Source organism: Barbus barbus (genome assembly GCF_936440315.1).
Source record: "Barbus barbus genome assembly, chromosome: 7".
Lineage (NCBI taxonomy): Eukaryota > Metazoa > Chordata > Actinopteri > Cypriniformes > Cyprinidae > Barbus > Barbus barbus.
This window is the reverse complement of record NC_136735.1, coordinates 16838324-16959932: the sequence shown is the minus strand read 5'-3', so window position 1 is coordinate 16959932 and position 121609 is coordinate 16838324. Positions and strand designations below refer to the sequence as shown.

Sequence of the window (121609 nt, the reverse complement as noted above, 5' to 3'; positions counted from 1 at the left end):
CAGGATGGTTTCCTTAGGCCTCGTGACCTTAGGACTTAACTTGGACTTTCTGAGACAACACTGGAGCCACAGTAGGCCTATGTGTAATATTTTACAATAATATAAAAGTATTATTTATTTTATTATAACATAGGCCTACATTTCTACTTGGAGTTTTTTCTTGCATTTTCAACCAGGTAAGTTTCGGTACATTTTTAATGTACTTTATCAATTCACCACAAGGTTGCAGCAGTATGCCATTGTTCACAGACTCCTTGTCATCAGTTCAGACAGCTTTCTTAAACTGGACTTAATCACACAGGTCAGTTCATGACACTCGATTTAACCTTTAACCCACCTTTACCCTGACTATACCGAATATTTTATGTTTTCCTTGAGTGTTGTCAGTATAGGCCTACGTTAAGTGATCATGAAATACCTTTTCATTTCCTTATTTATTAGTGCAGGTGTTTGGACCAAATCACCCAGGGGGTTATATATTTGCATATTAGCACAAAATATTATAATTACAGATTAAAACTTGTTCCAGGTTCTGTTTGTGTGTGCACCTCAACAAAATTTAGAGTAAGCATTATAAATATCTTAGTAAACCTCCTTTTTTTTGCGATAAATTACTAGGCTATAGTTTGAGGTTTGTTTTTTATTAATTAAATATTAAATGTGTCAAAAATGGGTTACATAAGAAATATAGTCTATATTTGGCTAGATTCTAGTGGACAACGACTGTGATAACTATTACCCCTTATTTAAAAGAAGAAGAAGAAGAAGCAGCAGATGACATTTTTAATCATTCTGATTGGGTTAGCTATATCACAAAATATAATAAAAATGTTCAGTTTATTAATGAACTTTATTAACATTAGAACATTCATGGCATTCATCTAAAATAATACTTAAAATCTAATTTACTTTAAAAAAAATACAAAATGGAAGTCTGTTTCTGTAGTAATACTGTTGTAATATATCATAGATGTGGTAATCTTTATTTAGAAGGTTGATTTGTGTTTGTTTTCCTGTGGTATGTTAGAGATGACCTTTAAATGTTGATTTAAGACCGGTTTCACAGATTTCTTTTTTTTTTTTTTAAGGTTTTTTATTTCATGATTTGAATGGAATTCCAGCTGGCCGATGACTTTCCTGATATGTAGCAATGATTTTACTGTATGCTGGAAATGTTTAGTTATTACTTTAGCTCTTTTTGAAAAGAAAATAGAGGAATATTAATGCATAACAACACCTAATAAAAACAAAGCCTACTTCATGACTGCAGCTTCATAAAGCTTTTTTTACATCAAGCTATAAGGCCAGTGTCACACTTCCACAGCCGTCAGTGGGACAGGCGGACACACTGAGTGTGTTTGTGTTGGTTGGAAATAGATCCTGCATGTCTCAATCAGTCATCTCCCTCTGATCTGAGAGGATGAGAAACACCTTATGAAAATATTGTTTATCTGACAGTAAAAACAGCAGTAAGGCTTGTTGTTCCCCTTTCCTCTGCCTCATAATCCAAACAAAGGAATCTCTGTCATAACACAACCGCTGAGCACTCTTCAAAACAGAAAGAGAGAGAGATTGAGCGTGTATGTGTACGGAAAAAAAGACATAGGCAGGATGTTCGTATTTTAGTTGGCACATGCTTTGCTCACTTGTCTTGCTTTTGCTCTTTCTTTTTTTTTCTGCTTTATCTCTTTAGAAATTGTTTTTATATAATTTTGGCTCTAAACAAATCTTGACTTTGTCTGTGCCTCCCAAAAATTGTGCACCAGTGATAAAAAGGTGCTCTTAGGAAAGTCACATTACAAAAACAACCGATACCAATGCCATATGACTCGCAGACGCAAATGCATGAGGTTCAGCGAAGCATTTGCAGGTTTGAGCAAGAATCAGGTGTCCGTGCAAATCTGTGGTGCAACGCTACAGGTTTCACAACAGACCCCAGGGCATAAGAAGAGTGTCAAGCGAAGAAAACGTGATTGCAGACTCCACAAAGTCTCTGTCATGTTTTAGTCACAATTATACTGGTGCCATTGCAGCAAAATTACACCCAGAGGTTCAAAGGCTAAACTGATAATTGTAAAGGTGTGCTTTTTATAACCACCCTATGAGTCATTCTTTGTTATGCACAATGCTGGTGCATGAACAAACTTGAAGGTTTTATCGAGAGAGAGTAAATGTTTGCATGGTGTCTCAAAGAATGTTTTTGAAGTCAAAGTTATTTCATATTCTGAAGTTTTCTGCCCTATCAAAGGCCTTTAGAACCCTATTATACTATATATAGGGGAAGTCGTGGCCTAATGGTTAGAGAGTCGGACTCGTAATCCAAAGGTTGTGGGTTCGAGTCTCGGGCCGGCAGGAATTGTAGGTGGGGGGAGTGAATGTACAGCGCTCTCTCCACCCTCAATACCACGACTGAGGTGCCCTTGAGCAAGGCACCGAAACCCTAACTGCTCCCCGGGCGCCGCAGCATAAATGGCTGCGCACTGCTCCGGGTGTGTGTTCACGGTGTGTGTGTGTTCACTGCTGTGTGTGTGCACGATGGATGGGTTAAATGCAGAGCACGAATTCCGAGTATGGGTCACCATACTTGGCAGTATGTCACTTCATACACAATAGTCTGATGTGTTGAACAGTGAAAGCCTGCACGCTAATTTACAGTGAGCCTAAATAGTGGCGAAATGACACATAAGGAGAGAATGCAATTTTTAACTGCAGTGTCACAAGCTTTTCTTGTCTCTGGCATTCAGCAAACCAACCCTGTAGCTGACTCCTGTAACCACGCCGTAAAATTTGGAGTGAAACCATTTATGATCAGTAACAGAATTCTTGATTGTGACATAATGTTCCGAAGCCACTGTCTTCTGGGTAACCGCCGAGCAGCTAAACAAATGCAGTCACGTAATTGTTTACTTCCCATTTACTCCCATTACAGGCAGTTCTGAGGCTGCATTTATAATACAGCTAATTGAGCTTGGGGGATGGGAGTTCTGGTAAATATTTGGCAATTCCTCTTTGTGTCAGGAACATAAAGTCATATTTGTCTGAGGAAGCTGCTGTTATTCTGGCTTTTTAATCGTAGCGTGTTCGCATTTGCCGTGGTGAGATTTTGAAAGAGCTCACTGGAAAGCTGTCAGTGTAATGATCCGCAGCAAATGGTAGTGACAAGGTGAGGAAATGAGAAGGGTGGTTGTGTCTGGAGACTATGGCTGATTGACAGCAGGTTTTTTTCCCACGCCTCTCTCGTTTTTTCCCATACTTTCCATATGATTGTTCCCATTGAAGTGAGGGAATCCCTGCCCAGGACAGGAGGTTTCTGTCTACAGAGAGATGCCACATATCCCTGCCTTTTTTCCTGTGCGTTCGTGCATCATCCTTGTTGACTCATCCACCTCCACCAAATACGCTGCCTTTTCCAGATTAGCAGGTTATTCCATGCAGTTATTAAGCTAAAGATTTAAGGCAGAATGCTAAAAACTTGTGCCATGCTGGAAAAAAGGTGAGTGAAATCACCAGCTATAAATATTTCATACTGGCCAGTTCATTCATTCATTCATTCATTCATTAAGATTTTTTTTAATACATTTTTATTTTAGATATTATGAAATTATCAATGAGTTGATAATATTTTTTAATATTTGTATTATTATTAAAGGAGTCATCGGATGCTGGATTCACTTTACAAGTTGTTTGAACATAAATGTGTGTTGGAAGTGAGTGTACACATCCATCCTATAATGACAAAAATCCACCCAGTGTTTTTTTTAAAATCCCTGTTTTAAAATCCCCTTTCTCAAATCAGGCTATTCTGAGATTCCTGTCAGAATGACGTAGTTCTGTACAGACCGCTCCCACGGTAATTGATTGACAAGGCCCTCTTACCTTAGACCTGCCAACTCCGGTGCAGGGGAAGACAATATGTCTCCGATTAAGCGATTGAAGTGTTTTGTTGTTAGATGTAATAATGAATATAGCAGTCGTCATTTACTCCTGACATCTGAGCCGCTGAAGATGCAGTGGATTATGTTTGTTTTTGAAGGGAATGTGCCCCCTGATCTACCTAAATGCGTCTATGTTCGTGCGAATCATTCGTGATCCAGCTTCACCCACAGAAGAAGTGAGTAGAAGGGTTTGTAATTAATATTTGCAAATCGCCTTTCCTAATAATGTGCTAATTAGCAAGTTTCACGATGAATGCGGCTAAAGTAAACAGTCCCTCAGAGAGCGGCTCGGAAGAGAGGGGCGGGGTCAGCAGAGCTCATTAACATATAAAGGAAAATGCTACAAAACAGCTTGCTGTGACAAGAGCTGTTTTTGACAGGTTTAAAAAGGTGGTTTTTTTACACTACCATTGAGAAATTTGAACCAAACTATGTTACAGACTTTTCATTAAGAATCATATCAACTTGTGGAAAATGGGCATCCGATGACCCCTTTGAATAATATCAAATATTTTTTTTTTTTTTCGTAAAAATTCACCTCTTATATTATGCCTCTTATACACAAAAATATGTTTATATTATTATTTTTAATTTCATTTTTTATTTATTTTATTATTATTATTTATTTATTTATTTATTTTTTGGTGGCATGAGGTTATGAATATTCCACATATGTGTTACAAGAAGAAGGGGGTATTCTGCATAAATATTCAAAACATATATCATCAAAATGTCTGATTTAGAAATTAATTTAATTGGTGAAAAGTGACAGTAAACACATGGATGCAATTAATGTTACAAAAGATTTACATTTACATTTACTAACCTAAACTGAACATTTACATTTATCCAAAGTGACTTAAAATCACAAAACTTTTGAATAGTAAGCAAAACCATAAATTTAAAACAATTAATAAACATACTAAACAGACATGTTTCCATTACATTCATTTCTGTTCATCCTGAAAAAAAAGTGTCACAAAAAAACATGAAGCAGTACATCTGTTTTCAACTATTATTATGACAGTAATAAGAAATGTTTCTTGAGCAGCAAATCAGATTTTAGAATGCATCATGTGACACTGAAGACTGTAATGGCTACTGAAAATTCAGCTTTGCATCACAGGAATACATTTCATTTTAGCATAAATATTTACATAGAAAACAGTTATTTAAAATTGTAATAATATTTGACAGTATTACAGTTTTATTGTATTGCGGTTCAAATAAATGCTGCCATGAAAGTGACTTCTTTCAAAAACATTTAAAAATTCTTACCAACCCAAAACATTTAAATGATAGCGTACAGGATATATTATGTTCTAATTCCTTGTAAAGTTGCAGTCTTATAAACTTGCCACTGAAAAAACAAAACAAAAAAACACACATTCATCTCACATTTGCCACATTTGTCGAGTGTTCATTTCGAACCCCGCTTATGACCATCCAGTCAATCTCAAAATACAGTACATGCTGAACAACATGTAGCTATCATTTACCATGAGGCATAATGCCCATGCAAGAGGACAGATATGGATTTGGATATGTCAGATATGCCTGTTCAGCTGTGACGGACCATAAGGCCAATGTCTGGGAATAGTGACGTTAAGCCTGATCTGGCCGGTGATCCCGATGGAAGTGATTGAGGAACATCTGCAGTCTTTCTTCTGTGGAATGAGCTAAGAAGCTTCATCCCACTCAGGTCAGTAAGTCAGTGCATGTGTGTGTGTGTGTGCGAGGGCGGGAGGCAAGGGTTCAAAGGTCGCTAGCACAATTCTACTTGGTGTTTTTTATGCTATTGTGTCCAAGGTCTCTAATGTACCATTGGAAAAGGGAGTTCGGAATGCTGTTTTCCATCAACACTGGAGAGAATGTGAAGAGTGAAAATGCGACAGCTGTGTGCAAAGGGGAGCAAAAGAGATTTGGAGAAATTTGCAGGCGTCTGATCCATCAAGTAGACAAGCAGACTACATCTGTGTGTGTGAGAGTGCGCGTCCACGTGTGTATCGTGTGTGTGCGTGTGCATTAAAAATGAGAGCTTCCAAGAGCATGGGAAAATAAGAGCGGCCAGTTCATATTAGTGAGCCCCCAGGAAAAGAGTGAGGAGGAAGAGCAATTCGCTCTGAAAGTTTTGGAATGGCTGTCCGCCCGCGCACAAATTGCCTTGCCACCTTTGAGACATATATGCATACCATAAACTAACAGAAAAGAAATGTCTTGGGACTTTCAAAGTCAAACAGAACCTTCTTACATCCCTACCACCCACACAAGCACAGCTCCGCAGATTGCAGGAGTTCCGGTTGGGTTACATGAACTTCTAACTTGGGTTAAGTGATTTTTTTGGGGGGTTTTTTTCGTGTATAGACAGGATTAAAAAGGATTATTTCATGGCTTATGAATTCCTGTCAACTTGACTGGTTTAGTGTTACAATATTCAACCTTTCCTATTAATATATTCATGTAGCCTACATATGCAGTGCCAGAAATCAAGCAAAAATGCCCCAGAAATATCAAATGGAATGGATTCTTTGCCATGTTATCTAGTTATTGATTTAGTATGAGTTTTGTGCTGATGGAGTATTTACTGTTAATATTGTGATTTTAAGAGTACCACCAATAATTAAATATAAATTTAATATCAATAGTTAAATATAAATAGCATTATTAGGTAACACTTGTAAAGCGCATATTCTGCATAACCATATTCTACATCCCTAATCATACTTAATAAACTTAACAACTACCTTACTAACTATTAATGAGCAACAAATTAGTAGTTTATTGAACCAAAAGTCGTAGTTTGTTACTATACTGAAAAAAAATGATACTACATGTTTTAAGGTAAGTGGTTGCAAACAATATATTTTAGCTACATTTAAAAAGAAAAAATGTTGAAAGTTAGTCAACTAAATTTGTTTATTTAAATGTAGCTAAAATAAATTGATTACCACCACTTAACCACCTTAAAAAAATTTGTAAATTCAATTAATAATTTAATTTTTATAGTGAAGTGCGAGAATTGTGAACTTTTTTAAATAAATAATACTACATAATAAATAAATAATACACAATTCTAACACAACTGGTCAGGACTATATAATTCCAAATATTATTTTATTTTACATGCATACATATTGCAAACATTTATATATTATATTATTCGAATTATTTATGTACATTTTTCAATTGTATTTAATATTAGTTAATGTCTAGTATTATTTAGTGTTTCAAAATATGTAATGTATATATATATATATATATACATATAATTACATAAAATCTAAATAATAAAATTATAATTACTGTCTCAAAATGAATTATGAAAGTATTTAATAATATTCAATATCTCATGATATAGTACTGAATTATACAGAAACGAATGGCTCACAATTGCTTTACTCAACAACATTTTAGTTTAAGTTATATTATACTCCACACGCTCCCACACAGAAAAAAATTCTAATTGTTTAAATACAAGCTACATCTGGTCTGTGTTATTTGAGGTTGAGTGGCTACAGGGAAGAATCTGAGGGAGCTTCTCTGCTGCCCTGTGGCAGGGTCACTGACCAGTAGCGTCCATTTCTCTTAAATATGTGTACATCTCCTCACAATACACATCTAACCTGTTTTAGGCAGAGACACCTGCCACATCTGTTTTCTATCAACAAAAAGAGAGGGGAAACAGAACTTGTTTGTGGCATTACACATTTAATTAGCATTAAACCTTTAATATACGTCAACACTTTTCACCTTTGCTGTGTGTGTGTGTGTGTGTGTGTGTGCGTGTGCATGTTTATGTGGTTTATGAGGACACAAATTTGTATAATGACATGGGTATGACTGTCACGGTTTATGAATCCATTATGTTCTTCATGTCACGTGTACTTGTGTAGGTCTGTGTGTTACATGTCTCCTGGTGTTTCTGGTATTTGTCATTGTTCTGATTTGGTTTCTCCCTTTGTCTCCCCCCATCGATCTGTCTGATTTGGTTTAGCCCTCATTATTTTGTATCCCCGTCACCTGTTCTCATTACCCTCTCCAGCTGCTGCTCATCTTCTCTTGGCTACTTAAACTCACTGCAATCTCTCCTGTTTGTCAGATCGTTGTTTGATGTCAGTGGATTGTTTCATCGTGTGTTCGTCCGTGGAAACTCTGGTTTGTCTTGTCTTGATTATCGTGTCTTTGGATGTTCTACGTTGGATCACTCTTCACCATTCATCACCACGCTGACCATCAAAGTCCCTGCACTACCTACCCATCCGAGAGACTTAATTCATCCTTTCTGTTCATTTCTGCCATTTCACCGTCTGTCAATAAACTGGTTACTTGCATCTTTGTTTCCATCATCCTTTTGTTTCATAACAGAACGATCTGACCAACATGGAAACAGCAAGTTCCAACCCTTCCATGTTGGAGGAGTTCATTCGGGCCAGCGTCTCTCGGATGGACGCTCAGGAGAAGAGCATGAGTGAGTCAGGACAGGCCATTCGTGCTCTTGTGGTGCAGGTGTCCGAGCTCACCCAACGAGTTCAACAGCTACAGGTTCCCGCTGCGCCGCCCACACCGCCCACTCCCCTCGCACCATCCAGCGCCGCCTACCAGTCAGAGCCCCGATTACCAACTCCGGAGCTCTACAGTGGTGAGCCGAACTTTTGCCGAGCTTTCCTCACTCGTTGTTCCATGCACTTTTCATTACAGCCGAGGACCTTTGCCACCGAGGAGAGCAAGGTGGCATTCGTGCTCACCCTGTTGACTGGGAAGGCAGCATTATGGGGAACAGCGGTGTGGGAGAACCAGGATCCATGCTGCGCCTCGTTCCAAACACTCTCCGCCGAGATGAAGAGGGTGTTTGACCGCGCGGTCGCCGGGAGAGAGGCCGCGCGGGTCCTGGCGGATCTCAGACAGGGGGAGAGATCCGTCTCCGACTTTTCCATTGAGTTCCGGACCTTGGCGGCAGAGTGTCAGTGGAACGAGGAGGCGCAGTGGGACATGTTCCTGCATGGGCTGGCTGATCGCGTCCAGAACGAGATCTACGCCCTGGATCTACCCGCTACCCTCAACGGACTCATCGACCTGGCACTGCGGGTAGACGCTCGACTCTCCCGAGCCGAACGGCGGAGGTTACCCGTTCGGCTTCCCCCTGCGGAGACACCTACAGCTCGAGCCAGCGGCGGGGACGCGGTCAGCCCCGTCTACGATCCCGAGCCCATGCAGGTCGGGCGAGCTCGGCTGTCTCGGGAGGAGAAGGAGAGGCGGAGATCCCAGGGCCTGTGTCTGTACTGTGGGGCGGCGGGGCACTTCGCCTACAGCTGCCCGGTAAAAGGGCCAGCCCGGCAGTAAGTTTGAGGCTACTGTCGGGTGGGATCTCCGCTGATAAGACCTCACCCAGATCGACCTCCACACTCCTCCCGGTGAGACTTAGATGGTCAGACTGCACTCACGACTGCTCTGCACTACTGGACTCAGGGGCCGAAGGTAATTTTATGGACCATTCCTTTGCACGCCGGACTCAAGTCACACTTCAGCCCCTCACTCACACCATCGCTGTCCATGCCCTCAATGGTCAAACTTTGCCCACCATCTCATTCATCACTGAACCCATCACACTCATTGTATCTGGCAACCACACCGAAACCATTTCATTTTACATTCTGGACTCCCCCCTGGCACCCATTGTCTTAGGACACCCCTGGCTCATTGAACACAACCCCCGGATTGACTGGCAGCTTAAGACCATATCAGAATGGAGCAATAAATGTCATGAGTCTTGTCTTGTGTCTGCTTGTCCGTCTGTCTCTGTTTCTGTATTTCAGGAGAACGCAGTGGATTTGTCTAACGTGCCCACGGAGTATCTAGACCTGAAGGAGGTGTTCAGTAAGTCTCGTGCTGCTTCTCTCCCTCCTCATCGTCCCTATGACTGTGCAATAGAGTTACTGCCAGGTACGTCTCCGCCCAAGGGCAAGTTATATTCACTTTCAGTCCCAGAAAGGGAGGCCATGGAGAAATATATTTCTGATTCTCTAGCAGCGGGGTTCATTCGACCCTCCTCTTCTCCAGCGGGGGCGGGGTTCTTTTTTGTGGGGAAGAAGGACGGATCTCTACGACCTTGTATTGACTACCGAGGGCTGAATAATATCACGGTAAAGAATACTTATCCTTTGCCATTGATATCTTCAGCTTTCGAGAGGTTGCAGGGAGCGTCAGTCTTCACTAAATTGGACTTAAGAAACGCTTATCATTTGGTCCGCATTAGGAGGGGAGATGAATGGAAGACTGCTTTTAACACCCCCAGGGGGCACTTTGAATACTTGGTCATGCCCTTCGGTTTGTCCAACTCCCCAGGGGTCTTCCAGGCACTCGTCAACGACGTGCTGCGAGATATGGTCGATCGATTCATATATGTCTACCTGGATGACATATTGATTTTTTCATTATCTCTCCAGGAGCATGTGCAGCATGTTCGACGAGTGCTTCAGAGGCTGCTAGAGAATGGGCTTTTTGTCAAGGCGGAGAAATGCGATTTTCATGCACAGTCTGTTCCTTTTCTAGGGTACATTGTGTCGGCTGAGGGAATGCGCATGGATCCTGACAAGGTTATGGCTGTGGTGGATTGGCCAACTCCAGATTCCCGTAAGGCCCTACAGAGGTTTCTGGGGTTTGCCAATTTCTACCGGCGTTTTATTCGCAACTTCAGCCAACTAGCCTCTCCTCTGACCGCCTTGACCTCCCCCAGAACGACGTTCAGGTGGTCAGACGCAGCCGAGGCTGCGTTTGCCAAACTTAAAAGCCGCTTTGTTTCGGCTCCCATCCTTGTTACCCCTGATCCATCACGTCAGTTCGTGGTGGAGGTTGACGCGTCAGAGGTGGGGGTAGGTGCAGTGTTATCGCAACGCTCTCCGACAGACGACAGAATGCATCCCTGCGCGTTTTTTTCTCACCGTCTATCGCCTGCCGAAAGTAACTATGATATTGGTAACCGAGAGTTGTTGGCAGTCAAGTTAGCATTGGAGGAATGGCGCCACTGGTTAGAAGGGTCGGGGGTACCTTTTATCGTATGGACCGATCATAAGAACTTGGAATATATCAGAACTGCTAAAAGATTGAACTCCAGGCAGGCTCGGTGGGCACTTTTTTTCGGACGTTTTGACTTTACTCTTTCGTATCGCCCGGGTTCCAAAAACATCAAACCCGATTCTTTATCGCGCATTTTTGACCGTTCCGATCGCCCGTCCACTCCCGAGTGCATTTTTTCGGAGACACTTATTGTCTCCACACTCACATGGGAGGTCGAATCGAAGGTTAAAACAGCCTTACAAGGGGTAACGCCTCCGGTCGGTTGCCCACCAAACCGTTTATTTGTGCCAGAGGGATTACGGTCCGACGTCATTCAGTGGGGGCATTGTTCCAATGTGGCTTGTCATCCAGGAGTCAGTCGCACCACACATTTGGTCAAGCAACGATTTTGGTGGCCTCGTATGGCTCGCGACGTTCACAATTTTGTTTTGGCTTGCTCAGTTTGTGCCACTGGTAAGACTTCTAATAGACCCCCGGATGGGCTCCTTCAACCGCTGCCGATCCCTTCGAGACCCTGGTCCCATATCGCACTAGATTTTGTCACCGCCCTCCCACCCTCCCAGGGTAACACGGTAGTTTTGACCGTGGTGGACCGGTTCTCGAAGGCGGTCCATTTTATTCCCTTGCCCAAATTACCCTCAGCCAAGGAGACAGCGGTTACAGTCGTTGACCATGTCTTTCGGTTACATGGCCTCCCGACGGATGTGGTTTCCGACAGGGGACCCCAATTCGTGTCCAAATTTTGGCTAGAATTTTGCAAATTATTGGGGGCGACTGTTAGTCTGTCATCTGGATTTCACCCTCAGAGCAATGGTCAAACTGAGAGAGCCAACCAGGATTTGGAGAGAACGTTGCGATGTATGGTTGCCAAGAATCCTTCCTCGTGGAGCCAACAACTTTCTATGGTGGAGTACGCCCACAATTCGTTACCAGTATCATCCACGGGCCTATCCCCATTTGAATGTAGTATAGGTTACCAGCCACCAATTTTTCCTAGTCTGGAATCCGAGGTCGCGGTCCCCTCTGCTCACGCCTTTGTCCAGAGGTGTCATCGCACCTGGACTAGAGCCCGCGAGACTCTAGTCCAGGTGGGAGCGCGCACCAAGGCCAGGGCCGATCGCCACCGGTCTAGGCCTCCCGTATACGTCGTTGGTTCCAAAGTGTGGCTTTCTACTAAGAACATTCCTCTCCGATCCGTGTCTAATAAGCTTGCTCCGAAATTCATTGGCCCGTTCCCTGTCACCAAAATCATTAGTCCGGTGGCAGTCCGCCTCAGACTTCCTCCAGTGTACAGGAGAATCCATCCCGTGTTCCATGTATCCAAAATCAAACCCGTTTTTTTTGCACGCATTAATCCGCCAGCCCCGGTTCCTCCACCGCCGCGACTCGTAGATGGGGAACCCACTTATTCGGTCAATCGTATTCTGGACTCAAGACGGAGGGGACGCGGATTCCAGTACTTGGTGGACTGGGAAGGTTACGGTCCGGAGGAGAGAAGTTGGGTACCTGCTAGAGACATACTGGATCACTCCCTTATTGATGATTACAATCGACAGGTAAGAGAGTCTGGGAACGCCAAGAGGCGTTCCTAGGAGACGGGGTACTGTCACGGTTTATGAATCCATTATGTTCTTCATGTCACGTGTACTTGTGTAGGTCTGTGTGTTACATGTCTCCTGGTGTTTCTGGTATTTGTCATTGTTCTGATTTGGTTTCTCCCTTTGTCTCCCCCCATCGATCTGTCTGATTTGGTTTAGCCCTCATTATTTTGTATCCCCGTCACCTGTTCTCATTACCCTCTCCAGCTGCTGCTCATCTTCTCTTGGCTACTTAAACTCACTGCAATCTCTCCTGTTTGTCAGATCGTTGTTTGATGTCAGTGGATTGTTTCATCGTGTGTTCGTCCGTGGAAACTCTGGTTTGTCTTGTCTTGATTATCGTGTCTTTGGATGTTCTACGTTGGATCACTCTTCACCATTCATCACCACGCTGACCATCAAAGTCCCTGCACTACCTACCCATCCGAGAGACTTAATTCATCCTTTCTGTTCATTTCTGCCATTTCACCGTCTGTCAATAAACTGGTTACTTGCATCTTTGTTTCCATCATCCTTTTGTTTCATAACAATGACAGAGGTATTACAATATGAAGGTGGTTTATGAGGACACTGCCTATGTCCCCGTAATTCAAAAGGCTTAAAAAAAACATACTAAATGGTGTTTTCTTGAAAATCTAAAAATGCACAAAGTCTCCTGTGAGGGCTAAGTTTAGCTGTAGGGTTGGTGTAGGGCAATAGCACACACAGTTTGTTCAGTATAAAAACCATTACGCCTATGGAGAGTCCCCATAAACCACAAAAAAACATGTGTGTGTGTGTGTGTGTGTGTGTGTGTGTTTTATGGCAGGTGTGTGATCATTATAGCCGACAGTGGTGGTGCTCACTTTACATAGAGCTTACACACAGAGTGAATGAAAACATTATGAGAACCCATTAGCTTCAATTATCTGTTGTCATGGAAGCTTGGGCTGTTGCCAATCATCATAAGGATTACCCATTAATAGAACTCAGGTATTTGAGACAATAAGTGTTTTGTTTTTTTAACTAGAATCATGGACTGCTTGAACTTGTGCTTCAAAACTTTTATGAGTCTGGTCAAGCATGACACGTCTTGAGAAGTTACTCCTATTTGTGTGACATTTGCTTGCCATTTGCTTGTCTATTGTGCATGGTTGTGCACTTTAAACTGTCATTTGCTTGCTGCTCTTTTGTCAGAAACACCTTATTACTTAATACCTATGCGCTGACAGATTGCCCTTTGCAATGACTATACCCAAAATAGTCCTATATAACTGATGATTAAATGCTTTATCCAACAAAGAGTTACTGAAAGCACTCAGTTATGAAATATAATGGGGATTTGGCATAAACGCCTTTCACCTCAAACTAATCTAATATCTGAATCACTAGCATTAATCATTTATGTGTGCTGCAAGTAAGAACGGGATAGTGAGTGAGCTGTTTACAGAAGGAGGTCTCCCGTTCTCCCTGTTCTAGATTTGATAAGTAGTCATTGAGAAAATCTGTCAGGTTTATGGCACGTGTGTGTGCATGTTTGTGAGACGCTGATAGTAAATCAATAAATGCTCTTATTCATGTTTTGATTTTCTGTAGCTGTGCAGAGTGTGTGTAGGCAATGTTTTTTTCTTAAGAACACTCATGATGGTCTTAGCCTTAGTTTTATATTTGCATAAACATTAACAGATAAAATGGTGACTGTCTCAAGAATAAAAATGTCCTCTCTTGAACCAATTCTCCCGGATTCTATCCATCCATCCATCCATCCATCCATCCATCCATCCATCCATCCATCCATCCATCCATCCATCCATCTATCTATCTATCTATCTATCTATCTATCTATCTATCTATCTATCTATCTATCTATCTATCTATCTATCTATCTATCTATCTATCTATCTATCTATCTAAAATAACACTAAACTACAGTTATTATATGGCTTCAGAAGAATAAAATACTTTTATGGTTGTATTTTTCTTTTCAGATTAAACTTATCTTAAATGTATGTATGTCTGTTTTGCCTAATTTAAATTTGACAATATGTGATATCTATATAATGTTCTTTGACATTTTAGTAGCCCACAATCAAAGTAGCTACCTTTTACCTTATCTCCCTTATGAAACTGCTCTTATGAGTCATGTGCCTCCAAACCCTTAGTTGAAATATATCCTTTATGACCACTAGCCCCAGGTTTCTTCATAGTATTCATTGCTTTATGGGTGAATTGCATTTAATGTGAACGATTCCCTGTCATTAGTGGTTCTGGATGTTTATTTTGAGTCTCATTTCACATAATTTGTCAGTCAAATCATCTATAAATATTCTGTTCCAATGACTTACGATCCTGCCCAGTCCTACACCACTAATTTAAGTGTACTTAATAAACAAAGGGTCAGAAACAACAAAGCGGTCACTACATGTGATCAAACAACTGAGGCTCTGAAGCATTCCCACGCTAACTGCTTTAGCTGCAGCTGTTTTAGTACATAAGCTCATGAGCTTGCCTCTCAGTGTCATGGAGAAACTCGCAGAAGGCTACTTCATGGTTCACCGTCTGCCATTTTGTTTTCCTCACGCTGAGGTGTGAGAGTACCGAGAGACTGAATCACGGACACAGACCCTGAAGGCCACTGAATCACCCTCTTTTTTAACACATAGATGCGTATCAGCGTCCAAGCTGTCTTCTGGAAGCTTAAGTTTGTCTTCAGCTATGGCAAACAAATGTCAAGAGCAGCCATGAGCAACACACACCCCCTCAGGAGTAGCACTGTTGATGTTTAAGAGGGGAAAGTACCCATTTGAAACCACTGTCCATTAAGGTATTAAGAACATGATTAGAACCATAAGCTCAAGCTCCCATGTGTTCATTCAATGCTTATTATGTTTCCACAGTGTGTTGGGAACGGGTCCTCCTGTCTGTGTGGGTGGTCTGTAAAGCTACACTGGAAAAATTGCAGCAAAAGCAGCATGTTGTATCGGCCCGCAGCCAGAAGCCCAGATGTGACATTAATTGTTTGTAATCTGTTCAATGAGCCAGTAGTCCCTTTTCACACTCAGTAAATATAGGGTAGACTTTGTAAAACTTCATATTTAAGTTCAGTAAAGAGGAACAGGAAATTGAATGTTTTTAAAGTAATTCAACCAGACAGTTACTTGACCTCTACTGGTTTTGTGAAAAGACAGACTGTGGGCTGCGGATCCAAAATTCACTTTTTTCTGCACCTGTCAAGGGCGAGTGAATTGAGAAAAATTAAACAGAAATATATTGTTTCAAATATAATTTGTCTGATTGATCTATTCATTTATTAATTTACGCTACTTACAAATGAGGAATATTTGTTGTCAGAAAAGAAAATAAAAAAACAAACAAACATTTTTGTCACTTGAGAGACAAGCCAGTCTTCGGTGAACCTGCATTTGTCACAAAAACGCCAACAATTTTAGTAGCATAAAGGAAAGGAATATTCCCCATTCTACCACCTGAGGGCTTTTCACACTGCGCTTAACCCCGGGGTATCATCGTTCTAAACCCCGCGTTAACATCCCAGGTATGTTTCAAACTTGTCATTTAAAAGTGGGGTTAGCAGCTTTTAACTTGTACAACGTGAAAAGATACAGTGTTAAAGTGTTACTAATGCTTAGCAACTGACATCCATTTACGTGCCTCATATTCCATTATATTTCACAGAAATATTAATTCAGGAAAAACTTTGTTACAATATATCTTCTGCAATGTATGATGTTAAAGCTATTATGTAAACAGATCAAGTGCTCCGTTCATCGATCCAGTCAATGACAATGGCACTTTTAATATGCAAATAGAAACGTTAACCCAGGGACTAGAAATGTACAGTTTATGAATAGCCTTAAAAGTTAACCCCAGGCAAATTTTGAGTAGTGTGAAATATATGAATCAAGATAACCCAGGATTCCGTTTATGGGGTTTAGAATAACCCTGTTAAATATTTCAAGTGTGAAAAGCCCATAAAGAAGAAATTAGAGAACCTTAGACAGTTTAGGCAAATTTCTGATATATATATATATATATATATATATATATATATATATATATATATATATATATATATATATATATAAGTTTTATTTGCCTTTGATTTGAATGTATTGTGTTTGTCATAATAAAGTTACTGGCCAAATGGTGAGTTTTATAATTGCCAAAGCCAGTTTTTACTCACAAACTGTGTTTTGGCAAGTGTTCACACTGAACCCTGACTATACTTCTTTTATTACAGAGTGCTGCAGCGATGGCAAATTTTGCATAGGTCAAAACACAGAGACGAGTTTGCATTTCCGGTTCTCAATGTCCTGAAGTCAGTGGTTGCTTTGAAAGGGCTTGGTGCCTAAATCAATGCATTAATTAAGTCTAAATGCCTGTGGTTAACACAACTTCAACATATTTTCATGTTTTATTCTATGACATAAAATACATCAGTACCACTTCCATGTGATTTTTTAAAGCTTTAACTGAGCTCTTGAAAACTCAGATTTTCTGGGAAAATATATGTGAGAGAGAGCGAGTATCCGAGAGAGAGAGAGAGAGAGAGAGAGAGATATGCATACTCATATTATATATATATATTGTTAGAAGCTTAATGGTGGTGATATTGAAGTCATGCTGCCATGCTGTAGTTCGTTTGTGGTAAGCTTTTACTTCAGGCTATTGTATTTAGGCTTCAAAATTAATAAAATTTGCATTCATTTGTGAAGATTATCATGATAACTAAAACATGCAAGAACATTTGTTGGTCTCAGAGCTTATTTTCTGCAATCCAAAAGTCAATGGAAAAGTATAGCTATCATTTTCTGTTGAGGAAACCAGGACGATTACTTACGGGTTGGCCTACAAAAATACATAATGGCTCTATTAATTTGACTAAAATTGCTAAATTGCTATTGCAGATGTGCTGAAAAGAAGAATCACCTTTAATTAACCTTTAATTTATCTGAGGACTGTGTGTCTAGGAAACGCCTTCTGAGAATTCAAGGGCTTGTAGCCTTGCATTTGAACATTTAACCCGACCGTTCAGCTGCATGATTAGTGCTTGATGATAGGGTGATATGTGGAGAGCTGTAAATCAGACATTTTTGCCCAAAAACTGACACCTTGACTGCTTGAACTTTGCTGGCTTACTATATAAAGGCCCATATAATTGTTACTTTGGCTTCGTTGGTCTAAAAGTTAAGCTAACAAGCCATTGAATTGTCCCAATTCACATAACTACAAACCTATCAAGTCTTAGAGTTGGAATAGATTATGCTAACCTGATTATAACCGGCCCCCCTTTCTGACATTGTCCATATCATAACATGTACAAATCTGTGAGAAATAAAGCCATTTCCTTTGTCTTTGGCACTTTTGTTTGTTTACAGCAACGGGAGACCCGTTTGTATTGATCTGGCTGGGACAGGTTATGAGAAAGTGCAGCTTATGATGTTTTGAGGGCTGAAAGTGAAGAAAAAACTAGGGGCCCTATACATTAGAGAAATAATGTTCACCCTGGGGGTTTAAAACCACCATGTAGGCTACGGAAAGGGGGAGGTAGGAGAGGAAGAAAGAGTGGAGGAGAGAAGGGGACTTGTAGGAGTAACAATTCTCAGGAGGAACCTTGAAGAACCTCCTGATTGGGTCCAATGGAGCTTCCATTGTTTGCCTGTCTTTAACATCTGAAGTTCATTATGTCCAGGGGCTGAGGTTTGTCCGAGGAATCAAACTAAGAACATATGTAGAAGAGAGGGAGAAATTCCCCTTCTCTTTAAAAGCAATGAAAGCATTTATTTTCCTTTGTGGTGTTTCCTGATCTCATATCAAAAGCTGTATTGTTTCTTTGCTCACAGGGGTTCCCAACGTTTTGGCAGCTTGTAATTCGGTTGCACCCTGAGAAACCAGTGATGCCTCTTAAAACAAACAGCGCGTTCACCAAGCGTTCATGCTGATAGTTTCTGAACATAACAGATCGTTATTATTCCACATACTGGTTGAGAATAAAAAGAAGCATCATACTGATTCCAGAATTATTGCGAAGAGGTTCCATATGATTGATAAGACATTTTTTCAGTAGTCACAGTGGACTTTGGTCAGGACCTATGCACCTGTGAGCAGAGAAATCATCCCTTCCAAAAGTGATACCATTAAGATTCCAGTGATTTTTAAAGTTTGTGATGTTTGCGGGATCTGTCGTGTACATGAGCTGCACAGCAGCTATTAAAATGTCCATATTAAAAATAGAAAGCTTCTTTAATTACAAAACCAAATTCTACAATCAAATTACATTTAAGGTGCAAAATTAACAGTTGTATTTTATATGGGTAACAAATATCATTTGTAATTCTAAGACCAATTCTAAGATATATATTTTTTAAGAATGTTGGTAACCAAACCATTTTGGTTACTGTTAACTTCTATTCCATCTCATTCTCAAAACAGACATTTAACAAAATATCGTTTAAGGCCATACAGGTTTGAAACAACAAGAAGGTGAATAAATCATTACCAAATTGTCATTTTTGGGGTGAACTATCATTGTTTAATGTTTTTGTTGGGCAAAATGTAAAATTTTAAATGGGTTGCACTGGGCAGTAAAAAGTAACATTGAGGCATTGTATTAACGTCACTCTCATTCTTGATGCAGTACATGATGTTGACATAAAAAGGAATTCCCATTAATTTTATTTTTCAGAGCTTTAGGGTTTGTTTGAGTTGTGGAAATTGTTTCTTTACGATGTCAACCATCAGATAAGAGACATTCAAACTTTGTGGCATAGGTCCAAGTGATCTTTGAAACTTAACTTTCTGCTTTGATGATAGTTTTATCTTTACTCCTTTGTAGTATTTCTTTTCTTGGACCTTAGAAACATCAACAAATAGAAATTGGTATAGTGAGTCAACAGGAAACCCTTGGAATACACCAATGTAAACTTTATAAATGTAGTGTATCTGCTTTGAGGGAGGATGATTAATGATCGTTCTATGTATTTTATTCTAAACACACATTATTATAGTTTTGCCATTAATTCTGTAGAAACTGAACAAAGAAACAAATGTGAGAGAAGTTTGTAAAAAGCATTAAAAATGATAAAGTTGATTTTATTAGGTTTCATTTCAATCAGTAGGCAAAAAACATTTTGTCAAGAGGACAACCAATTTAGAAATATAATCTGAGAATCTACAAAATAAGTGAAATATATATAAAAAAAATAAATCAAAAAACAACAAAAATAGTCACACAGCCAAAATTCAGAGCAATATTGTCATTTTCCAAAAAAAGGAAGGAAAAAAAAAAGAACAGAGCAACAAAATTAATCAAAATTATATTTACAGTACAATAAAATGGCATCATATGTACATTAAGGCATTTCAATTACACAAAACTTGTCAAATTCCACTTCACAAAGCCAATGAAATAAATACATCGATTTTACAAGAAAGAGCCACTTGATGCTTTAACCCTCTCTTAAAGGTATGAAAGGCAGCCGAATGGCAGAAATAGTGAAATAATTGTAATCTGTTGAATTTTTATTGTCTAAAAAGGAAGTTTAAGCATGTGCTGCTGATAAAAACAAACATGAAAAGGCACTTTAAGATGAAATGTGTTCAAAAGAACAGTCACTGTGATCTTGTACATTCATATGAGCTTATGCATCAATGACAGTGGCAAAACAAATGGGCGGCATGCTCCTGTGTGTATAAAGGAGACTGTACAAATCACACAGCTGTCTAAAGCCCTTTTCCACTTCTCATTGCTTTTCTATACCATTGTTTAATAATTCATGAAATAATTGCTGTTCAGTAGCAGCACATTATCATCCAAAGCTATAAATACTTCAGCAACTAAAAAGAGGGAATCTCTTGTGTACCTGAAACCCCGGTATGAGCAGTAAGTATTCCAGTGATATATATTAAAAGCATTTATCATACATAGATATTCATCTTTTCCGGTCTAATTCAAGTGCAAAGTAAAATGGGAGTTGCGTCTTAGTGCTTTGCAGATGTACAAGAATGAATCCTTGACTTAAGTTAATTTCAGTATGTTTCAAAACATTTCATCTTCCAATTAGAGAGCAGAGTCTCATGTACAATACAGCTTATTTGTATTAAAGAACATGTCAAAATGAGATGAGGGTCCTAACGGAAATGTGATCTATACATCCTAAAGAGAGAGGAAAAATCAAACTGGATTTCATGGTAATATCAAAAGTTTTTCAGTTTACAGTCGACAGATCTCAACAGGTCAGAGAGAGAAGATTACCCTAAACATTATTTTTAAGGTTCGTCGCGGTCTAGAGAAAGAAATAAGTTGTCTTGTTATCACTTCAAGTGCATAATAATAATAATAATAATAATAAGTATCTGTGGATTTTTGAGTTGGTGTGTTTTGGTGTCTAATTCTGGTGCCTCTTCATATGCAGGGCGAGATGATCGGAGCGAGAGAAGCTGCGGCTGCACACGGCGCACTGGAAGGGTTTGGCTCCCGTGTGTTTCCTGAAGTGACGCGTCAGCTCATCGGAACGAGCAAACCGCCAATCGCAGCCCTCCCACGTGCACCTATACGGCTTCTCACCTGAGCACAGAACACCACGTATGGTTAGGTACATGGAGTCATGAACACAACAGAAGAAACTATCATTCAATTAAAAAAAACAGGTTTCTGTTCACTAATACATTAGTAATACTAAATGAGTAATCTGTGTGGGTAGGGTTTCTCTGTCATCGCTATAGTAACCATAACAAACATATACTGAGAGGTGTGGAGCACATAAACTTCACTTAACTCAATCTCTAAGATTAAAGTATTTCTGTATTTTGGTATGTTCGTGGAAGCTGACAAGACTAAACTCATAGTCGGCCATAAATAGCAGCACAATGTTTGCCTTTCTAGAACTCGGGTTTAGAATGTGTTTTTTTAAAAGATGATAAGGTTATTTTTCTTGTCTACCAAAAATCGAGTCGGTTTGATAATGCTTTTGGAAAATCCTGCAAGCTCAACACAAGCATAGGTATTCAGATAGTCGATGGCTGATAATAAAAAAGCAAATTTGACTACTCTCGAATGATTATGATTGTGACTTTATTTTGTATCTTTAAAGGGGCAGTTCAATTCAATTCAAGTTTATTTGTATAACGCTTTTTACGATACAAATCGTTGCAAAGCAGCTCTACAGGAAGCTGCGTCTGCGTCTTCATTTTCAGTTCCCCCGAAAATAAAAAGTGATATAAGTATTCTTAACCTGTATGAGTTTCTTTCCTCTGTTGAACACAAAAGAAGATATTTTGAAGAATGTCGGTAACCAAACAGTTGCTGGTAGACAGTGACTTCCAAAAAAATACAATGGAAGTCAATGGCTACTGGCAACTGTTTGGTTACCCAAACTCATACAAGTTTGGAACAACTTGAGAGTTAGTAAATTATGACAGGATTTCCCATTTTTGGGGGTCATTTCAAACTCGTACGAGTTTCTTTATTCTGTGGAACACAAAAGATATTTTGAAGAATGTTTAACTATTTTTGTCAACACAATGAAAGTCAATGGAGTCCAAAACAACATTTGACCACAATGGCTTTAATTGTATGGACAAAAACAAAAAAACAAACAAAAAAAAACTTATTTTTGCTACACAGAAGAAAGAAACTCATACAGGTTTGGATCGATGTGATGTTGAGTAAATTATGACAGAATGTTCATTTTGAGGGAAGTATCATTCAACCCAATAATACGTTTTTTTTTTTTTTTTGCATTGTAAACATTAACTGGACTGGACTATAAAGAGTGATACTGTAAGTTAAGCTGTTTCAACCTCATGCAGTAGGTGCGGCGCTCAATTAAGCAGCTAAACGTCAGAACATGTGCCTGTCTTGAGCTTTAAAGTTTGAGATGAGAGCCCTGAACAGGAATCCTGTAATGACTTGTTTGGATATCTCATCTCGTGCGTTGTCTGCCTGAGGCCCCTCTCTTCTCTCCAAGGACTTATTGGATTGGGTTTTATCTTCATTGCTTATCTGGACATGGTGTGGTTTTTCTTAATCAAATAAAATAGAGGGGATATTTATCTGTTTATTAATCATACCTGTTCAAGATAACAGGATAGTGGTTGATGATGGTTTATAATATTATTAATAAAGTAATAGTACTTAATATTGCTAAATGAGCGATGAGTGTTAAATCTACACTATCATTCAAGTTTTTTGTTTTTTTTGGAAAGTAAGGATTTATTTATTCCCATTAAAAGAGACCAAACTGAAGTTTGTGGTCCAAAACATCAAAATTTACAACAGTTTAAGGTCTGTGCTCAAAAACTGGAACAGTTCTTAAAATATGAATCTTAAAATATTCTAAATAATGCAAATTATTTAGTGAGCTTTGTATACATTTTTTAAGATTTAAGATTTTTTGTGTATTTATTTTAAGCAATTTTGTTTATATTGGTTACCAAAAATGTTGGCATCATTAAATTGACCCTACCTGTTTTCTAGGACAATAAATAAGTAAATAAATAAACTAAATGTCATTATGAATTTCAAACTTGCACTGTGTAAATCTCACCTTGACAAGCTGTTTATGCAAAAAAGTGCAACACTGTCAAAAGTCTAAATCATGCCATGTCAAGCCTTCCATAAAAGAGTGAGTGTTGTTATCTTATCGTAATATTGCTTTACAACCAGAATGAGCCTGTAATCAGACTCAGGAATTGGTAACATGAATCGATACCTTGAAAATGGAAATGGCCTGATAAGTACAGTAGTTTATCAGTTGATTAAGTTCACATGCCAAAGGTCACATTCTGGAATGTATTAATATTCACTCTTCTGGGTCAAAAGAGGTCTGCTCTTCTGTTTACTTCACTCTTCTGGGTCAAAAGAGGTCTGCTCTTGTGTTTACTTCCATTCAGATAAATCAATATCTTCAAATATATTTTTATAGAGAGGGAGTTCAACACTGAAAATGTTTTTCTATTGATCATTTCAAATGCTGCCTAGAGGTCATTCAAAAACTGGACGTTATAAATTGATATGGAAAAAGGAAGTAGAATAGGCTGTTCCTGCTGATGTATTTGGGCCTGGTTTTGGTGCAATCTCATACTAGGAGCGACGCAGGATAGATTTCAGGCAGCGTGCAAGAATGAACGCATGTGCATGCCAACAACGCACTTCTGCCCAGCAACATGACAGTAAAGTGCCAAAATAGGAGGCCAGCTTTATCCAGCATAAATAAAACCATTTTTAATTGGGGAACTCTTACCAGTGTGTGTCCTCAAGTGAGCTTTCAGGTGGGACGACTTGGTGTAAACTTTCTTACAACCTGAAAAAAAGAGAACAGCTTTTGTTACTCACAACAGTAAGCATTTGTGTGTTCAAAACAAGTTGAGAAGCTGTTCAATATGTCTAAAATAATTGTACATTATTAACTATTCAAATGATAAATTTAAAGTATTAAAAATGCCATTTTCATTTTGATGCATGAGCAGTATGACGAGTGTGCTTTAATCTTTTTTAGAGACTGAAAAAGTATTAAAAACAATGCAATCATTATGCTTGATACATAAACAGCATGACACGAGAGTTTAAGTTTTTTGAGAATTTGGGAGGCTATTAAAAAATATAAAGTATAAAAACAATTATAAATTATTAAATATTTAAATTGTAGGTATTAAAAAACAATGCAGTTATTATGACACAAACACTAAGACAAGAGTCCTTAAATCTTCTGAGAGAAATACAAATCTTGGTAGGCTATATATTTATAACTGAATTATAAATTATTATACATTTAAAAAATGCAATTATTCTTGATGCATAAACAGCATGACAACTGTGTTTTCATTTTTAGAAGATAAAAAAATGTTGTGAGGCTGCAGATAACAAAAAAATATAAACTGAAAACAATTATAAATTATTAAATATTTAAATGATAAAGTATAAGTAGTAAAAACAATGAAATGATTATGTTTGAGGCATAATCTTTTGAGAGATATACAATGCTGGAAGTCTATTGATAAAAATATATTAAAATAATCATAAAATATTAAACAATATTTAATATTAATAGAATGCAAATGATATGCTTGATGCATAAACAGTATGATTTTTTTTAAAATCTTCTGACAGATTAAAAAAGCTGCAAGGCTTCTGATAGCAAAAAAAACAAAAAAACATTTCAGTTATAAATTATAAAATAAAACAATTCCATTTTAATGTCTGATGCATTAACAGCAAGACAAGAGAGCGATTTATTTTTTTTTGGTCACCAACACAAAATCAGTTGGTTCACTCATTGCCACAGTCACATATAAGAGCATCCTGTTATTTGGTTTCAGTATGCTTTCTTTTCCAATTAGGAATCCAAAGCCCATCTCATGTCATTAGCTGTAAAACCCCACTCAGTGAAGTAAAGCAGTGATGGGTTCTTAATTGCAAAGCTCGTCACTTCAGACATGCAGCTTCTTAGCGTAAATGCACTATTAATGGCTCTGTGAGGCTTGTCTGTTTTACAATTTGCCCAGTCAATTTGATGCAACAGGATTCAATAACAATCAGCCTGACGTCAACTCTTTGGCATTCATTTTGAGCGCTGGTTAAAAGGCTTTGGCCATCTCTGAATTATTTAACAGTGGATTGAAGTGTGTGAGTAAGAAAGTGCAGTATAAAGCAACACAGTGGTTCAGAAAACACAACAGCATCTTTTTCAATTTGGCTACATCACGATTTTGATATATGGCTCCAGTTCAATTAAACGTATTAATTTGTACCTGGAAAATCACAGTGGTGTATCCGTCTTTTCTCAAGGTCTGGGTTTGTTCTTCGGTTGTAACGGACAGGCATGGACCCAGTGGTGACCGGAGCTCGTGTTGAGGTGGGTGTTGGGTGGCTGGGCGCATGGACAGCCATTTTGGAGGCAATAGTGGCAGCGTAAGATGGTGGTGGTGTCAGATTGTGAAGCATTTCTTTCTGTCTGTCAGGACTGCCAGGTTCTGAAGTGGGAGGCGAGGGGGGAAGATAGGGCATTTTGAGATGCGAGTGGGCCTGACCCTGAGGATGCACAAAGTGGCCGAGAGGGTAGCCGGACATGCTACAGTATGCCTTGGCAACAGTCTGTTGGGTCGCTAAGTGCAGGTCGTGGAAAGTAGGCATCTGTGAGGGCACAGAGTGAACGTGAGGGTGGGAGTGCAAATTGGCTTGATGTGGGACGTCCAGCTCTGAGCTGAGGAGCTGGAAGAGTGGCCCATCCTGCGGGATGTCAAAGCCTTGCATCTCCTGCTTGACGAAGACCCCGGAGTTATCGTCCATGGCATTGATTTCAGAACCCGAAGTGGAATTCGAGTTAAAGATGCTGGTGAAATCGGGCAGCGCAGATGAAACGGGGCCAGTCGAGCTCACCGGACACTCGGGATGAGAGAAAGGCGCCGCTACAGGTTCAGTTTTGATCTGGTTGGGGACTGAAGGCCGCGCTGGCCGGCACATCTCTGTTCTTAAATAAGTGATGTCGGGGAGGAAGACATTCATATTGATGCTGTAGGGGGAACAGTGGTCGTCCCCGAAAAACTGGTCCATTGCAGAGATGCTCTCTCGTTTTGACTTCTTTGGGTCGGGGAGAGCCACAGGTTGTGGAGACAGATATTTATCCATCTCGAGTTTAGCCTAGAGAGCAGAAGAGAGAAGCATAAAATTGTAAATGCAGTTGTAAAGGCCATTAAAAGCAAACAAGATAAACAGATTTCAGAATAATAAGGGCTGGAATATTGCACACGCTGCTTCTGTCAGCAAAGCTGGCAGGATCTCCTGGGACTGCTTGTGTTGCACGAGCACAAACACGGTATACATACAATTTTAGAAAAGCTTGCAATAATGCAAATATTCACTTACTGTTACAACAATAGCCAACATGCTTGCTTACTTAGCTAAAATAATATATGTACTACTGAACACAGCAGACACTTAATTTAGCTTACAATATAAGTATATTTTGCATAAAAACATACATTTTATTCCCCAGTACACTTGTGCTATGTGATTATTTGCTCATCTGTGTTATCAAATATATAAGGAATTAAAAAAAACAGAATTATTCCTCACATGAACAAGCGTGTTGGAGCAGGTAAAACTAAATATATCGTATACACCTGGCGATAAACCGATTTATCGGCCATGCTGAGTAATTAGGAGATTTTTCCTTTGTTTCCTCTTAAATTGAGGATGATTTGGACTACTTGCAATCTTGAACACTGACGACTTTTCAAATGATATTATGGGTAATTATAAATCAATGGTAATAATAATGTCAATAGAAGTCAATTAACCTTGAATGTATAGTAAATACACAAAAGCAAATATAAATAACTAAAAAATAACTAAATAGTAAAAAAGGAAAGAAACAAAGTTTTTTTTTTTTTTTAGTAAAATGAACAGGCAAGTATATTAGAACAGGTAAAACTAAATATATATGTCTAGTGATAAACCGATTTATCGGCCAGGCTAAGTAAATGACCGATATTTGGCAATTTTGAAGTAACCGATAATTATTTCTGCAGAACAATTAACAGATAGGTCTTTAAATATTATTAACTAATAATGAATCATTTCTATGTTTATTCCTGTGAATTGTTTTGTAAAATTCATCTCATGTTGGTGTCATTGAATGTATTATGTTTACAATATATCTGCACTACCAACATGAATGTTTGAGTAAAAGTATGATTTTCACTCATAAAATCTGAACTTGAGGTTTTAACAGCTGATCTGCGATGTGTATATATAAGAGCATGAATCGTTTGTGTTGCTGTATGGAGCAGTCAGAGGTAAAGCATTTATCAAGTCTTCTTCGATATGTCTCTGCTACATTCCGCCTTAGACTGTAAAACAGCGCTCATACCACAAGCTCAAAACAGACTTGCTGACAGGTGGAAAGCATGCTGGAGAGATTGCTCAGCCTTTCCAAATAAATGCCTCCTAATTATCATAAAACCGTAATCAGCAGAAAATAGTAAATCAAGACTCATTCATTACTTCCTGAGAGTGACATCTATGGAGTCACTGGAGGAATAAACATGAGGGAAAATAAAAACACTCACACACATACAGTATATACATGCATACAGACACTCGGAATGCCAGAGCTCTTTAAGTGCTCTTTACGCGGCTGCTACACATAGCTATTTCTGGATTTAGATCTTCCAGCTGTTCGCCGGACATGTATCTCTTTCACAAGTTTTCGGATTGAGGCTCGGCGTTGCTGGGAAGTTTCAGGAGCGCGAGAGCGGTGCGCGTGGGTGAGGAGAGGGAGTCAGTTGTTGATGGTTAGGTAGCCAAGAAACCAACTGCAAGCAACTGACAGGAGTCTGTGCGCTCCCCGACCCAACCCAGACTCTCCCCTGCTTTACAGCCGCGGGGAAATCCCAAAAACATCACCAAATCCTTCTGAAATACACGAGTGATTCTTCACTGGAGGACGCATTGGACTACTTCAAATTTTGAGCAGTGGCGAGTCTTCATATTAGGCCTATGCTATATCTATGTGTGGCGTTAATTATGGTAATGACATTTATGTATTTAAGCTATTGTTTGTTTGCATTTGGAGAACACTGGATAAGCAATAAGGTAGCGAACATAAGTTGCGTAGAAGGTTAACTTTGAATTTCTAATAAAAAATAAACCTACATTTTAATTCACAAATAATAACCTTCTTTGGTAATAACACCTAGAAAAACTCAGTGCAGATCATGATATAAAATTCATCATCTTTCATTTCTTTAATTTTAAAACTGACCTGGTGTAAATGATTGATAGCCTACATAAATAAATACATTAGATTACGTTATGATGGAAATGGTCAATTAGTTGTTATAAAAACACAAGTAGAGATTATCTGTTAAAATAAGAGTTGTCCCGAATTCAACACTTTTTTTTTACGTTTATTGAAAATAGGAAAGTAAAATTCTGGAAGGAGGACAAAATTCTAAATTTACAAGAATTTTTGCAATTTCTTTAGCAATTAAAACGACGAACAGCAGACTAATGAGGCTAAAGGAAACACAATAAAAAGTTACATTTATTTTAAACTAAATTAACCCCCCCCCCCAAAAAAAAAAAAAAAGAAATATTAAAATTAAAAATGATGGTATGGAATAGAAAAATGCCTCAAATGAAAGAATCGCACATGCATTTGATGGGGCATGATGCTGATGGGACTGCCGCATCATCTACATCGGCCCACCTTTCACACGACTGCATGCATGCATTTGATCTTTAATTCATCCAGCGATAGTCACATCTCAAGCAAAACGAAAAAGCCAAGCTCCATTCAAAGAACTGATAAAAACAATTACCTGAGAATAGTCGTTTGATAAGCTCCTTTCCGTGTCGGGATTCTTGGTTTCAAAGGAAAACAGAGAGGGGTCCTCCTGAAAGCCGTCGGATAGTGAGGGTTTGAGAAGCGAGAGAAAGTCATCATGTCCCGGTGCGAGCGCAGCGCTCATCGTAAGAAGCGTAGCGGCCATAAAGCCGTGGATGTGATGGAGAGAGGGTCCGCAAGATGTGTTTTGATAGACGTTGAGGAAGGGGAGGTGAGTGTTTGGTGCATGGAATGACCCCCGTGCCTGTATGTGCGCGCGCTTTCGGTAGTAATGTCCCGTTTCGCTTCGCTCCGTTCCCGGAGCTCCGGGATATATGTGTATAATCGCTGAAGGGCGGGGCCTCTCTCTGACAGGCACAGAGAAAGTGAGACGGCTACACCTTTAGCCTACTACTGCTGTTACTGTATCAGCGCAACAAACCCGTCAAAACACAGAGTTAAATCTGTCCACCCCTTTACGAATTTCCTTTAGCAAATAACGACAGCAGTGCAACATAGGCTACTTAATAAAATCACAACTGACTATAAACAGAAATAGCCTAATTATTTTTATGGGTTGATTCCAAGTGCATTTTATGATAAATAAAAATAAATATAGGCTATTTTATACAATACAGAAAAAGTGTGTTTGCCAAAATAACTATACAGCAGAGAAGTAAACAGCCAAAAACAAATCATAAAAACAGATATTTTTCAGGGAAGTCGGATACACGAACGAATGACTCTTTTGAGTCGGTTCTTTTAAATGAACCAAAATACAGCGTAGCAAGGGTTGCCCGATTCGCGACTCTTTTAATGAATCAATAACGCTTATGAATCGCTTACTGGATTGATGCATCTTAGTCACTTACAGAACGCAAATATTATGATGTGTTGTACTTAACGGGATAGACTACACATTATGAGAATGACGTAATCAGTAATAATTTTTAATTAATGCACATTTCACATTTAGGGCTACTTATTTGGTGGCTATTTTTAAGAATAGGCCTAAATAGGACCATATTCTATCGTATTTTTCTCGCCTCTAAAAATATTATATGTTACACGTTACGCAGTAACCTATTCATTTTACTTACTACTAGGCTATAACTATTATTATTGTCGTTGTTATTATTATTATATCTGACTTGTTATCCGTTTTGTTCATCTGAAATCTTTTTTTTCCCCTCCCAAATATTTATTAATCGAAAGCACTAAAATAATCGTTCATGGAATCCTCAAATCCCTTCCGATTCTCATCCCTAATAACTAGGTAGGCAAAGCTGCTGCCAAATTTTAAAGACATGTCTGTCAGCACGTCTGCGTTTACTGTTTAGCTGTAAATAAGGCTAATTTACAAACGGTAAATGATCCCAATGGAAAATAAATGTTTACCATAATTTCACATTTAATAGTAACACAACACGGCATATAAAAATATCCATCCCAAGCAGACCGAATCAATGAAATGAATCAATAAAATGCAGCTCACTGCTGCCACTGTTCTTGTTGGACATTCGAGCCTGTGGCGCGTAACATTAAGATGACAGAAATAAGCGCGCGATGCGGCTGCGATTAAGGTATGCCTGCGCTCCTCTATTTTTATCAACAGCGTGTCTCGCGTCTTACGAATCAAAACGGAAGCATCCAGATCTTATTACCATCAAATGATACAGATATTGAGATATCTCTACAGGGTGAAGATAAAAATGCTTATATTCCGTTACTGTACTGTACAATTTGAAACAGGCCTACTTTAAAAACAATTTCACAGGCCTGTTTGAAGGATTTATTAGCATTAAAAGGAAAATTCATAGTTTGAGGTTCGCATTCTTCATGGGTATACATCAAACCCGTGTGTAACTAGTTATGTAATAGGTCTTTTAAAACAGACTTTCATCCATGATTGCATGTCATGGAACATCCTATAAGCCTAAGTCTTAAACAAGTTGAACAGGTCTCTATTTAGTTTTCGATTTGACTTTTCTGTACCATTCTGGAACTTCTTTATTGGTCTGTTGAAAGAAAAAAACATCATTGTTAAATATCTTTGACAATTCCTTTGGACTTTGCTCTGAGTAAAAAAATTCTGTAAAAGTTAATGTGAGTCTAGCCACAAGTAAATATCAGCACAAATAGAAAGCTAAAGGCTCTGTACATGGGTAGTCAAGTAAAACTTACAAACACTGTGGGTTTGGGACCATAGTTGTATTGCTCCTCATCTGTGCTTTTTAAAGCTTTGGGTCTGTGAACTGCTGTAGCGATGCCATCGGTCTCAAGCTCAGATTGGGACACAGACAGAGGCCCACCGTGCTGCTGTGAGCGCATGCTAATCAGGACTTGCTTCATCACAGAAAGTTCCTGTAACAGAGTAAGAACAAATCAGTGGTAGCCTGAAGGTTAAAGAGCTTCATCTTATTGTTCGTTTGCTTCCCCTTCACAACAGGTAAGAAAAAGCCTGCAGCTTCTGTGGTGCTTTGATTACAGTCTTGTTTTGCCAGCAGTGCTATGCCCTTAGGTAGGGCAGTTAAGACTGAAACTGCAAACACAAACAACCCATGTGTCCTGATGTAACATTCCGTAGCATCCATACCTACGCATGTCATTTAAAACGCTATTATTTTCATATTGTTTTTTACCATGAAACACAAGAGGAGAATTTGGAATTTCCACACACCTTTTTATCATTAAACAGCTTGTAGCGATAATATCTGTCGACAAATAAAAAAACAGCATAAAAGAAGCCTAAGCACCATATTCCAAAGCCATATAAAATCCACTTCTAAAGCAATATAATAAATTAAAAATGCATTATAAATAAATTTCAATTTGTGGTGCCACTGACCATTGGAAATCCTACTATGTTCAGATACTATAAAAAGCTAATTACAGCCACCAAATCTCATTTGCTTTTGCATGCCTTGTAATCAGACATTTGCCGGAGTCAGGACAGTTGAAAAACAAAGTGTATTTTAGTACTTTAGAAGACTTTAAATATAGTTGCTTAGGCTACTATTTTATTTTATTCTTTTTGGAGCTATATATTAAGAATAATATGGACAACTTATATAATGCTTTTATGGTGCTTTTTGTCCTTATTGACAGACATGATCAGTGTCAATGAAATGGCACGTGAATAAATAAATGACAGAATTTTCATTTTTGGATGAACTATTCCTTTATGTATGTTGTTTGCAGATACTTCTTTCATTCTTTCTTGTTCTCTTTCTAATGTTCTAATTGGAAGTGGCTCACAATACATCACATATACAAAAAAATTAAAAATAAATAAATAAATAAAACATTACAGAAACCTGCTGGAGCAGCCTAGGGGTTAATACAAACAATTCATTCAAAGCTTCAATGGTAATTGGAGGCTTATCTTCATATCCTCTCCAGTACAAGGGATGCCCTGAGAGTACCTCTACAAAGCATACAACCCTGCTTTAGTGTAAATACTTCTGAATCAATTGAAGGAAACACCCTCAAACACAACAGTTATGAAAAATTAAAAAATGTTGCTGCACACAAAGGAAAATAATTACCCAGAATATTATTATAAACAATTGGTTGAAAACAGTGAAACAGCAATATTTATAATGTTTTTCTTAACATTTAAAAAAAAAAAAAAAAAAAAGTAGAAATACAACTAAAACAAAAACTTATTTTAAAAGCATGAAGAAAAAAAATTAAGCAGCATATATATATATATATATATATATATATATATATATGTATGTTTATGAAGATCTGGTAGGTAAAAAAAAATACTGTCTATCTGGTGTTTTACTAAAAAAACAAATACTAAGTTGTGGACAACTGCATTTTAATGAATGAGTTAATCTATGTTTATGATTCCTGTGTTCAACCACAGTCTTGTCTCAGCTACTTCTCAGCAATTTGTGGCTAGATTGGAAAAAACAAATGCTTCATGTTTTTACCGGAGTTGCTGTTCATACTCATGTTCCAGCATGCTTATAAAAATCTCAGATGCCAAGAAGCTTTTCAAAAAGAAAGTACTGGTGACAGATATAGAAGATACTTTTAAGGCTGCACAATACTGCACAAAAAACTGTATATACTTGCCCTAAGTTAAACCCTTGAGGTCTTAAAATAAAGGCGGCAGACATTATATATTTTGCAACAGAAATGCAGCTACAAAAACGTACAGAAAAAAAGCTTGTTTAAAGGAATGCAAGTCTTTGTGTCAAAACAAAAACCTAAACATTGTTTGCATAACATCGTATGCAAACGGTTACCATTCACACGCACGACGACAGTGTAAAACATCCCCTGCTAGCACATGACCACCCGGTTCATGTGAATGTAGATCAGCCCGATGCGTAAGAGTCATTCAATATTTCTATTTATCACTGCGCGACCATATGCGCTGGCATGCCAAAAAGTGCCAGTGAGGAGCAGCTGTCTGTGAGGATTGCATGCTTTCTGCCAACATGCCACTGGAAGTTGTGAAGTCGGCACAGTGTGTGCCAGCAGTATTTGGTTGAAAATAGCTCCAGATCGCACGGGTGCTTAATAAGTTACGCCCTGCCCTTAATATCCCAAGAGTTCAGAATGTCAGAGGAGGTGTAGTGTACTTCATGTGCCTTTAAGAAAAAGGACAACTCCATTCATTTAATACAGGGGTGGAGAACGTTAATCCTTGAGGGCCGGTACCCCTACAGAATTTAGCTCCAACCCTAATCAAACACACCTGAAGCAGCTAATCAAGTTCTTCAGGATGCAGTTAGGTATTTTTTTCCACAGTTTTTCAGGGTTGAAGCTAAACTGCAAGAGAGTGGCCCTCCAGGATCTACGCTCCCCACCGCTGATTTAATAGAAACACAATTCAACAATCAAAATTTCACAAAAATTCATACTGTGTACTGACTTGTTCCTTGTTTCATACCTTGTCGTTCAAAACACTCAATTCTGAATCTATGGGTCAAGTGGTGCACCATGTGTTTTGGTGTTACACATGGGTTCCCCTCAACAAGGCAATGTATTAGCTGTCTGTCATCAAAAACAACCACAAGCAGCAAGGTTACTAATCTAATGACTTGAGCACTGGAAACAGTTGACCTGCGAGACTGGATTTTCTAGTTATTCACTGCATCTCAGAAATTTGTAGGAAAGCTGTTGTCACTACTGAGAGCTTCCAAAACATACAAAGCTGAGGCATCCATCAGTTACTAGAGCTGCAGATTCCTAATTTTCATGATAGGTTTTACGATGAAGGTGACTTGTTTAGAGAGTAAACTGCAGGTACGCAGTGTAACTACTAATCGGCAAGGCAGGCTGGGTGACTGATTAATAATGAGAGGACACACCTAAACTAGGCTCTGTGTTTGTGTTTGTGGGAACTAATCTCTTGTAGTCATGTGTGGACACCTTTAAATGGACAACGTATGGCAACATTCCTCAAAAAAGTAGTTTTTAAGTGAGAAATTTGGAGTATTATTTTAATAATTAATCATTTTGAATTTGCTTGAAATATGCATGAAATTGCTTTAAAATGAAACTAAGTGGACCCACTTCCACTTAAAAAAAATTAAAGTGAACAAAAAGTTAGACAAAAAATTTTTGGTCAAAAATTTGACAAACCAAAATAATAAAATGTAGAATTAATTAAAAAGGAAATCTACGGCAAACATTACAAAACCAGCAGTTCAAAAATGACTCGGACTAAAGGTGATGTGGGGGACTGACTCTGACTGAACAATCAGTAACATGTTATGCTGTGTTTGCAACGTTACAGTATCAGGGGTTTTGAACATTAATTATATGTTACCCCCATTATGCCAGTTCTAATAGGCTGTACATCAAAAACAGTCCTAGTATCTGATATGGAAATGAATAACAGTTAAAAACAATATTTATTATTGTGAAGTCAGTGGTTTCTATGATCTTTAGTTTGTTGTAACAACACTTGCATAAGAGCCAGTCAGTCAAAATAAAACTTCCTGTTATATACACATTGTGTGAAATAAGAAAGTAATTTAATCAATATAGTATAGCAAGATAGGCTTAACATATTATTGATCAATTACAGATTGAATTTACAATTATTTTTTTTTTGAATGGAAATGCCACTGGAATTGTAAAATGACAGATGAATGTATTCACAGCTTTCATTCACGTGACAGGCTCGAAGACTTGGAGGGCAAAACATCCATAGAACTGCTGCACAAGCGTTTCCCAGCCGCAAATATTTAGATCACCTCTCAAAAGAATAAAACAAATGTATGTGAACAAAATGCAAGTTTTGGCCATTTGCAATCCATATTAAGCACCCACGGCAATATTTCAATCATAAACAGTGCGACAAAACGTTGTAAAAACATTTAAAGTGCCATAATATATTTAAAATGGTAATAATAAAAGATCAAATTCAGTATTCACCATATTAATGATGCATAGTTTACACAGGCAAGCAGATGAGGCCGGAATATGAATGCAATCCGCTTAACGGTTCAGTGCTTTCCTTCTAATGATTTTCTATGGGAAGCCATTTAATGTGAAACTTTGCACATTGCGTTTATATTCTGGCTTCATCTTCTTGCCTGTACAAAATATACATTATCAATAAGGTGTTAACTGAATTTCGCCTTTTAATATCTGCGTTTTACTACATTATTACTTGATGCAATCTGCATAAAAATAACTGGTGGTCAGTGGAGCAAAGCTTTGTTTTGCCCCCTAGGTGGGCGTTTCTATAACGGTGTGACTATCAATAGAGCTTCATGTATGAATCACAATTTTGCAGCTTAATCATGTGTATGTGTACTCTGTCCACCCTATGTTATTTTTTGGGCAGATCTTTGTGGGATACTGATCTTGCCAAACTATACACAGCACACATCTAAACCTAAATTTGGAAAAAATGTGTTCAGTATGATTTATAACAACTAGCAAAGGAATAGTAAAATAATCAAGGACACAATATTAAGGTTATTCTAGATTAGTTTTTTTCTTTCAAAATATGAAAGAAAACCAAATAGTTTTTTTAAACAAAGGGACCAAAAACAAAGGGAGAGTACTTCTTATTCAAGAGAGAGGAAAAAAAGAGAGAACTGAAGAATTGTGCTACTCGTTTTAATCAGCTGAAACAACAGTTACCTCTCTGTGGTTCAGGAGTCTCTCCAAATCTGCTGCCATGTTGTTTTTCACCTGCAGTAGCGTAATCTTCTCTTTCCGTAGTGCACTGTAAAAAATCATACAAAAGTGTCTAAGAGAAGATGTCTTGAGAACGTATTTGTGACTTGTGTAGCTTGAAGTAATTATTTGTGACGTATGTGTTAAAAACAGTGGCATACTTTTAGGATAATGTGTCTACATTGCAGAAATGATTTAGATTAACTATTTCAGTCTTTACACTTCAAAATTTCATGTTTAATTCCATGTGTTACTTTGCAATTTACCAGCGATTTCTGAGCGAGAATTATTTGTACATCCAATTTTTTCAGGGTATATGAGTCTATAAAAGTCACCTGCTTCTCATGTGAAATACAGCACTGATGGACATACATGACAAAAACTGCATTTCAACAGATCAAGTCTTTGTCAAACATATGGCATGAGTAATGAGTAGTGACAAACTTAGTGAGTGGGAAGGTATTTATCTCTTAATGCACTACCATTTCCATGAGCTGTGCACAAACTCACAACCTGGAGGGCTTGACAGAACTAGTTAAGAAAAAAATCAAACTAATGAGCGATAAATAAATTGCATACACCTCACTGACTGCACAGCACCTGTTTGCAATGAACAGGCAACGTTCACCTCTCCATCATTTCAATATAAAAGTCTAAAGTTTAGAAATGATCCTTATTCAAGAACAGTCACAAGTAGCCTTCTAATAAAAGCTGCTAAATGCTGATATTTAGGAGACCCCTAAAGATAATAGTACAGGAGAAAACCTGCATGTAGTTTGTATATACAGGTACAGGATTACAGCAGTCATTGACATGTGACTGAGCCAAGACACAAAACATGCATGCACGCACATGCACTCCTACAGAGAAGCTATCACATGGAGCCTGACCTTTATTGGCAGGTGCATTATCTTTGCTCCTCAATGAGTTGGAATGTATTCAAGTTATTTCAGATACTGCCTACTACCTTTCCTCTGCCTATACAAATGCATACCTTGGAACATGCATATTATTAGTTAGAAACCGTTGCGACTATTGTTCCAAAACAATGGCAATGATTCTATGACGACTCCACCTATGTCCTTTCAAAATAAAAGCTTTGTAAAGATTTTAAATGGTGCTGTTGTATTAAAAACAGGATGTATCCATAAATCTGTGATAATCATTTACTTCCCCTTTACCTTACTTCCTCTTCTAATCGCGTGAGGCGTTCTTTCAGCATTTGGATCTGAGCATCTCTCTGTCGCACGGTCTCGATCAGGTAGCTGTGCGGCTGCTGTGCCTGCTGAAGAAGCTGGTTTGCTGCCTCCAACTGAAAGAAAGTAAAATAATAATACTTTGGTTACTATTAAAAAGAAGCAAATTAGGAGTTTGAGGAAAAAGTCGAAGTTAATGGTTTGTTAATAGCGAGAATTGAACCTTAAGATAAAGTGTGACCAATTTATTTATAGGGATGGATGATGTAACAGTATCTTAACAGCTGCTATGTTTCCATAACGCTGTTTTTATGAGCCTTTTGAAGCATCGCCTCTGGTTTAAAAAAAAAAATCCCTTAATTCGTAAAAAAAAAAGTTTTTATGCTCACTTGAGGTGGTTTTTAACTTTTCAGGAAATGCATGTGCTGAATACATTTGGACGTAGCGAACATTAAACCCACGTGACTATTCAGTTGTTTCCACTGTTGGTTACTACTAGATGGAAACACACCTAATTCAAATTTGTTTTGTTTTACTTTTTTGCAAACTTTGAAAAGATCTGCTTCATGTTTGGACGGAGCAATACTAAATTTTTTATTTAATTGTAAAATGTTCATTTTCCATATCATATTGTATAAATGTTGTATATATGTGAATAAATGTTCATATTTTCACATGGTTAATGTAATCTTTAACCAATCTAAAAATGAATATATAATATACACTCACCTAAAGGATTATTAGGAACAGCATACTAATACTGTGTTTGATCCCCTTTCACCTTCAGAACTGCCTTAATTCTACGTGGCATTGATTCAACAAGGTGCTGAAAGCATTCTTTAGAAATGTTGGCCCATATTGATAGGATAGCATCTTGCAGTTGATGGAGATTTGTGGGATGCACATCCAGGGCACGAAGCTCCAGTTCCACCACATCCCAAAGATGCTCTATTGGGTTGAGATCTGGTGACTGTGGGGCCCATTTTAGTATAGTGAACTCATTGTCATTTTCAAGAAACCAATTTGAAATGATTCGAGCTTTGTGACATGGTGCATTATCCTGCTGGAAGTAGCCATCAGAGGATGGGTACATGGTGGTCATAAAGGGATGGACATGGTCAGAAACAATGCTCAGGTAGGCCGTGGCATTTAAACGATGCCCAATTGGCACTAAGGGGCCTAAAGTGTGCCAAGAAAACATCCCCCACACCATTACACCACCACCACCAGCCTGCACAGTGGTAACAAGGCATGATGGATCCATGTTCTCATTCTGTTTACGCCAAATTCTGACTCTACCATCTGAATGTCTCAACAGAAATCGAGACTCATCAGACCAGGCAACATTTTTCCAGTCTTCAACCGTCCAATTTTGGTGAGCTCGTGCAAATTGTAGCCTCTTTTTCCTATTTGTAGTGGAGATGAGTGGTACCCGGTGGGGTCTTCTGCTGTTGTAGCCCATCCGCCTCAAGGTTGTGCGTGTTGTGGCTTCACAAATGCTTTGCTGCATACCTCGGTTGTAACGAGTGGTTATTTCAGTCAAAGTTGCTCTTCTATCAGCTTGAATCAGTCGGCCCATTCTCCACTGACCTCTAGCATCAACAAGGCATTTTCGCCCACAGGACTGCCGCATACTGGATGTTTTTCCCTTTTCACACCATTCTTTGTAAACCCTAGAAATGGTTGTGCGTGAAAATCCCAGTAACTGAGCAGATTGTGAAATACTCAGACCGGCCCGTCTGGCACCAACAACCATGCCACGCTCAAAATTGCTTAAATCACCTTTCTTTCCCATTCTGACATTCAGTTTGGAGTTTGGGAGATTGTCTTGACCAGGACCACACCCCTAAATGCATTGAAGCAACTGCCATGTGATTGGTTGATTAGATAATTGCATTAATGAGAAATTGAACAGGTGTTCCTAATAATCCTTTAGGTGAGTGTACATATATTTCAAGCTTACATTTACAAAAAACTGCATTTTTAGTAATATATAGTTTCATTGTTAAGAGTTTTTTTTAAGTGTTTTACATTTAATATATAAGATGTACACACACAAATAAATATTGTTTAAAAGTCAGTAAGAAAAACATACTTTTTTAATAATACTTTTATTCAGAAAGGATGCATTGAACTGCTCAAACATGACAGTAAAGACTTACGTTCTTGTAATGTCTTTCAAATAAATGTTCTTTTGAACTTTCTATTCTTTAAAAATAAAAAAATTAATAATAAGCAGCACAACTGAGTGTTTTTTCAATAGAAATGTTTCTTGAGCAGCAAATCAGCATATTAGAATGATTTATGAAGGATCATTTAAATTACTGTAATATTGTATTTATATAATATTTATTTTATAATTATTTATATAATATTTGAATGCAGCCTTGGTAAGCATAAGATAATTTTTCAAATACATTATTTTTATTTTTTTTAACTGATGCCAGACTTTTGAATGGCAGTGTATATATAGGGGGTTCATTTTTTTGTAGTAAACAATTTTGCAAGGATAATATAGCACACTATTGTCTTTGTTTTTGTTTCAGACATACATGAACTGATCATCAAAAGCACACATCTAAAGCACAGTCCTTCATTGGATCAATTATAATCCCCTCTGCCATTCTTATGTCAAGCCATCAGTCAGCGACAGTCAAGGGTGATAAGATATAGAACATGACAGAAGATGGCTTGTGGACTAGTTCACAGGTAAGATCTTGCTATCTTTGGGCTGCTGTGGCAGGGTGTGACTTTTCACTCTGAACGTTTGCATACAACGAGAGGTTTCCACTGTGTGGGTGGCTAAGTGAGCAATCTAAAGGAATTTTGTAAAGAAAACTTGGTTTTCATCCTCAGTGAATTACAAAGTACCAATCAGTCACTGACATAGTAAAAGTCTGTTTGCTAACAGCGGAGGCCAGGAATTACACGGAATTAGGTTCACTAGCATTAACACTGCTACCCAGCTCTTCCAACTGGCTGAGGATAAGCCCGAGTGTGCATCTGACAGGGCAAAAGAAAAGCGCGATAACTTCATTCCTATAAGGGATAAAACACGCGACTGAGATAGGTGATGCATGTAAATCCAGCACAAGCGCATGGGCCAAATACAGTACATCAACACGTCAATGTTTCAGGTGCTTTGTGAGAACATCAAGCATGACAGTTACAGTCTGCTATGATCTTGTTATGACAGCTTGAAATGCAAATGAAAGGAAAATCTCCAATGTTATGTCTGTGAAGCAAGTCATATATATCAAGTGATTTTTCGTATGTTTTTAAAAAAAAAAAATTTTTTAAACAATGCAATTACGTTTTCCTCCCTCTGGCTATTTTCTAATAGCCTGTTTTTTTTTTTTAGAATATATGATCATAAAACCAAACCGTTCAGCACTTTTTGTCTCAGCACCCTCCTAATAGGACAATGATAATTACCTTGGTGACAATGTATTATTACCCCTTTTTAAAAGATTGGATCTGTTCATTTATTCATGAATCATAGTACTTTAGGTCGAGAACAGAGTGTACCAGGGTTAAACGATGGTGTAGGAGGGCAGAGAGGAACAAGCATAGACATGTGATGTCTCTTTATTAAAAGCTGATCCAAATTATTTAGAGCAACTGTCTCTCTCATTTATAGGATTTACTGTATATATTATATGAATTTCATATGTATTTATATAGCACTTTCTCTTGCTAGAGTATAATGAAATGCAATCAGAATACATTCCTATGTGTTCAGTTTCAACCAAAGTATCGATGTTTTTAGCATTGTAAAATCCATACGAGCCTTGACAATTGCGCTTTGGACTGATCAAAAGGACTAAGACTTCCCAATTTAAATACGCATAAATGAACAGCCTAATTTAGACATATGGCCCAGATGTACACTATACTGTTCAATGGTTGGTAATGTTTTTGAAAGCACTTTTTTATGCTCACCAAAGCTGCATTTCTTTGATCTACAATACAGCAAAACCTAAACATTGTGAAATATCATTACAACTTTAAATAACTTTTTTTTTTATACTAATAAAATTCTATTTGCATTTATTTCTATTTGTATTTAATATTAATATTTGCTTAATATTTTAGTGGAAACTGCTACATTTTTTCAGAATTCTTTGATGAATTTAAAGTTTAAAAGAGACAGCAATTATTTAAAAATAGAAACCTTTTGAAACCATAGAAATGTTTTTACTGTCACGTCTGATTAATTTTATGCATCCTTGCTTAATAAAAGTGTTCATTTCTAAAAAAAAAAAAAAAAAAGGAAGTGTACTAAGCATTTTGTAAAAGGGGTGAAAATGAATGACAACTAATAACCCCATAATTATTCAGATTGCAGATTCAGACTACAGCTAATGTTTGTTCAGGAGTTTCTTTCATCCACAACATTGTTATGGTGCTTTTTTTATGGGTTGATCAAAGAATTAGTTGTTTTGAATATTGCAATAAGGATGGGGGTTTGATATCATTGGGGCTTAGTAAACAGAATTATAATGAATGCATTTTTTTTTCAAATGCATCTAACAAGACCGTATGAAGGTAAAAAAGAAAAAAACTTATATTAACCTTTATGCCATTCAATGGGTCTCAATTTATTCCTACATGAAGTCCCCCACCCCCCTTGAACCCCTCCCAATGTATTATACATTTCTCAAGCACAAGCTATGTGTGTGCGTATTGTTAACTACTCTACCCAGTCAACTGATTGATCACAAACTCTACATACTTTAATTCTGAGACATTTACCTGAAAGTAATTCACAGATCAGTAAGTGAGTCAGTTGTGGATTCAGTAACTGCTCTGAATGATTCAGTTGATTTGGTACCGAGACTGATTCAAACCAGTAACTTTTTTTTATTTGAATGCTTCATTGAAAGGGCCATTTGATCATGTATCAGACTACACTATACTACTCAAAAAAAAAAAAAAAACTCAAAAGGCATATTTTCTTTCCATTATTTTGAGGTACATAGACTTCATTTTTAATCGCACCACATTCAATTCAGAATGCACACATGGCATTCACAGCTTTCACATGGCTGCTTCTGACATGGCTCTATAGAGTCTGTAGTAGCAGTGTAAACAGAGCAAGAAACACTGAAGTGCTCTGTGAAGTAAGGGTGTGTCAAATTAATGAGACAATGTAGATTAATTAAATTAATTCATTTTAACTTCCTGCACCACCCTAATTTCACACCATTCAGACTGCACAAATTTACCACAGCATTTCATCCCTCTGCTTTAAAAATGGCAAGCTGGGGAATCCTTTACATTTTACTTAGCTCTGCCTTCAAAGGGGTCATCGGATGCCCATTTTCCACAAGTTGATATGATTCTTTAGGGTCTTCATGAAAAGTCTGTAACATACTTTGGTTAAAATTTCTCAATGGTAGTGTAAAAAAACACCCTTTTTATCCTGTCAAAATCAGCTCTGTTTTCAGCAAGCTGTTTTTAGTCCATGTCGCTTCAAATGCTAATGGCTCTGCTGACTCCGCCCCTCTCTTCCGTGGGGTGATGAGCAGACTGTAAACTCCAGCCACAAAACTGGCTAACTAGCACATTATTAGGAAAGGGGATTTGCAAAGATTCATAAAAACCCTTATACTCACTTCTTCTGTAGATGAAGCTGGATCACGAATGATTCACGCGAAATTTGACGCATTTAGGCAGATCAAGATTGGCGCATTCCCTTCAAAAACAAAAGTAACGTTAATCCTCTGCATCTTCAGAGGCTCAGATGTCAGGAGTAAATGACGACAGCTATGTTCATTATTACATCCAACAACAAAACACCTCAATCGCTTAATCGAAGACATCTCGTCTTCCCCTGCACCGGAGGCGGATAGCTCTCAGCTCACTCAGGGTGGGTAAGAGGGTAAGAAGGCCTTGTCAATCAACTATCGTGAGAGCGGCCTGCACAGAACTACGGCATTCTGACAGGAATCTCAGAACAGCCTGATTTGAGAAAGGGGATTTTAAAATATGGATTAAAAAAAAACACTGGGTGGATTTTTATCATTATAGGATGTATGTGTACACACACTTCCAACACACATTTTTGTTCAAACAACAAGTGAATTTTGCATCCGATGACCCCTTTCAAGTACATTGAATTTGACAAGAGATATACAACATCCAAAATTTAAGGAACTGTCTTTCCAAGAACCAGAAAGCTGTCTTCTGGGTTACTTTAACTACAGGCAGGGTCACATCATAAAACTTACAGTAATTTTATTACTAACTGCCAAAAAATTGCATTGCAATATAATGATAATAAGACACTGTCATATAATTAAGAATGTGAATTTCATAATTCACTTTCTAAAAAGTTTTTTTTTTTTATGCATATCAAGAACATGCCACAAGATCAGATCAATTTTCCCTCTAAATAAATAAATAAATATCTTATTCACTTTATGGTGTAATGCCATATAGCAGCTAAACTATATAATTCTCTATTGTCCCCTTTTGGTTGTGTATTTTCTTGTGATTTAATTTCTGTTATGCTGTAGTTTTATAAATGTTAACGGGGCAAAGCGTTAAATGTAAAGATGAAAATAAACAAATAAAAATAAAGAAATCATTATGGATCACTGCATCTAATAATAATGATCTAATATTCAGTGAAGAAGAAGGTCTACTGAAGGTTCTTCCGATATGGTTTTCCATTGTAAATAGTGCAGTTTTAAGCATATGGGACATCTTGGTTGCATTTTTTATTTTTAATTCTGCTATGTTTTGATTGTAAACTTGGACTGAACAATAATTAAGAAAGACAATCATTGTTGACAATACAATCTAATCTGGGCTTGGGTTAGCCTGTTGTTAACTTATGTTCCAGTGAATACTACACTGTAAAAAATGATTTTATGGTTCAGTAAATAAAACAAGAAAAATCATGCATCTTTGGCTAAGATTTTTTTGTAAAATTAAACACTCCTGAATATTAAGTAAAATCTAAATATATACTCATTTTTTTCTTGTAAATATTAGACATCCGACATACAAGTAAATTTGACCTGTGAATGTCTATCATATTTACACGATTTAATAAAGTACTTGAAGCAAATTAAAAAAATCATGCAAGATTTACGCAGTCTTCAAGCAAGGAATATGCGCATGCGTGGAAAGAAATCCCGCGAAGATCGATGGCTTCTACATCTCTATCTGTTCTTGGCAAGTAAGTATTATTTAAAACTGCATTATATTACGTATTTTAAGATTAAATTTATTCAAGAAATGTAATTTCATTAGATGATCGTGTTGTCATCACTTCATTTCGTGCCTTTGAAAAGTTTAGAGTGTTCTTGAGATAGCTTTGTTAAAGGAGCGCCATATAAGCTAACGCAAAATATTTAACCAGTTTTAAGTTTAAACTTCAAGTTTCAAATAAATACGGGCAAAATTCGAGAATATGTTATGTGTTATTTTGTTTGCTTGTGCATTGCTCTTCGAAAAAAAAAAGTATGTTGTGGCCTCGAATTAAAAATATGTGAAGAGGTTTTCCTTCCCTCATTTTATATAAATCGTAAGTAATCCCTCCATTCTTTAATTAATTTACTAAATTGTGCGTTCTGTTTATTAATAGGTCCCTTCTTTATTCAATCGTGTCCACTTAAATGTAAATGACTTAAAAAAAAAGACGAGTGAAAGATTACTACAGTATGGACACGATTTACTAAATTAACGTGGTTTAATGGAAGGAAATGGCGTGGAGATCTTGTACGGTCATGTTTTTATGAGTTTGATCTGATTTGGATCAATAAAGTGTTGACGTTTCATTGAGTTTTTTTTAAAATTATTATTATTTCCCACTTTTTGTGTGATCTCATTCTAAAGACTAATCTCCTTCTGCATGGCTGGCTGAAGAGCCAGAAAAAAAAAGTACAACTCAAAGATAGCCATCTTTTCTACAGTGTGTAAAAATTCCTTGTTCGTTTAATCAAAATTAGTGACATACATTATGTGAAATGCAAATACTAATCAACTTTTACTTAAAAATTGTATGCTGTTAACTTATTTCTTTTATCTGTTTTCTTAATTGCAGAATATTTCTCATGTGCATCCAGTCCTTTGTTCTGTCTTTGCTGTAACCTGGTTGAAAGGGGCAGAAGGGAGAGACCGAATGGAAGGAATTGTCTGTATGTCCACACAGGGGTGCAGTTCATATTTTTCTCTAGATTTAAGCATTTAAATATGAACTGATGAGGTTGTTGTGCAAAAAATGCAACTTGCCCATACACAGATTGTCCTTGTTGCTTCAGGACCTGGAGTTCCCTGCACTCTCATTTGTCTAGAGATCACAGAGGATCATTGGACTCTACACAGACCCTGTCATTTAGGTGTCTTGTTTGTAATGCAGTAAGTAACCATTCAGAAAAACAATACTTTGAGCACATTCGAGGTCATCTAAAAAAGTATGAAACAGTGACCTGTGTTTTCAATAATTGTGAGTACAGAACAAATATATATTCTGTAAGTGCTTGGTAATTCTTGCATTGTTTTTTCTTCCAAATAAAAAACTCTTAACTACACATTTTTGGGGTGGGGTCAGGGTCTTAGTTAACAGGTTTTATTTGTAACTGCAGTCTGTTAGTCATGTTTTGATACTGAGATTAAGAAGCTGTCATATCTATGCACAAAACTGCTAATGTTGGAGTTTTAATGTGTTTAATATGTTATTGAAAGCGGATGTTTCTCATTGCTCAAGCTGTTTAAACTATTGCAAAGTGATCTTAAGCATCATAGGTTTCAGCGCTTGTTATTTCTTGCATTATTTCTTCCTAATAAAAGACTCTTAATTACACATTGTCATGGTATTATTTTGTCACACACATTACAACAGTAAAATTTAATTTAAATTAATTGCCAGCACTGCATAAAATAAGTAAAATGTATGTAAAAGAACAATTGGTTTTACTTAATTATATTAATTACATCAGATTTGTAAGTAAAATTTACTAAATAAAATTTAACAGGTCGAGTTACATGTACTCATTCAGTTTGTTAATTTTACTTAACTTAGTTAAGTAGATTTACTTAATTTCCATATGTGTGAAATTTACTTGAAAAACATTTGTGCAAAAACTTGCCAAAGAAAAATTGAGTAAATTCTACTTATTGTTTTTTTCAGTGATGCATGTTATCACAAGTAATATGCATTGATGACTACTCACTAAGCACTTCCTTTATCACAGGCTATATTCTATCTGAGTAATAAACAGCTGATGTGCTTTAAAATCACCTAAACCAATTATGTGTTCTAACTGACGACTAACAGCTCAAAGGTGCAAGGATTGGACTTTTTAGCAGATTCTGTACATTTTAAAAGAGTATTATTTAGTATATTAGCATTTTTAGAGTTAAAAATGAATACATTTTCTGATTTTGTGAAGTTGGACTTTCCAAAGCACTATTTTAGATGAAAGCTGATCCTTGAATGTTTCTGTTACAGTCTCTAGTACTTTCTGCTATTTTTGAAACCACACAACTGACCTTCTGAACTAACTAATGCTGCTGAAGTTACTGAATATCTGTAAAAGCAAACATAATACAAAGATTATTTAAAGAGGGGGCTCAAAATCAGAAAACAGATATTGTGCCAAGTTAAATGTAAATGTGGTTCTCTGTCTAATTTTTTAATATTTCAAAATGCTTTCCAAACTCTAGGGAGATTTTCCTCTTGCCATTTTAAGACGGTTGATTGTGGTTTTGTTTGAGCTTTGACCCTGAGCTTACCATAAAGACATATGTAAATAGAACAGATTTTGAATGAAATAGAAAACTGACAGGTTAGGACTACAACACACTTTGTGTACCACACTTTACAATAATATAAGTGGTTTAAAAATTTAACCTCTTCAGTGGGTTTGTTTGTTTGTTTGTGTTTAACATCATTCCAGCTTCTTTCGTGTTTTTTTGCTAAAAACTCCAAAACTGTATTTGGCTTATCTCTGTTAAAAATCTCTTCAAGAGCGTTAACTGAATGAGTTTAAACCAGCACAATCTTATAAAACATGCTTAATGGATAAAGGGATTCAGCAGAGAGAACATGTTGGAGGATCTTCCTCTATAAAATATATTGTGTGTCATCCTGGAATGACCAATTCTACAGTGAGTATAAACAATCTGGTCCCATCAGTTATAAAATTGTTAGAAAATTATTTTTCCCATCATTGGAACTAATTTCATACAGCTTATTCATTGTATATACATAGATACCTTATCAGTGGGAACTTCTAGCTTCAGAATTTACTGAAAATGAAATAAATTCTGTTATCATTTACTCTCATGTTGTTCCAAATGCATGTTTTTTTTTTCTTCCATGGAATGCAATAGGAGAAAGTTTGAAGAAATGTACACAATATTTTAATAGATTTTATTTTGTATGTGTGTGTGTGAGAACTAGAAATCCAAGATCGTGCCATTCACTGATAATCTTCCCCTCCAGTGAGCTATTAACTGTCATGAATGCATCACTGAGTAACCGGATTAGTCATTTTCATGAACAAATCATTCACAAACAAATCAGTTTTGTGAACTAAATGAATGTAATAACTTAAAAAATCCAGATTAATTCACAAATCAATAAATACTTCTACAGACTGCTTCTCTCATGAACACGCCAAAGAAAACTAGGTGCATGCACAAAATTATAAAATTTTAATTATTAAAAAAAGAATACATATACACACACACACACATATATATATATATATACAGTGGGTACGAAAAGTATTCAGACCCCCTTAAATTTTTCACTCTTTGTTATATTGCAGCCATTTGCTAAAATCATTTAAGTTAATTTTTTTTCCTCATTAATGTACACACAGAACCCCATATTGACAGAAAAACAGAATTGTTGACATTTTTGCAAATTTATTAAAAAAGAAAAACTGAAATATCACATGGTCCTGAGTATTCAGACCCTTTACTCAGTATTTAGTAGAAGCACACTTTTGATCTAATACAGCCATGAGTCTTTTTGAGAAAGATGCAACAAGTTTTTCACACCTGGATTTGGGGATCCTCTGCCATTCCTCCTTGCAGATCCTCTCCAGTTCTGTCAGGTTGGATGGTAAACGTTGGTGGACAGCCATTTTTAGGTCTCTCCAGAGATGCTCAATTGGATTTAAGTCAGGGCTCTGGCTGGGCCATTCAAGAACAGTCACGGAGTTGTTGTGAAGCCACTCCTTCGTTATTTTAGCTGTGTGCTTAGGGTCATTGTCTTGTTGGAAGGTAAACCTTCGGCCCAGTCTGAGGTCCTGAGCACTCTGGAGAAGGTTTTCGTCCAGGATATCCCTGTACTTGGCCGCATTCATCTTTCCTTTGATTGCAACCAGTCGTCCTGTCCCTGCAGCTGAAAAACACCACCACAGCATGATGCTACCACCACCATGCTTCACTGTTGGGACTGTATTGGACAGGTGATGAGCAGTGCCTGGTTTTCTCCACGCATACCGCTAAGAATTAAGGCCAAAAAGTTCTATCTTGGTCTCATCAGTCCAGAGAATCTGATTTCTCACCATCTTGGAGTCCTTCGGGTGTTTTTTTGTGTCTTGCACTGAGGAGAGGCTTCCGTCGGGCCACTCTGCCATAAAGCCCCGACTGGCGGAGGGCTGCAGTGATGGTTGACTTTCTACAACTTTCTCCCATCTCCCGACTGCATCTCTGGAGGTCAGCCACAGTGATCTTTGGGTTCTTCTTTACCTCTCTCACCAAGGCTCTTCTCCCCCGATAGCTCAGTTTGGCCGGACGGCCAGCTCTAAGAAGGGTTCTGGTCGTCCCAAAAGTCATCCATTTAAGGATTATGGAGGCCACTGTGCTCTTAGGAAACTTAAGTGCAGCAGAAAACCTTGGCCAGATCTGTGCCTTGCCACAATTCTGTCTCTGAGCTCTTCAGGCAGTTCCTTTGACCTCATGATTCTCATTTGCTCTGACATGCACTGTGAGCTGTAAGGTCTTATATAGACAGGTGTGTGGCTTTCCTAATTAAGTCCAGTCAGTATAATCAAACACAGCTGGACTCAAATGAAGGTGTAGAACCATCTCAAGGACGATCCGAAGAAATGGACAGCACCTGAGTTAAATATATGAGTGTCACAACAAAGGGTCTGAATACTTAGGACCATGTGATATTTCAGTTTTTCTTTTTTAATAAATCTGCAAAAATGTCAACAATTCTGTGGTTTGTTTTGTCAATATGGGGTGCTGTGTGTACATTAATGAGGAAAAAAAATGAACTTAAATGATTTTAGCGAATGGCTGCAATATAACAAAGAGTGAAAAAATTAAGGGGGTCTGAATACTTTCCGTACCCACTGTTTATATATATATATATATATATATATATATATATATATATATATATATATATATATATATATATATTAGGGGTGTCAACAATAATCGATTCGGCGATGCATCGCGATTCCGGTTCCGGGGGAATAACAACAACAACAACGAGCAAGATGGCTGAGGCGGAGGGAGATGACCGCGATAGACGGGTTATTAAAAACGCGCCCAAAGCTTGGAAAGCGGACATCTGGGCACATTTCCTCTCCTCTCTAGGTTAGCAAAGAGATACTTGTGCATCCCCGGGACAAGTGTGTCAGCAGAGAGAGTCTTCTCCACTGCAGGAGATGTTATCACTGCAAAAAGAAGCGCTCTCAAACCGGACCATGTCGATCAGCTTGTGTTTTTGCACAAGAACCTTGAAATTCCCAAATGCTAAACATTGAGAAGTTATGATGTAGGCTTAGGTTTTAAACTATACATTTCCTCACTCTGAAACGGATTGTTGATGATGGTGATGTTGAACTCAGACGGAAGAAGTTGTTTGTTTGCACAAATTTGGTAGTAGGCTAAGCCTACACACTTTATTTTTGGTTTACATTACTGTATTTCACATCTTGATATTTTGTTGTATGCAGTTGATGAATGAATGAATGAATGATGCATTTATATAGCCCTTTTATTGTGTATTGCCATACACCCAAAGCGCTTTACAATCATGTGGGGGTCTCTCCTCAACCACCACCAGTGTGTAGCATCCACTTGGATGATGCGACGGCAGCCATAGTACAACGGCGCCAGTGCGCTCACCACACACCAGCTACAGGTGGAGAGGAGAGAGTGATAGAGCCAATCAAGTGGATGGGGATTACTAGGAGGCCATGATTGATAAGGGCCAGTGGAGGGAATTTGGCCAGGACACCGGGGTTACACCCCAGCTCTAGTTGATCTGCAGTTGATGTGATGTAGGATCAGGGCAGGCATATAATTGCCATTGTCTTAAAGCTGCTAAGCTGCTGTTTTGTTGAGAATAGTTTGAACTTTACTTTACTACTTGAAAAAAGTTTCACAGTAATAAGTGGTTACTGTGTATTGTTGCACTGAATATTTTTATTCCTGGGTGGTTGTTGTTTAAAATAGTGCTACTTATTATTTTAATATTTGCACAGGACTTCAGGAAGTGGCCTGTCTTAGAGCTGCTATTTTACTGTGTGTAAAAAAAATATTTATGTTCACTGCTGAAAAAAGTTGGCTATTATTTTATTGCTCTATTTATTTAATTTCAAATGGTTCTTAAGCAGAGAGAAGAGAAACATTTCTCATTCAAAGCACTGAAAGCACTGATTTTGATTGTTTTCTTTTTCAGGTTTGAAAATGCCATATCCAATACCCTGTACCATTTTATTTAATCACATTTTATTTAATTTAATAACTTTTATGTCAAAGATACAGGAGACACATAGCAGCCAATAAAATCTGTTGTTTAATATCTGCTTGTATTGCCTCATGACTGATGAAAAATTTGCCTTGTGTGCAGTAGAATTTTGATGGATCGCAATGCATCATAGAATCGAATCGTTACCTGGTGAATCGTAATCGAATCGAATCGTGAGGGCAGTGCCAATGCACACCCCTAATATATATATATATATAGGCGTTTTTTTAAGCTTAAAAGCTTTAGTTCCCATTCAGTCTTGCATTAACAAAAAATGCAAAAACAACAAATGCAAAAAAAAATTGCCCTTGCTTTTGCAGCACTTGCTTTTAGAGGCCATGCAAAAGAAAGAAAGAAAGCTTTTTGGTGCCAACTTTTTTTTCCTCCCACCCACCCAGGTACAATATGCGTGTATGTGTGTGTTTCTGCATTCTTGTCAAAAGAGTGAAATGCAGCACCTCTTCAGAGATCTGACTGCTGTGCGCCGTCTGTCTTTCCAGGTCTCTTCTAAGCAATGTGTTCTGTTTCTCCAGCTGCAGAACCCTGCGTGCCAAGTGAACACTACACACACACACACACACACACACACATTCAGAAACCTATGATTAGAGTCACGCAGACATGAAAACAGTCAGTAAACACAAAGATGAGCTTCTGGTTTTCAAAGACGAGTGACCTCCTCAGACTTCACCTTTGCTTCAGTCTTCTCTTGGCAGTTGTTGGAATGTTTGCACCATAACCATAAGAAAACAGCACCCTCTCTGCCTCATCTTCATTTTCCACTACAAAAAAAGGAGAAAAAGTATGTTTAAGAGCAAGTATGTCTAGACCACCCAGCTAGTATCGTGGCCAGAGGGGAGAGCAGTAGTAGGACTATAAACAGTTTTCTATCTTCTTACAATACATACTATGCAGGAAAGTTTATGTATAAATGAAAAATGTTGAAGTGGTGTTTAAACAGATTAAAAAGAGAATGAGGCCAAGAGACTCGGGAGCAAGTTTTTACAACCAACTGGACAAGAACATAAGGGTCAATAACAAATAAGAATGTTCAAATTTCATATCATTTTTAAAAACTTTTACATTTCATTTTGTACACATTTTAATCTGTAATTTCCAAATAAATAAATAAACATTAATAAAAAAGTGTGTGTGTGTGTGTATGTATATATATATATATATATATATGCGTGTGTGTGTGTGTGTATGTATATAATATTAGCTAAAAGTAATATATTTTTACAAATATCATGCATCTAGCAAATACAAAATTTAAAACGGTCAAATTGTCTCATATTTGATATCATGAAAATATTAACAAACTTCTTCACTACTTACAAAATATATACATAATATAAATAATAATAACAAATAGTCATATAAATAACTATTATTATTATTATTAATAATAATAATAATAAAAATAATACATTGTAATGAATATATAATAACATAATTATATAAAAAGAAGCAATATTTTATCATATTTGTAAGATAATGTCATTCACTGATAATCTTCCCCTCCTGTGAACTATTAACTGTCATGAATGCATCGAGTAACCAGATGAGTCATTTTCATGAACAAATCATAAAGAACAATAATAACAATGAATGATTTTTGGACCCTAATATACTTTTCACTTTATGGTCCAAATATCAAAATTAAACTTAATTCCGAAATTAAAAACAGGTTCATGATGTATATTCAAGTCACTGTATGTACAGACTGTGTTTTAATGTCCTTTTCAAAGGATTGCATCCAGTATCAACCAGCATTCCTCGCACTAGGCATTCTTTTTTTAATGTTTGATCTATGCAGATCTGATGATGTTAAAAACCTGTTATTAACGAAGTTAAAAACCTGTAGTTAACCTGATGGATTTTAAAACCTGGCTATACGCCAGCCTTTTGCATCACCTCAGCTCAGTGTCAGCATATTCACTGACGTTTAGAAGAAGATTGTATTAGGACAAGCCCTGGGGCCGTTTGTCAAACAGTCTTCAGGTTTGATTGAGTATGGCATTCTGAACATGCAAAACTGTTGAAAAAACATGAGGCGTATTTAACATGCTTTAAATTTTTACCTGATAATGAGACTGATTACACTAGTAAACAATTTTTGCATTGCTCACATGTGCTTTTTGCAGCAGAACTGTTTCATGAGTAGTCATAAAACAGACTCCTAATCACAGTTTTTACCACAGCTTTGACATCCTTAAATCTACAGAATCATATATGCAGGAATAAGAGCCTCAGGTAAGAATTTCAGGAAGACTTGGCCTAACAGACTCCTAAATTGCAGTGTGCAACCTCGCTGATGTGCTGGTCTTATCTTATCTTCGTTCTTCAATTGCAATGACTGAATCGGTCTCTGGTCTTACTCTCTGCAGCCTGCATGGTAACATCATCCAGCTCCTTTTCCAATTGCTCGTATGTCTCCAGTCGCGCTTGCTGTTCAGAATTCTGGGCTTGCAATTCAGTGATGCGTTTCTCTGATGATGACTGTAGCCCATAAAACTCTTTTGTTAGAACCTGCATAAGCAGATCAAGAGAGGGACAAAGATAACAACAGAAATTGAGTAACATGGGTGGTGGCATATCATCGTGTTCAAATAAGTTTTATGATGATGACAAATATGTACAATCCTTATTTTATGAGGCTGGCATAGGGTTCAACCTTTGTCTGGTGTCTAAATGATTTGAGAGTCAGTGTGATACTCATTACAAGATATATATTCAAATTTAAACCTGACATTGGGAGAATTAAATCATAAGGTAATGATTGATGAAGTGACCACCCAAAAAGATATCAATTCTATCAACTATCCTCATGCCATTCCAAAGACTTTCTTTTCTCAGTGGAGCACAGGAGGAGAAATTTTGAAGAATGAACTGGCCTGTCAAATAGCACAAAAAAGTCCCAATGGCTTAACTTAAATTTTGTTTTGTTCCTTATGCAAATAATATGAATGTATGCACCAGTATTAAAGGAATAGCTCTCCCAAAAATGAAAATTTCGTCATTATTCCAAACCTGTATAAGATTTTGTCTTATGTTGAACACAAAAGAAAATATTTTGAAGAATCAAACATTTGTTGGCCCCCAATGACTTTCATAGTAGGGGAAAAAAATAAAAAATACTATGGAAGTCAATGGGGACCTTACTGTTTGATTACCAGCATTGTTCAAAATATATTTTTATGTTCAATATAACAAAAGAAACGAAGTGAGGGTGAGTAAATGATGACAATTTTCATTTTTGGCTGAACTACGCCTTTAAAATTTTGTACAACATGAAATTTTGTTGTTAAAAATTTAATGTATCAAAAATGTCATGTAAGATTTTCATAGATTTATATATTTCATAATATTAAAGTTGTACACTATTGTGTCTATAACACTAAAAAGTAAAAAAAAAACACTAACAAGTGAAAATGAGTTGTTTTAAATGACGCAAATTAATGTAGGTATCTAAAAACAAATATATGTTGTATCCATTATAAATGTACAGTTATGAAAATTATAAACTGGATTATAAAATAATACAAATTTTAATAGAATAATTTGTTAGATGACAAGATCATCTTTATGTGATTTATTTTAACAAATCGTTAATGTTAAAATATATATTTTGACAATTAAGTATCTAATATCCTCTGATACTGATACTTTTTTTAATGCAATGACCAATATGTGCATCCCTAATTGCACAGCTTCAGAAGACTTGGACAAATCTGACTTGACAAAGTACTTTCATGTTGTTTTCTATCATTTTAGAGCGTGTCCCATTTACTACATTATACGGTAAAGAGCTGCCAGAAAATTCCATATTTCTGTTTTTGTGTTCCTTGGAAAAATCTAAGTCGTTCCGGGTTGGAAATGGCATGAGGTTGTTGTAAATGACGACAGAATGATGAAGTAATCCTTTAGGGAATTAAAAGCTTGAACTACTAAGCAATTAACAGGTTTCAACTTGCAATGAGGCAAAAGGAAATCACTTTGTTCAGTTTCATGTACAACCCGAATTCCAGAAATGTTGGGACTTTTTTCAATCTGAATAAAATGAAAACTAAAAGAATTCAGAGTCAATATTTTATTCACAAAAGAATATAGATAACATAACAAATGTTTAAACTGAGAAATTTTACAATTTTATGCAAAAAATGAGCTCATTTCAAATTTGATGCCTGCTACAGGTCTCAAAATAGTTGGGACGGGGGCATGTTTACCATGGTGTATCTCCTCTTCTTTTCAAAATAGTTTGAAGACGTCTGGGCATCGAGGTTATGAGTTTCTGGAGTTTTGGTGTTGGAATTTGGTCCCATTCTTGCCTGATATAGGTTTCCAGCAGCTGAAGAGTTGATGGTCGTCTTTGACGTATTTTTCATTTAATGATGTGCCAAATGTTCTCTATAGGTGAAAGATCTGGACTACAGGCAGGCAAATTCAGCACCCAGACTCTTCTACTACGAAGACACTCTTCTACTATGAAGCCATTTTAAATGAGCCTTGGCCCACAGGACACGACAGCACTTCTGGACCATGTTCACATATGGCTTCCTTATTGCATGATAGTGCTTTAGTTGCCGTCTCCAGATGGCACGGCGGATTGTGTTTACCGACGGTTGTTTCTGGAAGTATTCCTGGGCCCATTTAGTAATGTCAATGACAGAATCATGCTGATGAGTGATGCAGTGTCGTGTTCGGCCTTGTCCCTTATGCACAGATATTTCTCCAGATTCTCTGAATCTTTTAATGTTATGCACTGTAGATGATGAGATTTGCAAAGCCTTTGCAATTTGACGTTGAAGAACGTTGTTTTTAAAGTATTCCACAATCTTTTTACACACTCTTTCACAGATTGGAGAGCCTCTGCCCATCTTTACTTCTGAGAGACTCTGCCCCTCTAAGACATCCCTTTTATAGCTAATCATGTTACAGACCTGATGTCAATTAACTTAATTAGTTGCTAGATGTTTTCCCAGCTGAATCTTTTCAAAATTTCTGTTGCCCCCGTGCCAACTTTTTTGAGACCTGACCTGTAGCAGGCATTATTTTTTAATGATTTAATTTGAAATGAGCTCATTTAGTGGATAAGTGTAACATTTCTCAGTTTAAACATTTGTTATCTATGTTCTATTGTGAAAAAAATATTGGCTCATGTGATTTGAAAGTCCCAACATTTCTGGAATTCGGGTTTTACATGTTCATGTGCATCTTTGCCATACGGATTCTATTTTATAGTGCCTTGCCTCCAGTTTTTTCTGATGTTTCTCACACTCAATTTGACAAAGGCTGAGGTTCCTGGCCGTCTCCTCCTGGACCATCTGGGAACGCTCCAACTCAAACTTTTTCAGCTTCACCTGGTTAAGCAGTTCTGCCACCCTGCTGTCTGAACTCAGCTGCAACTGCCTGAACCTGGACAAAAACACAAATACAAGTGCATCTGCATTCACTCATTCTGCATACTCTCCATCATGAAAATAGTGAAAACCTTTTAGACTAACTTTGCATGGGAAAAGTTTGCAGAATAGTTGTTCTTTCAATGATTCTGCAAACTTTTCCCAAGCAAAGTTAGTCTAAAAAGTAAAAATGAAACAATTTAATTTAAAAAAGTTACCACAACCAACTGTGATGGCAAAGCTGAATTTTCAGCAGCCATTACTCCAGTCTTCAGTGTCACATTATCCTTCAGAAATCATTCTAATATACTGATTTGCTGCTCAAGAAATATTTAGTATGATCACAGTTGAACTTATTCAGTTATACAATCACAGTTGTGCTGCTTAATAGTTTATTCGCTGATGAATAAAATGCTCAAAAGAACAGCATTTATCATCAGTATTATTATTAGTGCTGTCAATCGATTAAAAAAAATCACAAATTTAAAATACTAGGATTTACCTATAAATGTGTTGAAATAAAGAAATGCATGACAAACTAGTTTAAGGAAACAGAACCTTTCACATCTCCACCAGGAATGTTATTATTCTTTTGTTTTAATTCAGCCATTATCAGCCTTTATACTGGCAATAAAACATTTACCAAGCCACATCTCTTCAATCCCAGTACACATTTAACCAACTATTATCAAAAGTACTTCTAAATACTTTTATTATGTATTATGACAAAATGCATTATGAATTGGACCTGTTCTGCAGGTGCATTAGAGCTAACATTAGCATCAAGCTACATAAGACAATTTATGAGATTAATAGTACACTTTTACTCAGAACTCACTTTAAACCACCATTGAGTGTTTGTAATAACTTCCTTTTGCGATCACATGTGTATATATACACTTTGGGGGGCCGCGGTACATTATAAAAGTAGCCCAAAAAACCGCAACCCACAGCTCTGTAATTTTTTCCGCGACTGTATTTTCAAAATAGCCCAATTGTGCGGGAAAACTGCGACCCTGGCAACACTGGTTCGCTGTACCTTTATGAAATATGAGTATACATATCTCTCTCTCTCGGACACACTCGCTCTCTCCCTCCGCGTTTGCTTCACTTTTGTCGAGCCCGGCGCCTCATACTCACACAATCCCTGTGTCCCAATGTGTATACTATCCACCCTATCTGCCCTAAATTGTATTGAAAATTACTAATATCACATATAATTTAGAATAGATAGTGTGCACATTGGGAAGCAGGCAATGATAGATTACCTTCCGCGCTGCGATGACGGCAAGAAGTTGGGGTCAAATTTATCAAATGATTAATTAGTGTTAAAAAAAATATTAACGCGTTCAAATTTTTCGATTAATCGCATGCATTAATGCGTTAACGTTGACGCATTAATGCATGCGACCTAATAATTATTATTATTATTATCAATGTCAAAAAGAGAACCTTTTTTTCTAGGATTCTTAAATAAACAGACAGTTCAGAAGAACAGCATTTTTTTAAAAATAGACTTTACTGTCATTTAAATTGTGATTAAATTGTGGGCTCATGAAATATGTATAATCTCCGCTGTGGCTCACTTTAGGCTTAGCTAAGCGATTGCTAAATTAGGGTGATGCCAAGCTAAGACGTGGCCGCCTCTAACGTGCCAAGTGCATTTCCTCAGGCAGAAAGTCGCCACTTTGTTTTGAAACCCCAAATCTCAACATGCCCAAACATATTAAGTATCTTTTTGTGTCCTCCTACATTTATAGCCAGGTCTCTGAAGGATTAAAATATTTCGGAGAGCTCCAGGTGTTTTGATTGAAACCGTAACCACACCTACGAAGGGGCCAAACTGGCAGGTCAAGATTTTTCTTTTGTTTGTGCATTGTCCCTAACATTGAGCCAAATGTAGGCAGTTTTGTGAAGAATACAAAGGATATGTCATCATTGTAGTGGCCAACACCTATAGTAATAATTGTGACAATTGTACGTAATTGGACAACTCCCATCATACATTATGGAGTAAGACTGGATATCGTTAAGCTATTTATTGGCTTAAAGTATATTAGACTTGTTTATGTACATAAATTCAAGGAAAAAGGGAGGGTGAGGAAACTGTTGGAACAGTATGTTGTAAGGAGTGGTTGTCTGATATACATACATATACGCTTGAAAGTTTGTGAAATTTTAGAACTTTATATATTTCTATAAATATGACCCAAAAGATAATCAGAAGTCCTAAAAGTATACAAAGAGAATGGAATCAAACAAATGAGCCAAAAATTGTCATTTATTTATTGAGAAAAATGATCAAGTGTTACACATCTCTGAGCGGCATAAGTTTCAATATATGGTCTGTTATTTTTTGCAGCAATAACTGCAGCTAATTGTTTGTTGTAACTGCTGATCAGTCCTGCACAACAGCTTGTAGGCATTTTAGCCCATTACTCAGTACAGAACCGCTTCAACTCTGATGTAGGTGGGTTTCCTCCTTTGAACTGCTTGCTACAAGTCCTTCCACAAAATTTCACTTGGCCAAACTTTTTCAAACTTTGACTTGGCCATTCCAAAACATTACCTTTGTTCTTCTTCAACTATTCATTGGTAGAACGACTTGTGTGCTTGGGGTCACTGTATTGCTGCATGACCTACTTTCTCTCGAGATTCAGTTATTAGACACGTCCTGATATTTTCTTTTAGAATTTGCTGGTATAATTCAGAATTCATTGTTCCATCAATCATGGCAAGTAATCCTGGCCCAGATGCAGCAAAACAGGCCCAAACCATGATACTACCATCACCATGTTTCATAGATGGGATAAGGTTATTATGCTAGAATGCAATGCATTCCTTTTTGTGAACATAACACTTCTCATTTAAACTCAAAATCTTGATTTTTGTCTCATCCGTCCCCTAAAAACTTTCTCCAATTGCCCTCTGGCTTGTCCACATGATCTTTAGCAAACTGCAGATGGGCAGCGATGTTCTTTTTGGAGAACAGTGGTTTTCTCCTTGCAACTCTGCCATTCACATCATGGTTGTTCAGTGTTCTCCTGACGGTGGACTCATGAACATTAACATATTCCGATGTGAGAAAGGCATTTAAGTTGCTTACAAGTTACCCTGGAGTCATTTACAACCTTGTGTTGTCTAACAGACGACTAGTGATCTTTGTTGGTGGGCCACTCCTCGGGAGGGTAACAGTGGTCTTGAATTTCCTCCATTTGTACACAATCGGATTTGTGGAGTCCAAACTCTTTAGAGATGGTTTTTACCTTATCCAGCCTGATAAGCAACAACAACTTTTTCTGAGGCCCTTGTTCGTACCATGATACACCTCCACAAACATGATCAGAATTTGATAGATCCACATTCTTTACTAAAAAAAAAAAAGCAGGGCACACACTGACACCTGATATTCATCCCACTGGCTGAAAACACCTCTGATGGACTCTAATTTTACCTTCAAATTAACTGCTATTCCTAGAGATTCAAATAATTTTGTCACACATAGATATGGATCATTTTCCAGAAAAAAATAAAATAAAAAAATGACAAAGTATATATTTTTGTCTCAATTGTTTGATTGGATTTTCTTTGTCAACTTTCTGGATTTGCGTGAAAATCTGATGATCTTTTGGGTCATATTTATGCAGAAATACAACATTTTTTAAAAGGGCTCACAAACTTTCAAGCACCATTGTATTTATGTTTGTACCGTTTACTTTGCTACATAGGCATGTCATCTTGGAGTCACAACTGCAAGTACATTTGACACTTGAATTTTATTCTGCTTCATTCTGATTCTCGGCATGACGCAATGCAGTGCAACATTCATTTCTATTCTCCCTTCCCCCACTTAAATTTGTAAGCCCAAAATAGAGTCGCTGGACAACATGTTCACGGACCGTAGACTCGACCTCTCAAGAGCAGTTTAAAGGAGCATCTGTCATTTTTGCCCTCGATCGAGCTTCTCTGTGAATGCGAGCAATCCGTTCCCCGGGGCTGAAAAACGTGGGGTATGCCCAACAACTGTGTGTAGAGTATCTGCTGGTATGCTAGGCATGTGGCTGGAGCGCAGTGACACCGTAAGCCTCTCACATGGGCAAATAAGGGCTGACCACTCAGGAGAAAGAGGAGGGGCAACAACCTGCACTTCTAGACACCCCTATCAGCTACCACATAAAAAAAGGCATCTTAAAAGTATGGAGATAACAAAACAGAAAATACAGATAACAGTAAAAGAGGAAAAAGTGGTAGTAAAGTAATACAAATATAATTTAATTAACCATAAGAACTGTGCCCCCTTAGCCCATTTTCAAATATTTTCATTTGAGTAATGCAAGTTTCATTGAAACAAGCTATTTTATGTGCAGGTTTTCTATCATTAATTTGCAACAGAAATGTAATTTGTTCATCTGTGATTTAAGGCTATGCCATCTTTCATGGCTATTTTCATGGAAGAATCTATAATATAATAAATGATATTGAACTACTTACCAAAAAAAGTTTTGAGAAAATAAATATTAAATTCTACATGACAGAATGATGTCCTTCCTATGCTTGTTTTTTACAAATGACTTATTCTTTTTAAAATTACTATTCTAATTTAGTTCAGCTTAGATTTACACTACTATTCAAACATTTGGGGTCAGTAAGATTTTTGTTTATTTGAAAGAAAAAAAGAAAGTGACAAAAGACTTGCACAAGGTTACCAAAAATTCTATTTCAAATAAATGCTGTTCTTTTGAACTTTATATTCAAAGAATCCTGAACAAAAAACAGGGTCTGCAGCATTTTCGACCTTGAAAATGCCGGAGTAGTGTAAACGATAACCGTAGCAAAAGTTATGCGTTTTTAAACAAAAACGCACTGGTGTAAATGGGACCTTATTTTAAATTTCAAACAGTTCAAACGGAAACAATATCTCACAATATTACTGCATTACTGTATTTTTGATCAAATAGATGCAGCTTTGATGAGCATAACAGACTTATTTCAAAAACATTTTATTTTAAACTTTTTAACACTATGTTTACATTTCAGGTATGCATTTTTTCAAGCCTGTGCTTCAACTGTCTATGTTTTGGCTGCAGACATGCACCAGTAGAGCGTACCAAAATGGAAATACCGGTCTTTTCTAGCCAGTTTAGCATGTTTTCTCACTTCTGACATTTACCGATGCAGTTAAAACCAGATCTCAAATGCTAAATTAGCCTGTCAGTGAGTCTTCACTGAGCTGTGGCGACTCACTTTAATTCTGGTCATGTCGTAGCTAGCCACATGTCCTTGATTTAGGTTATCTATTGGTTCACATTCGTCTACCGCAGCCCAGTGTCCAGAAACAATACTGTCCTGATCTTGACAGTGTAGACACTAGGATTCAACTGCATTTCATCACAAAGGAATGATTAATAAAGGCATGTTCGGCACCTCTGTCAGAAAGGCTTTAAAACCGTGGGAACATATACAGGGCTCGACAGTGCGAGCATTTCACTCGCATTTGCGACTAAAAATAGATGTGTGCGAACTGGAAAATGTATTTAGGAGCGCAAGTGCGAATACAAAACAAAATACAAAACAGCCTAACTTATACAGTAGCCTATAACAAACGTATTAATTTATTCTGTTTATTTATGGAAAAATTGCGATGCAGCCTCATATGATTACTTTAGAACTTTAAAAAGGCAACGTTTTAATTTAAATGAGCACAGATGAGAAGAAAAGCGGAGCGAGTTAAAGTGAAGACGCGCTGAATGACGCACATTCGCCACTAGAGGGCGCTGCCGCTGCCGTTACCCCGGTAACCCAGTAAACAAATCTATTTTCCTAAAACTGTGTAAATAATGTTTCATACTCAGTCATTTAGATATTTATATTCGCTTTAATCTTCACAATAGCCTCAAATAATTCTTACTTAAAGACTTAATGAGCTATTTATTTTCCAACATTTTTTCTAAGCTAAAACATGGCCCATCCAATGATCTATAATAGAGAACAGTAGGCCTATCTATATATCAACGACTGATTCGTTATTACTGTTCAGTAACACAAGTTCCATTAGTTAACATGAAAAAAAACAATGACTGGATTTATTAATAATGCTATCTTAATTTCAACTTTTAATAATACATTATAAAATCAAAAGTTGTCTTAATATAATTCAATGGAGCTAACATTAACTAGCATAGTTGTATTTTTTATTAAATCAACATTAACAAAGAATATTAACTACTGCAACAATTAGCTATTGCACATTTTTAGTTAATGTTAACCTGCTTTAACTAATGTTAACAAATGGGACCTTACTTACCTATTGTTCTTTCGTTCATTTGAACAATCTTTTGCACTCTAATCTTGAAACACTTGTTTACTTTATATTTTTATGTATTTTTTATAAAAGTCTTTTAGTAAATTATCTTTAATAAAGTTATTAAACCTGTTAGGAGGACAGCACTTTTTTTCACTTAGAAATTATATATTGTGATTTAAAAACAAAAACATACCGTGACAAAAGCTTCAATGATTATTGTGAAAATTTTATACCGACACAGTTTAATAGGATTATAACTAATTACATAATTAGCCTATTAAATATTGTCTGAAGTAAAATTATTTAAAAACCTTGTGTACTTTCTGTATTCTGATAAATTAAATAATGGTGCTTGTAAATGTCTCTTTGTATCCCCTTATTAAGCTAAAACACCTAATTAGAAAAATTTGCATTGCGCCCCTAAATGTTTTTAATGCGCTCCTAAATTTTTTGACTTAGGAGCACATGTGCTCCTTGGGGAATAGGTAAGCGTCAAGCCCTGATATACTGTACGGCAAACTCCTCCTTAAGAACCCAGGCTCCAAAAATAATTATAGCGATCATAGCCAGGAGGACAACAATCAGCATGTTTAAAAATCTTGGCTTTGACTGTTTACTTGTCATTGACAGGCAACAACTAATGTTCAATAACACTTTCGTTTTTCTCGAGGCGGTAACAGAGGTTCAAATATGTCTCCCTGCCACTTGATTATTGTACGACATCTCACTAAAAACATGACTACACCCACTTTTACTTACAGTGACAATATATGGACATGTCTATCATCAGTTCACTCAAAGATTACTTGATTTGGCCTTGGAGGAATCCAGTCAAGCCTGAAATGTTTGACTCCAAGAAAAAACAACAAAACATAAAAAAGCCCAAAAGAAAGGTCCTTTTCGCAGATTTACAAATGCACGCAAAGGCTAGAACAGCATTAACGCCACAGCTCGTCTCTACTGTGTGCTTATAAATGTAAAAGTTAAGTCATTTTATTACAGTTAACCAATATTATTATAATTAAAAAAAAATCTTAGGGTGGAAATAACATTGATCCAATTACACTACTATTCAAAAGTTCAGGGTCTGTTAGATTTTTGGATGCTTTTGAAAGAATCTCTTTAGGTCACCAAGGCTGCATTTATTTAAAATAAAAACTGAAATAGTGTGAAATATTATTACAATTCATTACAAAAAGTTACTATTACCAAACGTTTATATATATATATATATATATATATATATATATATATATATATATATATATGGCATTTATTCCTGTTATGCAAAGCTGAATTTTCAGCAGCCAGACTTCAGCGTTGCATGATCCTTCAGAAATCAGTCTAATATTCTGATTTGCTGCTCAAGAAACATTCATTATTATGAAGTTGAAAACATTTGTGCTGCTTAAAATTTTTGTGGAAAGTGGCTAATTATTTTAGGATTCTTCATTAATTTGAACATTTAAAAGAAAAGCATTTGTAAGACATAAATCTTTTGCAACATCACAAATGTCTTTACTGATCACATATTGGAATGCATAACAGTTGAAGTACAGGGTGGGCCATTTATATGGATACACCGTAATAACATGGGAATGGTTGGTGATATTAAAGTCCTGTTTGTGGCACATTAGTATATGTGAGGGGGCAAACTCCTCAAGATGGGTGGTGACCATGGTGGCCATTTAGAAGTCGGCCATCTTGGATACAACTTTTGTTTTTTCAATAGGAAGAGGGTCATGTGACACATCAAACTTATTGGTAATGTCACAAGAAAAACAACGGTGTGCTTGGTTTCAACATAACTTTATTCGTTCATGAGTTATTTACAAGTTTCTGACCACTTATAAAATGTGTTCAATGTGCTGCCCATTGTGTTGGATTGTCAATTCAACCCTCTTCTCCCACTCTTCACACACTGATAGCAACACCGCAGGAGAAATGCCAGCACAGGCATCCAGTATCCGTAGTTTCAGGTGCTGCACATCTCGTATCTTCACACCATAGACAATTGCCTTCAGATGACCCCAAAGATAAAAGTCTAAGGGGGTCAGATCGGGAGACCTTGGGGGCCATTCAACTGGCCCATGACGACCAATCCACTTTCCAGGAAACTGTTCATCTAGGAATGATCGGACCTGGCACCCATAATGTGGTGGTGCACCATCTTGCTGGAAAAACTCAGGGAACGTGCCAGCTTCAGTGCATAAAGAGGGAAACACATCATCATGTAGCAATTTCAAATATCCAGTGGCCTTGAGGTTTCCATTGATGGTGCACCACCACATTATGGGTGCCAGGTCTGAGCATTCCTAGATGAACAGTTTCCTGGAAAGTGGATTGGTCGTCGTGGGCCAGTTGAATGGCCCCCAAGGTCTCCCGATCTGACCCCCTTAGAAGAGTGGGAGAAGAGGGTTGCATTGACAATCCAACACAATGGGCAGCACATTGAACACATTTTATAAGTGGTCAGAAACTTGTAAATAACTCATGAACGAATACAGTTGCGTTGAAACCAAGCACACCATTGTTTTTCTTGTGACATTACCAATAAGTTTGATGTGTCACATGGCCCTCTTCCTATTGAAAAAACAAAAGTTGTATCCAAGATGGCCGACTTCTAAATGGCCACCATGGTCACCACCCATCTTGAGGAGTTTGCCCCCTCACATATACTAATGTGCCACAAACAGGACTTTAATATCACCAACCATTCTCATGTTATTACGGTGTATCCATATAAATGGCCCACCCTGTAGATGTCAATGCCTGGTCCTAATTTTGAAAGACAATTGCCAAGAAGGTATGGGATCTTCGCATTATTCAATTATTTCACTGGTGTATTCAAATTTTATGATTCACACACATTCAACTGTCATGCTTCTTTCCACTGAATGATGAGCAAGAATTCCTGCACGTGTATTTGCTTAATAGTGTTTTTTATTGGGTAAATGTCAATCAGAATATAAAGACAGCTAGAGATTGTCATGCACATGTGAGAGGTGTGTATGAACTTACTGGTCTAAGAGTTGATCATATTTGGATTGGGCATCTCTTTCTGCATTCAGTGCTCTGTCTTTCTCAATGACAGCATTATCTCGGGTTTCACGAAGGTTTCTGAAAGCGTAATTAACACATTTCCTTAATGCTGTACATTATTTAGCACAGGTTTACGTTAATTGTGTTTTAAAGCCTTGACACAGTATGAAGAATGATCATTCATTACCTGTATTATTACATGTAACAGGAAAACCCCATCCTTCCACTGATATATTACAAATAAATCATTTTGATGCAGAGAGAAGGCATAAATCCAGTTACACAGGAATTATAGTCCCACAAAAGTGGAGAAACAATGTGTAAAATTTTGAGGCCAACATGAAATGAGACGTGCAAAAACAACTTACAATTATAATGTTGCTCTGATATTGTGTACAGAAAATGGCACTGTGGTAGTGCAAGAGTAAATATAAAGGAAGTATGCAGAGTTATTAGATTTTAATCAGATATACTTTAGTTATAGCTACAATACTTTTATTAATTTTTAATGCTACGACTATTTTGTCTTTGGCCACTAGGGGTGCAGCGATCGACTCCTCTGCTAACTCAAAATGATTCAATATCAGATAATTTTTTTAGTTTTTATAAAAACTAAATCTATAAATTATCCAGTATCTAATTGCATTTGTCTTAATTTTCCTATCAATGTTTATAAGAAACAGAGTTCCCCGAATTTTAAATATATCAATTTCTGGTCATTTATTATTACATGATCATTATTAAGAAAGAAAACAAAAAGATAATGACTTAAACATTATAGAGTTATTTCTAGCCAATGAAATATTCTAGTGAAGGATAATTTAAAATATTTATATTTCCTATTGAAATTTCTATGATGTTCTAAGATTTTCAGATGAGACTTCCAGGACTGGAAATCACAATTCTAAAACTTCCTGACATACTCAGGTTTTCCATGGTAAACAGTTAGTTTTTTTTTTTTCCTCAAAGATTTTTTCAAGGATTTGTCCTTGTCCAGTCAGAGACGTGTAGGCATACTCTCACCTGTTCTCTCTCTCATACATCTCTTTTGATGCCCTCTGCAGGCTCTCGATTTCATGACTGGTCTTCATTCGAATGCGCTCCAGTTCATCACACAGTTTGTTTTCATACTCTGTCTTATAGTGATCTCTGGTGGAGGGATGCACACAACTGTCAAACTGTAATGACTTCACAAAAAAGATCTGAGAGTATTAATGGATCCCTGTTCCAAGGATCCCTGTTCCAAATCCAAGTATACTGCCACAATACTCACCAGTTTTGGCCCATTTATTTATATCATGCAAACTTCTTAATGCAGACCAATGCTGTATTGCTAATTAAGCTGAACATTAAACTTAATTGCATGAAAAAGTAAAAAGTAAGCACCATCCTATTTATCACACATACCTAGAAGCAACATATTTCTCATAGGCATCTTCTCTGGCTTTCTTTGTGTCTTCAAGCTGGGTCTGCAGTCTGTCCAGACGGTCTTCTTGATGAGCACAGCGCACATTAAGCTCCATGTTCTGCCTGTTTAAATATTCTTTGTCCTTCTGCATCAATGTTACAGACTGCTGCAGAGTGGCTACCTGCAGAGGAAAAAGGAAAACAGTGAGAAAGAATTCAATTAAGTAACAGGAGAAAATTTGTGACAGACAGATTTATGTTGACATTTGGCTACCAGTTGCCTTTATGGCTAGTGTGCCAGTTATAACATGTGCTCTCATTCTTGTCGATGGATAATGGACTTTTTTTGTTCCAAATATTTAGAAGAACAGTACCTTGTTCTCTAAATACATCTAAATCTGTCTAAAAAGAAAATAAACTGAAACATTTTCTTATCCACTGTCAATCTCAGATGTTGATAATTTAAACATGGCTCAATCGGTTAACTAAATAATTGGCCTAATGGATATGCTGATCTGTCAGTCATCTTACCTCCTTATTTAGGTCATTCCTCTCTCTGGTCAGGGCAGTGTGTGTGCAGTCCAGTATTTCCAACTTCTTCCTCAACTCTCTAACCTCTGTTTCATACCCATCTCTCTCTCTGTGGACACAATAAGACAGGTTATATTCATAATTATGCACACACAACCACAGCATTAGAACATTTATAATGCTTTTGAAAGAAGTCTCTTTTGCTCACCAGGGCTGAATTTTTTTGCAATAATGTAAAAGTCTTTTGAATGGAGTGTACATGTGGACAGGGGATACTAAAATTAGGGCTGACAATGCATTAAAATAAATTATTTCAGCTCCATATAGTTTTGAGAAAGTGTCCTGTGTGCATGGCATGGTTGCCTGCTCTTGTGGTCTTGTACACTCGCAAAGACAATGGAGGACATTTCCTCACCTTTTGATTTTGTCATAGTTCTCTCGTTTGTAGTCTCCTTCCTGAATAAGCTGCTTGGTGTCGGCAAGTTCCAGCGTGACTCTCTGACAGCGGATCTCCAGCTCTGAGCGCACTCTCCTCTCTTCCTCATAGCTCTGATTGGGATATGGGAAAGCGGCAATAAATGTAAATAACAGTAATGCCAATTAAAAGGTTATTTCACAGCTGTATGGAATACATGATTCTGCATTTATACCAGTGCAAATTAGAACAGCCAATCAAAATAGTTGACATCTTTTAACTCAAAACTGCTTAAGCAGTTAAAGCGGACTAAACAAGATATCTATATATCTCACCAGAGAGAAGTCTGTTGCTTTCATTAGAAAACCACTTTGATTAAACATTCATTTTGATTAAATCTTACAAGATTCAAACATTAGACAAGATTAAACATATGCACAGAAGAAGTGTTCAAATAAATGCATAACACACATTTGGGAAAAATAAAAAGAAGAATTACACACATATACATAGATGAATTTTAAATTCCATGCTGACTTCAGAGACTGTTGTAAAACTAGTATCCAAAAAGGGAAGTTTTTTTCAAACCTCCATTAGTGATCTAATTTGGTTACGATGACCGTCCAGATCCTCATTCAGGTTAGACTTTTTCACCTGCAGCTCAGTCACAAGAGCCCTCAGAGGGTTCACAACCTCGTAGAACCGAATCTATGTGGAGAAAAAAACACACACACATGTATACACACACATTACAGCTTTTAAGAACTGGGAAGAACTAATAGCATCAATAAATGTAACTAAAAACGTATCTTAATTTCCATTTCCAGTTGATTATTCAGTGCTTACTGCCACATATTCAGGGATGGTGAGTTTGTCCTCGGGCAGCTCCTTCAGATCAGCGTACTTCTCCTCAGACAGCTCCAGGTCCCTCAAGCTCCTGCGGAGATCACCTGCCCGATCACACAGCTGACGGTTTGTCTCTTCCAGCTGCTTCTGTCTGAGCATGATGGTGTCCATCTCCTGCTTCCTCAAGGCTTGCTGCTTCCTGCATAAGCAGATCTCATTGATTTACATTACAAGCTATCAAACTTATTTTTTGGCCATATAAATAACAACATCTGCACCAAATTGGATATCATTGGTGTTTTTACCTCCTCGAGCATGAGCTCCATATTCTCACTATATCATGAGCCATAAAAGCCTGATGTATCAAATAAGATAAAATACATACGGAAAGTGTGCACACTTTTTTATTTTATATTTTTTCTAAAGTTTCAATAGACTGTTCCATTCCAAACAATTAGATTTTAGATAAATTAAGTTTATTTTATTTTATTTATTTTTTTGTGATTAACAGCAAGTAGGCCAGCTAGAAATATAACTGGAAATGACTATCATTTTTCGATTTGAATCCTCTTTTACTTAGCAGACCAATTCCAATAAAATAAAAAAGGCACATTTACATATTTATATTTATAAATACATTATGCAAATGTATACATTTATATTGCTATATATTGTACATCCCTACTTCCAGTGGATGTTTTTCTCAGTAAAACTGTGTAAATGAACCTGTTTTCATCCTGCTGTAGTTTGAGCTGGCTGTCCAGACGCAGAGCGAGCACCTGCTTCTGATGGAGAGCATCATTCAGCCTTTCCTCCAGCTCTTCTATCTACAAATGAATGTGCAAAACAATCACTTTACCACTTATATGTGAAAAAACAAATACTTTTCAAACTTATTTCAATGCAATGTGGACTTTAGTTTTCCATTCACCAACCATTACCTTGGTAAGATGGTCCACTTTGAGGTTGTCTATGAGCAGATTTTTCTGTGACAGCTCTATCTTCAGTTTTTGAAGGTTATGAAGCAGCTCTTTTCTTTCCAGGAGCTGTTTTGTGACCTTCCCTGCTCCATCTCTCTCATCTGAAGACGATATGTCCTCTGTGGGGACTGTTGTCTCCAGACTGATGTCCTCAGACTCGATGGAGCTGGAGATGTTTGCCTTTGGCTTCTTAGGGGGCATCTCGACACAGCTCCTGTCCAACAATCCTACCGATTAGTCATGTAAGGAAATAAGACTGTTCTTCCACGTTTTACAAATGGTAAATGTGGATTATTAGCAGTCAGCCGTCAGGAGAGAAGCTCAAGGAAAGAATAAGGCGCTAACTTTAGTCGCTAAGCGATGACAGCTGGACAAAGAAAGAAGACAAATTCGGTTATTTCAGGTTAACTACCTGACTATCGCAGCCTTATCACAAGAAAAACAAGACAAAGTAATAATTTATGTGAGACGTCAATCTTTAAAATATCTTATGCCGGGGAAAAAAAGTGTAAACTTGTAAACGGGAACTTATTTATTACACCAACTGTTGTTTTTAAGCGTCCCGCCTCCCTAGACACAACGACGGCTGACAACAGAGATGAGAAGTGAAGTTTGCGTTAAAGAGCGTCTGCTTCAGAAACGCGTTTGATGGAAAGTAACACACCACCTGTAGGACTCCGCCGGAACAGGACTCTTAGTTTGAAATCTACCTCAAATTCGAGACCGGAAATAGGAGAATGTGTTCTATGCGTCGTAGCATATTTCGGGATTTGTGAACGAATAAATGTGTGTTTTATTATATTTTTTCTGAATTTATTGCGATGTCTAATCAAAACATAATCGGACCCCCTTTGCCACCGACGATGGGAAAAAGCAAAAATGATGATTCAGATGAAGAAGCTGCAAGTATGTTGACACATACACATTGTAGTAGCGTTAGCTGCTTATTGAACTGCATTATATATATATTTTATTATTTTGTATTTGCAAATGCATAACAAGGCTGATTGCCTTTAGGTACCCCCTTTCCCCAAGTCATTCAATCCTTTAGTTTATATTGTAAGTAATAATACATGTTGTCTCCAGTCATAGGTCCAGCTTTACCTCCAAAGTATAAAGCTTCAGAGTCCTCCAGCAGCTCATGTGAAGACAGTGATCAAGAGGAGGTTGTGTTCAAGAGAGCCAAATACTCATCATCATCATCTAGGAACCGGCCTTCATCGAAGTATAATACTTGATGGCTTTTCAAATAAACGTGTTTCTCAGGAATTCACATTTAATAATGTGTTTAGTCATAAATGAACCACTTTTGATATATCCAAATTGTTTTTATGTTGCGTTGGGCATACTGTATTATATTTGATACATACAGACCTCTAAATTATGCTGAAAAACCTGCTGTACACAATCTAGTACATGGCTTCTGTAGTCTGATTGATACTTAATACTTTTTAGTATGGCCTTGCTAAAAATCCAGTTTAGGTTTACTTAATTATCTGTATATAATTTTAATAATATTTAAAAGAAAAAAAAATGAGAAAAGTCATGTTCAAATGTAAGTATGATCCATAAGGCTTTTGAGGAACGTTTTATTTCTCAATCAACATTGTTTTGCATTGCATTGTTTTGCCTCCACAATGAAAACTGCAGAGCTTTGTTCATAAAACTAAGCATTTATAGCCTTAAGATGGATATGGATTGACAGCTGATATTTATGTGTAATTGTTTGTTGTTCTTTAACAGCAGCAGAGGCAACGTAAAAGATGAGATGGATATAAAGCAAGTCGATGAGGAGGGTGATGATGATGATGGTTTCTTTGGTCCAGCTCTTCCCCCAGGATATCAAGAGGGAGACAACTCACCTGAAGGGTAATAAACTCTTAATAATAGTATCCCACATGGTCGTTTGTAGAGCAATTTCAGCATCCCAATCTAAGTCTTGGATTAACTACATTCTGCACCACCAGGCCACCTTTACTAGGACCTGCACTCCCTCCAGGGTTCAAAAAACAAGATCACGATGAAGATGATGATGAAGATGCAAAAGATGATACCGGAGGGTTTTTAGGACCAGCTTTACCACCAGGATATCGAAAGCAAGACAGATCTCCTGAACGGTAACAGGAATTTGTCCTGGAATTAAACAAACACAGTAGACATTATGACTGCTCTATACAGTTTTGTTTTGTGGTATCGGTAGTCGGTAGTATCACTGCTATATTTATTCTAATTTTACATGTAAACGTTGATTTAGTTTTTCTCCTCTCCCTGCAGGCCACCTGTAATAGGACCTGTGCTGCCTCCAGGCTTTAAAAGACAAGATGCAGATGAAGATGTAGAGGAGGGAAAAGAAGATGCTAGAGGATTTTTAGGACCAGCTCTACCACCAGGTTATACACCATCAGTGTCAAGCGGTGAAGATGAAGATGAAGATGATTATGTCGTTGGACCCATGCCATCAAAAGGACCGTCCCAGGACTCTGTGGCATTGGACTTTGAAAGAAGGGCTCAAAGAATGAAAGACAAACTTACAGGAGTGGATGTAAGGGCTATTTATGTATTTGTTATAATCTATTAATTTAGCTAGTATAATTATTATTATTTATTATCTAATTTATATATATATATATATATATATATATATATAGTATATTTCTTGTTTTTACTTTTGTATTTTTTCTATCTTTACACACATACTTCTAATTTTAAGCCTTATATACTCAATTTTTATTTCCGTTTACATACTTCTTACCCTAGGATCAGTGACAATAAAGAACTTGACCGATTTGTTTAGTTCAACATGAAAATAGATGTTGATTTATTCCAGTCAGTGGGCAGACTAAACAATCCTGGCTTCTTCTTCTTTTAGACTGGCCCCAAAGTGCTCTCCAGAGAGAGCTGGATGACAGAGTTGCCTCCTGAGTTGCAGCATGTGGGCCTGGAAGCACGAACCTTTAAGAAAAGATCAGGCCCTGAGAACAAAGACCGCTCAATTTGGACTGACACTCCCACTGACCGTGAGCGAAAAGCTAGGGTGAGTTAGCAGTAAATGTAATTGAGTTCAGATGTGAGATGTGGGGATTGTTGTGGAGCGTCATCATATATTTTCCAGTGAGATCATATGTGATTCTGCAGGTAATACAAACACCGGTTTTGGAAAAGAGGGATTTCAGGGATTGTTTGGAAATTCTCTTCTTGTTTGTCTTTCCTAGGAACGACTAGAGGCTAAGGAAAAAGGTGAATCTGCCAAGGATGATGCACCACGTCTGTCTCAGAAAGAGCTTGAGACGGCTGAAAAAGTTTCAAAATATAATGTAAGTTCAGTTAAATCCAGCTGTTTTTCTACACACATTCTACAATATGGCACTAATATACATTTTAACGGTAATAAGTTTGAAATACTTTTAGTTAGTGTTTTTTTATTATTATTATTTGATCAAAAATACAATAGCACAATTTTTTTTTGGAGTAGCTCACTCTGATGGACCACACCTTTAGTTTGCTTGATGAAGCTGTGACTGCCTATAAAAGTATACAAATATGAATTTCAGTCTCAGAATGTCCATCTCTTTTTAGGAGTCCAAGCGTGGTGAATCTCTCATCAGTATACACGCTAAAAAGATGAAAAGAAAGGCTGAGGAGGATGCAAACAAGCCTGTGGAAAGAAAACCTTTCGACAGAGACACAGACCTCCAAGTCAATCGGTTTGATGAGGCTCAGAAAAAAGCTTTGCTCAAGAAGTCACAAGAGCTGAACACCCGCTTTTCACACAGCAAAGACCGCATGTTCCTATGAGGGACATTCAACAAATCTTTCTCTTGTTGTCAAGGATTATTTTTTAAAGGATGTTGTACTGCATTGGAATCTTCAAAGCATCATTATCATCAAAACATTGAGCTTTTGTTGACAGTTATATATAAAATTAGGAGGACCGACTGTTCCTCCCGAATTTGCCTTTTTTTAACCAATGTCTAATTGTAAGAGATAATGCATTAAACGCTTTGTAATTTTGTGACTTCTATAAATTCTTAGGCTGCGGTTTTATTAATAGGTAATGAATACTTAAGTATTATTGTTTATATCCAGAGAATTCCCCTGAATTCTGTCATGTATTGTTCACCAGAGTGTGCATTCCTCAGAATATTCCAAGTTCAGATCACATGTACTTCACCATAACAATAAAAGACCGAAAGAATTTCTATTTTGCTTAAAATTAAGACCATTTTAGACCCATTACAACTTTTTGTTGTCATAACACTTAATTATTATTATTACCTTAATATTATTACCTTAATGGAAAAAACTCATCACTATGATGCTAACAATTGAAATTTGAAGTATTTATATCACTAGTTTTTTTTTTTTTTGTACTTTGATTTATGCAGTTGTCAAATTTACCATCTTTATTTTATCAGAATTTACATCTTTCATGTACAGTACACTGTTACTATATTACTATATTAATGCGAATCAACAGTTACAATGCAAACAGTCATGATGGTCCTAATATTATTTTTTCTTTGTTGTTGTTGCCCCATGTAAAAATACCTTTTATTATTTTATTGCGATATAATTTTAACCATGTAAGTTCGAGGCTGTAAGGCTTAACTGAATTGTTTCTTGGAGGTTTTTATGCTATCATAAATGTAAAGTGTGATCATTTCTGTAAATAATTACTTATTCTATTGTATTCTATTCTATTCTATTCTGTCCCTTACAAAAATTAACCATGGTTTTATAACAGTAAAAATGTGGAGTAACCATGTTTTTTTTTTTTTTTTTTTTTTTTTAGTATTGTGTACCATTTGAATAACCACAGTTTTACTGTAAATACCATGGTTAAGTTATGGTTAGTGTAGCCGACACATGGCTATTTTGTGGTTACCATGGTGTAGCCTAAATATAATAACCGTGTGTTTTTTGTTGTTGTTGTTGTTTTGTAGTAAAACCATGTTTAATTTTCGTAAGGTATTCTATTCTATTCTATTCTATTCTATTCTATTCTATTCTATTCTCAAAAACATGTTCACTTCCAAACAAATCGAGTAGTGTTTTTTTGACTAAATAAAATGACAAAGCGACGTAATAAATATTTGGCTCTTTTTGAGAAAGTTCTTGTTTTTTTTTTGTTAACTGTTTTCCAAATTCATAGATTTTGTCAATATGTAGCATCTGTATTAACCAACGCGCTTTTCATTTTTGTCCTAGCAGGCTACAGTTCAACCTGCTCTTGTTGTTGTTGATGTGCTAGCTAGCGGGTGTGTAGCGTGGAAGCGGTGCATTACATCCACATGGAATAACTAGAATATAAATATTTAAACTATTAACAATCATGTCAGACAAAGGAGAGGTGGATTTAACCGGGGCAAAACAGAACACGGGCGTATGGCTGGTCAAAGTAAGTGCTCGATTGCAGCCAGTTTTTGTACATGATTATGTCCTCTCATGGCAGTGTGGTTTATATGTTAAATATGGGCATTGTTTTAAAGCTATACTTGTATAAACTTCATAAAGGTCCCAAAGTATTTGTCACAGCAATGGACCAAAGCAACAGGGAGAGGAGAAGTTGGAAAGCTCCGAATAAGCAAGTACGTAGCAAAAATAGCAGCCATCTACTACAAGCACAACGTTCATTTAAAACAGTAATATTTATACAATTATTGTTGTTTGTGCAGGAATCAAGGCAAAGCACAGGTAACTAATATTTCATTAAGCATTAAGTGTTTTATATTTGAGACTTGTGTCTTTAGGTGGACTCAGTGTTTTTCTGATTGATTGACAGGTGTCTTTCACACTCAACGAGGAGCTGACCACCATAGACACCATTGGGGAGAAATCCTCTATGGTACGAGCCCCTAGAGAGCATCCATTCACTCTCCAGACGGTCGGTGGACAGACCCTGGCTGTTTTTACTGAAAACTCTTCAGGTGAGAACCAGGATGTCACTACATGTAATGCTGTGAAGTTAAAGTAGATTCATATACAGTTATATAGACAATATAACCAGCACTGAAATGTACATCAGGTCCACTCCATAGACTGTGAAATTGTTTATAAAGTATATTAGAAAAAAAGAGAGAGAGAGAGAGAGAGATGCGATAGTATAGTAACAGAAAAATCTGGGAAGTACAGGACAGTACAATAGACTTAAACACAATAACTATTCAGATGAACATGTACAAGAAAAAAAAACAAAGAAGTACAAAATAATTTTCAATAATTGATGAGAATGTTCATGTAGTATATTAATGCAGCGATGTATTGTAAAAAGTGGATTATAACAAGGGCAAAAATATAAATATAAACGGAGTAAATTAGATAACCCTGATTAGTAATGCATAGTAACATTATGTAGTTATTCACAAAATTGATTACTAATTATTTGATCATATCTTTAGATTTTGAGAGCATTTTTACTTTTTTTTATGATAAAGAGTTTTGGTACTTTTGGGGGGCATAATTTGATTACAATGTAATACAGTTTCAGAACCACTGTATTAAAATATCTAAAAATGCTGTTATACTTTAATTAATAGGGTAAAATTGTCACTTAAGAACAGTGTGCATTTATTTTCTGCATTTACTTTAAATTGTAACATATGTTTAGCATGTGCAGGATGAAGATGCATCAGCCAGTGTGTTATAATAGGAAAGAAATAGAAGCATTTGCTAATTTAGTAGTTGTTCTAGCACAAAATGTAACATTATTTTACAGAAAAGATTAAGACTCAAAATGTGGTAAATTAGCCTCAAAACTATTTGAAAAGTCTTATAAATTTAAAATAGCATAGTCATTCGTTAAATGTGTTGAGATAAGATTTTGTGCCGTCCGTGATCAAGAAAATATGTTTATAATTTTTGAATATGTGTAAACTATGCCATGCCAAGACTTGTATATAATATTAGTTATTTACATTTTAATAAAAGTTATTATAAAGTCTCGTAGTTTTTTTCCTGTTAACTGAACTTTTGCTTTCAAATAGCTCACTGGGTAAGTCATTTCGTGCATCTCTGGGATTTCCTGTACATACTTCAGTTGCCTCATACTCTCTTCCTCCAGTTCTATTCCGTTTCTCTCTCTGCTCTTTGTCTGTTGTGTGAGATGAATCAGATATTAGGTAATAGCTTTCATCTGGTCTCTTAAGTTTTGCAGTTGCTAACCTCTGCCTCTCAATCAGTGTATGTGATTGTGGTGTTTTAATGGTAGAAGACAGTAGAATGGGCCTTCAAGTATCACTGATTTTGAAAACCAAGTCTGCTCACTGCCTTAATTATTCCTTGATTAACATGGAGTTGTGTTGTGCAGCTTGGGTGTTGTGTGTGTATGACCAACTCTGTATAGTTGCCATGCTAATTCATGTTTTTCTTTGTTTGTTTGTTAGTTTTTTGTATTGACTGAGGATTTCTTTAGTTGTTGTGAATGTGCTTGAGTTCCAAAGCCTGGTCTCTTTTCTTCTGTTAAGTTTCCTGGGACCAGTTATTCAAAAATGGGGCTGAATGATTTTTTTTATTTTTTTAATGCTGCATTTATTTGATCAAAAATACACTTTTTGTGTGAAATATTACAATTTTCTTGTATTAAAGTAATATACAGTGCCCTCCAAAAGTATTGGAACAGTAAAGACAAACTTGCTCTGTTGACTGTGGAGTCGAGACATTTACAAATATGATTAAAAGATGAATATGAGACAAAATTACAGAAGATCATATTTTATTATTGGGTGATTCAACACATAGATGTTCTACCAGCTAAGCAGTTCAGCACTTTTAGAGTTTCATCCCTCTATCTGATGTGAGCATAAGTATTGGAACAGTTGCCTCACAGCTCTTTCTAAGTGATCAGCTGTGTGCTGTTGCATTAATTCTTCAGATATTAAAAGCAGGGAATGTGTCATATCAGTTATATTAATTATTTCTGTATTCTGAATCTTGCATTCGATGACACACAAACCAGGATGAAGACGAGGGAGCTGACTTTGAGAGAAAAACAAGCAATTTGAAAGCTAAAAGAAAAGAGGAAGCGAGCTACAGCTATAGCAAAAACAAGGGGCATGGAGAAATCAAGAGTTTGGAAACCACCAGCAACCAACAACGACCAGATCGGCTGAGAAAACAACAGTAGTTGATGACAGACAAATCATAAAAGCTGTGAAAATGAACCCTAAAAGACGTGTCTGTAAAAACACCAACAACTTCCAGAAAGCTGGGGTGATGCTCTGACAATCTACTGTCCTCAGGAGACTTTGACACAGAATTACAGATGCTACACAGCAAGATGCAAACCTCTGACCAGCACCAAAAATAGAAAGGCAAGATTAGAGTTTGCAAAAAAGCACAAAGGTGAGCCAGAATAGTTTTGGAACTGTGTTTATGGACCGATGAGACAAAGATGAAACTTTATCTAAGTGATGGGAAAGCAAAAATGTGGAGAAAAAAGTTAACTGCAATGATCCCAAGCATACAGCCTCATCCGTAAAGCATGGTGGAGGTGGTATCATGGCATGGGCATGCATGACTGTCTCTGGAACAGGCCCTCTCAACTTTACTGATGACTCAATGTATGATAACAGTATCAGAATAAATTTGGAAGGATACAAAACCATCTTGCCTACCAATATTCAAGAAAATGCCACCAGATTCATTGGGAAGTGCTTCATATTGCATCAGGACAATGACCCAAAACACCCTGCCAGTTCAGTCAAGGAGTTTATAAGGGCAAAGAAATGGAAAGTCTTAGATTGCCCAAGTCAATCTCCAGATTTAAATCTGATTGAACATGAATTTCACAGCTGGAGAGGAGAGTAAAGGCAGAAACTCCCCAAAACAAGCAACAATTGGAATTGGCTGCATTACAGGCTGGGAAAAGTATTTCAAAGGATAAGTCTGGTGATGGTCACAGACTCACTGCTGTGATTGTGTGCAAGGGATCTGCAACTAAATAATAGCTTTTAATCTTTTATATCTGCCTTATGTTCAACTGTCCCAATACTTATGCTCACATCAATGAGTGGGATGAACTCTAAAAGTGCTGTTCTTTTTATTTGGTAAAACATGTATGTGTTGAAACGGCTAAATAATAAAATGTGACATTCTGTAGTTTTGTCTCATATTCATCTTTTAATCATATTTGCAAATGTCTTGACTCCACAGCCAACAGAGCAATTTTGACTTTACTGTTCCAACACTTATGGAGGGCACTGTATTATTATTGCATTTTTATTTTCTAATTTAATACATTTTAAATGGTAATTTCTTCATGTGATTGCAAAGCTGAATTAAGCATCCATTCTTATCAATACTGAAAACTATTTTTGGTTGATACAGTCATTCATTCATTAAATCATTTTTTAATTTTTTCAGGATAATGAATAAAATGTAAAAATAAATAATATTTAAAGTCTTTACTGTCAGTTTTGATCAATTTAATGCATTTTGAATAGAAGTATACATTTCTTCCTTTCAAAAAAAAAAAAAAAAAAAGATAAATCCACCAATTTATATGAATCTCCACATCCTTGAAGACAGGGTACCTTTGGTTGATGGTTTTTGGATTAATTTAGATCAATTTCCTCAGGTCAGAGGTTCAGTGTGGCTTGTTGGTCGTATCTGCGTGGTTTGTGCCTATTTGTGCGTTTGCTTTCGATGATTGCTGTGTAAGAAGCTGCCTTGAGGCTTGGCCTGCCGTGATTACTTTGGCATGTACTCCCCCTCGTTCTCATGTTGCCATCCCTCTCGTAGGGCAGTCAGATGCCGAGGCCGGCGGCACAGGTACAGGTACAGGCCCAGGTGAGTGCTCACCGTCGCCCCCTGCTTGAGTGGAGGTCCAGGAAGGACCACGTCAAGCCTTGTACTGTTAATGGCCATTGATTTGACATTCAGCCAACAAAACAGCAATTATAAATGTTTCTATGGCCTAATTTAAAGAATTGGTGTATTGAGAATTCCAGAGCCTGGAGCAGCGAATGTACAGAAAGTGCCTCTCACTGCTGATGTAATGACTGAGCAGTAATGGGCTGTGTGTTGCAGCAGCAATTGCATAGTTACAACTGTCACTGAGTATTAATGTCTCTTTTCTTTCACAAAGATAAAATTGCACTAGAAGGAGTGGTGGTGCAGAGAGCTGAATGCAGACCGGCCGTCAGTGAAAACTACATGAGGCTGAAGAAGTATGTTCACATATGCACACACTAGCTCTGTTCCAAAATTTAGTGAGCTGCCTGCACAAACAGCATTATAATTGTCATGGAAACTCATAAGTGATTAATTTGTGAGCCAAAAACTATATGGGCAGCAACTCTTAATTCTGAATTTTTAAAATGAGATGGAAAATAGTTTTTATGTCTGTACAGGTCCACACATATTCTGATACATAAACTTTAGTATGCTCATAGCTAGAACTTTATGTATTAAAGTATGTTGTGTTTTTTTATTTTTTTGCAGACTGCAGATCGAGGAGTTATCTAAGCCCCTTAGGTTCTCTCAACAGCTTGACAAAGCAGTTACCACCAACTACAAACCTGTGGCTAATCACGCCTATAATGTAGGTCAAGCTTTTGCCTTATCCAACAGATGTCTGAAGTATCTAATATGCAATTGATTGGTAATGCACACTCTATTTGTTCCCTTTTTTCCTCAGCTGGACTATGAAAAGAAGAAGAAAGAAGAAGGGAAGAGGGCACGAGTAGATAAACAGCAGGTGCTGGACATGCTGTTCTCTGCTTTTGAGAAGCACCAGTATTATAACATTAAGGATCTGGTGGACATCACAAAACAGCCTGTGGTGAGTTACATTACAATAATATTACATAATAACACACATACACTATTGTTCAGAGGCTTGGGGATTGGAAAGTCCATTGCTCCCAGTCTTCAGTGTCACATGATCCTTTAGAAATCATTCTAATATTGATTTGCTGCTTAAAGGTTATAGTTAATAGTTCACCCAAAAATTATAATTTTGTCATTAATTACTCACCCTCATGACTTCCAAACCCGTAAGATCTTCGTTCATCTTCAGAACACAAATTAAGATATTTTTGATGAAATCCAAGAGCTTTCTGACCCTGCATAGACAGCAATGCGACTACCACGTCCAAGGCCCAGAAAGGTAGTAAGGCCATTGTTAAAATAGTCCATGTGAAATCAGTGGTTCATAAAACCTTAGTTTTATGAAACTACGAGAATTACTTTTTGTGCGCAAAGAAAACAAATGACTTTATTCAACAATTTCTTCTGTTTTGGGTCAGTCACGAGATTCGCATGACGCAGGGCTACAAGGCTGCCTCTGAAATCTTCCTTTCTTAATTTCTAGATTTACCTGAAGGAGATTCTTCGAGACATTGGCATATACAATGTCAAAGGCACTCACAAGAACACCTGGGAGCTCAAACCAGAGTACCGACACTATCAGAGCGAAGAGAAGAGCGACTGATCATTTTCAAAGCCTGTTACCATTGGACTCTGAGTGGCTATGAAAACACAAAAAGCCAACTTCCCCAATAAGTTCAAAATGTTGTTTCTGGATAATTTCTTCAAAGATGATTCAGTTGTTTTTAGAGGTGTATCAGAAAACTATGTGGCATTTTTACAATGCCGCACAGTTGTATTACGCATATTTAGGGATTCCCATGAAAAAACTAGTGATAGAGTTGTTCAAATCTTTAATCATCTGGCATGAAAAGAACTTATAATCTAAATGTTGTGTATAAAAGGGTGATGTTGGATTTTTTTTTAAAGAAACTGATAGATTAATGGTAAACCGTTTATTCGGATTTAGTTTTCTGATTGAAACACTTATTTTATATGGTATTTAATGTTCTTAAATGCTTTTGAATTAAAGGTTTTTGTACAAACATTGTTGTATCTGCACACAATGTGAAACTTTTTTCCTTTTACAATTCACACAGCAGGACTGGGGTTAAATATTTAAATGGTTAAACTTAATTTCTGCTTAATATCACCAGATATATTTGATATCTTAAAAATGGAGTGTGACTATTATGAAAGCAACATTTATGGCACTGAGAAACTCCAAACAGCGCATTATCAAAATGGGGTCATTATTTAGGCTTTCTTTTTAGCCACCAGAACCAGTGATATTGTGCACACCAGCAAATCTTTGACTTACAAAATTCTATAGGTTCACAAGTGGGTAGACGACAATGTCTAGATAGCTGGTTTGGTTACAAATGATAAAAAGTGTATATGGTTGAGACGTCTGCAGAACACAAAAGACGAGCCAGAATAGTTGCATGGCTAAGTAGGGGTGAGGCTTAACTCTACACAGTATTGCGATGCATTTGGCATTCACTATACTGATGCTAAAGACACTTTCATGTGCTTATCAAAAAACAATTCACCATCGCTTTCACATATAGATGTCAGACATACCCATCTTAAAAAAAAAAAAAAAAAAAAAAAAAAAAAGGAATTCGTGCTTTCAATACTTTGAGCAAGCCACAACCATTTGCTCACAAATGCACTTTTATAATGATCTTTAACTTTAGTCTTAATTGTGCCATGTTTGGCCTCATTCCGCAGGTTATATTAATAAGAACTAGCTAGATTCAAATATCCTAAAGCACAATTAGAACACTTTTTTTTTTGCTTTTGAAAACTCAAGGCCTTATCTTGTATGAAGGCTAAAAAGATCTTCTCATTCGCTTTACCCTGTAGAGGTATTTGAACACACAAACCCTTGCTTTTGTTGTAAAGTTTGGAATTACTTCCCACCTGGTAAATCAAACAGCTAATATAATGGATATCAAACCTACATCCTACAATTCCTATTAAAATGAAAAACCTTGTCAAACAGTAGTGTCTACATATAAACATGTCTTTTGTAATTACGCCGAATCTACCACTACAACATAATTTTAAAGTAGTTTTTTTGTTCCTAGTTCCTGATTTAAAATTGTAGATGCAGCGGTTCATTGTGCAGGGAAGCGATACCCAAATAGCTGATTCTGCCCACCATGCCATAAGAGGGTGGAAAAATTGGGTTACATCACTTCATTTATTTAGCTTTGAAATGTAGATAATATGAATTAAATTGCGTATCTTCATTTCCTAGTTATCTTTGCTGTATCATTAGGTGCTCTCACATCTGGGTTTGTATGTTTTATCCTTTTTCTTCCCAAATGTGAGTCCATGGTATTCTTGTGAACAGAACATTGGAAAATTATGAAAATCTGAGCAACTTACTAGTTGATGACAAGTTAAACGGAGTTAACAAGCAAAAATGCCAATTAGCCAGCAGCTTGACTTTATTCAATAATGGTGCCAAGAAGTCCTATACAATCCTGTGATTCAATATGGAACGGGGAAAATTACAACTGTACATATGCTGAAACAAGCTGACATGCACAGCAAATGAGAAGCCAGCAGTCAACTTCACCTCGATGACAAAGAAATAAAAGAGAACCCCAAAAATACTCAGTTTCTCTTCCACAACCTTGTTACATTGTGGTTTGGCTTGCTAAAATTCCGGTTTTTAATTTCATGAAAGGACAGTTCACGTCTTGTCGTAGACGGGCATAAGCCAATCAAGAAATGAAAACAGTGGCCTCATGAAGTTAAAAGAGCCTCTGGTCCTGATGGAAAGGATGAGGGGGAATGCCTGGTTTAATCCACGGGCCCAATCCACCAAGCAGAGGCCAGAATTGGAGGGGTAACTCGTAGATGCTTGGAAAGTTTACTATGGTGAGAAAGAAAAACACAAAGAATCAGTTTTGCTTCAGCACACCAAGCTATCATTTACCATGTCACTAGATTTTTTTTTTATTTTTTTTTAGATGCTTTCAAAAGCTAATGCAATTGTCCTATTCTCCTCAATTCAGTCCTTTCCAGCCACCTTCCAGACAGCCAGACATCATGAGGAATATTACTGTTGCATCCTTGTGCAAACACAGAGGCCACCAACTATGGCAACAGGCCTAACAGTGGATGCTACTTCAAGCACGATTATCTAAACGCCATTTGTAAACTATTTTAGCAGGGCATTCTATATTTTGATATTTATATAGACAACTCTACTCAAGTACAAAACTTATAAAAGAGGCATGACTTAAACTTACGCATTTCTCAATCTCCAGACCATCCTTAAAGAAAAGCATGTATGGCGTGACGCCATCCTCGCGGAAGTCAAGGAGACCAATCATGCCATCTGGGTTCATGGATTCACCAGTGAAAAACTGCAGGAGGCAGAGAGACACAAGTTAGCCGGCCAACTGTCTTACAACCACTGCAGACTGATGCAAAATATCTTTAAAAGAAGTCAACTTTAGTGGAAGTTTGGGGACATTAATACTTTTTAAAATTAATTTATGACAATGACTGTACCCAATCACTCAGGGTAAAAACTTCCAACACTAACATATTGAGTGGAATAAAAATACAGAGTTGAAATACACAAATCTGTGTCTAAAATCAGCTTGCTGTAGCCCATCAAGGATACGTACTCAGAAATTGTTTGCTTTCATCGGTTGTAACCTACAAAAGGTGTCCTAAGGTGGTCATCATTGTACGTCCATTAGAGGGCTTTCACTTTATCAATCGTTCAAAAGTTTGGGGTCAGTAAGACTTAAAAGAAATCTACATTTTCATTCAGAAGGGATTTGTTAAATGCTGCTTTAACTATTCTTCACAGTAATAAATGACAAACTATATTCAAATATAAAAGTTTTAAATAGCAATATTTCAGTATTTTTGATTGAAGGGACTACACACTTAACTTACCAATCCCAAACTTTTGAGCATATACAAATATGGAACCGTGACTCTTTCAGCCGTTACTGTAGCCCACCTGATAGTTTTTGATGTTGCCTAGAATTTTCTTGACCTCAGCTGGAGCGTTAGCCATGAAGGGGTCTACCCTGTCAGGTGCACATTCCTGTAGCTTGGCTTTCACTCTGTATATTTAAAAAACAAACAAAAAAACAAACAAAAAGCAATTATAAACAAAATATATAGGGTTTTATCAAGTCAACAAACTGCTAAGTACAGCAGTTTTAAATAAAAGGTTTGTAGTCCCCAATTCAATCTTACATGCCATTCATAGGGCAGGAAGAAAGCGCGAGGACATTTAATTTTGCATCTAAACATTTAGAAACCCAGGTGGCCACAATGCAAGACTCTGAGCTGTCAATGATGCAAAAACTCAAGTCATTATACAATAGGAAAATTAACGTTCACTATGATATTTACAGTTCAACAAGCTTGTTGCAAGGTACAACATGCACTTCACAATGATGATTTCATGACTTACGCCTTCATGTAGTCCTTGATGTAAGCCGTGTAAGACTTCTTGTCATAGGAGGTCTCCTGAAGTTTGTGGTTGAGGACAATATCTACACCGCTGACAGTGGTAGAATCACAGCCCTCATCCTGAACTTCTGCTGACGCATTGCCACCAATCAGTGCATCATCTAGGTCTCCCTCCGACCTGCTGATCATCTGCAAAACAGAGGCAAAGACTGCTGCTGATATCAGACCCATCACTCAAGGCAAAAACTTCAAGACTAACATATTGATTGGCAATTGTACAACTAAAGCCAATATCTGCACAACTGATAAGAAAAAAAAAAAAAAAAAAAAGCTTACAGACTAAGTTATAGACCAACTCTCAATCAGTTTTGTAGCCCATCAAAACACACATACTCAGAATATGTTTGTTTTCATTGGTCATTGCCTACAAAGGTGTCCTAAGTTTGTCATCATCGTATGTTCATAAGAGGGCCTTTGCTTGTAAAACCAATTTAAGATTTGATCATTTAAGATAATTTGATCAAATATAATCAACATACCTTTCCCTCAACTTCAATCATCATTCCATTCTCAGAAGCTTTGATTTTGTAGATGTCGGAGAACATCTCATCCCCTATGAAAAAAGAAAAGAAAAAGTACACAAGAACATTTAGCAATGCCAATAAATCAGATTAACTATCATGTCTTTTTTTCTGGTTATTTTGGCCCTGAGATGATTTTTTTTGGATCATGTGGTCACATTAACCTTTTTTGTACGCGTTTTCAGTACAGGGGTTAATTAACATCCAATTAACTGGACTGCACCAAGAATCTCTCGTTTTCTCTCCAAATACTTTTGCTCTTTACCTTTTTCTCGCTTCTAATCCGTCAGCAGTGTTCACGGATATGCTCTCAACGCAAAAAATAAATAAATAAATAAATTAATGCGATATATATAAAAATAAAAGTGATGCTCAATGTTCCAGATAATTATTGGACATTTTTAGCTCACACAAAATGCGTGTTATAGTTAATAGTCTAACTTTAAAAGGGTCTGGTAAAAGCCGACTAAGCGAGGAGTAAAGTGAACTGGCCCGACGAGTAACACGCCCTGTTTAGCGCTTATTTCATCATCTCTCAACTATTTGTGAAGTTAAACAAAAAACTTCTGTTCTCAACATCATCCGATTCAGTCGTTAAAATTATTAGTTCACAAAAATGTGTATTATTTTTAACACAACCAGTAATAATTTGGAAGAGTATCGGTTTTAAAAATGACTACCGGCACAACTTGTGACCAGCACCAAACCGGTGTTTTAACTCGGCTGCTAAACACTCCCATTTACCGCCCGGTTTGCTTGAATATATCCGAAAACGTTAAGTAGTTTTGGCCTTCAATAATTCGTAATGGTAAGACTGATTAAAAAAAAGAGTTATTTAAGAGCTCATCACTTAAACGCGCGCGCCTACACGATTGTGAGGCTTGGTTAGCATCTATGCTAACGGCTTTGAAGAAAGTTAGGCCTCAGAGAGTCGAGATAGATCAGCGACCCTTTTAAACAATTTAACAATATTTGACATCAAAAATATTGGTAAAAACGTAACAATCTGGCCTACAACGTTGCGTTAGACGCTTTTGTTACCGGTGATGATGTCCTTGTAGATGATCATTGTGCTGGATTGTGTCTGTGGTGCGAGGAGGCGAACAGCGCTGGCTGTGACCTGATCGTGGCTGAAAAGACCGGCGTCTGATTTGAGCGTCTTTTATATGCGCTGCCAAACACGAGCGCCCTCTGATGGTTCAACACAACACTAGAGCATAGTCACTTTTAGCATATTAGCTTATTTTTGTTATATTTTTGGGATGCCACTGCTTTTAGATTTTATGCCTTTTTAAAAGCGCATTAGTTAAATTTAGTTTTGGCATATTGTTGATGATAATGTTTAAGTTTAAATATTTTATATGAATGAAATATTATATGGCATAATAATATCATAAAATCATATGGCATAATATGACTCTGGCATAATATGTTCTCTCTCTCTGTGTCTGTCTGGGAATAATAATCAAATTAGTCACAGTACAGCTATTTTTGTTGGTTTTGGATGAATGGTAGCCTATATAACACGTAACCCTAAAAATAACCCACGTCATGTTAATTTTATCCCCAAAATTAATGATTTTTTTCTTTCCTTATTCTAAATACTTCAAACATGTTTTGGGGAGTGATCAATTTCTACTTTTTAATATCATCATCCTCCAGGAAGTGACATCACTGCTGGAGAAAAAAACTACAGCAGAAAGCAGAGACTCACCCTGCAAACAAGCTTGCACATGGCCCTGAGAATTTGCTCATTGACAAAACATTGGTCCCTTAGCACTGGCCCTGCACGGGCAGCCCTCATTTAGCCCCCAGGAAGCCCTCACTAGGCCCACACAGAGCACAACATCAACATCTGTTTCACTAGAAATACTTTTTGGCTACTTAAGTCTTTGGGGGAAACAGTTATAATACTTCTGAAATGGATGTAGTCACCACATAACTAATGTCTGACTGTATTGTGAAAGATGTACAGTAGTCAAAGGGATTTCAAATCAATGGATTCATTAAATACAAAATAGAAAACATTCAGGTTAATAAAGCTAATTTAACACTCTGAAAGGGACTACAAATGATCTATGCACATATAAAAATAATACTAATTAACATAATAAAAAATGTCAAATTATTACTTTGACCTCTGCTGAAAATATGTTTTGGTGTGATAAAGCATTCATTCTCTTTCGCCGAGGTCTCTCATCTAGTCAGAAGACAGTGGCGCTCTTATTGTCCACCTGCTCTGTCTCTTGAAATCCACAACCACACCTTTATCTCACTCTCAACTTCAGAATCAGGAGGACTTTGCTGAAAGGAGGATTTTCCAATAGCATCTGAAAAGCAAATATGCCTACAAGGATTCAAGGATTTAAATTGTTTATTGTCATGAGCACAGTGAGGAAAACAAGTTTCCCTGTACAATGAAATTCTTTCTTTGCTGTCCACTGTGAATGCCAAGAAAAGTGCAAACTATATACAAAAAAAAAATAAATTCATACATACAAACAAACAATAAAGTAAAGCTATGTTGCAGAATTAGAAATAAAGACTATGTACATTTGTATGTGCGAGTGTGCAATACTGATTTAGCTGCAAAACAATATTACGGTAACGTAGCAAAATGAGTGTAACTACATGATAATAATAGCAGCAGTAACATTAACAATGTGCAAATTGAGATGAAGCTGCTTGATAATAATAGCTGCAGTAATATTAACAAACGTGCAAACTGAGATGTAACAATTCAGTCCAACTGTTCTATGAAATAGATGAGACTAGTCTGTGTCCAGTTACTTACGCTAGTTACTGTGTTTTCCCATTTATTGACTGACAAGTCTCCTGTCCCCATGTTGGGAGAAGCTGGAAGTATAGAGGCGCTGTGTGAACATGATGTTACTGTAGTTCTAGACTAAATGTGAATGTGCATTAATTCATCTCACTCACAAAAAAACAGATTTAGTATTCATCAAAATGAATTAAAACAGTGAAATGCAAACTCAGAATATGACACAAACCTGCAATAATGAAACATGTTAAAATAACACAAATGTTTCTTATTCCATTTTATTAACCAATGACTTTGCTTTGATGATCAAGGTCAAAGTCATTACTTTTAAAAGTAACTTTCCCCAGCACTGCTGGTGGTTTCTCCTCTCACCTCATGTCCACTATTATCTCCTTTGTCTTGTCCATGTTGAGGGTACGGTTGTTGTCCTCACACCGTGTCACACCTCTCTCCTGTAGGCCGCTTCATCCCCACCAGTGATCCGTCCTGTCACTGCGGTGTCATCAGCAAACTTCACAATGATGTTGATCCAGTGTTACATATCTGTGCGTTGCAAAAGTATGTGAATCTTTGCTTTCAGTATCTGGTGTGACTCCCTTCTGCTGCAGTAACTGAAGGTAAAGCTTCTTGTTGCTGATCAGTCCTGCACAATAACATGCAGGAGTTTTAGCCCATTCCTTAGTGCAGAACCACTTAAACTCTGTGATGTTGATATAGGTTTCCTCCAATGAACTGCTTGCTTTGGTCCTTCCACAACATTTTAATTGGATTAAGGTCTGGACTTTGACTCAGCCATTCCAAAACATTAACTTTGTTCTTCTTTAACCATTCTTTGGTAGAATGACTTGTGTGCTTGGGGTTGTTGTCTTGCTGCATGACCCACGTTCTCTTGAGACTCTGTTCTTAAACAGATGTCCTGACGTTTTCCTTTAGAATTAGCTGGTATAATTCAGAATTTATTGTTCCGTCAATGATGGCAGGCTGTCCTGGCCAAGATACAGCAAAACAGGCCCAAGCCATGATACTACCACCACCATGTTTCACAGATGGGATAAGATTCTTAAGCTGTTCTTTTCTCCGAATATAATAGCTTCTCATTTAAACAAATAAGTTCTATTTTGGTTTAATCCATCCATTAAACCTTTCTCCAATAGTCCCCTGGCTTTTCCACATGATCTTTAGAAAGCAATTTTCTTTTTAGAGAACAGTGGCTTTCTTCTTGCAACTCTGCCATGCACACCATTGCTCAGTGTTCTCCTGATGGTGTGCTCATGAACTTTAACATTAGCCAATGTCAGAAAGGCCTTTAGTTGCTTAGAAGTTACGCTGAGAACTTTTGCAACCTCGCAGAGTGATATTTTTTGGTTGACCACTTCTCAGGCAGGTAACAGTGGTCTTGAATCTCCTCCATTTGTACACAATCTGTCTGACTGTGGATTTGTGGAGTCCAAACTCTTTAGAGATGGTTTTGTAACCTTTTCTAGCCTGATGAGCAACATTGTCTCTTTTTTTCTGAGGTCCTCAGTGATCTCCTTTGTCCGTGACATGATCCACGTCCACAAACATGATCAGACTTTGATAGATCCCTGTTCGTTGAGTAAAACAGGTCGAGACATTTGATAGTCATTGCACTGACTGAAAACACCTCTGCACAGATGGACTCTAATTTCACCTTTAAACTGCTAATCCAAGAGATTCACAAACTTTTGCCACTCACATATATGCAATATTGGATAATTTATAAAAAGGTATATTCAACAAAGTATATATTTTTTCAATTGTGTCAGGCTGGCATAAAAAAAAGAAAGAAAAAAAGAGAGATGTTTTTTTGAAGATATAGATTACAGAGTCTCACACCACTAGATGTCGCTGTTTACTCGGTCTAGTAATTGCACGCTTCCATGCGCTAAGCGTCACTGGATCTTTCTAAGGACTGATTGCTATGCTTCCCACGACTGCATGCCCAACTTCCTCACTTCCACTTCCATTCGTATCCCGAATCTCACACATTTCAGAATAACTCTGAGCCATTGCATTTGCCAACACTTGTGTTTTTACAACACGGATGAACGCAGCCATGCATTGCAAGGTGAGTCGCTGATTCTAAATATTACATTAAAACTATTTTGTTAATAAAGTTAAAACCACAACAGGGGCTGAAGTTTTTTCTTCTTAAGTTTCAGAAATAATAATCCATATTCTTAGTCGTCTAATTTTCAAATTAGTATTTAAAGTAGACCTGAAATGTGCATGCATGAGTAGGTTTTTCCATGAATATGTGTGCATTCTATTCATTCTTTCTCTAAATTACTTTAGCTATGGACAATTGAGTGTTTTTTTCTTCTATTCTAGCAGAGGAGTTAGAAATCATTAATCTTGAGTGAAGTTGTCTATATCACAAATTTTGTGAAGACTTAATATTCAGAAAATTATTCTTCAAACTAGATTACCGATTAACAAATATAATTATTATATCGTTTCACAGATCAATTATAGACTGTCATTCAAATCATTACACATAATATAACACGTCTATTTATATATATATTTATATAATATGCCTATAATTATAAATAACAGTTATACAGTTATAAATAACATAAACCATAGGTCTGTTTAGCACATTAAAATGATTAATGAATGTTATTATGAAATGTAATGGGGGTTGGGGGATTGTGGACAACAAAATGAAAAAAAAAAAAAAAGTCCAAACCATGATCTTTCTTTTGAAGTCAGCAGGGGCGTGTGGCTGCCTGGAAGTATTTGCCATGTGGCCCAAAAATCATCTGCTAGAACCACTCTTTGTGGATTTACTGGCAGAGTTAAGCCACAAGTGATTTTAATCATATAGTTTGTGTAAAGGGCAAGGGAAGCTATTTCCTCAAGTTAATGTTGGTCTAGACAATAAAGTGGGAGTTTGGTGGTACCTAAACTGTTGTTAAAGTACCAGAAAGGTAATAAACTTTGACAGGATGCAGGTGGTTGGAGATTTTGCTTTTCATGCCATAAATACACCTGGCAAATAACAATCAAATTTCCAAACAATCCCAAAATGCTGAATTGCACTGTTACCACTGAGAATGCCATAAGTAGTGTATTGAGTCCTCATATTGCAACACAGACCAGGGGTGCGTTTCCCAAAAGCAATTATGGTTGCAAGTTCCGTCGTTACCAATAGAGTTCAATGGGACTTACCACCATAGTTAGCTAACGATGCTTTTGGGAAACGCACCCCAGACTTCTTGGACAAATATTTTCCTTGAAGTCTTATATGAATCTGAGCTTTATGCTACCAGAAGATGTATCTTTAAATAGCACACCAGAGCAAAACTTTTTTGTTTGACATTTGAAGTTATCTTATTTTATAAATATCTTTAATCAAATATTGTATTATTATTATTTTTTATTATAAAGCAATGGCTGTTGAGGAGCTGAACTGATACCGTGTGGAATGTCTGCTCTATACAAATCTGTGGCTGTAAGTAACTTGAATACTTTGTCTTTGTTAGGGCTATATATTTTTTAGACATTTCACACAATGTAACTGCTCATTAGGGTGGTACTGCCTTGGTTACCCATTGTAATGAACTATGCCATTGTGAAGCTTGTTTATGTAGAGTCTGCTTTAATGCACATGTATAATACAGAGACAGGATTTAGGAAATCCATTTGGTGAAACACTATTTGTCTAACTTGAATGTTTGGTGAAATGTATTGACAAAATGATCTTGCAGGTCAAGATGTGTGGATCTGCAATATCTCTGCAAGTCTGGGTGGCACTGATGTTGCTCTCTCGACTTCAAGGTGCCTGTTCAGTTTCCTTTCTGAGCATTAGAGTATCTAAGATCTAGAACAGAATGTAGGGCAATGACACATAAGAGTGACCATGATAAAAGAAAAGGACAAAACTTAAAACACATGTAGCAAATGGTTCTTACAAATGTATTCTTTGTGTTTGTGTTGGTTTTATATGGTTTTGATCAACCTTTATGCCATTTTCAAGAAGAGATTAACATAGTGAGTGACAGTGTAATCATTAAATGTAATATTTTTCTGAGAAAAACTAATTAGAATTGTGAGATATAAAATGTGAAAACTTGTGAGAATTGATTTTGGGTTTTTTTTCTCCTTCCAAATCTGAGTTTACATCTCACAATTCTGCTTTGTGCCACAAAATAAAAAAGGTTATCAACTCACAAAAAAAGAAGCCTTTTTTTTTTTGGTGGTGGAAATATGCTTCCATGTCTACAAGAACTCATTATAACACACATTTACTGTTGTATGTTTTCTCTCTCTCTCTCTATCCCTACATGCAAATGATACCATTTTAAATCATATCTGTTCTGTCGATATGTCCTAGGTAAGGTCCTTGCACCGTCTCATCTGCAGGCGATGACTGGACTTCCCTTCATGCTGGCCTGCAATATTACCTTGGAGACAGGAGAGGGTTTAAAACAAGTGCTGTGGTTAGACATGACAAATAAAACTATACTACACTATCAGCCTGATAAGTATGACCACGTCACCCAAGTGGATGGAGTCGAGCTTTCACAGCAAACCGCAGGTCAGCAAGCTCACACCAGCGTCATCACCATCAGAAGAGTCTCGCCAGCCAACGAGGGCTGCTACCAGTGTCTATTTGATGTGTACCCAACCGGGCAGCAGAGAGGAAAGACATGTCTTTCACTTACGGGTGAGGCTTGGAAATCACTTTCAAACTTTCTAAAAATGTTTCTGTGCTCTTGATATTGTTCCCCACTGATGATTTGAAAATATGAATTTAGAAGGAAATATTACTCTTTAAGGGACTGCAAAAGTGTGTCATAGGAAATGCTATTTATTAGACCTGCACTATGATGATGAATGGCTGTTATTGGTGGTTATCACATTGCGCTCACAAAACATTGATGATTAGTTATGAATAGTGACCCAACAGGACGTGGTGAGAACCACCTTCCTCTCTGGCCTCTTTTACTTAAAAAACTGACAACAAGCTATCACGAAAACCACAAGACTCTACATCAGATAAAAACTGTCACTGGGTTTGTGATAAGTACATTTTTTATCTGCCTAAGTGAGTGTGGGTTACATCTGAAGGCAATAAACATATGCTAATTTCTAGTGTCGCGCATTTTCCAAATATTAACCTGACTGTAGTCTTAAAGTGATAGTTCACCCAAAAATGAAAATTCTGTCATAATTTACTCATTTTCATGTATTTCCAAACCTATATGACTTTCTTACTCTTGTGGAACATAAAAGAAGATATTTTGAGAAATGTCACCAAAATTTTTACCAACATTCTGAGTAAATGGTTTTCATTTTTGAGTGAACATTCTTAATAGTTTAAGAGCATGTAAAATCTCTTCACTTTTCATTTTCTATTCCTAACAGCAATGGTGGAAATGATGGACAATAAAACAGTTGTGAGCGGAAAGCCTGTTACTCTCTCATGCAAGTATATTCTCAGTAAGCGAGTCCTGCAGGTTTTATGGAAAAAAACAGCTGAGCAAGGGGACACCGCCACTGTTGCTTCTTATGTCAAGAATGACAGACCCATCATTGAGACCCCTTTCAAGGATCGGATCACTCTAAATCCGTCTCTTGGGCAAACCAAGCTCTCCATACACCAGGCTCAGACAGAGGATGAGGGCTGTTACACCTGCGAGTTCCACACGTATCCAGATGGCATTAAGAGCGCAACAGCTTGTCTGTCTGTTTATGGTAAGTGCAATAGTAGTAATGACAGAGCTTATAGGCATGTTTATTTACTTTAAAATTCAAGGGATAGTTCACCGCATCAAATTTCACACGTGTGGGTTTGTAACATTTCACACGTATGTAGAATATGTTAACAAACGGAAAATCAATGTGCTTTTTCCATTAGCATTGTTTGTGTATTTAACAGCCCCCTTGCATCTGTCCTCGGGGTCATGCAACGTTTTCTAAATATATGTAGGAGTGGGTGTATTTGTAACAAATTAAAAGATGCAGTGAGAGTGAGAAAGAGAGAGAAAGTGTTTGTGTGTGTGTTTGTCGTTCAGGTTTTGCCTACAGTGTTGTAAACAAATGTCCTTACAAAGATGGTAAAATCTGAAATCACCTATATTATTATCAGCCAATGGTGACAGCTTATAATCATACGAAACAATGCTATAATTAAAAAGTAAAAATGCAGAAAAAAATAAGTTTTGTTAAAAAAAAAACTGAAAAAAATGAATTCAGGGAATCAGGTTATTTTTTATTTCAAGGTGTCCATGTTACAGTGTAATTATACACTTCAGTACTGAGTAATGTTAGTTAACTACATGTACTTAGTATATGGTTAGAGTTAGGATTAGGGTTTGGCTACGGGTTACTTGCATGTAATTATGCATAAAGTAAAGTGTAACAAAGACACCATAAAATAAAGCACTGTTGCCAGTAAGTTACTGTAATTAAGATTTACAGTAGCAAAAGTGTATTTGATTTACAGCTGCAAACTACTGTAAATTACTGTAAATAAATCCAATTCATCAGTATACTATTGTAAAGGCCCCGATATACTTCAAACGAAATGGAAGAATGAACTGATATGACGTCATTTCGAACAAAATCAGGCCGAAACAAAGTTCGTCATTAATCTACACCCCGCCTCCGGCAGCGCGGGGGTGTTGGAATGTTCAAAAACAGTATACCGTCGCTCAGCCTTTTCGAACTTCTTTCTGCCCCCAAACGAAGAACAAAAACGAACCTCGTTTGAAGTGTATCAGGGCCTTAATTCATTCATTTTAATATAGATTTCATTAGATTTGATATTTTTAATATAGAATTAATTTTATTTTTACTCTACTCTATCTTAAAAATACAGTCTTCCAACGCTTGAACAGTGCATCTTCATCATTTCTCTTGTCTTAGGATATTTTGCAGTGCATTATGTTGTATCCTCTGGATTTATCCTCACAAATAATTTTTAGGCAACAGAAATAGCCATCTGCAAAACCCCGGTGTTGCTCCAAAACGTGGCAACCACCTTTGCTCACCATCCACTTTGTTATTGACCGAAATGTCTTCTCTGAAAAACAAGAAGTAGAAATGGCACACTTTTAAAAGGCAAACCTACGGTGGCCGAGAGAGCTCAACGCGTTGCAAATAGATAAAACACCTGCAAATAAAGAAAACAACTTCCTCAATTTGACAACACACACGCTGCAAATGCTCACAACACAACCAAACAAAGAAACGAACTGCAAATAGAAAAAACGCCTGCAAATTAAGAAAACAACTTTCATCAATTTGGCAACACACACGCTGCAAATGCTCACAACAACACAACCAAAAAAAGAAACGCGCTACAAATAAAATTTATATGGTTGTGTTGTGAGCATTTGCAGTGTGTTTCTTTATTTGTTTGTGTTGTGAGCATTTGCACCACCTGTTGTCAAACTGATGAAGATGTTTTCTTGATTTGCTGATGCTTTGTCTATTTGCATGTGTTTTCTGAAGTTGCAGCGCGTTGAGCTCTCTCGGGCACCATACAAACCCCATATAGAATACTCAAACCTCTCAAAATCATAGTTGTTCTTTTACCATGAATTTCAGTCCTGTTTCACACATGCGCCGTTTGCAGTGCGTATGCAGTCCGTGTGTGTTACGTATGCAGTGCAGAAGCAGCACGGACTCATTGTGCTTTCACACAGGACACGTTTGCAGTCCGCTCCTGATTCGTGGCTGTTTACCACAAACACAACATTTATCCATTATTTTGATTTCAAATCCAAACGCCGTATGTGTGAAACAGGCTTCAGGGTGGCTGGCATGCTCATGTCTTTATTGATGCTTCATTGCAGTTGCCTTTAAAACACAAATACAAAAAAATGCAGTAAATCTTAAATTCCATTAAAAACTATAACAAACTAATTCTAAAACTAGAAAGGCAGCTAGTCATAAACTTGTTTAACCTAGCTAACGTACGATTTTATTACGATTTTACTCGGACGCGAGTGGCGTGGCGCGACTCGACAAAAGACAATATTGTATCCATTATATCTACTATCTACAGTGGATGCGGATAGTAAAGTGATGCCACGGTATATTTCCGACATACTGATGTACTCCAAGCGCTTGCACTGTTTCTGACATGAAGGACAAATGGATTTTCCATCGTTACAAGCAACACGTCCAGTGTAGTCAGTCTCAAGCTGTTGCGGTGTTGTAGATACGATGTAGGGCAAATCTTGTCAATCCAAATGTAAGAAATTAGGAAAATAAAACAACCTCAATAGAATGTTCAATAGAGAGAGTTTATGACCTGTACTGCAGCCAGCCACCAGGGGGCGATCAAAGAGCCCGCAGCTTCACGTTTAAAGACGTGTGATGCACACCTGGTGGGCTCTGAAGTCACAGAAAATTCCCATGATGCAAAGGGTATTACAGTTATTTACTGTTAAGAGAATTTGCAGTATTATACTGGGTGATATACAGTAAATAACTGTAGAAATTACAGAAATGTCTAACAGTACATGCAAAAAGCAAGTCACCATACGATAGCTTTGTGTGACAAACCAATCAAAATTAACATTGTAAAGATGTGTTGGAAACTGGAAGTCAGATTGATCACAATTATGATGCGTTTTAATGTACTATTGGGTAAATGACAGCATTTAATTTCGGAGGTCAACTGTTACTCTAATTTGATGGATTTCTTCCTTGTTCATTCTGAAAACACTTAGATTTCTACAGCGATCACTATTGCTCAGTAGCATTTCCTGTTTCAAATAAGTTTCTGTGCAGTACTGCAATAAATTACACAGAGATAACAAAATGCGCTACATTCTTTATCTCATTCTTTAACTGTTTTGCAGCGGTGATATTAGCGTCCAGAATTTTTACTCTGTTGAAAGCATCCCGTCTATTGCTAGGTATATTCTTTTTGGGGAGGATCCTCACAATCAGTCAAAGCTGACACTGGTTATAATGCTTGGCTGGGACTGTAGTTTAGAGGATAGATTGGGATGAGGGCCAGTGCGATTACTGTGTCTCTGTTCCTCTAGAACAGAGCTCCACTGTGTTTGCTTTCCCTCTGTTGATATTCCCCAAACAGTCTGGCTCTTGTCACTAAAAAGCTCACACAGCCACAGAAGTGGACAGAGCCTCACTCTCCCCTCGTCTTGTTATGGTTTGTCTTTTCTCTTTTATCTGACTTATGTCATAGTGTCCCTCTTTGATGGAGTCTGCCACAGACATGACCAACGTCTGACGGCTTGTAATCAGCATAACAACACAAGTGCCTTCTTTTGTCTTCTGAATGAAGCTACCACTTACAATACAACAAAGAAAATTTCAACATGACCAATACAGTATTTGTAATGGACATATACAAAGTTCGCATATTTGGCACACTTAGACTGTTGTGAGGGTTCCCTACTAAACATTATATCAGCAACCGAGAACTGAAATGTTAAAAAGTAGGACTGTGAATTGAATGTGTTAATTTACTGCAATTGCTGATGGAATTAGCAGATAATAAAGATTTGAGTGCATCTGCAAATTAAAATGTACTTTGATATGGAACAAAAACTAAACTAAAGATAGATATGGGCTTCACTTGTAAGTAGGCCAAAGTGAAGTTGTATAAGTGTTATTTTAGTATCGTTGAGTTAATGTTATAGCATTTATTAATATTTTGAATCTGCGTATTTTTCTATTTTCTTCTGTTCTGCAGTTTCCCTTTTATTTTAGTTAAAGTTTTAGTAAAACACATTTAGTATGTGTGTGTTTTTGTCATGTCTGTATAGTTTTTATTAATTTTTATTTTGGTTTGTAGTTTTAGTTATTTTAATACATCAAGTTAAACTCATTTAAAATGATAAATGTTGCTTTGGTAACTAGCTGAAATAAAATATTTTTAAAATTTTGGTCACACTTTATTTTAAGGACCAGGGCCCGTATTCCTAAAGATTCTAAGAATCCTTTTAGAGAGCTCCTAATTTAGCTGAACAATTTCTATCTAGGAGTCTTAGCTTAAAAGTGATTCAGGACCAATCTGAGAGCAACTGTGAGCGAGGAAAAGACAAAACCTTTTATCTTAGTGAGGAGGCGGGTCTGACCCCGTTGCTAGAAGGAAATAAAAGAGCGCTTTTAAGAGTAGGGTATATTATAACCCTTCACTTTGAAATTACAGGCATAATTTATCCTGTTTTACCATACTCTCTCTCTCTCTCTTTCACACACACACACACACACACACACACACACACACACACACACACACACACACACACACACACACATTATATATGTATATATATTCTTTATTTTTTATTTACCATGCTGTCATACTTAATGTATTTAATAGGAAATTAACAGCGACACAATAAGGTTCTGAAAGTGCTGTTAGGTACAGACCCAAATCATCGCTGCTGCATAGTGGCATTTTTCCAGTTGCTAAATATGTTAATGTAGTGATTTGTCCATTTCCGGCGCTATGGCATTTCTGCGTGGTGACAGAGTTGTTAGCGTGTCTTTAATAAGATCGGTCACACAAACATGATCCCTGCACGATCTAATGCGTAGCGTCTTATTAACTCACTGTCATGCATTGTGCAAAAGTTTTTTTTTATTCATAAGTACAGAAAATATGTAGGTATCATTCACCCTGGCCCACATTCGCATAGTTATTAATTCAAGCTTTAAGTACTACTTTTAAACAATACTATTAAAATCACCTTTTATATGCAATGTTTTAGTGTCTTTTAGTTTGGGGCAAATTTCCAGCAAATTAGATTAGATTAGATTAGATTAAACTTTATTGTCATTTATGCAGAGTACAAGTACAGAGCTAATGAAATGCAGTTAGCATCTAACCAGAAGTGCAAGAATGTAGTGTTTTATATACATATAAGTGCAGAGTAAATGAAGATATGATTTACAGAATGTACAGTGTAATTGCTATATACAGTATTGAGCAGAGTATATACAGAATATAAAATAGGAATGCAATGTAGGGATTGTATGTACATTATGAACAGAGCAATGTAGATTATATAGATTACAGATTATATATACACATTATGAACAGCAGAAACGTGAGAACAGTGGTAATAAATAAATACAGCTGGATGAGTGTGGATGAGTATTGATAGAACAATGTATTCTATGCAAAATAGCAGTAGTGCAATATTTTATAGAAATAGTTTACTGTGCTTGTACAGTAACAACTTTAGACAGTTTATAGTGTAATGACTTTGACAATGTGCAGTCTGTGCAAAATATGAGTAGTGCAAATGCATGTGTGTAAAGTACTGTGACCAGTGCAGTAATAAGCAGGTGCAGGTTAGATTGGTGGTGTGGCGTTCAGAAGTGTCACAGCCTCGGGGAAGAAGCTCTTCCTGAGCCTACTAGTGCGAGAGCGTAGGCACCTGTAACGCCTGCCGGATGGAAGGAGGGTGAAAAGTCCATGGTTAGGGTGAGAGGCATCCTTGATGATGTTTCTTGCCCTGCCCAGACAGCGCTTATGATAAATGTTCTCAATGGAAGTTAACTGGGTGCCGGTGATCCGTTGAGCAGTTTTCACCACCCGCTGGAGTGCTTTGCGGTCAGATGCGGAGCAATTGCTGTACCATACTGAGATGCAGTTCGTGAGTATGCTCTCAATGGTACAGCGGTAGAATTCCACAAGGATCCTGGGATTCAGGTGAACTTTCTTAAGGCTCCTTAAGAAGTAAAGGCGCTGCTGTGCCTTTTTGACCAGAGTAGAGGTGTTATGGGACCAGGTGAGGTCATCAGAGATGTGGATGCCAAGGAACTTGAAACTCGACACACGCTCCACTTCAGCTCCGTTGATGTAGATGGGTGTGTGTGCATGACTCCTAGTCCGCCTGAAGTCCACAATGATCTCCTTTGTCTTCTGGGTGTTTAGCTGTAGATTATTGGTGGCACACCACACAGCCAGGTGCTGCACCTCATCCCTGTAGGCTGATTCATCGTCATCCTTGATCAGACCTACCACCGTGGTGTCATCTGCAAATTTGATTATGGTGTTGGAGCCATAAACAGGAACACAGTCATGGGTGAAGAGGGAGTACAGGAGAGGGCTCAGTACGCAGCCCTGTGGCACGCCGGTGTTCAGGGTGATGATGGAGGAGGAGAGGTTATCTAACTTGACGGACTGAGGTCTGTTAGTCAGAAAATCTAGAATCCAATTACAGATGGGTGTGCTGATTCCAAGCTGGCTGAGCTTGGAGATCAGCTTGGAGGGGACTACTGTATTAAATGCAGAACTGAAGTCCATGAACAGCATTCTCACATGTGTGTTTTGACTGTCCAGGTGGGTGAGGGCAGAGTGAAGCGCTGTTGAGATGGCGTCCTCTGTTGACCTATTGTGGCGATAGGCAAATTGGAATGGGTCCAGTGTAGCAGGGAGACAGGATTTTAGGTGGGATGCAACCAGTTTCTCAAAACACTTGGCAATGATGGGGGTGAGTGCAACAGGACGGAAGTCGTTAGGGACCGAGGCAGTGGAATGTTTCGGTACTGGTACGATGGTGGAGGTTTTGAAGATAGTGGGGACAGATGTTTGTGCCAGGGACAGATTGAAAATGTCCGTGAAGACCTCAGCTAGCTGCTCCGCACAGGCTTTAAGCACACGACCAGGTATTCCGTCAGGGCCAGCTGCCTTCCGTGCATTCACCTTACGCAAAGTGGAGTAAACATCTGATGTGGAGAGAGTGAGAGGCAGTTCACTGGGTTGATGCTCAGCTTTGAGTGAGATCTCCTTATTATTTTGATCAAAACGAGCATAAAAGTGATTGAGCTCGTTTGGGAGGGAGGCAGAGCTGGAGGGGGGCACAGAGTTAGGTGGTTTGTAATCCGTGATAGATTGTATGCCTTGCCACATACGCCGGGGGTCTGAAGAATTGAAGTGATCTTCAATCTTCTGTTTGTGTGTAAGTTTGGCCTGGCAGATACCCTTCCTCAGGTTGGCTCTGGCTGAGCTGTAAGCCTCCTGGTCTCCAGACCTGAAGGCTGCATCTCTTGCTTTGAGCAGTAGGCGAACCTCTCTGTTCATCCAGGGCTTCTGATTGGGGAAGATTTTTATTTTTTTGTGTGTAGTCACTCTGCTCACACAGCTGTTGATGTGCTCCATGACAGAGTTGGTGTAAGTGTCAATGTTAATCTGAGAGTTTGTGGTGGCCTGGGCAGCAAACTCACTCCAGTCTGTGAGCTGGAATTGATGTTGAAGAGTGGAGTCAGCACCTTCCAGCCATATTTTAACAGTCCTTGTTGTAGGTTTCACACGTTTGATGACCGGGGTATACTTGGGGAGCAGGAACAAAGAGAGGTGATCAGACTGACCCAGGTGGGGGAGGGGTGTGACTTTGTAGGCATCACTCACATTAGTATAAACGTGGTCCAATGTTTTATGTCCTCTTGTAGTGCAGGAGACATTTTGATTAAATTTAGGGAGAACAGATCTAAGAGTGCAGTGATTGAAGTCCCCAGCAACAATAAAGGCTCCATCCGGGTGCAGGGTTTGTAATTTGCTAATAGCAGCACAGAGTTCTTTCATAGCCACGTTAGCATTAGCGTCCGGAGGTACATAAACTGCAGCAGCAACAATGCAAGTAAACTCACGTGGTAGATAGAATGGCCTGCACTTGATAATCAGGAACTCCAACTCAGCAGAGCAGTAGGTATCAACAATGACAGAGTCTTTACACCATGATTTATTTACATAAATGCATACTCCACCACCCTTGTTTTTACCAGAGGTTGCTGCTACTCTGTCAGCCCTGAAGAGAGAGCGTCCATCCATATGCACCACGCTGTTGCACATACACTGATATGTGATTAATGAAGTTATTTAAGTGTCATATCAATAATTCAAATTATGTGCTTAATTGATTTACAGTCATATCTAAAAAAGAACAATGTTAATGCCTTATAAATTACATAATGAACTTCATGTAATTTTCCTAGTCCTACCCAAACCTGAGGCCAGTTACGTCACCGTATCGCAGGGCATTGTTGAGGCGAACTGCTCAGCCGTGTCACGTCCTGCAGCAGAGATCTCCTGGAACGTGGAGGGTCATAATCAAACACTGGGCCCTGCTGTCACATCATTTTATCAGCTAGGGGACGGCACCACCATGGTGGTCAGTTCCATTGAAATGCAGACTGCGCTATTGGATGATGAACTCGTGAAGTGTGAAGTTCGTCACCAAGGCCTTGGGTCTGCCATCTATGTATCCTTGAATAAATGTGAGTAAAACTTACTGGACTCGATGTTTTTGTCCTGTTATGTTTTGTTTCTAGTTTAATTTATTTAGTTAATATGTGTGTGTTTTATTGCAGCCAGGAACGTCCATGTCATTCTCATTTCAGCCAGCTGTGTGGCCCTTGTGCTGCTGATATGTCTGTGTATCTGCCTGAAGAGGTGCTAACTTCACCTGCTGATATGGTCAGTAGCACGGTGAAATGTCTGTCCAATTTAATAATAATTTAATGCTTAATCCTGGGGCATGCACATTTTCTTATAGTAATTTACAAAGTATTTATTAAATAATGCTTATATAAATTTTACAATAAAGGCTGTTGGATCCATGCCTTTTATGTTTTAAATTTAAGGGTGTACACATATAAGAATGTAGAAGTTTGTGTGCAAGAATAAGCACAGGAAGGAGAAATTGTTTACTTTGGATAAAGCTGTTAATTTGAGTTTTTTTAAACTTGACTTTTGACACTAATTCTTGACAGGGTTAAACAACAAGTTCAGAATTTGGATGATCACAGGCACATTACTGTGCTGGAATTAAAACCAAGATTTTAATTTATTGTTTAGTGACAGAAGTATTTCAGTCCATCATGTGGGTAAATATCTATATAACCCATATGCAAATGTTATATGTGTACATACATATTAGATTTCCACATATGAAATATGCTGTCATATGAAGTAAAAACATATTTGAAGTGTATTACAAATTTTAAAAATTGTATATATTAACATATATATCTAGTCCTTACAAATATGTTTATGGGGTCACACTTTATTTTAAGGTCCAGTTCTCACCATTAACAAACCATTAACTACAACTTTTGCCTTAATAAACTAATACATTGCTGCTTATTAATAGTTAGTAAGGTAGTTGTTAAGTTTAGGGATTGGGTAGGATTAGGGATGTAGAATATGGTCATGCAGAATATGTGCTTTATAAGCACTAATAAACAGCCAATAGGCATGCTAATAAGCAACTAGTTAATAGTGAGAATTGGTCTATACTGAAGTATTAGGTCTACAGTTTATGTGTAAACCTGCCATGTCAATATAAAAGATATACATGTATTTTAAAAGTATATTACAAAAAATATATAAACATAGATTTTTATATTTTGTTTTAATTACACCAATAAAACATGTGGTTGTTACATATGATACCAAAAAATCATCAAATAGATATTATTAACATATGTACATATACAAATTTACTATTGGGATTGTAGATATGTTATAAACTCAATTATATATACCCAGTATGAAAATGATATATATGCCCTATGGTAATATCACTCTTGATATAGGCCAGTATGTCATATTACATTACTGTATGGAAATAGTAAAATAATATGGTAACACTTTATTTTAGGGACACTTAACTAGTTGCTTAATGACATGCATATTACTAGAATATTAGCTATTTATTAATACTACTTTATTAGTTTTACATGGCCTTATTCTACATCCCTAATCCTACCCAATACATAAACTTAACAAGATTCAAGATTCAAGAGTTTTATTTGTCACACACACAATTATACAGAGTATAACCAGCAGTGAAATGTAGGTCAGGTCCGCTCCAAGGACAGTGCAATTATAAAGTATACAAATATTAAGAAGAAGTACAAACATAAAATAAAATAAAAGATAAGATAAAATAAGATAAGATAAGATAAAAAAATATATAAATATAAATGTGCAGGTCAGTATGTTGTTGACAAATAGTAATGAGAGGAATGTGCAAAAAATAATGTGCAAAAAGTTGTACAGGGTATTTGAATAGCAGCAATATGAGGTAGAGAAAAATTATGAATAGCTTATTGATATATGATATTTACATGGAGAAAAATTATGAATAACTTATTGATATGGTGATATTACATGGAGTCAAGTGATATTATGACACAGAGTTAGAGTTTAGGAGCCTGATGGCCTGGGGGAAGAAGCTCCTCCTAAGTCTCTCAGTTTTTGCCATCAGGCTACGGAAGCGCTTACCAGATGGAAGCAAAGTGAATAGACGGTTACCAGGGTGATTTGAGTCCTTGAAGATTTTAACAGCTCTATTTTTGCAGCGTTTGAGGTAGATGTCCTGCAGAGAGGGGAGAGCAGACCCTGAGATGCGCTCAGCTAAGCGCACAACTCTCTGTAGTGGTTTGCAGTCCTGATTGGTTTCCATACCACACTGAGATGCACTGAGTCAATACACTTTCTATGGTTCCTGAGTTTTGGTGAGACCAGCAATCCTGGGAATTATTTATAAGCAATCCTGGGAATTATTTATAAATGAAACAGGAAATAAATAGGAAATAAATAAATAACAACTGCCTTACTAAATATTAATAAGCAGCAAATTAGGAATTTATTGAGGGAAAAGTCGTAGTTAATAGTGAATAAGTGTTCCCTATTCTAAAGTGTTACTAATAATATATAATATAATTAATATGTGAATACTTTATACAATTTAGATTTTTAGTTGTAATTTAGATTTAGATGTGATATATTGTTTCACCCTATTAAGTTAAAGTTAATTCATTTAAAGACTGAATATTGTCAATAAATACCCCAGAAGCCTTTTACAGAGGAGATGATGAAAACAGCTAATGGAGAAATGAATAGCCGGAAATAGAGAGAGATGCCAGAATGACTCACTAACCTCTTACAATCTGTCTTCTTTAGCCAAGTCTTCCTTCCTGCTTCATTCTCTTCAACTTTCCTCTCCTAGAATATACAGGTCACCCGAGAGGGTCAAAAGGAAAAAAGCATTTCATAATAGTTTTAAATTTAAACCAAAGCAGCTAAATCCGCACAAGAGGCCTTGGGGAGTGAAAAAGTGCCTCAGACCAGTCATACGGGAAGTCAAATCATTCTGTTCAGGTTGTGTTCATTGAGTCATCCTCTTATTGCTCATTACTGCACTAAACACATGATTTATAATCAGTAAAGTGGTCCTTAACAACTTCTGCTCGGCTGTGATTTTTGGGGTTTGAATCTTATTGCATCAGAAAGTTGCACTAAAATATGTTTTGTTGTCAGATAAAATGTAAATAATAGCATAGTAGCAAAGGTTATAGTGAAACCAAAATTAAGGGTGAAGTATGTTTATACAGAGCCCCGTTTAAGTACAGAACCACAGGAAGTCTAAGGTTACCACTTCCTGTCTTTTGCAAGAAGCCCACCTTACCGTTTAATATTTAAAATGCTTCTACAGAGGCAAGGAAAAAATGCCGTGTGATGAACTCAAAGTCAATGTGAATTGCCATTACAACTCATTTTACTTCCATGATGGGAATTATTTATAAATGAAACAGGAAATAAATAGGAAGGGACAATATTTTATTCATTAGGTCTTGATTAAATCATGAAAAGTGGGTGTTAAATAGCAGAATACACTTGCTTTGAAACTGTTTGAATCTGCTGTTTTTTTCAGCATTGGCATCTATTTTAACGGTGTAGAACCTTTTTTTTAACCCAGTGTATTTTGCAGAGCTGTTATGCATTGAATTCTCTGAACAGTGGAAACATTGTGGTTCTGTGGTGTTTGTCAAAACAAAACATTGTGTGTGTGAGTGGTTAAACCTCTGGATAAAAGGGTTTGCGCAAGATTATTTGTAACTTGTTTATTTGAGAATTTCGTTTACTTTTGACCTCTGTAACATTTAGAAAAATTTGTATCATTTAAAGAAATATTTTAACTGTACAACAGACCACAAATATACTCTAAAAATAGGCTTGCCCATGTTCATGCTGTAGTTTTCCCAGTTAAAGGCATAGTCTATTACAAAAGACTAACTGAATACAAAGCTCTTTTTTTCGCTTTAAACAATATTTTCATAGAAGGGGAAAAAACAATCTAGATTTTTTGATTGGAAGCACCTCAGGACATGGGGAAATTGTCACATCTGCTTGAACAAAACGAGTGAAATTATTTTATATTCACCATCATTTAAAACAAAGTAATATTATGATAAAAGAAAACACTTTCATGTTACCCATTATTTTAAGACGTAAAGACGTATGTATATGATGGAGTCTTGAAGATGCAGACAGCAGTAGTTTTAAGCTGTAAAAGTAGTTTATTTTTCATTCCATTTCAGTATTGATGTAATCTCATGAGAGACAGGAAAAAGCCTCTACTGGAATAATAAAGGAACATTGTTCATCATTCAACCCAGCCCTGTATCAAATCAAGATGGAGAACATTAAGTAAAACATTAGAGCTGGATGATTAGATTTTAGCTCTTGTTGTTGAAGAATGCTTTTGCTGTGTAATTATAGGATATTAAACATTTAATTTTCCTTTATTTTGTCTTTCTTCAGGCTGACTGAAGTGAAAGGAAATGCTGCTATGTTCAGAAGTTCACCCTGACCAAACAACAGTGTTCCCTCTGTCTGAATCACAGACGAATCTGAGTCAACGTCTTCTAATATAACTGATATTCAGTGTAACAGTATAAAAACAAGCATTTAATCACAACCCTTCCAACACTAAATGCCTTATTTATTATAGACTGTATATTTTAGTAAAGCGAAGCTCTAGAGAATCATACTCTTTAAGTGACCTAAATCCAAGCAGATTTCTGAAAGCTGTAACTATAGAGAAATTAATAACCAGACCAAATGTCATTGTTCGCTTTACTGATGTTTTGATGTGTGTAATAAAATAACAGAGTTTTATCAGCAGAAACACTCTTGTAGACATGAGCACCTATTTGGTCTTTTGTGGCAAGTTATTGTCTTGATGTTTGGATTAAAGCGATTAAAGTATTACAAACATTTTTCCACCAGAGGGAAGTGGACTCATAACTAAAAACATTTAGGCCACCTGCGTCATTCTGAAATTAAGTATTTCCATTCTCCTTCACACCTCTTTGTAATTTATGTGTTTTATATAATGTTCTCTGAAATCTCTCATATAATAAAGTAAACTTGCACTTTGTTAATTTTAAACTGTGTGACATTGTCGGACATAAGATATTGTATTTCATTTTGCATTGTTAAAAGATAAACATAAGGTGAATCAGAGGTGTACATATGTTTTCATCCACACACTCAATAATAATAACGTACCAGGTCTACAACAATGTTCATAACATGTTAAACAGTAGAAAATAACTAATAATTCCTTATCTTTATACATATCTCTTTCTGAACTCATTGGTTTGCCCATATATATGCTGTATTTTTTATTTTATTTTATTGTGGATAGTGGGTTTATCTAGATATCTTATCAATATAAAAGCATAAAAAATATATTGTGTTTTGTGATGTTTTATAAGGAATTTATCAAAGAAAAATTTATTAACAATCAACAATTCACAAATACAACAAGACAACATTTCTGAAGCAATTGTTTAGTAATAATATCCACAGTTGGTCATATTACTACTTCAAAGCAATCTGAACTGCAATATATGCACTGAATTTCTGAAGTATTCCAGTCACTTAATCTTTATACTTAACATTAACAACTGAATGACAAAAAAACAATTATAATAATAAAATCTCTTTACATTGTCTGATGATTCAGAAGCATATTAAATAAAATGTTCTTTTGATGCTGCTCTGCATCAGTGCACAGTTACTGGTACAAAAATGGTACAAAACAGTCACTGGGGCGGTACCCTTTATAAAGGTACTAATATGTGTATTTAAAGGACTAATGTGTACCTTTAAAGTTTAGGGGTAAATAGGGTACAAAGATGTACATTTTAGCTTTTGTATCTTAGGGCATCACCCCAGTGACAGCTTTGTACCTTTTTTTTAGTTTCTTAAACACGGTATACAACAGAGGTCAGCACGTCTGAGTTCAGATAGAGATCGGGAGGAAGAAGCAGGTCATTTTTTTCTGTTTCCATGTACTGTGGAAGAGAAATCAGCATTTAAAAAATAAATAAAAATGTTTCAACTGATACACTAAAAATTTCCACAGACATATTTGAAACAAAACATACCTGATTTTTATTGGCCATATCTTTTCTTGTAGACTTTCTCCCTAAAATATTTCATAGGATTATGCATGGAAACACAAAACTATCATTTATAAAGAAACTGTTATGGTTAGTTAAAACATTCAAATCGCTCACCTTGGCATCTAATGATACAAATAAATGATACAATCATAATTATGAAGAGCAGACCCACTATTCCACTGCAGATGTATACAAAATACCAGAGCCACTGCAGACCATCAATTGAAGTTGTATTTAGATCATATACTGTTGTAGGTACTGAACAAGAAGAAAATATTTAAGAGATGTAGTAATTATCCTACATAAAAAGTTGACAGTAATATCGTGTTGTAAAGGTCATGTCCTTACCTGTGTTGTTCGGAGTGGGTGAAAACTCTTCGTTCTTATTATCAGCTGAAAATATAATAAAAATGTCTTAGTAAAGACATTAAATAATAGTTTGCAATTTATAATCAACAAAATGTGTGAATATTTACATTCCATTAGTGAATCTAAAGATAATGTCTCTTTAGATAATGTTACAGTCACATTAATAGCATGGCCTATAGACGTGTCTCCTTCTTTACATCTGTAGAGACCTGTATCCTCCATTGATATGTTCAGGAAAATCAGGAAAGCCATCCCTTCATGTTCTGTGATGCTCTTCCACTCAGTTCTTATGTGATCTGAGTAATTTAAAGAATCACAGATTTCTCCATAGATTTTGCACCATGAGACTCTTGGCTTCCTGTGACATCCAGTTATAGTGCAGTTTATCTTCAACATGCTCTTAACAGGAGCTAGAAACACTGTGTTTCGTGACACTCTGACCACTGGATAACAATTCATCTCGGACTCTAAAATGCTCATGAAAAAAGTAGAGAGTAAATTTTTAGTAAGTCAGGTCTTTAGATAGCTGCATTGAGATCATCCACTAAATTAAACTGTTTAAGAATTTTCATGCAATCCCGTTTTTGATACTGTTATTTAAGACAGCTTTATAGAACAAATAAAGAACAAATGTGCAGGTTTGTACAAATGGTGAAACACCTCACCCTATACATCTATGGTGAATTGTTTAGATTTTTTTCATAAAGGTGGTTTAGCATTTGATAGTAACTGTGCATCACACACATTAGTGTAATGCGGCACATTAATGTTTACCTTTCCTTATTATATGCTTATGGACATAAAGTCAAAGGTTCTTCATCTAAATTAATTATATTTAAGATGAATTAGATACTTATTCAAATATACAGAGGTATCTAAAATATAAATGCAAATTCTGTAATTCAAATTTATAAGCAAACATTTACCAGTATGTACTATATTATATATAAATGTATAATATATAATAATTATATATAAAACTATTATATGTTAGTGATTTGTTTTTTCCCCTTCTTCTTCAATGCAACAAACAGAAAAACTTTTGTCAGGTCAGGTAAAAAATACTCACTAAACCCTCTGAACGTTATCTGCCATTTCCATTGCACAATGTTATGACATTACATTTAACAAATATACCATAATATAGCCTAACACATCACATTTACGAATACATTTGTAACTGATATCAGTCAGTCTATAGGGCAGGTCTGAATTTTCACCATCTGTGTTGCCACTGACAATGACACACATCAATATCAGAATAGTGGCCAGGATAATCTGGAAGACAGAGTTGCTTATTGTTGAAGGTCTTTTATCAGAAAATGCATATTAATATAAAATGAGAGCTGTGCACACTGTCATATGCATGTGAAATGGAAGCTGTAAGTTCTTCCAGGAGTTCTCTTACCATCTCTGTTTCTCTTTTCTTGTACCTCTTAACTTGTATCGTCAAATCCTTGAATCACAAGTGCTTTTCACCTGCGTTGTTTCTCACCAATTATTTTTATTTGTTAGTCGGCTTTGTGTCTGTGTCTGTTTCTTATGGTTGCTCTTCTTAGTTGTCTTCTTTCGTCATTGACAGTGTCAAACCTCATCTAGTGTGTCTGTAGTGGTTTCAGAGTGTTTGAACCTTGACCAGATTGGTTGAAACTTCATGCAAATATTGAAGAGAAAAGGGATTCAAAAACAGTAGGCAGTGTTGCAAATTTAGTTATTTTGTTGCTAGATTTGGTAACTTTCCCCAAGACTACTCTATAAAAATAGTTTTCTTTCCAAAAAGCACCTAGCAACTAATTTAGCTGTTTTTAAAATGTATTTGGCAACTTTTAGCAACTTTTGAAAAGTGACTCAAACAATAAAAAGACATTTACTGTAACCCTACAACACAACAAAATGCAAACATAATTAAAAATACAGGCAACTATGAAAATCAATACGAAAAATTATTCCATTCTGACAGAATAAATGTTTTTTTTTGTTTTTAAAAAACTTTTCTGTCAACTAACTACCAATATACTACTTAAAACTATAATTGTTGTGTAGTTTTACTAAATGTAATTGTTTTAGAACATGTACTGTAACTTCAATAATTCAATGTTGTGTTTACTACTACAAATAATATGTTTATATTAGCCTACTTTTATGAACAAATCTAAATGAACATATTTCAAATCTAATTTTTCGCTGAGATGGCTAGTCACTTTGAATAATTTCAAGCATTGACACAATTTTACCAATTTTATGTTGTTGTTACATAATGACGTTATTGTATAATGACATTTCAATGTCATTTAGCAACTTTTATCAACAAATCAACCTGCCTTTAAGCTACTTAACAACATGCTAATCAAGTTAACAACATGTTAGTAACATGCTAATCATGCTAGAAAAATGCTAGTAAGTTGCTAATCTTGTTAACAAAATGTTAACTCCATGCTAAAAACATGCTAATTATGCTAACAACATACTAGTAAAATGCTAATCATGTTAGAAACATGCTGGTAACTTGCTAATCATGGTAACAAAATCCTAATATGATGCTAGTAACATGTAAATCATGCTAGAATCATGCTAACAAGTAGAGGAGAACAACTGCACACTCACTTAAGAATATTTATTAACCAACGTTGCTTAAGTGAGTGTGCAGTTGTTCTCCTCTACTTGATTCATATATTTTTTCCTTTAACTTGCACCTTATAAGGTGTGCGTTTGCCTTGCCTCTCTTGCTCTATTAAGAATCATGCTAACAACATGCTAGTAACTTGCTAATCACGTTAATAACATGTTATTAACATGCTAATCATGTTAAAAACATGCTATAAACATGCTAATATGCTAAAAATCATGCTAGCAACATGCTGGTAACTTACTAATTATGCTAACAACATGCTAGTAACATGCTAATCATGCTACAATCATGCTAGTAATTTGCTAATCATGCTAACAACATGCTAGTAACAGGCAAAGCATGCTAGAGACATGCTAGTAGCTTGTTAATCATGCTAACAACATGATAGTAACATCCTATCAATGGCATGAGTGCCTAGCACCCTATTATTGTAAGATGCATATGATGAAGTCATGAAAATGTACTGCATAATAGAAATTAACCCAGGCAGCAGTAGTTTTAAGCTGTAAACATATTTTTTTTCTTATTCTGTTTCAGTTTTGATGTAATCTCATGCGTTACTAGCATGTTTTTACCCTAGTACCCTGAGTACCCTAGCAACCACATAGCAACACCATAGCAACCACTCTGGGTACCCTGGCGGCCGCATAGCAAAACCTTAGCAACTAACCCAGATACCCTAGCAACTGCATAGCAACAACCTAACAACTACCCTAGGTAGCCTAGCAACTATCTAGCAACACCATAACAACTACTCTGGGTGCCCTAGCAACCGCATAGCAACACCCTAGCAATGGCCCTGGGTACCTTAGCAACAGCATAGCAACACCTTAGCAACCACCTCGGCTAGCATAGCAACTGCATAACAACACCCTAGCAACCAACCCAGCTACCATAGCAACCGCATAGTAACACCCTAGCAACAGCCCTGGGTACCTTAGCAACTGCATAACAACACCCTAGCAACCACCCCAGGTAGCCTAGCAAAACCCTAGCAACCACTTTAGGTACCCTAGCAAATGCATAGCAACACCTTAGCAACCAACCCAAGTAGCCTAACAACCACGTAGCATCACCTTATCAACCACCACAACTACCCAGGTTTGCACTACACAACATCAGAAAGATCAGGCCCTTTCTGATAGAGCATGCTGCGCAACTTCTTGTCCAGGCCCTTGTTGTTTCTAGACTGGACTACTGCAATTCTCTTCTGGCTGGTCTGCCATCAAACACAATCAAACCTCTACAAATGATTCAGAATGCAGCGGCACGACTGATCTTCAACGAGCCCAAAAGAGTGCATGTTACACCTCTCTTCATCTCCTTGCACTGGCTATCAGTGGCAGCTTGCATCAAGTTCAAGTCACTGATGCTTGCGTACAGAACTACCACAGGCTCAGCACCCTCCAACTTCCACTCACTTTTACGAACCTACATCCCCTCCAGAAGCTTGAGATCTGCTAGTGAGCGACGCCTTGTGGTACCATCACAGAGAGGCTCAAAATCACCCTCCAGAACATTCTCGTTCACCATTCCTGGCTGGTGGAATAATCTTCCCACCCCTATCCGGAACCCCGGATCCCTGGCAATCTTCAAGCAACAACTGAAAACTCATCTCTTTCAGTAGTACTTGACGTCATCCTAAACTCAAAAAAAAACAAAAACTCTTTCCCTCTATCTTTCTCTCCGCTTACTAGCTTGTACTTATTTGAACAATGACTGAGACTTGGTGTTACGAGCACTTCCTCTGTCTGATTGCCTCTTCAAGATTAATCGCTTTTTGTATTCCCCAATTGTAAATGTACCCTAGCAACCACCCCGGGTACCCTAGCAAACTAACTTTCATGTTAGACATTATTGTAAGACGCATATGATGAAGTCATGAAGTCATTATTATTCCATTTCAGTATTGATGTAATCTCATGAGAGACAGGAAAAAGCCTCTACTGGAATAATAAAGGAACATTGTTCATCATTCAACCCAGCCCTGTATCAAATCAAGATGGAGAACATTAAGTAAAACATTAGAGCTGGATGATTAGATTTTAGCTCTTGTTGTTGAAGAATGCTTTTGCTGTGTAATTATAGGATATTAAAACATTTCATTTTCTTCAGGCTGACTGAAGTGAAAGGAAATGCTGCTATGTTCAGAAGTTCACCCTGACCAAACAACAGTGTTCCCTCTGTCTGAATCACAGACGAATCTGAGTCAACGTCTTCTAATATAACTGATATTCAGTGTAACAGTATAAAAACAAGCATTTAATCACAACCCTTCCAACACTAAATGCCTTATTTATTATAGACTGTATATTTTAGTAAAGCGAAGCTCTAGAGAATCATACTCTTTAAGTGACCTAAATCCAAGCAGATTTCTGAAAGCTGTAACTATAGAGAAATTAATAACCAGACCAAATGTTATTGTTCGCTTTACTGATGTTTTGATGTGTGTAATAAAATAACAGAGTTTTATCAGCAGAAACACTCTTGTAGACATGAGCACCTATTTGGTCTTTTGTGGCAAGTTATTGTCTTGATGTTTGGATTAAAGCGATTAAAGTATTACAAACATTTTTCCACCAGAGGGAAGTGGACTCATAACTAAAAACATTTAGGCCACCTGCGTCATTCTGAAATTAAGTATTTCCATTCTCCTTCACACCTCTTTGTAATTTATGTGTTTTATATAATGTTCTCTGAAATCTCTCATATAATAAAGTAAACTTGCACTTTGTTAATTTTAAACTGTGTGACATTGTCGGATATAAGATATTGTATTTCATTTTGCATTGTTAAAAGATAAACATAAGGTGAATCAGAGGTGTACATATGTTTTCATCCACACACTCAATAATAATAACGTACCAGGTCTACAACAATATTCATAACATGATAAACAGTAGAAAATAACTAATAATTCCTTATCTTTATACATATCTCTTTCTGAACTCATTGGTTTGCCCATATATATGCTGTATTTTTTATTTTATTTTATTGTGGATAGTGGGTTTATCTAGATATCTTATCAATATAAAAGCAATAAAAAAAATATTGTGTTTTGTGATGTTTTATAAGGAATTTATCAAAGAAAAATGTATTAACAATCAACAATTCACAAATACAACAAGACAACATTTCTGAAGCAATTGTTTAGTAATAATATCCACAGTTGGTCATATTACTACTTCAAAGCAATCTGAACTGCAATATATGCACTGAATTTCTGAAGTATTCCAGTCACTTAATCTTTATACTTAACATTAACAACTGAATGACAAAAAAACAATTATAATAATAAAATCTCTTTACATTGTCTGATGATTCAGAAGCATATTAAATAAAATGTTCTTTTGATGCTGCTCTGCATCAGTGCACAGTTACTGGTACAAAAATGGTACAAAACAGTCACTGGGGCGGTACCCTTTATAAAGGTACTAATATGTGTATTTAAAGGACTAATGTGTACCTTTAAAGTTTAGGGGTAAATAGGGTACAAAGATGTACATTTTAGCTTTTGTATCTTAGGGCATCACCCCAGTGACAGCTTTGTACCTTTTTTTTTAGTTTCTTAAACACGGTATACAACAGAGGTCAGCACGTCTGAGTTCAGATAGAGATCGGGAGGAAGAAGCAGGTCATTTTTTTCTGTTTCCATGTACTGTGGAAGTGAAAACAGCATTTAAAAAAAAAAAAAAAAATGTTTCAACAGATACGCTAAACAGTCCCACAGACATATTTGAAACAAAACATACCTGATTTTTATTGGCCATATCTTTTCTTGTAGACTTTCTCCCTAAAATATTTCATAGGATTATGCATGGAAACACAAAACTATCATTTATAAAGAAACTGTTATGGTTAGTTAAAACATTCAAATCGCTCACCTTGGCATCTAATGATACAAATAAATGATACAATCATAATTATGAAGAGCAGACCCACTATTCCACTGCAGATGTATACAAAATACCAGAGCCACTGCAGACCATCAATTGAAGTTGTATTTAGATCATATACTGTTGTAGGTACTGAACAAGAAGAAAATATTTAAGAGATGTAGTAATTATCCTACATAAAAAGTTGACAGTAATATCGTGTTGTAAAGGTCATGTCCTTACCTGTGTTGTTCGGAGTGGGTGAAAACTCTTCGTTCTTATTATCAGCTGAAAATATAATAAAAATGTCTTAGTAAAGACATTAAATAATAGTTTACAATTTATAATCAACAAAATGTGTGAATATTTACATTCCATTAGTGAATCTAAAGATAATGTCTCTTTAGATAATGTTACAGTCACATTAATAGCATGGCCTATAGACGTGTCTCCTTCTTTACATCTGTAGAGACCTGCATCCTCCATTGATATGTTCAGGAAAATCAGGAAAGCCCTCCCTTCATGTTCTGTGATGCTCTTCCACTCAGTTCTTATGTGATCTGAGTAATTTAAAGAATCACAGATTTCTCCATAGATTTTGCACCATGAGACTCTTGGGCTCCTCTGACATCCAGTTATAGTGCAGTTTATCTTCAACATGCTCTTAACAGGAGCTAGAAACACTGTGTTTCGTGACACTCTGACCACTGGATAACAATTCATCTCAGACCCTAAAACAATGAAGATTAAAAAAATGCTCATGAAAAAAGTAGAGAGTAAATTTTTAGTATGTCAGGTCTTTAGATAGCTGCATTGACATCATCCACTAAATTAAACTGTTTAAGACCATAAGAAGAATTTTCATGCAATCCCGTTTTTGATACTGTTATTTAAGACAGCTTTATAGAACAAATAAAGAACAAATGTGCAGGTTTGTACAAATGGTGAAACACCTCACCCTATACATCTATGGTGAATTGTTTAGATTTTTTTCATAAAGGTGGTTTAGCATTTGATAGTAACTGTGCATCACACACATTAGTGCAATGCGGCACATTAATGTTTACCTTTCCTTATTATATGCTTATGGACATAAAGTCAAAGGTTCTTCATCTAAATTAATTAGATTTAAGATGAATTAGATACTTATTCAAATATACAGAGGTATCTAAAATATAAATGAAAATTCTGTTATTCAAATTTATAAGCAAACATTTACCAGCATGTACTATATTATACATAAATGTATAATATATAATAATTATATATAAAACTGTTATATGTTAGTGATTTTTTTTCCTTCTTCAATGCAACAAACAGCAAAACTTTTGTCAAGTCAGGTAAAAAATACTCACTAAACCCTCTGAACGTTATCTGCCATTTCCATTGCACAATGTTATGACATTACATTTAAGAAATATACCATAATACAGCCTAACACATCACATTTACGAATACATTTGTAACTGATATCAGTCAGTCTATAGGGCAGGTCTGAATTCTCACCATTTGTGTTGCCGCTGACAATGACACACATCAATATCAGAATAGTGGCCAGGATAATCTGGAAGACAGAGTTGCTTATTGTTGAAGGTCTTTTATCAGAAAATGCATATTAATATAAAATGAGAGCTGTGCACACTGTCATATGCATGTGAAATGGAAGCTGTAAGTTCTTCCAGGAGTTCTCTTACCATCTCTGTTTCTCTTTTCTTGTACCTCTTAACTTGTATCGTCAAATCCTTGAATCACAAGTGCTTTTCACCTGCGTTGTTTCTCACCAATTATTTTTATTTGTTAGTCGGCTTTGTGTCTGTGTCTGTTTCTTATGGTTGCTCTTCTTAGTTGTCTTCTTTCGTCATTGACAGTGTCAAACCTCATCTAGTGTGTCTGTAGTGGTTTCAGAGTGTTTGAACCTTGACCAGATTGGTTGAAACTTCATGCAAATATTGAAGAGAAAAGGGATTCAAAAACAGTAGGCAGTGTTGCAAATTTAGTTATTTTGTTGCTAGATTTGGTAACTTTCCCCAAGACTACTCTATAAAAATAGTTTTCTTTCCAAAAAGCACCTAGCAACTAATTTAGCTGTTTTTAAAATGTATTTGGCAACTTTTAGCAACTTTTGAAAAGTGACTCAAACAATAAAAAGACATTTACTGTAACCCTACAACACAACAAAATGCAAACATAATTAAAAATACAGGCAACTATGAAAATCAATACGAAAAATTATTCCATTCTGACAGAATAAATGTTTTTTTTTGTTTTTTAAAAACTTTTCTGTCAACTAACTACCAATATACTACTTAAAACTATAATTGTTGTGTAGTTTTACTAAATGTAATTGTTTTAGAACATGTACTGTAACTTCAATAATTCAATGTTGTGTTTACTACTACAAATAATATGTTTATATTAGCCTACTTTTATGAACAAATCTAAATGAACATATTTCAAATCTAATTTTTCGCTGAGATGGCTAGTCACTTTGAATAATTTCAAGCATTGACACAATTTTACCAATTTTATGTTGTTGTTACATAATGACGTTATTGTATAATGACATTTCAATGTCATTTAGCAACTTTTATCAACAAATCAACCTGCCTTTAAGCTACTTAACAACATGCTAATCAAGTTAACAACATGTTAGTAACATGCTAATCATGCTAGAAAAATGCTAGTAAGTTGCTAATCTTGTTAACAAAATGTTAACTCCATGCTAAAAACATGCTAATTATGCTAACAACATACTAGTAAAATGCTAATCATGTTAGAAACATGCTGGTAACTTGCTAATCATGGTAACAAAATCCTAATATGATGCTAGTAACATGTAAATCATGCTAGAATCATGCTAACAAGTAGAGGAGAACAACTGCACACTCACTTAAGAATATTTATTAACCAACGTTGCTTAAGTGAGTGTGCAGTTGTTCTCCTCTACTTGATTCATATATTTTTTCCTTTAACTTGCACCTTATAAGGTGTGCGTTTGCCTTGCCTCTCTTGCTCTATTAAGAATCATGCTAACAACATGCTAGTAACTTGCTAATCACGTTAATAACATGTTATTAACATGCTAATCATGTTAAAAACATGCTATAAACATGCTAATATGCTAAAAATCATGCTAGCAACATGCTGGTAACTTACTAATTATGCTAACAACATGCTAGTAACATGCTAATCATGCTACAATCATGCTAGTAATTTGCTAATCATGCTAACAACATGCTAGTAACAGGCAAAGCATGCTAGAGACATGCTAGTAGCTTGTTAATCATGCTAACAACATGATAGTAACATCCTATCAATGGCATGAGTGCCTAGCACCCTATTATTGTAAGATGCATATGATGAAGTCATGAAAATGTACTGCATAATAGAAATTAACCCAGGCAGCAGTAGTTTTAAGCTGTAAACATATTTTTTTTCTTATTCTGTTTCAGTTTTGATGTAATCTCATGCGTTACTAGCATGTTTTTACCCTAGTACCCTGAGTACCCTAGCAACCACATAGCAACACCATAGCAACCACTCTGGGTACCCTGGCGGCCGCATAGCAAAACCTTAGCAACTAACCCAGATACCCTAGCAACTGCATAGCAACAACCTAACAACTACCCTAGGTAGCCTAGCAACTATCTAGCAACACCATAACAACTACTCTGGGTGCCCTAGCAACCGCATAGCAACACCCTAGCAATGGCCCTGGGTACCTTAGCAACAGCATAGCAACACCTTAGCAACCACCTCGGCTAGCATAGCAACTGCATAACAACACCCTAGCAACCAACCCAGCTACCATAGCAACTGCATAGTAACACCCTAGCAACAGCCCTGGGTACCTTAGCAACTGCATAACAACACCCTAGCAACCACCCCAGGTAGCCTAGCAAAACCCTAGCAACCACTTTAGGTACCCTAGCAAATGCATAGCAACACCTTAGCAACCAACCCAAGTAGCCTAACAACCACGTAGCATCACCTTATCAACCACCACAACTACCCAGGTTTGCACTACACAACATCAGAAAGATCAGGCCCTTTCTGATAGAGCATGCTGCGCAACTTCTTGTCCAGGCCCTTGTTGTTTCTAGACTGGACTACTGCAATTCTCTTCTGGCTGGTCTGCCATCAAACACAATCAAACCTCTACAAATGATTCAGAATGCAGCGGCACGACTGATCTTCAACGAGCCCAAAAGAGTGCATGTTACACCTCTCTTCATCTCCTTGCACTGGCTATCAGTGGCAGCTTGCATCAAGTTCAAGTCACTGATGCTTGCGTACAGAACTACCACAGGCTCAGCACCCTCCAACTTCCACTCACTTTTACGAACCTACATCCCCTCCAGAAGCTTGAGATCTGCTAGTGAGCGACGCCTTGTGGTACCATCACAGAGAGGCTCAAAATCACCCTCCAGAACATTCTCGTTCACCATTCCTGGCTGGTGGAATAATCTTCCCACCCCTATCCGGAACCCCGGATCCCTGGCAATCTTCAAGCAACAACTGAAAACTCATCTCTTTCAGTAGTACTTGACGTCATCCTAAACTCAAAAAAAAACAAAAACTCTTTCCCTCTATCTTTCTCTCCGCTTACTAGCTTGTACTTATTTGAACAATGACTGAGACTTGGTGTTACGAGCACTTCCTCTGTCTGATTGCCTCTTCAAGATTAATCGCTTTTTGTATTCCCCAATTGTAAATGTACCCTAGCAACCACCCCGGGTACCCTAGCAAACTAACTTTCATGTTAGACATTATTGTAAGACGCATATGATGAAGTCATGAAGTCATTATTATTCCATTTCAGTATTGATGTAATCTCATGAGAGACAGGAAAAAGCCTCTACTGGAATAATAAAGGAACATTGTTCATCATTCAACCCAGCCCTGTATCAAATCAAGATGGAGAACATTAAGTAAAACATTAGAGCTGGATGATTAGATTTTAGCTCTTGTTGTTGAAGAATGCTTTTGCTGTGTAATTATAGGATATTAAAACATTTCATTTTCTTCAGGCTGACTGAAGTGAAAGGAAATGCTGCTATGTTCAGAAGTTCACCCTGACCAAACAACAGTGTTCCCTCTGTCTGAATCACAGACGAATCTGAGTCAACGTCTTCTAATATAACTGATATTCAGTGTAACAGTATAAAAACAAGCATTTAATCACAACCCTTCCAACACTAAATGCCTTATTTATTATAGACTGTATATTTTAGTAAAGCGAAGCTCTAGAGAATCATACTCTTTAAGTGACCTAAATCCAAGCAGATTTCTGAAAGCTGTAACTATAGAGAAATTAATAACCAGACCAAATGTCATTGTTCGCTTTACTGATGTTTTGATGTGTGTAATAAAATAACAGGGTTTTATCAGCAGAAACACTCTTGTAGACATGAGCACCTATTTGGTCTTTTGTGGCAAGTTATTGTCTTGATGTTTGGATTAAAGCGATTAAAGTATTACAAACATTTTTCCACCAGAGGGAAGTGGACTCATAACTAAAAACATTTAGGCCACCTGCGTCATTCTGAAATTAAGTATTTCCATTCTCCTTCACACCTCTTTGTAATTTATGTGTTTTATATAATGTTCTCTGAAATCTCTCATGTAATAAAGTAAACTTGCACTTTGTTCATTTTAAACTGTGTGACATTGTCGGACATAAGATATTGTATTTCATTTTGCATTGTTAAAAGATAAACATAAGGTGAATCAGAGGTGTACATATGTTTTCATCCACACACTCAATAATAATAACGTACCAGGTCTACAACAATGTTCATAACATGTTAAACAGTAGAAAATAACTAATAATTCCTTATCTTTATACATATCTCTTTCTGAACTCATTGGTTTGCCCATATATATGCTGTATTTTTTATTTTATTTTATTGTGGATAGTGGGTTTATCTAG

At 36.8% G+C, this 121609-nt stretch overlaps 6 protein-coding genes across 10 annotated transcripts; 3 read left to right on the top strand and 3 right to left on the bottom strand.

Annotated features, from left to right (window-relative positions):
• Window positions 1-19657: 19657 nt before the first annotated feature.
• On the bottom strand, window positions 19658-29283 carry LOC306873088 (Krueppel-like factor 5). Its single transcript, XM_079422122.1, has 4 exons — window positions 28928-29283; window positions 25355-26243; window positions 23848-23907; window positions 19658-21170 (listed from the first exon to the last, which is right to left on the bottom strand). The coding sequence occupies exons 1-4, from the start codon at window positions 29096-29098 to the stop codon at window positions 20992-20994; spliced, it is 1299 nt and encodes a 432-aa protein (XP_079278248.1). The 5' UTR covers window positions 29099-29283; the 3' UTR covers window positions 19658-20991.
• Window positions 29284-29489: 206 nt separating this feature from the next.
• LOC306873085 (progesterone-induced-blocking factor 1-like) lies at window positions 29490-70638 on the bottom strand. The gene is made up of 17 exons (XM_079422110.1): window positions 69913-70638; window positions 69698-69798; window positions 68972-69170; window positions 68714-68833; window positions 68126-68259; window positions 67711-67819; window positions 67180-67361; window positions 66796-66921; window positions 65752-65850; window positions 56277-56442; window positions 53406-53556; window positions 51716-51806; window positions 51483-51585; window positions 37272-37402; window positions 36055-36139; window positions 31117-31296; window positions 29490-30950 (listed from the first exon to the last, which is right to left on the bottom strand). The coding sequence occupies exons 1-17, from the start codon at window positions 70150-70152 to the stop codon at window positions 30897-30899; spliced, it is 2271 nt and encodes a 756-aa protein (XP_079278236.1). The 5' UTR covers window positions 70153-70638; the 3' UTR covers window positions 29490-30896.
• Window positions 70639-70664: 26 nt separating this feature from the next.
• On the top strand, window positions 70665-75035 carry LOC306872226 (uncharacterized protein). Its single transcript, XM_079420722.1, has 8 exons — window positions 70665-70857; window positions 71038-71176; window positions 71695-71820; window positions 71919-72068; window positions 72226-72493; window positions 72821-72985; window positions 73164-73265; window positions 73528-75035. Exons 1-8 carry the CDS (start codon window positions 70773-70775, stop codon window positions 73744-73746), a joined length of 1254 nt encoding a protein of 417 aa, XP_079276848.1. The 5' UTR covers window positions 70665-70772; the 3' UTR covers window positions 73747-75035.
• Window positions 75036-75116: 81 nt separating this feature from the next.
• Window positions 75117-81818, top strand: LOC306873175 (general transcription factor IIF subunit 2-like). Of its 4 annotated transcripts, XM_079422271.1 has the most exons (9): window positions 75184-75349; window positions 75466-75539; window positions 75627-75645; window positions 75734-75878; window positions 79690-79737; window positions 80036-80117; window positions 80392-80491; window positions 80588-80731; window positions 81263-81800. In XM_079422271.1, exons 1-9 carry the CDS (start codon window positions 75284-75286, stop codon window positions 81380-81382), a joined length of 798 nt encoding a protein of 265 aa, XP_079278397.1. In that variant the 5' UTR covers window positions 75184-75283; the 3' UTR covers window positions 81383-81800. The 4 variants fall into 4 exon arrangements, with proteins under 4 accessions (XP_079278396.1, XP_079278398.1, XP_079278397.1 ...); XM_079422270.1 differs by lacking the exon at window positions 75627-75645 and having other exon boundaries at window positions 75117-75349; window positions 75466-75558; window positions 81263-81817; XM_079422273.1 differs by lacking the exon at window positions 79690-79737 and having other exon boundaries at window positions 81263-81806.
• A 1374-nt stretch (window positions 81819-83192) lies between these two features.
• LOC306873174 (translationally-controlled tumor protein homolog) lies at window positions 83193-86985 on the bottom strand. The gene is made up of 6 exons (XM_079422269.1): window positions 86838-86985; window positions 85755-85828; window positions 85217-85404; window positions 84755-84860; window positions 84027-84143; window positions 83193-83647 (listed from the first exon to the last, which is right to left on the bottom strand). The coding sequence occupies exons 1-6, from the start codon at window positions 86863-86865 to the stop codon at window positions 83645-83647; spliced, it is 516 nt and encodes a 171-aa protein (XP_079278395.1). The 5' UTR covers window positions 86866-86985; the 3' UTR covers window positions 83193-83644.
• A 3567-nt stretch (window positions 86986-90552) lies between these two features.
• On the top strand, window positions 90553-121334 carry LOC306872340 (nectin-3-like). Of its 2 annotated transcripts, none has more exons than XM_079420846.1 (8): window positions 90553-90667; window positions 91993-92056; window positions 92313-92382; window positions 92939-93271; window positions 93973-94302; window positions 102538-102819; window positions 102913-103018; window positions 120708-121334. In XM_079420846.1, exons 2-7 carry the CDS (start codon window positions 92030-92032, stop codon window positions 102999-103001), a joined length of 1131 nt encoding a protein of 376 aa, XP_079276972.1. In that variant the 5' UTR covers window positions 90553-90667; window positions 91993-92029; the 3' UTR covers window positions 103002-103018; window positions 120708-121334. The 2 variants fall into 2 exon arrangements, with proteins under 2 accessions (XP_079276972.1, XP_079276973.1); XM_079420847.1 differs by lacking the exon at window positions 120708-121334 and adding an exon at window positions 107153-108085.
• Window positions 121335-121609: the final 275 nt, after the last annotated feature.

Coding starts and splice junctions, on each gene's coding strand:
- LOC306873174 (XM_079422269.1), bottom strand. CDS start 86,865: ATGATCATCTACAAGGACATCATCACCG. Junction 84,861..85,216: donor ATCAAGGACTACATGAAGGC/GTAAGTCATGAA, acceptor TTAAATATACAG/AGTGAAAGCCAAGCTACAGG. Junction 84,144..84,754: donor GCAACATCAAAAACTATCAG/GTGGGCTACAGT, acceptor TGCCTCCTGCAG/TTTTTCACTGGTGAATCCAT.
- LOC306873088 (XM_079422122.1), bottom strand. CDS start 29,098: ATGGCCGCTACGCTTCTTACGATGAGCGCTGCGCTCGCACCGGGACAT. Junction 23,908..25,354: donor ACACCACTGTGATTTTCCAG/GTACAAATTAAT, acceptor TCTTTTTTTCAG/GTTGTAAGAAAGTTTACACC. Junction 21,171..23,847: donor TCACTTGAGGACACACACTG/GTAAGAGTTCCC, acceptor TTCTGTGCTCAG/GTGAGAAGCCGTATAGGTGC.
- LOC306873085 (XM_079422110.1), bottom strand. CDS start 70,152: ATGCCCCCTAAGAAGCCAAAGGCAAACATCTCCAGCTCCATCGAGTCT. Junction 53,557..56,276: donor AACATCAGAAAAAACTGGAG/GCAAGGCACTAT, acceptor CTGCTTATGCAG/GTTCTAACAAAAGAGTTTTA. Junction 51,807..53,405: donor TACCATGCAGGCTGCAGAGA/GTAAGACCAGAG, acceptor CTTTTTTTGTAG/TGGAAAATGAAGATGAGGCA.
- LOC306872226 (XM_079420722.1), top strand. CDS start 70,773: ATGTCTAATCAAAACATAATCGGACCCCCTTTGCCACCGACGATGGGA. Junction 72,494..72,820: donor ACAAACTTACAGGAGTGGAT/GTAAGGGCTATT, acceptor TTCTTCTTTTAG/ACTGGCCCCAAAGTGCTCTC. Junction 72,986..73,163: donor ACCGTGAGCGAAAAGCTAGG/GTGAGTTAGCAG, acceptor TGTCTTTCCTAG/GAACGACTAGAGGCTAAGGA.
- LOC306872340 (XM_079420846.1), top strand. CDS start 92,030: ATGTCTGCTCTATACAAATCTGTGGCT. Junction 92,383..92,938: donor GTTGCTCTCTCGACTTCAAG/GTGCCTGTTCAG, acceptor GATATGTCCTAG/GTAAGGTCCTTGCACCGTCT. Junction 93,272..93,972: donor GACATGTCTTTCACTTACGG/GTGAGGCTTGGA, acceptor TATTCCTAACAG/CAATGGTGGAAATGATGGAC.
- LOC306873175 (XM_079422270.1), top strand. CDS start 75,284: ATGTCAGACAAAGGAGAGGTGGATTTAACCGGGGCAAAACAGAACACG. Junction 75,559..75,733: donor AGTACGTAGCAAAAATAGCA/GCCATCTACTAC, acceptor ATTGATTGACAG/GTGTCTTTCACACTCAACGA. Junction 80,118..80,391: donor AACTACATGAGGCTGAAGAA/GTATGTTCACAT, acceptor ATTTTTTTGCAG/ACTGCAGATCGAGGAGTTAT.